Genomic DNA, 104,497 nt, shown 5'->3' on the forward strand with positions numbered 1-104,497 from the left:
ATTTAAAGAAAAACTGACATTGTTCAAGTTCAAACAAAGCTTTTGTTTTACATATGTAATTAGTGAACAAACAGTGACCAACCTACAAGGGTGAACCTCAAGAAATACAACATGTCAACATATTAAAAACAGCAGACTAATGAAACATCAAGAACACATGCCAACAGCAAACTTGCACGTCCTACACAACACCGTTACCTTAACGCAAAGGTAAGGACATCACTAGTTAACTGGAGTTCACGTCCAACTCAACACTGATCAGCTTCTTTTCAATAGTGTCGCTGTCAGTGGCTACACTGACCATGTACTTGGCCACAAACACTGAAATTGCCGAATTAGTGAAGGTTAAAGTTTGCTCCTGCCCATCACGGTCGACAACTACTGTGCCACTATACATCACACGATACGAGTCTGCTCTCTGCAACATCTGTCACAGCGGTGAGAAGTACATGCAGTGTTAAAGTCCGCCTGACTGGTTTGACATCTCCCACAGTGATGTTTGGGCCCCCAATCTGAACCGCAATGATGCACCCCAAAACCTTGAACAGATCACCTTCACCATCATCTGGCTGTAGCTCGTCAATGTCCTGGATTTCCAGTACTGCGGTCGATGGCGTACTTGTCAGCACAGTCTGCTGCCCATAATGTCATATTGTGACATTATGAATCTCGTAACAGTAGGACCAAGAGGATTTTGTCCTCCCACATGGTCAATTTTGTGACCCCAGTGGGATCACACGAAATTGCTTCAGCTCCCTCGGAACTCCATCCACCGGTACAACCTTGCTCTGGATGCCGCCAGGCAAGATTTTCACCCGGACTGCATTAACCTGTTACAAAACAAAATTATTTAAAGGCAAACCTCCCCAAACAAACTCTTGGATCTGGCGACTAATTTCGGCCATGTCAGCTCCACTTAGATGAAACTTGGGGCCAAGCGCCAAAACACTTTTAAGTGTCATGGTGCCGGCAGTCGGGGGCCCTCGGAAAAATAACCTGCAATTTGCTGTCCCCCGAACAGAGCACGTCAAACCCGCTTGGGTCACTGTAACCTACACAAGAAACGCAGCACAACATTTATTTTCTTAAATTATTCACCGGATAAAAATGTCCACGTGACAGCAAAGTCTTAGGAGGGTCTACTTACTGATTTTTTATTTTTTTAAACCTTTGAAAGCTTTACCGGGGTCTTGGCCATGGCAGCCTGCTCAAACACGGTGCGTTTCTCAGGACCAAACATTACCATCCAGTGGTACTCCTGACGTCCTGTCTGTAATGTGCCATTAAAGTAAGGAGTGTTTTTCTTAGATATTTTGATTGGCGACAGACCGTGTATGAATCCAACCACGGACTACTCTGCCTCAGTTCCGGCCCTCTTCATGGGACTTGCCTTCTTTCGGATTTGTTCACCCTGCGAATTAAGCAAGAATTTAAACAGACGACTGAGCAATGACACACTTGCAGTTAGTTATTTTGATATGGCTTGCCATCTTCTTTCTCTATTGACCATACTACAAATCAGACAAATAAATGTAACTGTATGTGAGGATTAAACCTAACTCACTTTTAACTATAGTTGTACCTTACCTCTGGCAACGTCCAACTCCTCGACAAGGACTCTCCAAGTGAATCGACAGCTTTTAAATACTGTGCGACTGAATACAGAATGTGGCAGGTCAAGTGTTGCTCCACCACCACTCAATCACCATCACTGGTGCTTGATTGCGCATTGGTGCCACCTGTCAACCACTGCGCTCCCCTTGGGCGCACTTTAACGTGTTCCTACTTTCTTACTTTAGATCTTTCTGCATATTCGCCGCATCTTTGGCACACCATGTTCACAGATTCACGACCATACGTGACGGATGCCCGCCGGATATTTACGGATTTTTAATTTATGCAAATGTAGGAACCCGATGGTTGATGTATTAGTTATCTTAATTAATTATGAAATATGGCATGTAGGCCTTCATGTAAAAGTATTAACCATCTTAGATTATTTTATCTTCTAAGATCCTTCTTTATCAGACATTTTAAGATCCTCTAGTCAGTTTTCTACATCACAATCATAATTAAATTGTGACAGTCTCTAATATTGGTTTCTGTACCATCATCTTGTTGTACAAATCACTAGCTGGACCAATAAACATATTACCATTTCAATAAGTATTTATGAAATATCAGTATTATTAAATGGACAGTTTATAAAGTTGCCTAATCAGGTGGTTCATGTCTATATAACTGCACATATGAATGAAAATATATCAGACATAAAAACAGACTATTAATTTTTAAAGAAAATTTTTATTGACAGAAAGAGATCTACGGTTTCATTTCAAATAAATGTTGTTCATGCCTCTTGAATGCTGCCTCATGCTGCATAGCCACTGGGCACTCTATGATGTTCCCTCCTGCAGGACTTTATTTGAAGCTGGGGAAGTTTGCCTGGCACCCAACCAAAATGTCTGTGAGTTTTGTTGCCCTCCATTCAGGTGGATACACTCTCCATGTTTCCTCGTGTTCAATTCAATTCAGTTTTATTTATATAGCACAGAATTACAACAATTGTCATCTCAAGGCACATAAATAATATAGTCTAATTCTAATCATAATCCAATGAAATCCAATTAATTTCAAAATAATCCAATTCATTCATGTAGAGCCAATTCAAAAACAATATCCTAGCTTAGGAAACCAACAGATTACACCGAAACTTGTCTTCAGTCCAATCTTCCGTCCTGAACGTGCCTGAGACGACTGTGGAAAGGAACGACTCCCTTTTAACAGGAAGAAACCTCTGGCAGAACCAGACTCAGGAAGGGTGGCCATCTGCCTCGACCAGCTGGGGTTTGAGAAGACAGAAAGAGGGAAAAGAGGGGGGGGGCACCATAACACCATTCAAAGGATACCTGTTGGAACAGGGAAACACAAGTTAATAACCACAATAATGTCACATGTACATAATTTCATTTGAGAAAATAAACAGGGGGAAAAAGAGAGCAAAGTGAGGAAAGGTGTGACAGATGAGGTCCCCCAGCAGTCTAAGCCTATAGTAGCTTAACTATGGGATGTTTCAGGATTACCTGAGCCATCCCTAACTATAAGCTTTATCAAAAAGGAAAGTTTTAAGCCTAATCTTAAAAGTGGAAAGGGTGTCTGCTTCCCGGACATTTACTGCCATTCTACTTTTAGAAACTCTGGGAACAACAAGTAAACCTGCAGTTTGGGAGCGAAGTGCTCTGTTAGGAAAATATCTTACAATGAGATCTTTAAGATATGATGGAGCCCGGTCATTAAGAGCTTTATATGTGAGGAGAAGAATCTTAAATTCTATTCTGAATTTAACAGGGAGCCAATGAAGAGAAGCTAAAACTGGAGAAACATGATATCTCCTGTTAGTTCTCATCAGACCTCTGGCTGCAGCATTTTGGATCAGCTGGAGGCTTTTCAGAGAATATGTGGGACAGCCCAATAATAAAGAATTACAGTAGCCCAATCTTGAAGTAACAAATGCATGAACTAGTTTCTCTGCATCACCCTGAGACAGGATGTTCCTGATTTTAGCAATATTACAAAGGTGAAAGAAGGCAGTCCTAGAAACCAGTTTTATATGTGCATCAAATGATAAATTCTGGTCCAAAATAACTCCAAGGTTCCTCACTGTAGAACTAGAAGCCAAGGAAATACCATCTAGAGTAACTATATAACTAGACAATTTCTCCCTGAAGCGCTCAGGTCCAAAGAGAACAACTTCAGTTTTGTCTGAATTTAGAAGCAGACAGTTCTGAGTCATCATGGTCTTTATGTCTTTAAGAGATGCTTGTAGTCTGACCAACCTATTGGTTTCATCTGGTTTCATAGATAAGTACAGCTGAGTATCATCAGCATAGCAATGGAAATGTATGCCATGCTGTCTAATAATGTTGCCTAAGGGAAGCATGTATAAAGTAAAAATAATCGGTCCAAGTACAGAACCCTGAGGAACTCCATGGCTTATTCTGGTGTGTGAGGAAGATTCTTCATTTACAAAAACAAACTGGAATCTATCAGATAAATATGACTTAAACCAGCCTAATGCAGTTCCTTTAATCCCAATAACATGTTCAAGTCTCTGTAATAGAATGCTGTGATCGATCGTATCAAATGCAGCACTGAGATCCAACAGGACAAGCACAGAAACAAGTCCGCTATCAGAGGCTAAGAGGAGATCATTGGTAACTTTCACCAGTGCTGTTTCTGTGCTATGATGCACTCTGAATCCTGACTGAAACTCTTCAAACAGATTATTTCTATGTAAATGATCACAAAGTTGCGCTGCAACTATTTTTTCAAGAACTTTAGACTACTGTAGCTGCATGAGACATCTGAGCTACGTATATATGTCTGGTTTTCACTGTCTGCTGATTCTACAGAGTGGCATGTGTTGCCTGTTGTCATTGTCCTCATCCATCACCAAGATTTTTTCTGTTTTTTTCTTTTGTCCGTAGCTATTCCTGATTAGAACCGAATGTGTGCCGGTATTCTGTTTAAGATAAACACATAGTTGTATTTAATAACCCAAGGGAGGAAATGAGGTTAAGAATCTGACCAGCGCCTTCAGATTAAGTTGATTTAAGAACTACAAATCATATAAGATCAGGAAGGTTTTCATGTTCAACATATTTTACAAATCAAGCTTAAGAATAATGTCAGCAGTGGTCTTAAGGTTAAATTCGGGTAAAATCTAAGAGCAGAAAGGAGTTTGGTGGACATGAAGTGTACAACTTATAAGGTCTTTATACAGAACAAAAGCATGGAGCTTTAATTTCAGCTTAATCAAATATTTCGTGGCCCATAAACTATAAAAAAAAAACAACACAAAACAGGGCTGAGGCAGCAACCAAGATGCCATAAACAATTCAGGAAAGATTAGACTTTGATCATCTTTATTATATTTAATCCTGAGTATCAGGAGATCAGTACGTTTTCTTTACATGCTCACCTGTTCGTTCCAGAGTGTCTACTCATAAAATCAAACAGTTGTTCATGTTTGAATCTTACCACAAAGTCACCTCAGTTGAGGTTATTGTGTTTTGATTTCAAATGAAGGATGGATTGAGCAGAGTCTGAAGTCTTTAAGGCTGAATAAACTTCTTTAGAAAACCCACTTCTTAAACTCAGGCCTTGTGTGCTGGTTAACAGCTTAACTACAATCAGGCATTAAGTCAGATTACTCGTGCATACTTTCTCCCTTCGGCTGGTGTGAGTTCAACAGAATCCATCATTAAATTTTCAAAAGTCTTTCTGGTGGGGGTGTGCAGCTTGTGAGGTGTATGTTGCTCTTCCTGCATTGTGTGTAGAACAAACCATACATGACTGACAGTATTTTTGTGCATATAAACTGAAACCTTTTGTGAACCAATGAGCAGTGAGTGCATTCAGTTTCCCCCCTTTTTTTACACATGGTCCAACCCGTGTGTCAATTTTGCAAAATGAGGGAAAAAATGTTTCGGAATCAGGTCCCAGCCAAACACTATTGGTGTGGGTTGCACCTGCAGAAGCCCAAACATGTTTCTCTTCAACAGAGGCAAACGTTTGCAAGGCATGGAGTTCAGAAGGGGGAGGAGTAGGAGAAGTTTGCAGGGAAAGAATAATGGAGACAGGATGCTGCTGTGCAGCTAGCTTTGCCGCAGCATCTGCTCTTGCGTTGCCACAAGCAACAGGGTCTTTACAGGTAGTATGGGCCACACACTTGCAAACAGAAATTGCAGTGGGTAAAAGGATGGCATCCAGGAGATCAGAGACTTGGGAAGAGTTCAGGATAGGCTTACCATCAGACTTGAGAAAGTGTCAGTGTTTCTACAGCGCACCAAAGTCATGAACAAAACCAAAAGCATACCTGGAATCAGTGTAAATGGTGACTGACTTACCAGCTGCCAGTTTACAGGCCTCAGTGAGAGCAACAAGTTCAGCAGGAGCAGGGTTACATGATGCAGAACCATCCACAAAAAGAAACATGTCAGGGTTAGAGAGAGGCATGTCAGAAAGATCAGGTCTAGGTGTACAAACCTGTTCCAAAACAGCTGCACAGTTGTGAGCCTCACCATCATCAGGAGTGGGGGGTAGAGTTGCAGGGTTGAGAACAGTACAACGCTTAAGAGTGACATTAGGCATGTCAATAAGGAGCAAGGAGCAGAAAGGTGAGAGGTTTTCTGCTCGAGTATAATGATGGCAACAGAATGAGAAACCAAAACAGTCATCAGCAAAGCAATGTCACGTGAGGCCAGAACAGCTTTCTCTGCAGCTGCTACTGCCCAGAGGCAGCCGGGAAGACCAGCAGCCACAGGGTCCAATTTCGCAAAAAAATACGCCACCTGTCGTTGTTTGTCCCCATGTTCCTGTAAAATAACTGATGTCATACAGCCATGGTTTTCATCAACAGCTTGAGTGAAAGACTTATTGGGGTTTGGAATGCCAAGTGTAGGAGCTGTTTGAAGAGCCAGTTTGAGCTGAGTGAAAGCTGACTCAGCTTCAGAAGTCCATTGAACATGATCTGCTGACTAGAGACCCTTTCTGTGAATGAGATCACCTAGAGGGGGTTCAAGAAATGAGTAGTTAGGAATGAAGTTCCTACAGTAAGATGTTATTTATAAAAATACATGAGCTGATTTTTAGTGACTGGTTTAGGAATGTTCTGAACTGCAGCAACACATTTAGGAGAAAGTGAGCGCCCATCCTTGGAGATCACATGACCCAAAAAGGTGACTTTGTCCTGTAAAAACTGTAACTTAGAAAGGCTGGCTTTGTGGCAGCCTTTCTAAGTTACATGAAGATGTTAATATGAAGATGTTTCAGCAGAGTCACTGTGTCTTTTCACCCTGTTGTTTAGATGGGCTGCATAAAAGGATTCATCCACGTACTGCAAAAGAGCAGAGCAGTGAATTTTCACAGGAAACAATGATGCCTGTTTTCTGAAAAGATTGAAAAACAGGTTTAATCCCTTTAATTGCTTCAAGCTTCAAAGGGTATTGTTTTTTACATGGCTGGTAATCAGATTTAGAGGTGACAATTATCGCTTCACAGCCTTTTATCAACCCCACATCATACTTGCTCTTAGCCCAAAGATCATTGGGTACTTCAGCCAACATGGGTAGCAAAGACAGATCTGTTTCAGATAAAAAAACATGCTTCAAAATGTGGTTCTGTGGTGGGAACTAGCTCCACAGTTATTTGACAATGCATTGTGCTCAAAAATGTATTTTGTATGCAGACAGTCATTTAGAAAACATTAATTTGGGTCAGCAGGTGAAACAGTCCAGTCAGTTTCATTTCTGCATGTAGAAACAAATCCACCCACATCCTAATGCCAGTGTTTAGGTTTGGCCAGTGAGATGTGGGGCTATGAACCAGGAACATCAAAAAGTTTCAGCTGCATGGGGGTGAGGGACACAGCCAGTGCAGCAGTTTCCTGAACCATTTCCTCTCATACTTATTGTCAGGCCCCAGTGAAACGTGTGACATGCAGTGCAGATCAGTAGGCTGCATGAAATCAGAAGAGGGTGAAGCTAATTGTTTACCCTCTTCAACAAGCTGCTGTGAAAATGGATAAGTGGGGAGTTTCCACTTATAAGCATATGTGAGAGCTGATGGGTCAAACTGCACTGCTGAGAGAAAAGAGTCAGACTGTGACGTGACTCTAACACCTTCTGGAGTTGAAATGAGAATAATGCATAACTTACACATTAAGTCACGGCCCATGAGACAGCAAAAAAGTGTTTAAAGGAGAACCCATCGGGAGTGACACACGCAATGGGGGTGGTACTTTCCTCCTTTACCACCTGACCTGATGCAGACACAGAGTAAACATGGTTCCCACTCTATTTAGGAGGAGTTAAGAATTCACCTGCTTTTACAACAGATGATGTGAGAAAGACCCGATGTCAGTTGATGTCAGTCAACCCCCCTATAGTCCCAGTATTATCATTTACCATTTTCCCTGCCATTTCTTTTGCACGCTGCTTTCTTTGTTGCCTTTCACACGCCTCTTGCCAACATTTTAAATATGCTATATGCTTTACAACAGTTTCCAGGTCTTTCTTACAGACTGCCTTCTCTTTTGTTTTAAATTCTTCTTCCTTCTTTTGCAGCCTCTTCTCAATACTCTCTATTACAGTGGGGCTAAATGACCCTCCCTCTGGAAAACCCATGTATTTTATTAATTCACGCACACACTCCACTCTCGGGCCCATACTTTTTTGTCATAAAGTCAAAATTTTCTCCCTGAGGAGGGGATAGGACTTTGGAACCACTTACTCCCATTTTTTTCCCTTTTCCTTAAAATAGGGGAATATCCATCAATTTTCTATACCTGCTTAATCCGTCGGTCAGGTCGCGGGGGGGCTGGAGCCTATCCCAGCAGTCATCGGGCGAGAGGCAGGGTACACCTTGGACAGGTCGCCAGTCCATCGCAGGACCACACAGAGACAAACAACCATCCACGCTCACACTCACTCCTAAGGACCTTTTTTTTAGAGTCACCAATTAACCTAACATGCAATGGGAGGAAGCTGGAGTACATGCAAACTCCACACAGAAAGGCCCCAGGTGGGGATTGAAACGCTCTTGCTGTGAGGCACCAGTGCTAACCACCACACCACCGTGCAGCCGTAGGGGAATATATTCCTTTGATGCTGTAAACGTCTTCAGGTAATCTAGTGAATCAGCTTCACTGGCCGCTTTTACCTGGCTCCAAATGTCAACTCGCTGTCTTATTATTACCCAGAGTAGAAAAATATCTTTACCTTAATACCTAATTTTAGTTTATCTTACTGAATGAGTGCCTCACCAGAAACCAGTCAAGGGATCCTACCAACAACACCAAGATTGTGGTGGAAAAAATAATGATTATCCAAGCACTGTTAAGGTGAAAAACACTCAGGCAGGTTTATTGAACAGTTCTTGTACAAGAGAGAGCAAGACGTCAACACAGAGCACCTGTGTCAGAGTGTAGCTCTGACACAATGAACTACAGAATGGTTTGATTGGAAACATCTCATCTCTCTAGTGCCTGGGAAAGAGAGACCAAGTTTCACAAGAAACAAAAGAAATATTGTACTGTAACAGCTGGTGCATCTAATGCCTGGGAATGAATATCAAGTCTTACAAGTGATTTAAGCCTGATGAGACACTAAGGCTAAATATAATTTTCCATTACAGTTATCCACTTTCACCTTTGACTTATCACACTAAACATGTTTGTACAGTGCAGCATTACGCTTGTAAAATACTTTACACTGGCGCCGCTTCAGAGTAATTCATCAGAAAGTTGGCTTATTTTCTACAGTTCCTGGTTGGACGATTGCATTTCACCCCTAAAAGGCTTTGGGGAGAGATAACTCTTGACTACATTTCAGAGTGCGCGCTGCAGTCTTGCTGCTAAGAAAATTTACTCCACATTTGATTTAACAGCTCGTCAGTAACAGCAGATGCAGGGTAAGACTTGTACATCTAACTATCTGTAACACAAATCTTATATAAATGTTTAACTGGAAATTCATGAGATCTCAGAATGAAAGATGGAATCAAACATTCGAGGTTCTCAGGGTGACAACTGAGAACCTGACCCTGCTGAAAAAGTGACCTACTAAGTCTGTAGTTGCCAAATCACATGGGTGCACCATGTTCTTATGAGAACACACATGTCCTCTGTGATTAAACTGCTAAATCATACAGGTGATGGTGATCATTTTCCAGCTGTGGAAAAATTCTGAAGTTTATTAAATGGTGCCTTTAATCTAATCATCTTATCACAGAAAAATTGTGAAGTGGGTAACTCTGTGTTCAGTTGCTGCATAAGTTTTGTTGCTTTAGGGACATGTTACACTCCATTTGAAAATTTTATTTTGACTAGTTTATTCCTTTGCATGTTGCTAGGAGTGTTTTACATCTGTTTTTTGTTTTTTAACTTAAATAATTCTTAATATCAACTCTAAACAACCCAAGGAGATTTCAGAGCTGTTGCACAACAGTCATTGTCACTAATGAAAATTCCTACTGCTGCTGTTGCATAACATTGAAAGAATTTTTTTTTTAAGCTTTTATTCACTCTGGGCTACTTAATAGGTGTGCAGACTCCTATTTAGAAGTAGCCTACCTGGGGTAGGCAGACAAATCTGTCTGGTTTAGTATCTGCTCTCAGATGAAGTTTCCCTCAGATTTAACACACAGGAAACTGTCTACAGTCCTGAAAACTTTGTTGTTTGTCTTTGGCTGTGTGTTTAATTGTGATTAATGATAAATTGCAATGAAAACTGCAGATAACATTGAATATAATGTTGAGTAAGTTATAATTAACAACGTGGGCTACATTATATTTTGTCTTACAGAAACCTGGCTGCAGCAGGAGGATCATGTTAGCATTAATGAATCAACTCCCTCTGACTATTTAAATGTTCACGTTCCTCCAACCACAGGCAGAGGAGGAGGAGTGGCAGCTATCTTCAGATCAGGGTTACTAATCAGTCCTAGACCCAACATTAGTTTTAGCTCTTTTGAATCTCTGATTCTCAGTTTTTCCCACCCAAAGTGGAATTCACAAAAACCTCTTGTGTTTGTTGTTGTGTATCGTCCACCTGGCCCTTATTCTGAGTTTCTGTCTGAATTCTCAGAGTTTTTATCCCAGTTAGTGCTGAGTACAAATAAAGTCATTGTAGTGGGTGAATTTAATATTCATGTAGATGTTGAAAATTACAGCCTAAATATTAACTTTAATTCTATATTAGACTCTATTGGATTTTCTCAAAGTGTTCACAGACCTACTCACTGCCTTAATCATACCCTTGACCTTGTGCTGACTTATGGCATTGAGAGTGAACAGTTAACAGTGTTCCCTCATAACTCTGTCTTGTCTGACCATTTTTTAATAACTTTTGAATTTACATTACTTGACTATACGGCTTCTGAGAAGAATTTTACATATAGAAGGTGTCTATCAGAGAATGCTGTAACCAGATTTAAAGAGTTGATTTCATCATCCTTTTCTTCACTGCCATGTGCAGATATGACAGAGGACGGCTACCTAAATTTTACTCCAGTAGAACTTGACTCTCTTGTTGACAGCACTACAGCTTCAATGCGTACAACACTGGACAATGTTGCCCCTCTGAAAAGGAAGGTAATCAGTCAGAAGAGGTTGGCTCCTTGGTATAATTCACTGCTGCGTGCATTAAAGCAGACTGCAAGAAAGCTGGAGAGACAGTGGCGTTCCTCTAATTTAGAAGAGTCTCAATTAGTCTGGAAAGATAGTTTAATAACGTATAAGAAAGCCCTTCGTAAAGCTAGAACTGCTGATTATTCATCATTGATAGAAGAGAATAAGAATAATCCCAGGTTTCTTTTCAGCACTGTTGCCAGGCTGACAAAGAGTCCGAGCTCTGTTGAGCCATGTATTCCTTTAACTCTCAGCAGTGATGATTTCATGAGATTCTCTATCAATAAAATTGTTTCTATCAGAGAGAAGATTGATGGAATCCTTCCCACTATTATCACTGATGTATCATCAAGTAGAGCAGCTTTAGAAGTACCTTTAGAACCTGATTTGTATTTAGATGGCTTCTGCCCAGTTGATCTCTCTGAGTTAACAACAGCAATAGTCTCTTCTAAACCATCAACCTGTGTGTTCGACCCAATCCCAACCAGACTGTTCAAGGAGGTTTTCCCCTTAATTGAAACTTCCATATTAGATTTGATCAATCGGTCTTTGTTCACAGGATATGTACCTCAGACTTTTAAAATTGCTGTAATTAAACCTTTACTTAAAAAACCTACTCTTGATTCAGAAGTGTTGGCTAATTATCGACCTATATCCAATCTCCCTTTTTGGTCTAAAGTTCTTGAAAAAATAGTTGCAGCTCAACTTTGTGATCATTTACATAGAAATAATCTGTTTGAAGAGTTTCAGTCAGGATTCAGAGTGCATCATAGCACAGAAACAGCACTGGTGAAAGTTACCAATGATCTCCTCTTAGCCTCTGATAGCGGACTTGTTTCTGTGCTTGTCCTGTTGGATCTCAGTGCTGCATTTGATACAGTCGATCACAGCATTCTGTTACAGACTTAAACATGTTATTGGGATTAAAGGAACTGCATTAGGCTGGTTTAAGTCATATTTATCTGATAGATTCCAGTTTGTTTTTGTAAATGAAGAATCTTCCTCACACATTGGAGTAAGTCATGGAGTTCCTCAGGGTTCTGTACTTGGACCGATTCTTTTACTTTGTACATGCTTCCATTAGGTAACATTATTAGACAGCATGGCATGAATTTCCATTGCTATGTTGATGATACTCAGCTGTACTGATCTATGAAACCATATTAAACCAATAGGTTGGTCAGACTACAATCATGTCTTAAAGGCATAAAGACCTGGATGACTCAGAACTGTCTGCTTCTAAATTCAGACAAAACTGAAGTTATTATCTTTGGACCTGAGCGCTTCAGGGAGAAATTGTCTAGTTATATAGTTACTCGAGATGGTATTTCCTTGGCTTCTAGTTCTACAGTGAGGAAGCTTGGAGTTATTTTTGACCAGAATTTATCATTTGACTCGCATATAAAACTGGTTTCTAGAACTGCTTTCTTTCACCTTCGTAATATTGCTAAAATCAGGAACATCCTGTCTCAGGGTGATGCAGAGAAACTAGTTCATGCATTTGTTACTTCAAGATTGGACTACTGTAATTCTTTATTATTGGGCTGTCCCACATATTCTCTGAAAAGCCTCCAGCTGATCCAAAATGCTGCAGTCGGAGTTCTGATGAGAACTAACAGGAGAGATCATGTTTCTCCAGGTTTAGCTTCTCTTCATTGGCTCCCTGTTAAATTCAGAATAGAATTTAAGATTCTTCTCCTCACATATAAAGCTCTTAATGACCGAGCTCCATCATATCTTAAAGATCTCATTGTAAGATATTTTCCTAACAGAGCACTTCGCTCCCAAACTGCAGGTTTACTTGTTGTTCCCAGAGTTTCTAAAAGTAGAATGGGAGGCAGAGCCTTCAGTTATCAGGCCCCTCTCTTGTGGAATAAGCTGCCAGTAAATGTCCGGGAAGCAGACACCCTTTCCACTTTTAAGATTAGGCTTCAAACTTTCCTTTTTGATAAAGCTTATAGTTAGGGATGGCTCAGGTGATCCTGAAACATCCCATAGTTAAGCTGCTATAGGCTTAGACTGCTGGGTGACCTCATCTGTCACACCTTTCCTCACTTTGCTCTCTTTCCCCCCCCCCCGTTTAATTTCTCAAATGATATTATGTACATGTGACATTATTGTGGTTATTAACTTGTGTTTCCCTGTTCCAACGGGTATCCTTTGAATGGTGTCATAGTGTTTTCCCTCCTCTTTCTGTCTTCTCAAACCCCAGCTGGTCGAGGCGGATGGCCACCCTTCCTGAGTCTGGTTCTGTCAGAGGTTTCTTCCTGTTAAAAGGGAGTCGTTCCTTTCCACAGTCGCCTCAGACACGCTCAGGACGGGAGATTGGACTGAAGACAAGTTTTGGTGCAATCTGTTGGTTTCCTTAGCTAGGATATTGTTTTTTTAATTGGCTCTATATGAATGAATTGGATTATTTTGAAATGAATTAATTGGATTTCATTGGATTATGATTACAATGAATTGAACTCCAATTGTCTTAAATTGAACTAAATATTATTTAAGTGCCTTGAGATGACAATTGTTGTAATTTGGCGCAAATTAAATAAAACTGAATTGAAGTGAATCGAATAATGATAAGCAACAAGATTCCTGAAATGTTCTTTACACTGGTTAACTGAAGGGAGATAAATCTTTCAGCAGCAAAGTAACAGAAAGTATGAGGGGCAACAGAAGCCGAGAGTTTTTCTTCTCTGGTGCAGATGCCGATATACAGCTGGTGTGAGATTACATTAACAGCTCCCTGTGCATATGAACCTGATTCAGGGGTTTTATTGAACAATCTTTCTTAACATTTTTGCACATTTACTTTGATTTCTGTAAGAAACAGGTTGAAATGATCACATTGTTCTGTCAGTTCAGTGAGTCTTTTTTATAATTTTATAATTTGTTTATTTTTACTATGTTCTTTACCTCATATGAACTAATATCTCATAATTAACTGGACATTGAAAAAAGAAAAAGAAAAGTAGGCATATTCTTAGTGTCATATTCAACTGAATGTTTCTATATTGTTTGGTATGTTTGCAAAACAACATAGAAAATTGAAAATTGAATTGGTCACTTTTCCTTCCCATAAGCCGATCTCATCATCAGAGGAGGAGGATTCCTAAGACTTTTTACCAGATGAGTAACACCTATGTCACCCGACAGGTAGAGAATCTCTGAAGCTGGGAAATGTTGGCAGATTCTTTCCTAAAACAACCTTTCCTATTCTGTAATGAACCATTCTTTCATTCATACACTCAACAGATACATGTCTACCTACTGACCTAGGTGTAACTCCTCTAGTCATCCCCCTAACCCCTCCCCTAGACTTTTACAGCCATTATTGACTGTCTGTTGTCCCCCCTCACAATATTTGAATTGGATACTCTGTCTACCCCTGCGGCTTGTTACTGAAGCTACCGAAATAAGGATTTTTCCACAACTCTGGACTGTAATTGTAACCACCCTCCCTTGTACCCCTTCCTTACATACTCGGTCATCTAAAGGTCAACTTTCAAAAATGTGATTCTGTGCCACTGGTGGAGCCATGGCGCCCCCATGTGGCCTCATTTGCAGTGGCACAGTCCCGTTCAGTCCTGCAAACTGTTTTGTGTTTTTCTCTTTTTTGAGTTTATTTTGTGGCTGCGCCCTCGACTCTAAGCCTGGCTGCACGTCTGAGAAAAACTTTTAAAAGTTCTGAGTCAGGACGGGAGAAAAGTGAGTGTTGTGGCACTGGTGTGTGCATTCGAGACTCTGCTGTGGCTCTGCAGAGCTCTCTGCAGGTCCAATCTTACGCCCCTTGACACGGTTGTGGGTTGTGATCGCTGACACGGGGGGGTCAAGCGGCGTTTGGGATTGACGTTTGGGGATGCGGGAAGCTGGTCAACCCACAGCTTGTTCAAATGTTTGCAGGGGTGCAATGGAGGGAGGAGGTGGCACCTTCCTGGGTAGGCACAGTTGAAGTGCTTCCCCTTCCCCCTTCTTCTCCTCGCAGCGCTTCTGCATCGTGGCCATAGCTGGACCGAATAAACCTTTCAGGTCCTCTGGCACGTCGAGGAGACAGACTGGACAGATTCAGACACCTGGCTCTCTCTTGATCGACCAGAAGGGCCATAGCTCTTCCAGAGGCTCTTCCTGTGGAGACGCAGGCTGAGGTCCGTCACCACGTGCAGCTCAGAAATCAGTATGGTCATCATCTCCTCCTGCAGTTCTGCCTGATAGGCCAGGACCAGTGAGGAAGCATTTAAAGCTCTCACCAACATGGCCACCGCCCTGTTGCTCTTTTCATTCAGGGACGATTGCAAAAAAGTCTACTTTGGATGGGAATGCAGGGTCTGCTGAAGTCACAGTGGACTTCTGTGGGTGAAGGTGAGAAACCAGGAGAGGTTCGACAGGGGGCAGGTGTGCAAAACCTCGTCCTTCCATGTCAACCCAGTCCAGTACCGATCCTCCCTGGACGGGGTTCTTGGCGGTGAGCGGGTTGGACCAGGATCGGTTCGCTTCCTCGAGGCAATCAGGGAAGGCCAGGAGAAGCTGCCTGGTAAAAGGTTTTGCTTTGGGGAGCCTCTTCCCTTCATAACAAGACATGGTGGTCTCCATGAGGGCTTTAGGCCAATCAATGCCCAGCTTTGCAGCTGCTCTTCTACAGATGTCGTGCAGGTCCATCGCTGCTGGCGGGTTTTACAGCTGGTGAGAGAATGAAGGGCTCGTCCTGCTCGTCTTCTTCCGGCCCAAGACTGATGGACTCGTCCTCTGAATCAGACTCAACACCCATGATGCCACAATGCTCAAAAAGGCCGGGCCCAGACTCGTCAGTCAACGGGGCGACAGCGTCGAGCTAATCACTCCAGCTGGTTCCCGTCGGGATGATGTCTCTCCGTTAACTCTCGTGGTGGGGGAATGGCAATCCCCATCACAGGGTCTGCAGCAGACAGGCTAGCTTGGTGTGCTAGCCTACGTTTGTGGGTTTTCAGCGAGAGACATGCACACTGCTCACAACTAACTGGAGATGCTAGTACATCCTGGGCATGTTTCAGCCTCAGACACAAACAGGGTACCTGAGAAAACTGGGTATCTGCTTCAGCAATTTTGTTGCCACAGGTGTATGGTTTAGCTGGTGGCTTGTTCATTTCCATGGAGAGGGTCGGCACAAACTTTGTGTTTTTTCTCTTAGTTCCAGTAAAAAAGGTGAAGCTGCTAGTTTGGTGGCAAGCTGTGGCAGCTGGTGTTTGGAAACAGCCCAGCCGCTAAAACTCAGGATGGCTGTGCAGTCACAGGTAGTGTTTGGCAACCGAGTGGTTGGCTCACTCTGTGAACGGATTTGCTAGCCCGTTAGCCACACCTGCCATCTGGGAGGTTGCTTCTGGGAGCGAGAAGAGATGTTAGATTGAAAAGAGTCACGTCAGGCTCTCATAGTTGGAGGAAGTCCCTCCTCTGTGGAGCAGACTTCACTACACTGCCAGTCAGGACTGGCGTAGTGTAAAGGAGCTTCACCGTGTCCCATAGTGAGATACTGAAACGTTGAAAGAAATGTTGAAAGAGAACACGTCTATTCTGTCCGCATGTCACAGTACCCCCCATTATTGGACAATCCTTGATTGGCCCTGCAAGTTTAATGCCATCGAAGGCAGTTACAATACTGACATCTGCTGAGATGCCAGAGCTTATCACAGTTTATCCAAATAGTATAGATAATATGTTGTTATAAGAATTCAATTTAAAAAAAGGCTTTTTTTTGGTTGTAAAACCATAAAAGGATTGGAGAAAAAGTAAAAAAAAATGGGTCATGGCTCATCAGGTTATACGAATGCCTGTGCATGTGGTATTAGTATGCAGGAGGCCCCGGTTTAAAACCAGCAATGATGTTGAAATTTTCTATTTCTCTTTTCACCAACATAATGCATTTTAAATATCTTTATTTAAGGTAATGTTAAAACATTTTTCTTTAAAGCATTAAAATGACTGGATTATACTTGATTTGTTGGTGGAGATTTTCTGCACCATGAGTAAGTGTCCATGCAAGTTTAGTCCCATATTAGCCCACCTCTGATACAAGTCATTTACAGTTGGCCTTCAAATATTATAAATTCTCTAATGCTTAAACAAATTCTAAAAACTTTTTTTCTGACATCCGTTTCTGTCACCAATTCGTCACGCAGTTTTGAGAAAACCCCCACAAAAGTGGTATCTAAAACATGCAGTCCGACTACTATTGTGTGCAGTGACTTTTGGTTTACATTGCTTGCATGTTTTTTTTTTGCAAACATTGTCCAATAAGGAATGAATGGGATTTCACTGCAGTGAAAAGCTAAGCCCATTTTGGAGCCCTATAATTTAGGCTTTATCATAGACTCATAATTCCAAGTTTAAACGGGTCATGAAAAATAAAACTTTTAATGACTGAAAGAGTCTTTCTTTTAATATCTTTTAGGTTTTGACACAATGGCAGCTTTTGTCCCAGAACTTTTGACCCCCCAGATTCATCTGAAAAAAAAACCCTCATCTCTTGCACTAAGATCAACACGTAGGTATTTGTGTCTCCTTTCACCCAATGTAACCATAAAAGGCTAACCACATAGCCTAAAGGGCTAATAGGACAAACCTCAGGCTGATTTTCATAATAAAAGTCCGGCTTACAGAATGACACCAACAGTAAGACCTCTCGAGTGTGCCGTTCAAAATAAAAGCACACGTTATATAAAGGAATATTCTAACAGGAACGACGGTCAGATTTTCAAAGTAAAAGCTTCTGCTACAGAACAACACCAACGGGAAGACTCTAAAATGTAGCTCTCAAAATAAAAGCTTCCGCTAATTAAAAGAACACACCAACAAAAGGTGTAAAAAGAAAAAAGAAAGAAATTCCTAAAACTCTGCATCGCCATAGCAGCCTGTGATTCAGCTGGACCTAATTTTTTCTCGGTGAAGCAACATACTACATACATGCGCAAGAACGTACACACACAACATCTGAACCCATCTGTCCCTCTGGGTCTACCTGAGAGGTACCTCAGGAATTTTCACACTACTCTTTAAATATTAATCGTTTCAAATATAATTGTGGCTCGATTGTACTCTTGTAGGACAGCTCAGCTTCCAAGAAGATGAGTCTGTGAAGTCATCCTTCTTTATCTTAAAGGACTAGATCACCTGCAACACTTGTCTCAAAAAGAATAATGAAGCTCAAAAACAGTGTTTATCCAAAAGGCTAAAATATGTACGGTAAGCTTAATCTAAATTCAAACCTAACCTGTGGGGACACAAATGTCTGAGCTCATGAGACGAGTTGGGAGATTAAAGTAAAGTTCACAGAAAAATGGAGGAAGAGTTACTGATACAAGGCCTGTTGAAACTGATTGTCTTAACAACACAGGAATACAGACAGGAGAATTAGCATTTGCAATGGAAAATTTGCATCTACATTGTGAGGAATTCAGAACACGTGTGAAAAGGACTCCACCAAGGTTGAAAATATTTGACCCTTCCACACCACAACTTTTTCTTATGGCTTGTTTTACCTTGCTAACACATGGACCAACTAAACAAAGAGTAGGGCAAGAAAACAAATGCTTAATAAACAAAAATATATTTCACTCTGTCAGTGATCTAATAGGTGCAGCTCAATTTGGATGTACCTGCAGTGCAATTTGATAAACTATCAAAACTGTTTTGTGCGTTAAAGTATTGTTTTGAATCAACTTGATCAAAATTTTTCTAAATATAATAATTCAATTGAAGTCATATTTGCAATGATGGTATCTGAATGAAAACGCACATGACAGTGTATCATCACTTCTCTTATCTTTCTCTAACCAGTCTGTGTTTTTGACATAAATTATGAGTGTTGCGTTTGTGGATGAGCTCAACTGTAAATTAATCGCCTTTCTTAGGATCAAAGCGGTCTGAAGGTAAAACTGAACACATTTAATGGATAATGATTTATTGTCAGTAACAGTCATATGATTCACACAAAATTAAAATAAGTTGAAAAGCACGCTGGTCAAAAGAGAACGGGATGCAAATTAATAAATAACAGGAGGTACGAAATCAGCAAAGACACGAAATTATTATAAAAAAGTAAAATGACAGATTGGTGGATCACAGAATACAGAATCCATACAAGCGTTATACATAATATAAAAAAAAGATAAACTCAAAATAGTGTAATTCCCAGAAAACACAACATAAACTGAAGTTATGACACATCAGCGTATTAAATTAGATAACAGATTACATGCAAGCTTAAGAAGAAGTAAACGTTGACCCTTCTGAGTTCTGTACTGTGTTTTCTGGTGGCTTATTTGGGCCAGTATTAAACAAACAAAAAAAAAACAACAACTTTGTTTTCACACTTGGCTCCTTATTCTGCAGAGCGTAGAAGAGAAATGAAGAGTGGGGATTTTCTGGATTAAAAGCGGAGGTTCTTTTCCTGCCTCGTGCTCGGGGCAGAATCTGAGCCCTGTTCAGTGTAAGCAATCTGTCGAGTAAATTTCTGCAGTTGAAACTGAAAACGTATGTGGTTAAAACAGCATAAAGACTGATAGAAATGATTTAGCCACTGGTTTGTGGTCTCAGAGTTACTGGTTTTGGGGCTCAGAGTCTGGTGTTGCAGCTACACTTGCCTCCTGTGCCACAGGGTGCTTCTCTGAGGGCTGTGGTTGTGATGCGCATGGGGTCAGCTCCTCTATCACTTCACTGGTGGGAGATTGGAAGCCACTGTCATCATGTGGAGGTAGGGAGAAGTCAGGTGTTGACTTAGGAGGATTTTCAGAAGTTTCTTCCATAGGTTTGGAAAGCATTTCCTCTGGAAGAGGAGGCAGTGGCAATGTCTCCTCTGACTGTTTCTGGCTGGATGGTGGCTCATTTCCTGCCACAGGCTGACACTTCTCTCCCTTTACTTCCTCCTCTATGACTGAAGCCTCTTCTGTAGCCGATTCAACCTTCAGTGAGACATCTTCCTCACACTCCTCCTCTGGTGTGGGTTTCTCTTCCTCTAAGATAGAACCATTTGACATGTTTGGAAGGTTCTCTGTAGTGGTTTTGGAAGCGTCGGAAGATTTTTTCTCCTCTTCCACTGGGTTGGCAGTTGGCTCTTTCTCCACCACTGACTGGCTGTTCTCTCCATTATCCTTCACAGATATGACTGAAGCATCTTCTGCAGCTGATTTAACCTTTAGTGGGGCATCATTTCTATACCACTCCTGTGATTTGTCTCCTTCCTCCTTCAAAGTAGAATCATTCAACATGTCTGAGGGCTTCTCTGACATTTTGGGACTTGTAGATCTATTCTCGTCAGAGGAAGCCTCATTTTCTGAATGCTCCTCTCCATCTCTGTCAACCTCCTCTAATATAACACTAATGCAGGGCACCTCCATACATGACTCACTGGGCAGGACAGTGGAGTCTTCTACCTGGATCATGGACACCACCTGCTTCATCCTTCTCCTCTTCTGACACTCTGTATGGCCACCCTCACCATCACCCTCAGTATCCTCCCCTGGTCCTTCTGCCTGATCCTTGGCTCCTCCATACTCTCCAGCCCAGTCAATGGATGGATTTCCCCCCAGCAAGTGCAGGCTGGGGTCGCTATTGCTAAGGACAATGCTGTCCCTGTACAGGTTGTGCCTTCTCTGGACTGCTGCCTCCTTCACAGCTACAGACAGTGAGAAAAGGTTGAGATGAGTATGCACAAAATGGCTTCAGTCAATACCAATTTAAATAGATTTATTGTAAAAAAAAAAAAAAAAAAGAAAAAAAACTTTCTCAAAGTTTCCTAATTACAGGAGAATACTATAAAAGACATAATGTCATGGATGGATTCTGCTTCCTGAGTGATCAGTAATGAAATACAAAAAGTACAGCTATCAATATTTATCAATAAAGCCGTTTGATGTTCTCTATTTTTTCCTCTTTATTTCAGTTCCAAACTAGAACTTACTAAGAACTCAACATCTGAAATGAGGGGATTCTTGATGCTGCATAACTGATGTAAGTTATGGTTACTTTTCTAAATTTAATGAAAATGTTGAAGCATTTCAGCTGTCTCGACCTTCAAAGATTGAACGTTGGTTATACTGACAACTAAAGATAAGTGACTGTGGTCGTTGTGGTTGTTATTTACAGCTATAGGAAGCTCATGCTTATAATGTAACGCATTCTTCCACATCATATGGACATACTGGGGAGCTGATTCCAGTTGTGTTTGCCTGTGTGATACCACACCTGAAAAAATACTGGTTTAGGCAAGGAGCAGGAGATTGTCGACTGAGTATTTGTGCTGTTTCGTCTTCAGTGCCAGGCTGAGGATTTTCAAATTGTGGCAGGATATGTGTGGTACCATATAAGCTTCTGCCATACAGTTTATGTGCACCGATAAAAAGGAAATGCAGTTCAACTGTTATCCACTGCATCCAATGTACTGTAGTCATGTGAATGCAAAAGCAGAGTAACATGGTAGAAGACTGACCCATTATGATGTCCTTCATGACTGAGTGCAGAACCACCTCCTCAAAGATGTTATCCACAAGGATAAAGCGGGAAAAGTCCTCAAAGATCAGCTCCTGGAAGCGTGGCAGCTCCTGGGGTTTACAATAACAATCAAAACTTGTAAAAGCAGGATCATTCATAACTGAACATCTTTTTGTACTCACTCAACATTGTTATACTCAAAGTGTTTTTGTGAGACTTACTGCGGCGCAGGTTGGGCTGAGCTGCTTCAGCATATAGGGAATGAAGATCTGGAGGAGAGCCTCCCGGAAGAAACGCTTCCTCACTGTGCTGCTGTCATAGTCGAATTTCTGAATAAATAAGGAATGAATGAACAAAAAGACATTAGGGTACAATGGTGGAAAGTCTGTGGGTGCATATACTCAAGCACTGGCTTTTAAATAGTTTGAGGTTAAAACTTTACTTGAGTACATCTGATTTCATTCTATATCCACAGCATTCATTAAATGAATGAATGGGCTGAATTTGATTTAATCTTGGGTCCAAAGTATTTTCTTATGATGTTACTGCACAACTTTTTCAATTTTGACACAATTTTGACAGTCAAGAAACTGCTACATGTACTTGTCTTCGATAGCTAGCTTCAGGGTGCCATGACAACTCAGAAAGCATTAAGAACAGTGTACAGATGCAAGGGTCAAGGATGCTCACCATCCCACCCCAATTTGTAATTACACTTTTTTTGTAATTGCAAATAACAAAATTTAAGATTTTTCGCCATTCTCTCATGTTGCACATAAATGGTTCCACATAAATACAGCACCCTTTTGACCTCATCCTAGTTCTACAAAGGGCTTTTTTCTCATTTGTGCAGCACTTCTTATCACATATATACACTCTGTATACAAAGTAAGCTGGTTGGAAAATGATCACCCTTCCAACCCAAAGACAGACAGGAATCTGAGGGAGTTTGTATGATAATGGAACATTGTCTCCATCACTCTTAAACTTCCTCACTTTTTCATCCACATAGTTGGTACTTTATGGCATTTGTTCGACATTCAGTTTGACCTTGTGAATATGGAGAATAGCATCTGGCGGGTATAACCCTGTTTAAGCAGGTTCAATTATGTATGTAAATCATATTGAGATGGGTTATAAGGCCTTGTCATTCATCTAAATTCTACCTGTTTGACCTTAAACTAGTCGTCTTTAACCTTTCACCACTCTAGACTACGTAATGTAGAGCAGGGAATCAGATCCTCAAAGATCAGATTTGAAGAGAAAACACACTCATCTCATTAGAAAAGATTTATCTAAAGAAGAAAATGTTTGGTCACAAAGAGGTTTTTACAGATATAAGCTGACATGAGTGAGTTTAGTGGTTGTACACAAGCACCATAACTGCATGGTAGTCCACTGCTGCATGGAGCTCCATTTTGTCCACAAATTATTTTGCAGGACTCACACCTTCTATTATCATCATCATCCCACCAAAAATAAGGTTGGAGAATGAGGAGGACAGGTTTCATACTCATGGTGCCATACAAAAGCAACGAGCCAAATCAGTAATGCATGTCATTATTTGTAAATATAAGAAGACCCTAATCCTAGCACAGAATAGCATCATCCCCAGGTAGTATACATAATGTCTAACGAGAATGTGTGTATACGAGTGATTACTACTGTTTTACCTTCATGACTCTGTCCTGGCAGCGCTGGATGGTCTTACAGAGAGCCTCTGAACCCTGGGATTCCAGATTTTGGTGGAGGATCTGTTCAAATGTATACACTGCATTGTCCATTTGCTGTGGACAGATACACAGTGACTTTAAAAAAAAAAAAAAAAAAAACGCTTTGTAGGGGTGCTATGGGGCTCAGACTGTATGCAAGTGGTAAAACATTGGCTCATATTGGCTGTTCATATTGGCTATAAGGTGTGATGTGCCGTCACACAAATACCACCTTTTCAAAGCTGGCCTTCATCGAGTCTCCGGAGACGGAACGCCACCATAAGATGGCATTCAGCCTCCTGCAGCTCTGCTGGTTACGAGCTGAACCACATCCAAACACTCAAACTCAACTAAAAGACCGTGTCACGTATCCCTTTGTTTTTTGTAATAAAACTGACCTGGAAATAACTTCCATTATCTGATAAGAAATTTATTTTTGCTCTAAGATGCATTTGCTTTTCAACTTAAAATTGTTAAAACACAAACAGATTTGTTCTAAGTGCAACAGCAAAGAGGCTAAGTTCCTACCAATTACTTCAAAATACAAATTTAAAGTGATTCCATGAGAAATAAAAATACCATGGAAAACGCATCCACAACCATTTTTTTTCATCATCGTTATTATTATTATTAATTCATTTTTTTGTGCAAACCGTTGTTGAGCCACCGTGTAATAAGAAACTTTTAAAATGTCTGCTTTAAAAATAGAAATTAAGAAAGGGGCTTCTCGAAATTGAATGAGCTTTAACTAGACAGATTTATAGTTCTTTTTTAAATAACCGTCTCTGCACTGATGACAACAAAGACAGGACTTAATGTGCGATGTGGCAGAGGCATTAGAATTCAAACAGCCCGACTCTCTGCAGAGACACCACACATCCTATTCTGGCTAATTCAAAGAACACAAAAGCTTTCATTTGTGGACAGCAATTGCACTAAGCACCACAAAGCAAAGAACGGACTTGACTAAATAGGGAACGTATATATTTACGATTGGTGGAATTTCAATAACTTGAAATGTGATTTCTTATTAAGCTCAACCAATTTAGTTAAACTGATATTCATAGATTAGTATAATAATGGATAAATGTGACAGTGTGTTGCAGTACCCATCAATGGGCTTTCTATCTATCCATCTGTGTTCCCAGAGCTCACGTAATCCCGACTGAAAAATTAGGGACAAAACTCGAAGCTTTAATCAACTTCAAATATATGCGACTTCAAAATTTCAGTGTGTAGGACTTAGACCAGGAATACATTTGATATGCATGATGCTTCTTTTTTTTGTTTAACCTTACATTGAGCCATTTACATCTACAAAAACTGTGGCAGCTTATCTACAGAGACTGCCAATGCACAGCCATGCCTCTACTGTAGCGATGAATTCATGATTCAGTTGGCTGCAAACTGAAAATTCAGCCCCGGATGGCAATGAATCCTTTACACTGCCGTGTTAATCTTTGCAACTGTAAGTGCAATTTGTAACCCATGCTGTAATGCGGAGTGTCACCTTTCTCATGAGGATCTGGGCCCTCTGGACAAACACCGAGGGGCTGGAGACGTCAAACCTTTGCTGCAAACCCTCCAGATTCAGTTGTTCTACCATCTCAAAGCACCTCTGCATTTTCACTGGATGAAAAGCCAGCATGGAGATGATCTCCATGTGCTGAGGAGGAGAGGGACCAAGGAGAAGTTTATTTGGAACAAACACTGGACTGTTGAACTTTTGATTGGATTTATTGAATTCACAATTACAGACTTAGATGCTAGTTTATCAGCTGCCTTTAAGTCATGGTGTGATCACATAAAAAGGCTTTCAGCCCATACTAAGGTCTGAAACTCAAATGTTTTCCTCCTCACCTGTGCCACGGAGTCCTTTGTATCATTATTGAGGGTGTTCTTGCTCATGTCCACCAACTCTCTGAAGAAAACGTCCCGAACCTCAGAAAAGCCTCTGCTGGTGGGCTCCATTAGTGCGTCTAGAATGGAACTGATGTAGGGCTGAATGCTCACTTTCAGCAACTTCTCAGCCTTCGGGAGAACCACCGCTGCGGGGAGCAGTGAACACCAGAGGCAGAGTCAAAGTTTTCAGATAAAACCATCTATAGTGGAAAAGAAAACTTGTGCACTTTAAATGCACATTATTCCTTGTATCTTGCAGTTATGGACAAAGCAGCTGTTGTTAAACACAAGTTTCACAAAAATGTAGTGTAGTCCCTTGGTTTCATGTCACTCATTAAATTATTATCCAATTTGTCTTCTCTTTCTGCTGCTCTCAGTGTCAAAGACTCCTTCTGTAAACTCCTGCAGCAACGATATTCCTTCATACATAAACACTGTAGGGAATGCTACTGGTCTGCCCAGTTTCCACTGTGTGACAATGATAAGAAGCTGTCACACTGCAATAACAAACTTCTAACAAGTGTAGAGAATGGAGAATAAATGGAGCAACAAGTGTCCCTGGCTAACAGGCAGATGAAAGATAACAGAGTGCAAGTGTATTGCAGGTAGGAAAGATCTAAATATCAGTAACAGCACAAACTTGAAGAAAAAAAAAAAAGAAGAAGCAGCTTATTTTCAGCTACAAAGAGGATACAAATATATGATCTCAGAAACTAAAGTCAATTTATAATATATGCAAGCATTATACTAACCTCTGATCTTGTTTGTGACATGCTCCTTGGATGTGATAATCTGGTCCATGTCTGTTCGTATGGAGGCTTCCAGAGAGGAGCGGGCTGCCTCACACTTGTGCAACACAGCTTCATACTGGGTCTGACACTGTCCCTGCACCAGGCTGTACACTGCATCACTGATCTGTTCACAAGGATGAAGCTCCTATTACAAATCTCACACAGTACGGTATAATTATTTTGAGCATACTCATATAAATCAAAAGTATAATTCTATGCATGTACAAAAAGAGCAGCAGGAGGTTTGAGGATCAATATGTTTCAGAGGGAGCCAGAAGTATCCCTCACCACACCAAAAAAAGCTTTGCTTTGATAAAAATCCACTGTGACAAGTATTTTTTATTGTCCTGTGGCTAAGTGCTACTCCATTGCTTTCCTCGTAGATTAGATTAGACATCTATGGCAAATCAAATATACTCTTTTTTATCATCTTAAAATGTCAGACAGAGAAGACATAAAGCATCAACAGCTGAGTGTTAAAATGAAAATGGATTTAATTTATTTAATTCTCAGAATCAAAGTGGAATGAGTGTGGAGTAGCATCTTACCAGCATCCAGTTCCTCTGCCGCTCATGGAGTTTGCCTTTAAGGCGGGGGGAGATGAGTGCCCTCAATTCAGGAAGCAGGCCCTCCATCACTAGGTTAGACAGGATCTACAGGGCAAAGACCAACAGAAAAACACTCCTTAATGGACAACACGCATGATGGTCTGATTTAGTCTACCAGGCTGAATCGGCATAAGAACTGAATTCACGTGAGAAGTCAGAACATCATGGTTCATATCGTCTCTAATAGCTACATCAGTCAATTAAGACACAATAGGAAGATGATATGCAACACAGGGAGACCGATGTTAAAACACATGCATATGAAAGATCACAAACCCTTCTGGTCAGCACTGTTGTGCAGACAAAATATTTGAAATACTCTTCAAACTAGATTAGGAACAAAAAATAAAACGGCTATTCTGCTCAAAGGTCATTTCATTTAGTTAACCATGTGAAAGCAACCCAGAGGGAAATTCAATGCAGCCAAAGCTGGATATTTAGATGTGTATTAAAAAGCACCCAGACCAAAAAAAAAAAAAAAAAGTAGATTTTTCATATATAGAGAGAAAGATCTAGAATTCTCAACTTACTTTTGGTTTCGTTTTATTCTAAACACATTTCTTTTGTTTGCCATAACAGACTTCCCACACAGTGCTTTAGGCATCCACAAATGATTGGATATGACATGTTTTCTACAAAAGTTAGCGCTCACTTTTACAGTTGCTAGTTTAAATAATAAGGAGCATTTGGACGTACTTTAGATTCTCAATCTTCTAGGAAAGAGAGCTGGCTGTAACACATTTAATATGCACAAATGCCACAGCTTTCATCATCCACCACCATGCAGAGTTGAAAGCAGTTGAACAAATTAAAGATGGATCTGCTGACCAATGTACATTACATGACAAAATGGTGCATAATGGAGCATACATGCTTCACATGGTAATCATCACTGTATGAATAAAATAAAAGACCCCTTTTACTTTGGATGAACATCAACAGGCTAAATTCCAACAGATAACAACCAGCTACAGCCTAAGTTCACTAAGCTATATAATAACATTTGTATTGTAGTACTTTTAGATAACCTTTTTAAAACTCCATGAACCTCTACCGATTTGTCCTGCTCATGGGGCTTGGAAAGATTCTGAAATTAGTAGTCTTTTGTGCTGAATCAAATTATTTAAAATAAAGACTCAGTTCTTAAGGAAATCATCAGTTACCTGAAGATTCACAACCAATACACAGAGCCTTTTGGTTGTTTTTTAAGGACACACAGTGTATGTCTCATGTCAAATTACTGACAGCAAAATGAAACTGGGCCTGGTATCTTTTACCTGTGATGGTACACCGCACATCATCTCCCAGGTGCCATAGTCCCCCTGAGCTTGGCGGTAGAGACGTACTGAATCAGTGAAGGCTGGTGTTTGGACTTTATCCTCCTCACACAAACCTACAATTGGAAATTTGGCAGCAATTAGGACTTAGCGTTTCTGTGCATAATGGATTAGGCTGTTCAGAAGAAAAACAGAAGTATGCTGGGGACTGCCATTCTGCTTAGAATACCTCTTAGTTTCAGCTGGTTTCCAAATAAGTTGTTATGGAGCTTATATAGCTAGGAGGAGGGCCACATGCACAACTCTAAAGCAACAAATCACTTCAGTTGACCACACAGAATCAAAATGTGCGAGGAAAAAAACAAAATACATTATGCTGTAGCTGACCTGGGATTATTTTACATGCATATAATGAAAGTCTAAATGTCAATATTGAATACTGCCCTTTCCCTTTGTACATTTAATATGTTAAACAGGTTTACAACAGAGAAAATAGTCAATATGCACTACTCAGCTTTGTATGCATACGATAAGGTCCAGCTTTAATCTTCCTTTCAACGTCATTGGTTGACTTGCATTGGGTCTGTGGCCCACAAGGTCAGAACCCCAAGCTTAATGCAGCCCTCTAATACCTTATACTAAAAACTGTGCTCTGTGGCATAAATGCCTTGCAGTTTGGGTTCTCCATATGGCTAATAATTACAAGGCAACAAGTTTTGATCCTACAGTCTTATCTGTCATGTATTATTTTATATATATTATCTAATGATTTAATAGGTGTATCCTAAGCCTATTACAGCATCCAATCATCAATACGGATGACACAAGTGTAATTTAAGGCTGTGATACACATCCTAAAAATGAAGACAAATGTATACTTATAGCAAGACAGGATACGTCTCACTTCCCTAAAATGTTGATATCATTTCATAACTAGTAAGAATATAAAATGGATACTATATGGATATATGGATACTATTCCTTTCCTTTTAAATGAGAATATGCTTGGAATCAGCTAAATACATCAACACAGTGTTGTGATAAGAGTAAAAGGGCTCATTCTGCAATGCAATGCCTTACTGGACAGTGTGGGAGAACTCCAAACTGTGACAAAGCCAGGAAGTTACCATGTGACAGGGCTAGAGTTCCTTGCAGGAGCTGAGATAGGAAGTCCCAAGACCCTATCAAGGAGGGACTTTGAATTAGCCTCAGATAGTAGGACTACATTTAAACAAGCAAAGAATGGAATTCTGGGCTCCTCTTAATGCAACTATCCTCCTCTTCTTTCTTCACATGCCTTGAAATTACTTCTCATATTCATCACAGGATGTCACACACACCCTTTAGAATAAGCACATGCTTCTTCAAGAGTGACTCATACCACGTTTGTGTTTTTGTCAGCTAAGACAGATAATGAGGTAAAAGTATTCTTCAGATCACAGTTCCAAATATCCCTACTTTAAGGGAAATCATATGTTGTAGAGTAAATCTCTATGGATTTAAATTTGTCTCAAAAATAACTGCAAATGCACAGAGGGTGAACTACAAATATGCCGCGAGTTTCACACGTGTTTTGCTATCCACAAATACAAATTTCCTATTTGTAACTTCCGTGATGATTTTTACAAATACATGTGTATTTGTAAATTTATCATTTTCCATTTGTAAAACAAAAAGCCATTTGTGAAACTGAAAATTCTGTTTGTGAATCGTGACTCGGCATTTGTGGATCACCAATCACACATTTGTATTTCTGAGACAGTATTTTTGGTACTTTGTGAATCACAAGCTATTTGTTTGTTGGATCCGTGTAAATTTGCGGAAACAATGTCTCAGGAAACCGACACACAAGTTACAAATAGGAAATTTGTATTTGTGGATAGCAAAACACATGTTCAACTCAAGGCATATTTGTAGATCACCCAAAGCCCATAAATCCATCATAAAAAAGATAGTCATTCAAATCCCCTACAAAGGAAAGCAGTAGCCTTCTGAGAAACAATTCATTAAAAAAAAAATCAACTGGCTTCCAGGTGGGTTTTAGACCACCAAATAGTTTAAAATCAACCAAGTGATCAGGGCTGTGTATAGTGCCACCAGGATCTGTTCCAGTGGTACTCTGTACTGGCAATAAAATGTAAAATAAAAAGATAGTAAAATGCATTTTTGCTGCTGGTTAAAATGAACTGTTGACAAATCATTTCAAAACTGAATTCAAATAAACATTTGACACAACACAATTTGTTGTTTAATATTGTACTTGGAAGAATTATTTGTTGAGCTGAAGTGAAGCTTGTGCAGCCACACCTTACTTAAAAGAGTTAAAAAGTCTGTTCATCCGTGAAGCAATATTCTGTGTGGTATACAGAGAACATATGGAAAGAGTCATTGAGCTCATATACCTGCAGCTGCCCTGTGTCATGGCAAAAATGCCAACTGTTACTATCAACAGTCTTTCAGGTCAATTTGGTTCTAATCAACATTGCTGAGATGTTAAGCAGCATATCTGAACCCTCTCTGCTTTTGTTTTGCTTTACCCAGATATAGATTTATTGGTTGGCTTTTACAGTCAGGTTTTATAACTTAATTCAAAGTAAACACAAGAAACTTGTGCTACAAAAGAAAATGGACCAGACTCCGTGAATAATTCCCTATAATCCCATAGACCAGTGCTGGCCAACATGTCATTGGGGTCATCAGGAGGGAACCTCCTTTCAGTGTTTCGTCTAGTTGGGCCCACGACACCTCCAGGAGGCTAGACAGTGATCACTGGCGTCCCAGAGTGCCAGCCATCACTGCTCCTCACACCACAACAACCATCTTTTCCTTCCACAACCACAAGCTACCCCAGCCTCTCACCAACTGCACACCAGTCATAGCGGGGTGGGGATACAAACCCTGGTTCGGGTAGGGGGTAATGAAAGTATAGAGGGTTCCAGAGGTGGAGGCAGGACAAGACACACGAACAGATTCAGCAGACAAACTCACCTAAACAGTCCTACAGTCACTAAAAATGCCAGAAAAAACAAGACCATACAGGCCAAATCAACTGAAATGGCCACCTGGTTTCAAAAGACTCACATGGGCCACACCCTCAACTTAAATACATCCTGGATTTCTTCCTTCCTTCTTCCAAGAGTCTGTTTACCCTAAGTGCTCCCCCTGCTGGGCCCCCAGCTACTATTGCTTCTTCTAATCTAAATCCACTGACTGGACTTTACTGCCTCATCTGACACTTCCTTCACTATATTCCTCACATTCTGTCCACTTACACCCAACTCCCTCAACTATGAGACAACAGACTTTACAACAAATCCTCTACATTATACTTCCACTGGACATATCCCAACTTTCCATCCTCGCTGCTCAGCTTCTGCCCCCAACTCCACCTACCTAAGCTTTTTTCTTTCATATGCTTCTGCTACTAAGTCCTCCCAAGGAACAGTCAGCTCTATGAAATAGACTCTCATTCTACTCCTAGACCACAAGACTATATCAGGCCTTAGATTTGTACAGGATATTTCCTGGGGAACTTTCCTCCTAAATCTACCTGCATCTCCCAATCACAAGCATCCTCTAAGCTGCCTTGCCTCCTTATTGTCTTATTAACTTTCTCCTCCTCTTGAACAAACTGAATTGCCACTCTCTTCACCTTAGACCCTCCTAAATTCATCTGCCTTCGTTTACCTTCAATACCTGCAGCTAAGCTTCTTAATACTTGGTTATGTCACCGCGTAGACTGGCCTTGGGACAGACTAACCTTACAACCTGACAAAATATGCCTTAAAGTTGCAGTACCTAAACATAACGGGTCTCCATTTTCCCAGAGTTTTAGATTCTGGGGAGTTGGCAATACATCATATGTTGCCCCTATCAAAAATCTAATACTCCTTTCCTCCATACTCCACAGCTCTTTCCAACTAAACTTTTCTTGTGTATACATTCCCAATTCCACCGCTGTCCCTGCTTAGCCTGAGCCACTGCCTTTGTACCCCATAACATTTCCTCCTGTCTATAAACCTGCTCAATAACTAGCTTTCTCTTCTCCTTGGGACCTGCTCTACTCCACACTAGTTTGCCTGGGCCAAGCCCCAAGCCTCCCCGGCCTATTTGTACATTACCCACAATCTCTGTATGTCTAAGAGTTGCCTCTGCCTCCTGAGCTGCCATTCTTTGATTCCATTTCCTCCACTTGGTTGGGTTTGGAACCACCTTACTAACTACCACATCTTTACTCCCAGCAAACAGGAGCTCTGTCCTAACTTTAGTACATTTAAACTCCTCTACTAGACTAGATACTGGGAGCTGTAGTATGCTTTTCCCATACAGTGCCACAGTACTTAAGCATCTAGGAACATCTAGCCACTTCCTAATGTAAAAGCTAACTAACCTTTCCATTCTTTCTGCAACAGATAATGGAATCTCATACACAGACAGTGGCCACATCAACCGAGGAAACAATCCAAACTGCAGACTCCACAGCTTCAAATTTCCTGGAAGCCCCGGTTTATCTATTCTATCCAGTCCCTCAGCAACATCTTTCTGAAACTGCACTGCCTGCTCTCCATCATTTAAGTCTGCCTGGTACCACCTACCTAAACTCTTTACTGCGTTTTCCCTAATTATTGGAATTTTTTTCTTCATCTATTACAAACTTTCTATCACTTAATTTCCCTCTACTTGTTGAGATACTTCAAGACTTAGTAAGTTTGATTTTCATACCAACCTACTTTAGATTTTTCGGCACACAGTCTAATATCCTGGAAATATGCTCTTAGTAAGTTAACAACAACTACAGACACTCTAAAATAATCAAACACTTTCCAAATAAGGCTATGTGGCACTGAACCAAATGTATTTGCCAAATCCAGAAATATAACATGAAAGTCTTTTCTCTCACTCTTGGCTGTCTGAATATGATGCCAAATCATGCTAATGTGCTCTAAACACCCTGCAAAACCTGGTATTCTTGCCTTCTGCACAGTAGTATCTATTAAGCTATTCCTTTCTAAATAACTAGCTAATCTCTGTGCAACTACACTAAAGAAAATCTTCCCCTCTACATTTAGGAGAGAGATCATCTGGAACTGACTCAGGTCAAAAGGACTCTTTCTCCTTTGGAATAAGAACGCCTCCTGCCCTACGCCATGCTCCAGGAATAAACTGTTTCTCCCAAACTATTCTTAATTGCCTCCACAAAAACTTTAGGATATCAGTTGCACTGTTATAAACCCGGTAATATCAGGCCACTGCAGAGCTTGATGACGAGCTGATCATTTGAATCAGATGTGCTGGAGCAGGGAAACAACAAAGAGAGGCGATCAGAAGGCATCCTAATCAGACGCCCGAAAAACTTTATCAGACTCCTTTTTGATGTTAGAGCAGCGGCTCTACTCCATGACATGTATGAGAGTTCCTGCCCTTCTCTCTAGGGCTGAGCCAAACAACCACATCATCTGCTAAGAGCAGAGATGCAACCCAAACTAGACTACAAAGTACAATGTTGTTTATTATTGAAACTTGATATATATATATATATATATATATAAAGTGAGTGAAAAAGAATAAACTAGAGCTCTGCCAATATTGGAGGGTTTTGTTTCTTTGGGTTGTACATCTCAGTGGACGGTGCCATTCTGCATTCCCTAAAGTTTAATCCCATGGTTAAACCTTACAACAACGCTGTTTATTTTTGAAACTTGATTAGAAGTGGATAAATAAGAAGGACAAACAGTTTTAAGTAAGTTTATGAAAGGTATGTAGTGACTAAGAGCAGAGATACAACCCAGAAGTGCCCAAATTAGACGACCCACCTCTCCCCCACTACGCCTCAAGATCCTATGCATGAACATCACAAACAGCGCAGAAGGTCACCTTGTTCAGTTTGTCAGCTTCTCACTGCCTGGTGTCTTTCAGCAGGTCCTCTGGTTACCACCAATGACCTTCTGGTCACAACTCCTAGCAGTTGCATCTGCAATGAACATGTACTATTCGAATTCCATGTCCCAAACCTCCCCTAGCACCTGTGAAAAGTCCCAAACCTGTGTTGTAGATCTCAAGGACAGGGAAAGTCCTCCTCTTCACTGGATCCAACTCACCACCAGGTAGTGTTCAGTTGACATTTCCTCCCCTCTCTTGACCCAAATGTCAAAGACATACATCCACGGGTCTGATCATACAGCTACAAAAGCCATCATCTCTTTTGGCCTGAGGAGGCACGGTACTTGTATGAACTACCTTATACTTGAATGTGGTATTGTTATAGACAATCCATGACTTGCACAGAAGACCAATAACAAAACACTACTTGGGTTCAGATCGGGAAAGACCATCCCTCCCAGTTGTGCTCCTACTAGGTCACTCTGTCCTTTCCCACATGGGCATTAAAATGGCACTGTCACTTTCACCTGCAGCTCTCAGCTGCAAAAAGAAAAAAACTCACAGGGGAAAAGGGGAAAACTTCAACACTGAGGGCACTCAACTAGTGGCCTTTGATTGTTTTGATGCAGGACTATACGCAACACTTTCCCCTTGCAATCAAAAGCCAGATGTTAGCAGGTGTTAGTGGTTTTTTTTGACAAGTATAAAAGAAGAGAAGTTTTTTAGTGTGCTGAAGTCTTGGCAACTTTCGAAGAGATGTATACATCATCTCACAAGAATACATACATTTCAGACAAAGGGAGCAATGCAAGTAAAGCTAAAATATATTCAACAGACAACAGCACAGCAACTGAAAACTACTCCAGTTGGTCTATGAAATGACAGTCTGACATCAAGGACATTTAATACTGGATAAGTAAACCCTGCCCTCAAATAAGCAGAAGATGATGGATGGATGGATGGATGGATAAGTAAAGCCCCTGAAACCCAGTTGCAGTTTTGGGCAGCACAGCAAAATGCCACTCAGCAGCCCCCCAAAAGTTATTTCATGTTTATGCATTTGGCAGACGCTTTTATCCAAAGCGACTTACAGGTAGGCAGATAGGGCTACTGGAGGTAGTACCTTTCATGCAGGGGATTTGAACCCAGGTCTCCCACACGGAAGGTGGAATCATACCACTACACTATCCAGTCCCTTTTATGTAAACACATGCTAAATAAATCAATCAAACAAAATCAAATGCAGAACAATCTCACAATTTGATTCTTTGTGCTGTTATTCATGTCTTTTTTGGGTTCCGTTTGTAAGTTTTAAATGTGCAAGGCTGGACCTCAAAGTCTGAAATAAAAGTAAAATTAAAATAAATATCTAAGATGTCATTTCAAGTTGGCAAGAGACTGGATAAAGTAAAAAGGTACTCCACAATTCAAAAAAGCTTTTTAAAAAAAGCCATGGCCAGGCATGTAAAACCAGATGAGACCTGTGAATTCAAGAGAACTATTGTGTCATCTAGTATCAAGTATTGTTGTACTTCCATGAGCTATCCAGTCAGAGAAACTTAAAGATCCAAATGGATTTTTATACAGAATGCAGGAGGAACTGATCCAGAAAGATGGATTTACTAAATTATTTCAACATGATGTTTCCAAAATTGTGGTGAGGCTGTGCTCCAACCCTTTTGATTTGAACCTGCAGACCTGCACAGCCACAGACCAGATCAAAACACTCAGACTAACATTTAGTCCATAAACCTGTCTTGAGACTTCACAGAAGCAGATTTCTTGCTGCCGTGTATTTATTTATCTGTTTGTTGTATGATGATTTACATACCAGTAAGATTTAATAATATAGGATAAATCCCACCCAGTGATAAGTATTAAGTTGAGTTGGCAGGACTCACCATCATTTGCATGTCTCACACAGTCCTGGAGGACAGCGTGCCACTTTTGCTGCTCTTTCTCAGTCACCACACAGAAGTAATAGTGGCGGGCATAAGGGTGCCACAGGATCAGGGGGAACTGGTTAGGACACTTCAGGAAAGGTGAACTTCCCACCTTAGCTTTCACAGCTGGAACAAAAAAAGAAAGAAAAAAAAACTAATACAAAATTCACTGTTTTACACTGTTAATTTGAATGCAACCCTCTACAATCACCACTTCTTACTGACAATTCCTGATATCAGCTCAAAACTTTTTCACTTTGCAGTTGATGATAAGAATTGAAGCTTTCCCATCCTGATAAGATTTAAAGTGTGCAATACAAAACATTGCAGCTTCAGCTTCTTCTGCCCTACTCACTAGGCAGGCTGTTGCCGATTAGATCCAGATACTGCTCCAGAGAGGTCAGCACTTTGTAGCCGGCACAATTAATAGTTCCTTTGGGAAGGAGATGTTTGTCATAGGCCTGGGAGGTAAAACGCAGCATCAGTAACATGCCAGTGATTCACACAAGTATTCTAACTAACTGCACTGTTCCTCACTTACTGCTTTGTTGTCATAATAGCTCATGTTGTAGGAGTCTGGAACAAAGAAGAAACGGTTCCTCCATTTCTTGTTCTCCTCTAGGTACTGAAACAGTGACCCAGAGAAGATAGACTTGTTCTCCAGAGGAATCTGTGGAAGATGACACATCAGTTGTGATTTTCAGAAAAATAAACTTCTCAAGTTAATCCACGAGCTTTCTCAAAGAGAGCCAAATGAACACCTCAGTGTGTGATATCTGTTACAAAGTGTGAAAATATAAAACTAGACTTAGAAATAGTGATTAGTTTGAACTAAGAGGAAATAACACAATTTATAGAGAAGGTGTTCCATAAAAAAATCCTTAAGCAGAAAGACATAAGTACTAACAACAAAAATCATAAAATAGAAATAGTCCAGTACACACTTGAGGAAATGCACATGGGTACTAATCAGTTCATTCATCTACTCTGGAGACATTTTGTCATGTCATAGAAGGAAAAGCACAGATGTTAGGATATACAAATGGCAGCATTGCTGTTAGGTGATGCACATCCATGGTCTTACTCTTGCTACTGTTTTGAAGTGTGAAGTCATATCATTCATTAATTAATTAAACCCATACATTGAACCATAGCCTACCAGATCTAAACTCCACTTTCTCATCTCATAATACACCATCATGTTGTGCAGATTCACCGCACTACTATCTACTGTCATATACTACAAATATTGAAATTGAACTGTGTTTTGCTCTTAATTCTACCTTTGCCTGTACACGTTTATGAACTTACACTGGAGATATAAAAAGAAAAAGACATAATAATGAAAATGCAACTTAATAAAATGAGCCAACTACTGTAGATCAATAAGTTGGGTCTGTAGTTTAGCAACCACACTGCCCATCTCTTAACAAAACCCACTGGAGTTCTACTTTTAGCTGCTTTTCCCCCCCCTCCTAAAAAGAACATTTTGCATGGGTATGCGTGTATCCTCAGGCTGATCCCAACAGGCACCTACAGAATGGGCACTGCACTAGTTGAGTTAATGCAATGAATGGAATCAGTTGTTTTGAGTCTTGCAGAATGGTGGAAGTGAATATTTTACCTTACGGTGTAGCAGTTGTGGTTGTGGGCCACCTCCTCCCTCTATGTCAAAGCGAACTTTGTTGAAGAGAGCCACAGCATACTGCTGCTCATACAGACGCCCAAACTCTCCCATCAACTTCCCAGTGTGGGCTGCAACATAAACACACAGCTACAGCTGGAGTGGAAACGGATCTCAGGCATTTCCATATTCAGAGACTTTTGACTACACTTTGCTTCAAACAAATTTTCACAAAGAGCTCCAGATTCTGCTGACATAATCAGAAAGGCCAAAAGGTTTGTGGGACAGACCTTAAGGGAAGTCTTACTTGGAAATAGTTTTAAAAAGAAAATAAATAAATAACCCACTTACTGAATACATAATCCAGTCATGTTAGCTTCAATCTGAATCACAGTGTCATTATTGTGACTTAGAACAGGTCAAAAGATTTTTCCTGCATTTCATGAAAAATGACGACTCAAATGGCTCAAATTTCCTATACCAGCACTGCAAACAGAATTATGCTTCATCTGTTTCAATAATCCAACATTTCTTCCTGAAGACTTTCCCTGACCCCAACTGTGACAATAATGGATAATCTACATTATGGGGTTAGCTGTATGGAGCTGGAAGCAGAGTAAGTCTCCACAATGTAATTGTGGAAGCAGATTGATTGCTCTGTTTTGGTGTATACTGCAGTATTAATACAGAAGAACTTTACTGTGGAGTCGGATTGCATGAACAAAACAATCCTCACTATAAAGTCCAAATGTGACTTTAACAAAAGGATTTCCCCATCAGCATCACAGTTTCCACACATGTAACACACTGATGAGACTGTGATTCTGAGGTCAACAATGTAGTGTAATAAGACCATTAGTGCAATGACGGCCTGTATGTTGCCTTTGGAACACATAAAGCATCCGTTTACTTTTTTCACCTGCTTATTTTGAATCATTCTGTTAGCTCGGCATATTTTTGCATAAATACCTGTGTAGAAAGAAGCTAACTTGAATTGTGAATTACATTACATATTTATAGTGTAACTGAATGTTTTTTAGTGACTGCCCACTAGTGTGACGCCGTTAAAAGCTGGTCCTCTAAAAGAAAAAAACAGTTCCAGTTTTCAGCGATTGTTCTGGCATACAGGAAACATTGTGCTGTACAATCAAAGGATCAGGAGGTGTGAGACAAGCATGAAATGACTTGGCTTCCTCGAAGCCAAAGCCATTGGTTTTAGCATAAGTTAGCTTTAATAGGAATTTTGGAGATGATCTGTTCACTGTGGTTAAAGCTGAATCTAAATCATGCTGAAAGAGAGAGAAGCTGTTTAAGATGTAATGGATCAGTAACTGGAAGTTCTGCATGAATCAGTCTAAAATAAAATATATTCATATCTGTACTAATATTTGTGCCAAGCAATGACCTTTTTAAACACAACAGATTATTTTACTTACATTCCTTCACTTCATTATTATCATAATTGCTACTATTAGTAATTGTCTTAATTATTATTATTAGACGGTTCTTTTTGATAGCTGCAGTTGTAAACATAACCTTTCCTGTATTCCCACTATCAATTAACTGCCCGACTGAAAAAGAACATCCCAGATTGGACATACTTCATGGCCAAAACATTGAGGCTCCTAAAAAAAAAAAAAGAAGCTGTAACCAGGCATTTCTACAGAATTAGGACATCTCACACAAAAGTTATAGGCATTTCAAATACGTACAGAGATCACAAAAATGTTGCATCTGGGTTGAATAATAATGATCAAATACGTTAACCACTGCTGCTACAGCTTAGATCATCACAAACCTCATTTGTTCTAAGTGATGTCCTGTCAGATGCAAGCATAGCTGTTGTAGTTGTATGAAGGTAGGGTTCCTAAGCCTGACATCGTGTTGCCACACTTCTTGAAGCAGCTAAGTCTTCCTGTCCTTGGTGAGATGCATGATATGATAAAACTGCTGTTCTAAATTCATTGACTTCAGGAATGAATCTATCTCACCAACAGACTTTTGATTCTCCAGGGGAAGCTTCGGTAGGGGAACAAACTTTCTGACATAGGTTCCCATACCAAAGGTTTCTGTAGTGGACAATTTCTGCAGACAGTGCTGGTTTGGCACATTCAGGAAGCCTTGGAGTATATAAACAAGTTCTTTTTATTGTTTGACAGCAATCATTAGTGAGGGACTAAGAATGGACTTTGCCATGCTTGTCTTATGTCCTGTTCATGCGAGGACTGAAGCCGATTTACTTGAGTATCTTGTCATTTACAAAAAAAACACTTTGTACCTCGAAGGGTTGTTAAAGCACGAAAAATAAAGAAAAGTGTCATGGATCTAAAGTGCTGTACCTAAATATAGTAATAAAGCATAGGGTGTCTGTTTTATCATCCACATCCAATGGAAACAAAGATTAGGAGAAGAGTACTACCTAAAAAAAATTAGCTTGATTTGAGACCACCTGCAATCAGCATCTAAGACATTCAGTGGAGTACATGCTGCTCCTTGATTTACTGGTCCTGGCATAAAAACATTTATCTGCAATGATCCTGCATACATTTAACAAGGCTAATATAATTTATATTTGGTAAATTCTGCTCACCCTTTAGAGTTTGTCACTTATGGTTTGCCTTTTTGTTGTGGCAGCGGGAAGTCATGGAACTTTTAATTAGAAGTTAACATTATTTCTACTCATAACGAGAAGAGTCGTGGAAGCTACTGAAATCCTTTCCTCGTGTCGAGGTTGCAGTTGGACTGGAGGGGCAAAGAAGGGGACCTACAGCATGTTTGCTTGTACATTGTTCATTCTAAGACGATGAAAAGAACTATAAATATTTGTACACAATATGGTACAAAGTAAACCATAGTAATCAATAAGTTTTCTGTTAATATGTTGTCTCACATGCCCACAGGAATTTCAACTTATAAGTAAATATCATGAACAACCAAACTCAATTAAATAAGAAAAGAAAATTCTTTAACACACGAGATAACAAAACACGTAACAGCACAGCTCTTGAGTAAATGTGCGTTACCTGCCCAGACTAATGGAGTCAACAGCAAATCCAAACTAAATGAAGAAAAGATTCTACCTTAGAAACAAGATGGAAAAAATGGTAAATCATCCCAGAGAAATCCTTTTTCCATGTTTAGAAACATGGTTAAAAAAATTCATCTTTCAGCAGCAGCTTCAGGTTCAGACACTGGGGTCACATTCCACAGACAGTTTGGGGTTTTTCCTCCAAAACATGTCAAATTTAGAAAAGAAGATATCTTGGAGCTGTATTAGCTGCTGCTGTAGGTCTTGCTAACTCTTTGCGGTGCTGCAGCCAGTGTTCATTCATTTTCCACGGGGCCTCAACTTTACAGAGAGCAGCTATCTGCTTTAATGACACTACAGTGTTGTCTACCATCACAGTGGCAATTGGATCCCAGAAATAAGGCTTTTGCTACATGTCGCAGCTAATGTTATCGCTGACGTCCGTTCAAGAACTGCAGCATATCTCTGGGACCAGATTTATATTTATTAGACCAATGAGAGACACCCCCTTCTTCCCCCACCCTCCTTTCCCAACAGTGTCTTAACAAAAACATTCCACTGTGATAGACCCATAGGCTGACTCATAAATAAAGAGTGTTCCCATCACAGATCACTGAAGCAAGAGCTGCAACTGTGCTTGTGGAAGAATCTAGAACAGCAAAGGAAAGCTGATTTAGTTCTAGTTAGAATGTGTTTACTGAGCTTATTTATCAAGACGGGCGTATAGTTCAAACATTCCACTGGGATGGGTTATGAAAGAGCATGCAAGGACCACTCTGGGCCCACAGAGGTGAACCACCAGTGATTTCAACATATGTGATGGTCAGGAAACTGTGAAAGTTACTGGAGATGGAGATAAGTAGTTCATACCACATATGGAGGCCTCTTCAGTTTAAACTGACTGGTGCAGAGTTTCAAGCTGCCCACCAGTCCAGTCACTTAAAACTGAAGATGCCTTTAGGACACGAGGTGAAATGTCTTTAAGAACCACAGAGGAAGTCCAGCTTCACCTGAAACCGTGTGTTGGGGTCCGAGTCACAGGGATTTCCTCCATCTGAACCAGCTTAAAAACAAGCTTTTTTTATGTACTGAAGGTCAGAGTGCCATACCTCACCATGCCACAGATAGCTTCACTTCAGAGCCTGCAGATTTTATAGACCCAGGAAAAATATTCCAAGTTAGAATTTCCTGTTTCCTGTCCCCTCACCCACTGAAGTTAAAACAGCTGTATGTCTGCTTAAGGGAACTCTTTGTGGATGCACACAAGTTGCTACTACAGCGAGCGTAAATGAATAGCACTACAGTGGACAAAGTGAGCCCCCCAATGAGTGGTATCAGTAGTTATTTTCTCGTAAACCTCATTACTCTACATTTTACAGCATAAAAGTGAAAAAGAAAAGAAGAAGCTCATTACAAGACTTTTCATGAGTCTCAATAGAACCCTAAAGAGTAACAATATGATTAACAGATAATTAGAAATTTTTGTTTGAATGGAAACTTCTGAGAAGTCTACTTAATGTACAAATATATTATGTTGTACTAAAACAATGCAGTTTCTTTAATTGCATGTTTTGAGGCTTATCTTTACATGGCTTTAGGTTCTGTAAAAAGAAGGAAAACAAATCTACAATATATACCCATCTATCTGTCTAGAACATTTATGCTAACTATCCAACTTTTCTTTTCCCCGTGTCACCATCAAACAGTTCTTCTGTAAGCAAAAGCCTATTTTACATCTGGGATGGATGACAATCACAGCCAAGTTTTCAATAAAGCCCTAAAAGCTTCTCTACATGTACATGCACCTTCCTGATTCCAACGCACATACTTGCTCATGTCAATTTTCAAAAAGGAGATGAAAGGTTAGTCATGTGATCTGGGTTAAGAAAAACCCATGCTGCCTATCTGTTGAGAGCATGTGGCCCTGGCTGTGCAGGAGGAGGTTTCTATCCAGACACACACTTTTGATGCATTCCTCAAATTCCCCATCTGATACATTTTTATGTGGCTCACTTTGATTTGGCCACTGAAGGCAGAGAGAGAGACATGTCTGGCCTGTAACTCAGTAGCATAAGTCCCTAAACTTCGTAGTGGAGAGAGGTAACAGAGTTTGACGGCCCGCAACTGGCCATTCTTTAAAAAAAAATGTAGGTCTAGTTCAGGGCAGATTAACCCTTTGCTCAGTTTTACGCGCCTGTTAAGCCCCACTTTCTCCTTTCCAAGATGAACTGATCTTGTATTCTGTTATATTCCAGTTCTTTTCAAGAACAGCTTACAAACAGCAGCTCTGTGACATTATACCTTGCAGATCATTTAGGACAATATACTAAACACAGAGCTGTTGTCCCGCCTGAGGTTTTGGAACTAAAACGCAGTTGGAGACTTTACCCAGCTGGATGTTGGCCCTTCAAGCACGGCAAGAAAACTAAGGGCACTTTTCAGTTGCAACCCTTATGTCCGATTTTAAACAAACTCATAGTTTAAATGGTTATCTCCTCTTCTACTTGAAAACAAGACCAAAGGTTTGCACTTTTAAGATTAGTCCCACACTCATCAGCAACACTCTGGGTTAGCATGAGGTCTGCTTGCCCTGGCATATCATTGTTTTATGCTCTACCCTCCACAAACTGTACAGGACTTCATCAGAACATGTTCACACAGGTCACATAAGGAGCTCATGGTATTTCTAAGAGCTGCCAAGGTTGCAGTCTCTGTTATTTTAAGGATCTTTTTAGTTCAACTATCAAACAGTGAAAATGTTAAGAGAGATATTTTGTACCTACAAACAAATATATGCATTTCCCTCTTTGACAGCAAAAGTAACAGTTTAACTGACCTAAATGACCAAAGGGCTGGGCCTGGTCAGTTCTTTTCATATTCATTTCCATCAACAAAGTCCAGATAACCATGACAGAGAAGTTCACCTTGGTTAATAGACTTTGATAAACTCCATAGAGAATGCAGGGCAGGACGTTCCATAGCCCAGAAACAAAGCCACTGTCAACCATCTGCAGATTTGGTCCTCAAAGATGATTTACACTGAAACTCAACTGTGGATGACAATGGCCCCAATCTCAGCTTTAACCAACTCTATAGACTGAGTCATATTTAAAAATGGATTTGAGTGCATACTGTCACTTTAAAACAAAAAAAAGGTGAAAACTTTCAGAAAGAAATGGGTAGCACAAATGAAAAGCAGGTGAATAGAAAAAAACGGGTTAGAGAAGACATCTGAACATGATTTTGTGTTTTTAGAAGTAGGATATGTACAGAGGTGAAGGGGACTCATTCAAACACTTTGGACGTTTGGCGTTCACTACATTTTTTTCTCATATTTATCAAGGTAAAACTGCCTACAAAAATAAAACCAGTGAAAACCACAAGAGGTACCAAAGTCAACCAAATGTCCTGGAAACACGACCTTCGTTCTCATTTCTCCATTCCTTCTCCTTTTCTCTCTGGCACCACTTCAGGGAACGTCCGGAATTTTATGAGACGTAAAGCGCACATGACCCAAAACGCCAAACAATTCCGAACCAAGCAGACTCCAACTATACTCCTCACCTGTGATTATCTCTCGTTTGGCCTCATCTAGGTGACTGGAAATAACGTCCCCCATGGTGGAAGTAGAAGTCCCAGACTGACTCCACTGCAGGTCTACCAGAGTCTTCAAGACAAACGCAGTCAACCCGTTAAGAGAAAGGTAGACTCCTGAAGCCCCCTCAGTGTGAAGGTAACTACCTGACGTAACTACTGTCCAGAAAAGACGGGTAATGACGGGCGCTAAGCTTTGCCTGGGAGAGTGAAGTGAGCTGAAAAACGTTGGCTGAATGACAAACTTCCAAAGCTTTTTCTCGGAGAGACACACCCTCCTTTAAAGTAGGAGGGGAACTCCCACCCTCCAGCGAAGGTGCATTCAAGCCATGTGGTAAACCTGCACACCCTATCCGGGCTTCACATTTTAAACATTTCGAGGTTTAACACATGCAAATGAGTCATTAAAAAGAAATTCCTCTCTGTTCATACGTGTGTTTTGAATAGGATGGCTCACAAAAAACTAAAACTTTTTTAAAAGTCAGGGTATGTCAGTACCCTGGCAAGTAGCTGAAGCATTTGGTGACGTTAGTAGAAAATAAGGCTCAGTTGATCAATGCTGTGTTACTAAAGATGTCGGGCGCCAGATGAGCCCAGAAATGAATGGGCTCAATTCTTTCTTGCTGATTGGTTGGTGTTTGTTCATGGGTCTTTTCTTATTATGTCCCCTGGACACAGAAGCGTTTGGGTGAGCGTCATGGCTCACTGTGCTCTCCTAACAACTGCTAACGAACGTCACCACTGATGGCAAATTATGTTGATCTGGGGCATCTGCATGTCTGAGCAAAAGGGCATATAAAAACATTTTGGCTTGAAAACACTCTTGGAGTAAAAACATACCCGAGATTATGTTTGAAATGATCATATTCAACATTAAAAAAAAACTGGAGAAAGGGAATGAAAGGAAAGTGCACAGCTGTAGGGCATTTACTACCACTGATAAAAAAAAAAAGAAGAAAAAGAAAAAGAGGGCTGCACAGTGGTGTCACAGCAAGGAGCTTCCACTCCAGCTTCCTCACACTATCCAGAAGTGTCCATATTAAGTTAGTTGTTGAATCTAAATTGGTCCTGTAAATTGTGTGAGCATGCTGGATTTGTATTGACACCATGATGTACCCGCCTCTTCCCCGGTGGCATCTGGGAAATTGATGAAAATGTCCAATTACAGCATCTCCTTCTTCTTGGTGGTAGTTTGGATAATCCAAGGTGTTTGTAGGAAAAAATGTGAACGTATTTTTATGTCAGCATTAAAGATGAGGATATTAACTTACTGGCTGTGGCACTGGTGTCTGTATTGTTTTCAGCAGCCAGTCAGTATGACAACCACCAGGAGACAAACTAACTGTGGTCAGCTGCAAATTTCGGTTTTAAAGCCACTACATTTTGAATTTCTTTAGCAGACTGGGGCCATCGACTTATTCTTGTCTCTTGGTTTCAAAGGTTCCAGTAATGTATTCATCTTTTAGTTTGAATTATAGCAGTTTACTTAATCGTCGAGCCACTGCAATAATCATATCTGTTTGAACTCTCCTCTGTGAGCACAAAATGAAAATAATTTTCATAGTTTGTCTGGTTATGAATATGTTAACATGAGATGAAGGACGAACCTCATCACTGTCTCTACAGGTCCAGTGGAGATGCAAAGGAGGTCTCTGAGCTTCAGCACACTCAGATTGGAGTAATATAGAGTCCCAACACAATGGATACACTGTGGCTACAATGGTGAATGCTGTGAGCATTCATCCTGATGCTGTGGTCGGCAGTGGAAATGATCATTTGTCTGTGTGACTGCCATACTTGCAACTGAAAACCACTGTGACTGACACATGCATTTTCATATTAACATAATGTGGATGGTTTTCTGCTGTTGTTTTCTCAGGCTACAGTATGTTGCACATCTCTACAGACTGGTCTGTCTTTCTTGTGGTGAGATCTCCTTTGAATTTGATGTGCTCGTGAAGTTTTCTCCTGATGAGGATGTACTCCTACAAAACAATGAAGGGCACCTAGCATATAATGATGTCGATACGATACGACTGAGTAGGCTTTTATTTTGGACCTTAACTCGAACGGAAGTGTATTTCTTATTCCCACAAACTCACTTTGTGGCGCTGCTTAGTTGCCTGTGGAGAGGTGGACGAGCAGCACAGGTTCATCATGGCACCACTTGGACTAAAAGCCATTGTTGGAGAGAGTAAGAACTATTTTATTATTGTTATTGTTATCATCACCATTATTATTATTATTAGTAGTAAGATTTTATTTTGTCGATGCTAGATTATCATCCTTGATAAAATAGTTCCAACTCATGCAGGGCCATGTAAAGTATCATACAGACATCTGAGTTTTCAGTGGGAGGTGGGAGCAATGCAATGAAATATATTTCCTGACTTTTTCAAATTATTGACAGTAATTTGGGAGAGAGCTGTAGCTGCACAAATTCGTTATTTTGGGTCTTTGACGTGCAAAAAACACAATAGTCAAAAGATTGCGGCTTTCCAAACGCTAGTTGTTCTAAATCACATTGTCAATTCGCTTGATGACGCACATTTAAATCAGTTTGGAGGTGTTCTGTTAGACTATATGGTTTCATGGAACTGTCATATTGCGTTTGTTCAGAGAGTGCTCGCTCGGTGTAAATCCTGCTCCTCTAATCTGGGCGGATTAACTGCGTTGACATCATTAAGATGGAAGAGGACGACGGGAGGAAATAACTGAGTCTGACACAGAGAAACAAAAACAGCAAAACAAAGCTTTTGGTTCTACTTTCTACTGAATATCAACATCGAGATGATCAGTTTGATCATTCAGAAATACATATTTCACAGCTGTTACCACGCTAACCGCGAGCCTCCCGTTAATTTATGCTTCTTTCTTCAAACTGTCTTTCATCAAGACTCATTGAATACAAAATATTATTAATATTACATTTGAATGCCAGTGCTTATGACCCCATAAAATAAATTGAGGATAATAGAATTTCCAGAGAGCATTAAAACCTTGCTGTGAATCAGGAACTCTCTTGCTCTCTAATACAGAATAAAAAACCACAGACCAAGTGGTTGCAGGGTTTCAAAAGCACTTCTTGTTGGAATTAGAACTATATCTACAGTAAATTATTTAGTAAGCCTTAATAAAACTACTGGTAAGCACAAGACACACGACAAGGCAATTTATGTGAAAAAAGTGTTATTATGTTATATGCGTGTGTATACTGTATATATTTACAAGATATATATAGATAATAAAGCTAAGGTTAAATTTTGATTAAATTTTTAGTTTAGAAAATGTAAGGTTGAATTAATTATATTTCCAAGTCAATATATACCATTAAAATTATTGAATTCTCTGTACGCACTACTCAGTCCTCCAGTGCCTAAAGCCAGTGCTGCTGAGAAAAAGCCTTCTAAATCTTTACCAAAGCCCTGTCACAGCGTAGAAAAAGTAATTGTTACTTATCTGCCAGGTTATCTGTTCTGTTGGTAGTCAGTCACATTCCAGTCATACATGATTTCAAAGACACTGACATCAGTTTTGTGTGGGTTTTTTTATACATGGAAAAAAATTCCCAAAATTGCTAAATGATATGACTTCATGTGCTGAATGCATATACATCTATCAGTTCTCAAGGGAAATATGTCTGTATGCCTGAAGGACAGTTAGAAAATAAAACACATTCACAACTGTTTGATTATCACATACAATACTAGTCAGAAGTTGTATGCATGCTTGACAAACCTGTGTTTTGGTTTCAGTACAGCCTACTCTATGACATCTGAAGTACATCACCAATGCAGTTCAAATCTGTTTCAAGGAGTGCTCTGCAGACATGAGAGAAGAAGTCAGAGAATGTGAAAATGTGGCTTAGAGTGCTTAACTACCAGGATCTGATTGAGGCTCTGGGTTATACTTTCTTTAAATCTGTTTAATATCTTTTAATCTGCAAGATATCTTGAAATCGGGTATAAGCATAAACTTAACACACATGTTGATACTGATGAAGCTTACTCTTACTAAGAGTGGCTAGCCTAACCACAGGGATAGAGGCTCAGTCATCCAGGAAGGACTTGGAGAAGAGTTACTGCATCTTAGCATCTATAGAGGTATATTGAGGTGGTTTGAGCATCTGGTCATGTTTCTGATATGTCCCATTAAGTGGAGGTCCCTAAGAAATACCTTTGGGAACTCTGTGGAGCTCTGCCTTTTTGGAAGAGAGGAGGACATGGCAAGGGAGAGGGAGGTCTTAGGATCTCTTCTCAGACTCCTGACCCCCGACTCAGTTCAGGATGAGTGGCAGATTTCTCCAATTTGTAACAACCATTAAAGATTTACCTTTACCAAAGATTGTATTAGGTCATTTCAATTTTTTGTTTCTGGCCACATAGTTGACTCATTATTATTAAATGTCATGATGTAGCACTTATAACACCGATCCTCTGTGAAATCAGGAGATATTGATTTATTTTGAGAGCAGTCCTTGCATGTGTGGGGAAGCATATATGTATATGTGAATGATGTAGTTTACCCGTGATGTCATATCCGCTGACACAGAAAAAGCCCAGAAATAGCAACAGTGCGCAGTGGATGGGTAAGAGGATTAGGAGATTAGAGGCTGTGATTGCAATGGGGCCTGCCCTCCTACTGATACTTCATACTCTGTCTGACAGATTGGACAGAAGCTTAAACCCCAGTGATAAAATAATTTAAAAAAATGGAATGCTGCTCATCAAAACAAGAGACTTTCTGAAAAAACATCAGTTTGACCTCTGTCTCTTCTGTCAGATTCATCGACATCTCAGATAAACTTAGCTCCTTTATCAGTTGTTCACTTATCTTGTATGGTGTTCTCTTTTAGATAACAGAAAGCATTTGAATAATTAGGTCGTCACACGATTGTGTGCTTATATTATTTCTATGCTAAATTGCTGTCATAAAGACTGTCACAATGAGAGCTGAATATTCAGCACACTTCCTGACTTTGAATGCTTTCCTAACATACAGATATACAATCCCATTCAATCAATACTTAGCCAATCAAATGTACCTACTATCTGCTGAAAAATCGTACATTTTAACTGAATTACAACAATATCTCCCTGAAATAAGGAGAGACTCCTGGGTAGGGCTGCCTGGAAACAGGGGCTGTGATACTTTCTCCTCCCAAATCACATGCATAGATTAAGAAAACATCAATAATTTGTCAAATACAGTTTAAATGAATTCAGAAGAAATAGGTCTAGAAGATGACAGTTTTCACTATCAATATGTATGATCTTTAGATGCTATGTTAATATTAATTAGTACAAGGCTGGGCAGTTGGTGGAGTGAAGTGTTTTTATTAAGATTTTTATACATGCAGTTCAACATGCTTTGATGGTAAATTAACAATGATTTGTACACTAAACAAACTGATTTGTTCCTAACTTTTAGAGATAATGAACAATGTCATCAAGAAGGCAAGAGAAAAGGGGAAATGGAAGGTATTGGCTCCAACTCTATTCAAGCTTGGCATCATTGTTGCCCTTCAAGTGTGTGTTTAAATAAAATTCTGACAGTTTACCCTACTGTATGTGGCTGGTTGTAGGTGCTGGTGGTGGACAAGCTGAGTATGAGAATGGTTTCATCCTGCTGTAAGATGACAGACATCATGTCAGAGGGAATCACCAGTAAGTCACTAAGGTCACCTCAGTTCATATCAGTTGGAGCTGTCAGATCAGTTTGATTCAGTTCAATGTAAACTTATTTAATCATCCATCCATCCATTTTCTATACCCGCTTAATCCGTCGGTCGGGTTGCGGGGGGCTGGAGCCAATCCCAGTGGTCATCGGGCGAGAGGCGGGGTACACTCTGGACAGGTCGCCAGTCCATCACAGGGCCACACAGAGACAAACAACCACACACACACTCAATTGACACTAAGGACAATTTTAGAGTCACCAGTTAACCTAACATGCATGCTTTTGGACGGTGGGCGGAAGCCGGAGTACCCGAAGAGAACCCACACACACACAGGGAGGTGCTAACCACCACACCACCCTGCAGTCCCTTATTTAATCAATCCATCCCTTTTCTATAGCCATTTGGCTAGAGGTGGGATATACTCTGGACAGGTTGATGGTCCGTCACAGGGCCACAAAGAGACAAACAACCATACACACTCACTCCTAGGGTCAAATTAGAATCACCAATTAACCTAACATGCATGTTTTTGGATGGTGGGAGGAAGCCGGAGAACCCGTTCTCTCAGATCTCTCATTATTTAATTGTTTATTTGTCATAGGCACCTTTGTTATGAGATCTTTTTTTAAGTCAGTCATAGTTAATCATTTAACCTCTGATCAGTCACACATGCGCATGGTTGTGAATCTTAATAGTTAATTGTAATTTACAGACCGTTTCTGCAAAAAAGACAACTGAATCGTCTTTGTACATCTGAAGCAAAATAAATGTGTTTTTTTTTTACATTTATATATATATATATATATATATGTAAAGGTATATAGATGTATGTGCCCAACATACCATTACATGTTGTATTTATTTATTGGATGGTCTGCATTTCAATACCAGACACAACTGAACGCGCGCTTGCCTTCATTCAGAGCATGATTAGTTTCTGATTGTGAATGGGGATTTCATTCACCCAGCTACTGACATATTCATCCAGTGTAGGGGTATTAGTTACATGAATGAAGTTGAAAATCAAAGAAAAAAACATTTCACACTGATTCCATCTGTTTTATGTTATTTCAGTTGCATTTATTATCATTATAATTTAATTATTGAGCTATTATATATTTTTGTACTAATTTCTAATCCTGGCAGTTTCAGTCCTCCAATGCATGTTGTGAATGTTGTCTGTTGTCCAATAGCTGCCAAATGTGCTTTTCACAAAAGATTAAAGTATGCAATAATCAAGTAAATAGTGAATAGATACCTCATAAGTGTTATGAGATACATGCACACTGACGGCTGGATGGATACCGAGCATCTCTTTTTGTCTGTGCACTTTAGTTGTAGAAGACATAACCAAACGACGTGAGCCTCTGCCCAGCATGGAGGCCATTTACCTGATCACACCATCAGATGAGGTAAATGATTCACCTGCATTATAGGCTGAGTACATTGCTGTCATCTTCCTACAATTTTGCATCGATTATCTTTTTTTGCCGTTAAGGCATTTTAATTCATTCATATTAATTTGATATTAATTTCAAATCAATTGCATCAAATCTTATGGTGAGTTTTTGTGTTGGGGACAAGGAAGACTGCAATTCTGTTTCTTTTAAAAGTTTCATCACTTACTCCATTAACTTCTGAACATAGTCATGAAACTGTATTTTGCTCTTACTTGAGTTTGTAAGGGGGCATTATTCTTATTTGTTTCAGTCTGTTGAGGGTCTGATTGATGACTTCAGAGATCCTGGGGCTCCAAGGTACAGAGGAGCCCACGTCTTCTTCACTGACAGTAAGCAAATCCAGCCCACTTCGAAAGGCCATACTGTTGATGGAAAGTTTGAGCACTAAATTCTTTTATGAAGTACACAAACCCAATCTTCAAAGATCTGACTAAATAACTACAGTGGGAGGCCATGTACAATGCTGGTTTAAGTTAATGACAGAGCATTTTTCAGAGCAAAACATTTTACCACCAATTATTTCATTCATTCACCACATTTTTCTGTGATTCCCTGCAGCAATCCCAGACTCGCTGTTTGGACTGTTGACTAAATCTCGCGCCTCCAAAGCCATGAAGGCCTTGACTGAGATCCACATCGCCTTTCTGCCCTATGAATCTCAGGTAAAATACTGTTTAGACTAGGATTAGGCCGTGGCTGGCCACTCATAAGCTGCTACATCATTTGTTATGGATGAGGTTCAGACTGAGTAAAATTCGCTTAGTTTGTCTTCATTGAGAGATGTAAAGTACCCATATGGAACTTTGTAATTTTATTGTGTGGGTCAGTGTAAGACAAACACAGGTGATATGGGATAAGCTGATGGCAGGGGCGGAAGAAACTGAGGAAAACATGGCAAAGCTAAAGACTAAACCAGAAACTTAACCTAACAAAACCAACAAACATGTGTCTCTGTCACCCATTGAAAATATTTTCACTGGCAAGAAATTTGAATTGAGCATATATTCTATAATTTACAAATGCCTGTATGTTGTATTTGTAATATTCTGGTCAAATAATTTTTTGAGTTTTTATTTAGATTTTATATACTGTTCCAACTTCTTTAGAAAAAGAAATCTATTATCCCTTAATTTACACTAACTAAATCGCAAAGATATTATAAAAATCTATTGTGTGGGGCACCATGACTAAGGCATGAAGTATTGCAGATACAGTAAATAATAGTGATAATATGATAAATATGAATGAAAGTTATACTTCTACGTACTTCTACGCAAGGCAAGGCATGGCAAGGCAAGGAAAAGCAAGGCATGGCAAGGCAAGGCAAGGCATGGAAAAGCAAGGCAAGCCAAGGCATGGCAAGGCTAGGAAAAGCAAGACAAGGCAAGGCAAGGCAAGGAAAAGCAAGGCAAGGCAAGGCATGGCAAGGCAAGGCAAGGCAAGGAAAAGCAAGGCAAGGCAAGGCATGGCAAGGCAAGGAAAAGCAAGGCAAGGCAAGGCATGGCAAGGCAAGGAAAAGCAAGACAAGGCAAGACATGGCAAGGCAAGGAAAAGCAATGCAAGGCAAGGCATGGCATGGCATGGCATGGCAAGGCAAGGAAAAGCAAGACAAGGCATGGCAAGGCAAGGCAAGGAAAAGCAAGGCAAGGCAAGGCAAGGCAAGGCATGGCATGGCAAGGAAAGTATGGCAAATCAAGGCAAGGCAAGGCATGGCAAGGCAAGGCAAGGCAAGGGAAGTTTATCTGTAGAACACAATTCGCACACAAGGCCATTCAAAGTGAATTACAGCTATTTAAAATCAGAAGAAGGCAAATAAAATAATTCCAAAAGCATAAAAAAATAATCATTAATTGATTAAATTAAAAGCGAAGAGTGCAGATAAAATACTTTCAGTCTGTTTTCAGCCTGGATTTAAACATTGTCAGAGTTGAAGCCTGTCTCACATATTCTGAAAGACTGTTCCAGACTTTAGGAGCATAAAGCTGAAACGCAGCCTCACCTTGTTTAGTCCTGACTGGGCAGCAGCAGGAGACCCCTCCCTGAGGTTCTCAGAGTCCCAGTTGGTTCATATGGATCTAACATGTCAGAGATGTACTTTGGCGCTAGACCGTGAAGAGACTTGTACACGAGCAGAACTGTTTTAAAGTTTAAAGCAACTCAATGAGCTGAATGACACTTTCCTTTTATTGGTAGAGGTTTTTTCTACCATAACCATGTAACAAATCAGTGTTCATGACCAAAGTAATATGAACCTTCTATCAGACTCTTGGCAGCAAAATTTCAACCCTGATATTGAAAAGTAATCTGCAAGTATAGCAACTCTAGTAACTGTACTGTGATTACCTCGTGTAAAAGTACTGAGTAACTGAAAGAAAGTCATTTCATTGCTGTGATGGTAACGACTGTTGGGACAATGTCTCTCCTGGTAATAATTATTAACCCATTACTTCACATTATTCTCTGAGATCAGTCTTCTTTTTAGGTTGATAACTTTGCAAGGAAAGGCAGAATTCATCCTCCAAACAAAATATGAAATATGTATAAATATGCATTATAAAAATAAAATAAAAATGCCTCTCCACCCTGTTTTTACACTGACATAGTGCCTCAGTGGAAGGGTACAGTGCTGAAGATCAGACCAACAGCATTTTTTGTTGGATCAGCTTTAGCTTCAGTCTCCTGTGACCGTCCTATAATTTTAATCCTAAAAGGAAGAAACACATCATACCCGCCCTGCCCAATCACGTCTACTTATCCCCACAGCTCATTGCCTGAAAGAACCAGTATTCTGGAATTTAAAATATGTGACAAGAGGAGTCAAGGGGATTGTTATCATGTGATTGAGCGAGTAACAGATGGGACAGTGAGTGTGGAGAAGTGTTCAATTGGTTTCTGTCTTCTGGTGGCCAAATTTTGTCAAATTAATCTGTTTGAATCATGTTCTTATTTTCCTACATCTGAAAATATCAGAACGCTGTTTAGATCATCATTGAACACTAAAATTCTCGATCAGTGCTCAGTCGAATAAGTCATATTAGTGCCAAACTGTAGCAGTTTGAAGTCAGGCTTAGGCTTACCACGAGCATCAATCACTGTAAATGTTTGAGAGGTATACGAAGTTGAGGTTTGACCTGAGTTTGTCTCTCTGCTATGTCTTCTGTGTGCAGGTCTTCTCCCTGGATAAAGTGGATGCCTTTCAGGACTTCTACAGCCCCTTCAAAGCTGATGTGAAGAATAACATGTTGGAGCGCTGTGCTGAACAGATAGCCACCCTTTGTGCCACGCTCAAAGAGTATCCTGGGGTTCGATACAGAGGGTAAGGTCAAAGTTGTTTTTGGACCACCCCTTGCAGACTCAGAATGTGAGATTGAATAGAACTAAAGATGTGATGTGACTCGTTGGAATCCTTAGATGAGCTCATTTTTATGAATTGGCATTATTTTAATACTCCACTTCACTGAACTGGATTGTTGGACTGATTTGAATTAAATTGGCTTCTATTTGACTGGACTTGAACCAAACTTGTTTGCTTTCTTCGTAAAGTGCTTAGAAATTATCTCAATTGGGAAATGATGCTTTATGAATAAAACAAACTTGAAATGAATTGAAGTAAAAAAAACTGAAACCATAATTTTTGGTTTTCTATAACAGCATTTCTGTCAGAGAAGATAGTGAGATAGGCGCAGTGGGAGTATAACGATATGACCACAGCATCTGTTACCAATGGAACATGGTAACAATGGTCACTTGCATCGCTTATATTGTATCGCTACAGTACATAAATGCAAATTAATTTCTGTTCCAAAGAGCACAGTTCCACTCCACCAGTAACAACATAGCATCAGCCTCAGATGTTTGTGTACAGCACAGTACTTTAGAATAGCTCAAAAACAACATTTAAACATTTTTTAGAATTATACTGGACTCTACATGAACATCTTTCTGGTTTTCAGCCTTATTTGGCAAATTCCATTCTCATATTATAGTCAATATATTTCCATACAGACTCTTACTCTGTCAGAAGCTTGCTTGACGTTCTTGTTTAACAGCTTTAACAGTTGTTTGAATGACTTGCTCTAGTTACAAAGACATTCTTTAAATGTTCAATAACCAAATGAATGTTATAATGCCAAATATTTTTGTGTGTTGGGTCAGGGAATACAAAGACTGTTCAGTTCTTGCTCAAATGGTTCAGGAGAAGCTGGATGGCTACAAGGCTGACGACCCCACCATGGGAGAGGTAGGGAGTGGAGCTGAATGACTAAAATGAAATACCAGATGGAACACAGACAGTCTACCACATCTTCCAGACAATGGGAAGACTGGCAAGTTTAAAATCGCAAAAATGTACAATCAGTAAATTTATGACCAATATCATACAAACAATATCTGGCATAGCATGCAGGTTACAGTGCATCTCGGAATTATTTGCAAATACTTATTGACTCAAGTTTGGAAAAAGAAACACCCAGAAATTCCTAATGGAGACATCATTGATGGAGACCTAACAAAAGCAACTGTGCAGCTGTATAACTGGTGATAAAACAGTAAAGTTTATCTCATGCACAACTCAAGCTTTGTAGATTTCTTTGTTTCGTCTGCTGCTGAAGAATTGTATGCTTCTACATTGGTTTAACATCAAGTGTAAAGCTGGAACTGATAGAGGACAGGATGAAATGAGAGTGAGAGTAGTTCATAAGTGTTACCCTTTTCATCCTAGAATCTTCTGTTCTTTCATAAAGCTGTGTCTGTTTTTAAAATGCAACCCACCACTATACTTTATGAGATACATTTCTTTTACTTTTTTTCCCCCTTTGTCCTGTCCAGCATTATGGCAGCAGAATTGTAATCTGAATACCTTTGATGCCAAACAGATTTGCTTTGCCAAGGGAAGTTTTATTAATGTAAAGCTCCCCTTGATGCCCATCAACTGCTTATTTATTTAATTTTGTTACAATATTTAACATGTAATAGTGCCAAACTGGACCGTGGGACAAGGAAAGAGGAAGAGCAAAGAAGAAGAAACAGACTAAAATATAAAGAAAAACCAGGCAACCAGCTGCTACACCTGTAAAAACAAAACAGACGACAATCCACGGCCTCCGTGGGGATTCCAGCCTTAGCGCCACCAGGAGCACCTGAAAGCAGACAAGCAGAGAAAAAACACACAAACAAACAAACAAAAACACAACACAAGTAGTGGCAATCGTATACAAGACAACTGTGGATATAAATTACCACAGGATAACACATCAACTGCTTAGCGAGCATGCTACTGGGCTAATGAATGTGTGTGTGTGTGTGCATAAACATGCAATACACATGGCACAGGTTCCACATGATAACCGTGTTTAGTTATGAGTGTATAAGTGTATAGAGCCACAATCCACAGCCCCCCCCCCCCCCCCCCCCCCCCAGCAATCAGAAGCAGGCAGAGAGGGCCACAAGACCCAGGCCATCAGCAGCCCCCACGGAGCACAGAACCCAGGAAGCCCACCGCAGGGACAACCAGGTATCCACCCAGACGACTGCAGAGGAAGCCCCCGGACAGAGCCCCCATAAGAATAGGACAGAGGCCCCCCGGGAACAAGGGGCAACAGCCCACTGACCCCGCCAGGCCCCAGCCACCCAGACATGGGCCGTGGCCTCAGGTGCCCGAGCGCCCCCAAACCCCCCAGCAGAGGCCCCACCCAATACCCGAGAAATACCAGAAAGGCAACGGGGGTGCCTCATTCCTGGGAATGAGATACATTTCTAAATAGTCTACATGCTAAAAATTCTAAAGATGGACTACGTTTTTATGTATTAATGTGTTTACAGGAAATAATGTATACCTAAAACTCCTGAAGCCTCAATAGACATTGATCTTCAAGCAGAAAAATACATTTCCAGATGAATTGTATCAGTATTGACCATAAATCCTACATTGGTATTTTGTTTAATGCACTAATATTAGGCTCAGAAGTGATGATTTCATTCAAGTTGTTATCATATTTTCTGTACAGGACTGTAAGATTTGTGTTTCTCTTGCTAGCAAAGTTACAACACCTCAGTTCCTGTATTATTTTAGTATTACCTAAAAATGCTAAATATCAGTCAGCAGTGTTTTGTGTCTACTTTGATACCTCCAGGGTCCAGACAAGTCTCGCACTCAACTGCTCATTTTGGATCGTGGCTTTGACCCTGTGTCACCTGTCCTGCATGAGCTCACACTGCAGGCCATGGCCTATGACCTGCTGGGCATCGAGAACGACGTCTACAGGTAAAGCATCTGCACTCTGCAGTGGAGGTGTAACACTGTCATTTTACAGTTGTTTGTTAAGTACTTCTTTTTTTCTGACTCATGTTTTTTTAAGGTAATATTTTGATAATTGGACTCTCTAACTCTTTCTGATTGCAAGGAAGAAGCAAAGCAATGTATGCACTAACAAAAAAACTCAAATGAACTGCTCACTGGCAAGCTTTACATCTATTTTAACAAATTAAAGACTCTCTTGAATGCGTGTAAACAATGTGTAAATCTTTTTCACCCTCTGTCAGCTTCGAGACCAGTGGGATGGGAGAGACCAGAATGAAGGAGGTTGTCCTGGATGAGGATGACGACTTGTGGTTGACTCTGAGACACAAACACATTGCGGAGGTGTCAACGTGAGTACTTTGACGTCATACTGACGTGAGAATTAATAAACACGGTAACTCCATCTGTCACAAAGCTGTTAGAAAACACTATTCCGTTCACGACTTTCTTTGTCCTTTTCTGTCTCATTCTGTACAGGGCTGTTACGCGTTCTCTGAAAGAATTCTCTGCCAGCAAAAAGATGAACACTGGAGAAAAGGTCGAGGACTTACTGTGTAACTGTGCTCTGATTTCCTGATCTATCACTGTGTCCTTCACACAAACACACTGAGGTAGAGGGACACCCATAATCAGGCAGCTAGTGCTATGTTTCACTGATTTTCTACATCTTAGATTTGACAGATATCTGGTCTGTACAGTTTTAGTTACTGGTCTGCAAAGATCTGACATAAACAACCATTCATCCCCTTCATCGTCTGTCATCATTAGTAGGTGTGGATTCCTCATTAAGGAGATTGTCTTAAATATTCATTCCATTCAGTGGCCTAAATTTTTTCTTCTGGATATTTCTACAGCCATATGAAGAAGACGGGTATTGTTTTAGTCCGTTCTGTCCATCTGAAGTGATGCACACTTACTTCTCTTGTGAAGTTTTGACTGATATAGAAATATTTGTAGCTCGCTAAAATGAAATGATTTCACATTTCAAACAATGTTCCTAATCTAATTAACTATACAAATACCAAGCAAATATCAATCCACTAACACTGAAGACATTGCATGAAATTACAGAGGGTAACTGATCACTGTCACTGAATAGTATCACAATGTCTTTCAGACCACCATGAAGGAACTTTCTCAGATGCTAAAGAAGATGCCTCAGTATCAGAAAGAGCTCAGTAAGGTAGGAACTGAAGTGCTACATATATACATGGGTCCAGCAGCTCTTTGTTTTTCGTAATTTTTATTCATTCTTCATGGATGCATCACTTAAGATGAAAAAGGGCAACATTCATGTAGATTTAGCTGTTATTCTCTCACATTAATGTTATTTCCAAGTTTTATTTCCATTAAACTTCAGGTTTGTTCCAACAAGATCAAATAAGTTGTTTTAAAGGTTTTGCAAATAGCATTTTAGAGTCGATCATATGGTGGAAAACTATAAAGTGTCACAATGAGTGGTGGAGAGAGGAGAAGGACACAGACAAGGCAGGAGGTTGTAGAAGAGCTTAAATTGATTTAGTTACAAAAAGTGCAGCCAAGCCATAAAACTAACCCGTGGAAAAGAAAAGCCTAAGAAACAAACAAAGAGTGACTGAAATCAGAAATAAAAACACAACCAGGAAGAGACTTGAAAAACACAAGGCAGTAACTGCAAGCATCTGAAAAGGACTGTGAAAAACCAAGGAGCTTAAATGCTATGGGATTAGTGACTGACTGCAGCTGTGACAGATAGCGTGGAGACGGGTGTGCAGAGGAACTGAGAACTAAAAATAGGGGAACTGAGGATAACTGGGAGTAATGACATAATACTCAAAAGGCAAGAAAATCAAAACACAAGCGTAACTAATTACAAACAGACAAATCAATACTAGGCAAAAAATACATTGCAATAAAAACCATTAACTTAACAAACAAGAATACAATAGACACAAAACCCAGAAAACCCCAAGACAAAACCTTAACAACCTTAACAACCTTAACAACCTCCGCTCTCTAAAGCCCACTTCACTCTGTGACACACCCTTATCTGTGGGGTTGTGGAATTGCCAATCAGCGGTAAACAAAGCAGATTTCATTATGGCTTATGCCAACCACCTGTCTCTTGACATCCTGGCTCTCACTGAAACCTGGATTAAGCCTGAAAACACAGGTACCCCGGCTGCACTTTCGACCAACCACTCATTCTCCCACACCTCTCGTACATCTGGGAGAGGTGGTGGAATGGGCATGCTCATTTCCAACAAATGGAAATACACCCAACTGCTACCTGAAGCTAAATATAATACCTTTGAATACCACGCCATCTTGGTAACTGCACCGGTCAAAACCTATATGATTGTCGTATATCGCCCACCAGGACAACTCGGTGACTTTCTAAATAAACTAGACTCCTTGCTCTCCCTTACTCATGCTCTATCCTGGAGCATGACTGTCCCATAATGGTCCTTGGTGACATGAACATCCACCTTGACAGTCCTAACTCTTCTGATTTTCTGTCACTAATGCACTCGTTTGAGCTACAACTGCTCAGCAGTCCTCTGATCCATAAAGCTGGCAAAGTGCTCAATCTCGTTTTCTCAAGAAACTGTGCCACAGAGGCCCTGTCTGTCACACCTCTACATTTCTCTGACCACTATTTCATTCAGTTCAGAGTGAGTCTCCCGAGAAGACCATCTGCTTCTACCCCTATGGTTTCCTTCCGCCGCAATCTCCGCAACCTGTTGCCCACCCGCTTCTCCTCCGTTGTTGCCTTCACTCTTCCAACCTCCAGCACATTCTCCTCCCTTCAGGTTAATGATGCCACGGAGTCCCTTTGCTCTACTCTGAGCTCATCTCTGGATAGTCTGTGTCCTCTATTCACCAAACCCTCCCGATCCTCCCAGTCTCACCCCTGGCTTAATGATACTCTCCGAGCGTTGCGCACCAATCTCAGAGCTGCCGAAAGGAAATGGCAAAAGTCAAAAGATCCTGCAGATCTAGCTAAATTCCAGGAGCTACTGTCATCATTCGCATCCAGTGTTACTGATGCAAAAAAGTCTTTCTACATCAACAAGATTCATAGTACTACTGACACCCGGAAACTTTTTTCCACCTTCAAAACTCTACTTAATCCTCCACCTCCACCACCTGCTACCAATCTAACAGCAGACACCTTTGCCTCATTTTTTAATGACAAAGTGGCAGCTATAAGCAAACCAAAGTTTACCAAACCTGGCACCACAAAATCTGCATGCAGAAGTCCTACTGCATCATTTTCCTCATTTACCCCTCTTGCTCAGAGCAGTGTGTCTAAACTTCTCACATGTAGCCGTCCTACTACATGCCCGCTGGACCCCATTTCTACTAATCTTCTCCAATCCATTACTCCTACTGTAACTGCAGCAGTCACGCATTTGATTAATGCTTCACTGACATCGGGCACATTTCCTACCACATTCAAGCAAGCTCAGGTTACACCGCTGCTCAAGAAACCTTCCCTCCCTCCAACTCATGTGGAGAATTATCAGCCGGTCTCTCTCCTCCCGTTTCTGTCTAAAATCATTGAAAGGGCGGTCTTTAAGCAGGTCACCGATTACCTCTCACATAACAACCTCCTTGACCCAAACCAATCTGGGTTTAAAAGTGGACACTCCACCGAAACGGTTCTGTTGGCTGTGACAGAAGCCTTAAAAGAAGCCAGAGCGACAGCTAAGTCCTCTGTACTTATCCTGCTCGACTTATCAGCTGCATTTGACACTGTCAACCACAGTATTCTTTTGTCCATACTCTCTAGCATGGGCATCACAGGGAGAGCACACTCCTGGTTTGAATCATACCTCACTGGTCGGTCCTTCAAAGTATCCTGGCTTGGTAACACTTCTGCAGCGCACCACCTCGCCACAGGGGTCCCCCAAGGCTCAGTACTGGGTCCTCTTCTCTTTGCCATATACACCAACTCACTGGGACAGATCATCCGATCACATGGCTTCTCATACCAATGTTATGCTGATGATACCCAGTTCTATCTGTCATTCCCACCTGATGACCACACGGTCTCAGCATGAATCTCAGACTGTCTCTCTGACATATCAACATGGAAGAAAGCCCATCACCTCCAACTTAACCTCCCAAAAACTGAACTGCTTGTCTTCCCAGCCAAACCAACCATACAACACAGCATCTACATCCAAACCGAATCCCCATCTCTTGCTCCATCAAAGGTTGCTAGAAACTTGGGTGTCATGACTGATGACCAACTAACCTTCAAAGATCACATTACCTCGGTTGCTCGTTCGTGCCACTTTGCATTACTAAATATAAGAAAGATCAGACCATACCTAACCCAACATGCCACCCAACTCCTGGTGCAGGCCATGGTCAGAACAGGGGCATCCCTGTCTATCTTCAAGAAACTCTTGAAAACCCAGCTCTTCAGAGAGTATTTCCTATCCTGGCACTTACCTTGTACTTACCTACCGCCTCTATCTCTACACTTTATTTTTCTGTACTTCCCTCTATGCCTGCACTCTATGTCTACTCTGTCACCTCTGACAGAGTGGGACTAGTGGGTTCCTTCTATGTAGTTTATTGTTAGCTTTTTAAATAGCTTGTTATATTTTCATTTGTAAGTCGCTTTGGATAAAAGCGTCTGCTAAATACAGAAACATAAACATAAACTAAACTAATCCAAAGTCCAAAATTCCACAGACGCTAACACAAAGACGTTTTTGTGTCAAGTAAAATCCTGTAATGAATTTTTTTTTTTTAAATTTAAAAACAGCAGAGCTGATGGAATCGTGGGTATGCTCTGACCTGTGGAGATGACCAGTCAGAGCAGTCTGGACTTTTTAGGATGTATGTGGATTCACTACCTTATGCTTAGCCCTACCCTTACATCTGCACCTGAGCACTTTAGCACCAATGGGTCAAAGTTGGAGTTGCACTATGCTCATACTAGGGAGGATCATAGGATTCCTTCTGTATGTTTCTACAAAACAGGACTTTGTCAGAAAGTTGACAAATTTTCCACTGGCCACAATTTTCTTTCAATTAGTTTTCCAATATTGGCACAGACGATCTTAAGACAAAAAATCAAATGTTTTGAAATCTTACAACAGTCAATTAAGATCAACAACTTTGCCATCAAATAGCAAGTGTTACCATATCTCAGTGATGGTTTTATGTAACCTCTCTTGGTGAATATTCTTCCTCCTGAGGTTGCTCCTGCACCACAAAGCAAAACAAAGATTAAATTCCCATGGCGACTTTGCCCCGCTCATTCCTGCTTTCACCTTATCAATAAAAAACGTTCTCAATCTTTCCATCTGTACTTGTGTGGTTACCATTACTTAAACAACCTTTGAGGAGGAAAGGAGAATTACTCTGTGACTAGAAGGTGATGATAAGCAGTTGACGATAAAATTAAAAGAAGCTTGGAATTCCTGGAAGTGGACTTTATTTTGCAGCTGGAAACACATTCTTTTGATATTGTTCACAGTACATTGTGTGTCACTGTCACTAACATGTCCTCTCCCGCGCCTCAGTATTCAACCCATCTCCACCTGGCAGAGGACTGTATGAACCGCTACCAGGGCACTGTAGACAAGCTCTGTCGCGTTGAACAGGTAAATCTCTCTTTTTCTCTTTCACACACACACAGAAATTTCACGCACATGCAAATGTATGTATGACTAGTGTAAATGTACGCATTTGCTTGATTTGTAAAAGATAGATATCAGTCTTTGTCACCAGTAGATAGTTGGAGTCAGGACATTATAACCGGTTTTCAAACTGTAAAACCATAAAGATTACCATTATTTGTTTGTCTTGACTTTATGCTGATCGATGAGCCGCTTTGCCACTTTTTTTTTTAAGGATTTGGCTATGAGTACAGATGCAGAAGGTGAGAAGATCAAGGATCCCATGAGGCTCATTGTGCCTATTCTACTGGATGCCAACGTCAGCGTGTTTGACAAGATCCGCATTATCCTGCTCTACATCTTTCTGAAGAACGGTTAGATCTCTTTCAGTTGTTTGATCTGCAGCAGTGTTCTGGTATTCTGCTGCAATACTTGAATTTAATCTCCCTTATGAGTATTCATATCTTGTTTTTCTGTAGTTGATCCATTCTCACTTTACACAAATTGCCTGAATGCATTGTATCTGTAAATGTGCATGCTTTCATACTCGCATATGTGTGTTGCAAGTATGTACTAAACACATGTGGTACATGTGTTTATGTGTCTGAATATGTGTGTCAGGAGTGACTGAGGAGAACCTGTGTAAGCTCCTTCAGCATGCCAACGTCCCACCCGAGGATAGTGACATCATTTCCAACATGGCCCACATGGGCATTCCCATAGTTTCAGAGGTGAGCTGTCTTGCCGCTGACCTCGATGTATCCCCATTAGCTTTGATAACGGGCAGGATCCGAGTCCTTATTACTCATAGTGTCATGAAAGAGTAGCTGTACAGTTTTTCAAAAGGTCTCTACATCAGAGTTTTGAGTCTGTCTGTGATGGCCGTGGATTTAACAAACTATGTCATCTTATTTTCTTTTCTTATTGATTTTAGTTATCAATTTATTTGGCATTATTAATCACAAGGATTGAAGACCAGCGTTATATAGTATATATATATACTGCTTAGAAAAAACCCACACGCCCAACAAATATTGCTGTGTAAGCTCAAACTAATAGCATAATTTTTCAAAGGTTATTTGAAATTTACCATTGGTCTGCACACACTGTCCAGACAATCACAAAAAAGTGAATCTGTGCACTTTTATGTAAGCAGTAAAAGATAAATTTTTTGTTAAAAAATAGAATATTTTAAGTTTTAATATGACTTGGTCTCAAAAATGACACTATCTTGTGGAGTTGTTCTGGTGATGAGTCAGAATAACTTGTTTCCTTGTAGGGTACCACCAAAAAAGCCAAGAAGCCTGATCGTAAGGAACGGATCAGTGAGCAGACCTACCAGCTCTCCAGGTGGACTCCACTAATGAAAGACCTCATTGAGGTACTTCTCATGTGCCATCACTGCAACCTGCTGGTTGACTACGTGCTAAAATTGCCCTTTACTTGGAATTTATATTTGCCTGCCACATATCAGCATCTGACCAAAGTATTGCTAATGATAAGTCATCAATTTTTATATATATATATATATATATATATATATATACTGCCATTTTGCTTTATCTTGTGGATTGTCTGTCACAGAGCAGAATGTATATATTTTTATTTAAGTGCTCCTTATATCCATGACATTAAGTTATTCCTGTGCATTTCCACAGGATGCAATTGAGGACAAACTTGACCCTAAGCAGTACCCGTACATTTCACAGCGACAAGTGTCTTCCAAAGCCAGCACTCCATCAAGGTGTGTATAAGAAATTTCAAATAACAATAATTAAGATAAATAAATTAGCATCATTATTATTGCTTCAATGATAAAAATGTTACGGTGGCCCTGAAGTGCAAATAACAACGGCAAAAGAGAAACCACAACAGCAAATCAAACAACACAACGACAAAAGAGAAAAACACAACGGCAAATCAAAAAACGCAACGACAAAAGAGAAAACACAACGGCAAATAAAAAAACACAACGAAAAAAGAGAAAACACAACGGCAAATCAAGAAACACAACGGCAAATCAAGAAACACAACGACAAAAGAGAAAACACAACGACAAAAGAGCAAACGCAACGACAAAAGAGAAAACACAGCGGTAAATAAAAAAACACAACGACAAAAGAGAAAACACAACGGTAAATCAAAAAACACAACGACAACTCAAAAAACACAACGACAAAAGAGAAAACACATCGGCAAAAGAGAAAAAACATCGGCAAATCAAAAACACATCGGCAAAAGAGAAAACACAACGGCAAATCAATAAACGCAACGGCAAAAGAGAAAACACAACGGCAAATCAACAAACGCCACGGCAAAAGAGAAAACACAACGGCAAATCAACAAACGCCACGGCAAAAGAGAAAACACAACGGCAAATAAAAAAACGCAACGGCAAAAGAGAAAACACAACGGCAAATCAAAAAACACAACGACAAAAGAGAAAACACAACGGCAAATCAAAAAACACAATGACAAAAGAGAAAACACATCGGCAAATCAAAAAATACAACGACAAAAGAGAAAACACAACGGCAAATAAAAAAACACAATGACAAAAGAGAAAACACATTGGCAAATCAAGAAACACAATGACAAAAGAGAAAACACAATGGTAAATCAAAAAACGCAACGACAAAAGAGAAAACACAATGGTAAATCAAAAAACACAACGACAAAAGAGAAAACACAATGGTAAATCAGAAAACACAACAACAAAAGAGAAAACACAACGGCAAATCAAAAAACACAATGACAACTCAAAAAACGCAACGACAAAAGAGAAAACACATCGGCAAATCAAAAACACATCGCAAAAGAGAAAACACAACGGCAAATCAAAAAACGCAACGGCAAAAGAGAAAACACAACGGCAAATAAAAAAAACACAACAACTCAAAAAATGCAACGACAAAAGAGAAAACACATCAACAAATCAACAAATCAACAAACGCAACGGCAAAAGAGAAATCACAACGGCAAATCAAACAACACAACGGCAAATCAAAAAACGCAACGGCAAATCAAAAAACACAACGAGAAAAGAGAAAACACATCGGCTAAAGAGAAAACACATCGGCAAATCAAAAAACGCAACGACAAAAGAGAAAACACATCGGCTAAAGAGAAAACACATCGGCAAATCAAAAAACGCAACGACAAAAGAGAAAACACATCGGCAAATCAAAAAACACATCGGCAAAAGAGAAAACACAACGGCAAATCAAAAAAACACAACGACAAAAGAGAAAACACAATGGTAAATCAGAAAACACAACAACAAAAGAGAAAACACAACGGCAAATCAAAAAACACAATGACAACTCAAAAAACGCAACGACAAAAGAGAAAACACAACGGCAAATAAAAAAAACACAACAACTCAAAAAATGCAACGACAAAAGAGAAAACACATCAACAAATCAAAAACACATCGGCAAAAGAGAAAACACAACGGCAAATCAACAAACGCAACGGCAAAAGAGAAATCACAACGGCAAATCAAACAACACAACGGCAAATCAAAAAACACAACGAGAAAAGAGAAAACACATCGGCTAAAGAGAAAACACATCGGCAAATCAAAAAACGCAACGACAAAAGAGAAAACACATCGGCAAATCAAAAAACACATCGGCAAAAGAGAAAACACAACGGCAAATAAAAAAAACACAACGACAAAAGAGAAAACACAACGGCAAATAAAAAAACACAACGGCAAATCAAGAAACACAACGGTAAATCAAGAAACACAACGACAAAAGAGAAAACACAACGGCAAATAAAAAAACACAACGGCAAATCAAGAAACACAACGGTAAATCAAGAAACACAACGACAAAAGAGAAAACACATCAACAAATCAAAAACACATCGGCAAAAGAGAAAACACAACGGCAAATCAACAAACGCAACGGCAAAAGAGAAATCACAACGGCAAATCAAACAACACAACGGCAAATCAAAAAACACAACGAGAAAAGAGAAAACACATCGGCTAAAGAGAAAACACATCGGCAAATCAAAAAACGCAACGACAAAAGAGAAAACACATCGGCAAATCAAAAAACACATCGGCAAAAGAGAAAACACAACGGCAAATAAAAAAAACACAACGACAAAAGAGAAAACACAACGGCAAATAAAAAAACACAACGGCAAATCAAGAAACACAACGGTAAATCAAGAAACACAACGACAAAAGAGAAAACACAACGACAAAAGAGAAAACACAACGACAAATAAAAAAACACATCGGCAAATCAAAAAAACACAACGGCAAAAGAGAAAACACAACGACAAAAGAGAAAACACAACGACAAATAAAAAAACACATCGGCAAATCAAAAAAACACAACGGCAAAAGAGAAAACACAACGACAAATCAAAAAACCATTGTGTTTTCTCTTTTGCCATTGTGATTTGCACTTCAGGGCCACCGTAAAATGTACCTGGATTTGGTAAATGTACCTTTGAGTGTTGTCCCAGAAATCTATTTTTGTCTATTCATGCAGTGCTCGCTATGGTAACTGGCACAAGAACAGGGGCCCCACAGAGATAAAGACAGGGCCCAGAATCATTGTCTTCATCATCGGAGGAATGACATACAGTGAAATGCGTTGTGTGTATGAGGTCACACAGGCCAATGGCAAGTGGGAAGCTCTGATTGGTGAGTCTACTGGAGACACTGCTCATTATGGTAGATTAATTCATTGGTCTTTTAAGGGTCATCCCTCCAACTTGTTACCTGTATATTAGTTTGCTTGAAATAATCTGTCCACAAAAACTGTTTTGTTGCGCCAAAAGAGCTTTATCAAAAGTCTGAGAAAATAATCGTCACATTAATGACATCAGTTTGGGCTCAGTTGCTTCAAATTTCTAACAAGAAGTCAGCATCACAGTATGAACAAGATGTGTCAAGTTGTTACTGATATACTTTTCTAAAACTAAATGTCATGAGACTAAACACTTTGTGATACCCTTAGTTTTTCTATTATTCAAAGGTTTATCCCTGCCCTAACTGGACCATGACAGCTTTGTCGAGCTCAATATTCCACTGTGATTCAGTTTTTATAACACATTCTAAATAGAAGGTCAACTATAGTATGTGTGATCCAGCATAACCTGGTATTATTGGAAAAGTGCTAGACCTTCTGTATATTGATGTTAGCTTGGTTTTGGAAATCTTAGATTTAACTTCCATGTGCGATTGACTCAGCAGAGCCTCTGTGTAACTGATAATCACATTCTCTCTGAGAGCTGATATGTTGTTGTGACTTGGATACAGAAGCAGTGCCATGAAGGACAGAACAAATTAACCAGCAATATTGCGCACATTTCAAATTTCAGCAGGCCTTCAGAAATTCAGACCCCTGAGAACAGTCTTGTTTGGCATTTTTTAAATGTTCAGTAAGACTTACAGTATGTGAATTATATTCATTATTATCTTAGTGTATTTAGACATATTTAGACACAAGTTCAGTCTTATATAGACTGAACTATATATATGTATGTATGTATATATGTTACATACCTAATAGGCTTTGACAAGTTTCAATCCTTTCTGAGATTTCAGGATTTTCTCCTTTATAGGTTCCACTCACATCCTCACACCCTCTAAATACCTAAAGGAATTGCAGCATCCAGACTTCTTGGACCCTAATGCCCCACCAGAGGGCACAGAGGAGCCACCTGCAGAATGAAAAGACTTTTGGAAGTAAATACAAGTCACAATGTGGTAGTCAATCCCAATGCTCCCTCATATTAGGAAACCTGTCCATTGTCATCCATGTGCACTGTTCCCTTCAGTAATATGTTCTCATTGTCTGTCACTGACATGCAGATGCTGCCTTGGCCCTATTTTGTGAAATTACAAGGCCTGTACCATGTTGTTGGAATCATTTCAGGTAGTCTTCCCTGGTGGTAAACTTAGCTGAAGAATATAGTCACTTTCATCATCTCTGTTTCTATGGCACATTCCAGGCTCCAGTCTTTCTAACTAAAAGTCTATATGTTTCATTAGGAACCTTCAGTGTACAAAGTTGAAAGCCAACCATCCTCCATTGTATCTGTGGTAGTTCCGAGTTGAAGATTCGCAAGAGTTGCACCATTCTTTTTCATTACATCATTCATCCTATTCAGAAATGTTGGGAGGGGGGGCGTTTACGCTGTGGACAGGTTACCAGTCACCAGGGTCAACATATACAAACAATGTTGGCTCACATTCACACCTAGGGTCAATTTATGATAAATTGAAAGCAGTTAACCTGACCTGCTTTTGGAAGGTTTGAAGAAGCCATACACACTGAGAACATGCAAACTCCATACAGAAAAACTCCAGCCAAGATTCATACACCAACCTTGTTGCTGTGAGGTGATTGTGCTTTACAACACCACTTGTGTGAGATGCAATTCCACCAACTGTTCTAAAATAACATACAAACCCTACCTCCAAAAATTTTTGGAAGTTTTCTAAAATTCAGGTTTAGCTATACTTGATTATCTCCAACTCCGAAATTAGTCCTTTGCAGGACTAAACTACACAATACAAATATAAAAATTGATAAAGAAACATGAAACAATAATAAATAAAACAATGATTTGAAATAGAAATCTAGAATAAATTAGAAGTTTTTTTAATATATACTATGTACACGAATGTTGGTTTAGGTTTCTACTGATCTGCATTTTATATATAGGCAAATTGTTGTATGGTAATTGCATATCAGAATTAATAAGTGTCAGAGGGAGGAGTTACACAGGGTGATGGGCACAGAATGATTTGCTGTGTTGTTTGGTTTTACATAGCTGTGGGATGAGTCAATTGTTGAATGCACTCCTATCACTGACCCTGGAGTCATTGTAAGGTGTTGTCAAATACTGTTCAACATGTAGTTTGTTAGTCTGTTACCTCAAAAACACTGTGTTTTCCCTGAAAAACATTGTATTTAGAAAATATAAATAAATCTAGAATTTGAAGCCAGCAACACAAAACTTTGTGTAACATCAGCTTTCGGTTTAATTACACTTTTTTAATGCACTTTTTTTTTTATCTTTTGGGACTTCAGGATTTCAGGTGTTGCAGTTTTGCAAGAGGAATCTCTCCATTTTTGATGAATACAAAATTCCTCCTGCCATAGTCTTCATTATTACATTCTCCTCCTAATGATACATTTTCAGACCAGTCAAGCACAATGAATTACTTTCTGAAGTTGCATAATTAGTTAGATTGGTTCACCCATGTACATGTCTACAGTCATGTGAAAAAACACACCCTGTGAAACCGTGTTTTTAAAAAAAAAAAATTACCAATAATGAGAGATTCAAGTAATATAACGAAACAATTAAAACCAAATAAAAGACTTTTTAAAAGTTTCTGTAACATGGAATGTTGATATAATGCAATTTTTGGTGAGGAATAAATTAGTACACCCCCATATTTATTCCTACTTAAAATGGCTAAAATCACACACAGTTGTATCACGGTTCACGATCAAGGAAGTGCTCTGCCCGGCATTGAACAAAGTTTTGAATTTAACGTTTCGCATAACTGATTTTGTGAATGAACTGGAATGGCGACTTAGATACAGGATGGTGATATGGATTTGGATGACTGGACCCAGGTTAGTCATAGACGAGGATGGGGAAGAGGAACATCTTAGAGTGAGGATGAAAGCTTGCTTGGCACACAAAACAGCAAACGAACACTGGAGGAAAACAGCTCAGATTAAGGAAATAGTGTAGTCAGAAAGAAGACATTAATAGAAGAATTTAAGATTATTATAAAATTCAGAAAGGAAGATGACACGTACAATTAAGTCTGATTGCTTTGTCGAGGGAACTAAAGAAAGGTTAGGAGATGTCCAGCTTGCAAAAATTCTGAACAGACAGGAGTTTGTTAATAGCAGGAAAAATGGAGGAACAGAAAAACATATAACAATATTGAATATGGAGAGCATTTGTAAAAAAAATGTGTGAGAGAGAAGAATTGGAGAAACAAAATAAACAAGTGGATTGATTACAGGAATCCCAGAGGACGGGGATCTTGAAAAGCTTAGGTGTCTAAGGTTCCATGGTGAGCCACGTAAAAACGGTGAAAGATCTGATAGCGTGTTCCAAGAAATTATACTTCCAGAAAATGTGAAAATTGGATGCGTGTGTTTTCCGGTGAGCCCCTATATCTCTCCTCCTCTGAGGTGTTTTAACTGCCAAATATATGGACACATAGCCACAGTTTCTGGAGGACAGCAAAGGTGTCCAAGGTGTGGGGGTGACCACAGGTATGAAGAATGTGGAGAAAAATGTGTTGATTTAAAAATCCTAGAAGAAACAGTTCGGCATCTAAAATCAACAACCTGCACTCTGGACATAATACCATCTGACTTTTTAAAAACAGTTTTTACTTCAGAAGAAAGTGAGCTCCCACAAATAGTTAACAGCTCACTGGCATCAGGCATTTTTCCCAAGTCACTAAAGACAGTTGCCATTAAACAACTCCTAAAGAAGAGAACTCTAGACGCCTCTGTGATGAACAACTACAGACCTGTCTCTGACCTCTCTTTTATAACCAAGATTATTGAGAAAGTTGTATTTAACCAGCTCAACGACTTTCTGAATGAAAGTGGAAGCCTCGATAACTTTAAATCAGGTTTCCGACGTCATCACAGCACTGAATCAGCTCTGGTCAAAGTGTTAAACAACATCAGGTTGAGTACTGATTCTGGTTATGTTTCAGTCCTGGTTCTGTTGGATCTCAGCGCTGCATTTGATACTGTAGATCACAGAATTCTGTTGCACAGGCTGGAAAAGTGGGTTGAACTTTTGGAGTTATTTTGTTACAATTGGCAGCTATGAATCTGAGCGAGTGGCCATGACTTGTGGAGTCCCCAGGGGTCATTTCTTGGACCTCTTCTGTTTAACTTGTATATGCTCCCTTTGGATCAGATATTACAGAACTTTAACATCAATTATCACAGTTATGCAGACGATACATAACTTTATGTGTCTCTGTCACCAGACGACTGCAGCCCAGCAGACGTACTGTGTCAGTGTCTGGAGGAAATAAACTCCTGGATGAGAGAGAATTTTCTACAATTAAATTAAGACAAAACTGAGATCGTTCTGTTTGGTAGCAAAGAGAAGAGGGTCAGCATTGGTAAATATCTTGAGACTCTGGCCCTTACAATCACTGAACAAGTTTGTAACCTTGGAGTGTTGATAGACTCAGATCTGACTTTCAGCAGCCACATCAAAGCTGTCACCAAGGGAGCTTTTTACCAACTCAGAAGCATCAACAGAATTAAAGGTTTTCTCTCCCAAAAAGACCAGGAGAAACTCATCCATGCATTCATCTCCAGTAGACTCGATTACTGTATTGGTCTTTTAACTGGACTTCCCAAAAAGAGCATTAAAAAGCTGCAGCTCATCCAGAACGCTGCTGCTAGAGTTTTAACCAGGACTAAGAGATCTGAACACATCACACCAGTTTTAAAATCTTTACACTGGCTTCCAGTCAGTCACAGAATAGATTTTAAAAGCCTACTGATGGTTTACAAATCCCAGAATGGTTTAGGCCAAAAATACATCTGTGATATGTTCAGAGAATATAAACCCAGCAGAGCTCTTAGATCCAAGGACTCAGGTCAGCTGGTCCAGTCCAGAGTCCAGACTAAACATGGAGAAGCAGCATTTAGCTGTTATGCTGCAAACAAGTGGAACAAACTGCCAGTGGAGATTAAACTGTCATCAAATGTAGACATTTTTAAATCCAGGTTAAAAACATTTCTTTTCTCATGTGTCTATGCATGAAATCTGCACGGGATCTTTCAACTTATCTAGACTGTTGCTTGTTTTTATTCATTTTAATTATTTTATTTCTATTTATAATCTTTTACATATTTTTAATGCTTTTTCAGCTCCCTGCTGCAATGCTTTTATTTTATGTAAAGCACTTTGAATTGTTTTGTACATGAAATGTGCTATACAAATAAATTTAACTTTGACTTTTGACTTTGACAAATGTTGTAATTGTGGAGGGCAGCAGGGTGACATATGAGGGTTGTGAAGTAAGAAAAAAGGCCATAGAAGTTGAACAAGCAGCTGACAACATAAGCCATGCAGAGGAGGTAAAAAGAGTGCAAGTACGGAAGGGAAAAACAGAGATGAATACTCAACTAACTTTAACATTAGAGACAAGTCAAACAGAGAGCATTAATACTGCAATTTCAGTAAAAAGGATCATGCTTTTCATAGCATATGTAAAAAGCTGTGCAGATCAAGTAAAGATTCAGATTATTTTACTGTCATTCAACATAAAATCAGAGATGCACTGCAGAACAAAATTAAGATGCATTTTGGCCACGACAAAAACAGTTGGATAAATGTCCTAAGGGAATATAAAAGAATAAGAAATAAAGATATTGAATAAAAACCAGGTCAGAGATTTATTGCATAAATATTTGTGCAATAAAATGTCTGTGCAAAGAGTATGTGCAAACAGTCTTAAGAAATAGAAAAAAAGAGGTAGATAAAAAAAAATTAAGAGTTTGAGGTTATTTGCACTTTGGTGATGGCAGATGGGTAGAAGCTGTTCCAGAGCCTAACCATTCTGCATGACAGGCTGCGGTGTCTTATGCCTGAGGGAAGGAGAGAAAACAGTCCATGACAGGGGCGAGTGGGGTCCCTGGTGAGTCTTGTTGTAATCTGGCGCTATACAAATAAAATTGAATTGAATTGAATTGTTGGCCACGACAGGCAAAGTTGTTTCACCAGATACCCAAAAGGTGGCAGCGTGTCCCCAATATTTTTTTCAGCTGACCACTTTCCCCAGTGCCTTCCTGTCTGAGGCGCTGCTGCTCTCATACCACAGAGAGATGCTGCTGGTTAGCACACTCTCAATGGTGCCTCTGTAGAAGGTAGTGAGGATTGATAGGTTCAGGTGTGCTTTCTTTAGCCTCCGCAGGAAGCGCAGACGCTGGTGAGCCTTTTTGACAGTGGAGGAGGTGTGCAACAACCAGGGGCCTCATGTACAAAGGGTACGTACGCACAAAAAAGTGGCGTACACACTTTTTCACATCAACGATCAGATGTATCAAGAGCGCAATGACCGTGGAAATGTGCGGTGCCTCACGCCAACTTCAGGGCTGTCGTACACACTTTTCTACAGCTGTTGATTCTTTGGCGACACTTCAAGGTGATGTTGGGAAACTGTTATAATAAATAAATGTGAACACAACTTTGTCCTCAGACTGAGTGATTTGCACATTTGTGACACATGGACAATTAACACACCCATGTGTCTGCAATTACACGAGTGTATATGAAAGCATGTGCAAAGTGGTGCTGTGCATACCATTAAAAACAATGGCTGCTTTAGTAGTATTGGAAGACATTGTAAATGGTGCAATTGGAAGTAAGCGTTTTTTCAGAGACAGAGCGGATTTGCTGGCACATGATGACAACTGGCTCATCAGCCGTTTTGAGGGCAATCCTCCTGGAACTGTGCGCAGAGCTGCGGCCGGTGTTGGAGCGAAACACAGCGAGGAACCATGCGCTGTTCGTGCCACAGGTGGCATGCACACTGGGGTTTAAGCAACCGGGGCATTCCAGAGGGAGCTGGCCAACTGATTGGGACTGTGCCAATCGACCCTGAGCCGAGCCATGCCAGCCAAGTGGGACGGAATTATCTGCATCTTAGCAGGTATATCAAATTCCCACAAAACAGGCCAACATTAAAGCATAATTTGAAGCGAGAGCCGGTTTTCCTAATGTAATCGGAGCTATCGGCACACATAGTGATATAAAAGCGCCATCACATGATGAATTTGTATATCAACAGGAAACATTTTCATTCCATCAATGTACAAATGTATGTGATACTGATATCTGGTCAGGACTGGCAGATCCTAAATTAATCCTTCTTAGGGTCCAGCGGACCTCAGCTGGGTCAAGACACAACACCTGTTCCTCATGATGTGGAGTGGCCTTTGCCGCAGGTATGTTGTTGAGTGCCTCAAACCATCCAACATAATTATTTAGTTGGTTCAGGAAGTTGGTGTTCACATCACAGGATTGGGGCGTGGTCTTATAGTCTGTGACAGATTTAATTCCCTGCCACAGTCTCCTGTTGTTCCTGTGGTCCTGAAAATGGAGTCTTTTGATCTCAGCCAGGCTCGCATCTCGGTAGTCATCCACGGTTTCTCATTTGCCCTTACTGTGATGCGTCCTGTTGCATGGACATCTTCCGTGCATTTCTGAGTGCAGCCCGAAACAGTCACAGCATACTCCCCAATATCAACCTCCTGGTCAGTGTATTCCAAGCAGCCCTGCAGTGCTGTCATGGCTCCCTCTGGCCATACACTCACCAGTTTGAGGAGGGCCTTGTTCTGGTGAGCAGAGGTCTGTATGCCAGCACCAGCATGACAGAGATGTGGTCTGATGAGCCACAAAGTCCACATGTTGGTAAAAATGAGGGAGACCCTTCCTCATGTTGGCCTGGTTGAAGTCCCCAGCAGCAATGAAAACTCCCTCAGGATAGGTGCTTTGCAGATCATTGATGTAGTCATAAAGGGTACGCAGGGCTGCTTTTGTGTCTGCGTCTGGGGGAATGTAAACAGCAATGATGAATATGACTGAGAATACCTGTGGAAGGCAGAAGGGGCAGCATTTGACTGCCAAAACCTCAATGTCCGGTGAACAGTGTGAGAAGGTATTTTTTGTGTCCGTGCACCATCCATTATTAATGTAGATGCATAAGCCTATGCCCTGCGTCTTGCCACTGAGAGCGCTGCTCTGATCAGCCCGGTGGGTTGTTAGCCCACGCTATGCTAATAGCGTCCTCTGTAACTGTGTCGTTCAGCCAGGTCTCAATGAAAACTATAGCGCAACAGTCTCTCACCTCCCTTTTTGATGTGATGTCCAGCCTGATGTAGTCCAGTTTGTTCTCTAGTAAGCGGGTATTTGACAACAGAATCAATGGAAGTGGCGTTCTGCAAGGGTTAGCTTTAGCCGCGCCATGGGCTCCCTGGTTCTACTTCCGCATACACCGCCGCATCTCCCCTGGAAGCGTGCAGAGCTGGTGGAAGATGCCGGCGTTGAGAAGGCCTCGTCCTTTATGCGCAGCAGTCCAAAGGTTTCCAGTAAATCCGTGGTGTGTAAATCTACAAAGTCCATTTTACAACACGTTTCTTTAAAACACAAGACAGAAAGAATCCAAATGATTGTGAAGGGGCAGAGAAATATTTCAGTATAAAAGGTATTTCATTGGAACACATCATTAGCCTAATAGCGTAATTGCCTAAGTCATTTTTTTATGTTTTTGGAAAACAAGAAAAAACACTATTTTTTGCAAGCGATTAATCGATTTTGTAACAGTGAGTTCAACCAAATGTGTTCAACCTACTGCAATGCTCTCCTAACTGGTCTCCCAGCCTGTGCTGTGAAACCTCTGCAGATGGTCCAGAACGCGGTGGCGCGTCTGGTCTTCGATCAGCCTAAAAGAGAACACGTCACCCCTCTGTTCATTGAACTCCACTGGCTACCCTTAGCCGCCCGCATCAAATTCAAGTCACTGATGTTAGCCTACAAAGTGCTTAATGGAACGGCTCCCATCTACTTGAATGCTCTTGCAAAGGCTTATGTCACAACTCGGTCCCTCCGTTCGTCCCAGGATTGTCGTCTAGCAGTGCCTACACCACGCCTAAGACAATCCAAACTCTTTTCATGCGTCGTCCCTCGATGGTGGAATGACCTACCAAGCGCTACCAGAACAGGGGCGTCCCTGTCTATTTTCAAGAAACTCTTGAAAACCCAGCTCTTCAGAGAGCACCTCCTATCCTAGCACTTACCTTGTACTTACCTACCCCCTCTATCTTTGCACTTTATCTTTCTGCACTTCTTTCTATGCCTGCACCCTATCTCTACTCTGTCACCTCTGAGAGAGTCGGACTCGTGGGTTCCTTCTATGTAGTTTATTGTTAGCTTTTTATATAGCTTGTTATATCTTCATTTGTAAGTCGCTTTGGATAAAAGCGTCTGCTAAATATATAAACATAAACATAAGTTTGAAAAAAACTTTTGTTCTATGGTGACATCATGCTACATGGCCAGATCTAGGCACGCAATTGTGATGGTACAACATCGATTTTGATAGCCACACCCATCACTCCAGACTATGACTTTTTCGATGTTTCGATTGGCCTCTAGGCCCTACTCAAAGTGCTTGTAGTGCAGATGGGCAAAAACCTCGCTACTGAGGGAGCCCTCATGCTCCTCCCAGGCGTAACAATATCCATCTTTGTTACCCAGGTTAAAGCAAGTAAAGTTGTGCATCTGCAGTTTAGTTTTGTAATACTTGCTTTTGTCTTGGAACACAGAAGCACGCTCTGAAGGTCCATTGTCCACACTGAGAGTTTGTCAGATCAAATCAAATTTATTTGTATAGCACATTTCATGTACAAAACAATTCACAGTGCTTTACATAAAATAAAAGCATTGCAGTGGGGAGCGGAAAAAGCATTAAAATACGTAAAAGATTATAAATAGAAACAAATGAAATAATTAAAATGAATAAAAACAAGCAACAGTCTAGATAAGTTGAAATATCTCGTGTAGATTTCATGCATAGACACACGAGAAAAGAAATGTTTTTAACCTGGATTTAAAAATGTCTACATTTGATGACAGTTTAATCTCCACTGGCAGTTTGTTCCACTTGTTTGCAGCATAACAGCTAAATGCTGCTTCTCCATGTTTAGTCTGGACTCTGGACTGGACCAGCTGACCTGAGTCCTTGGATCTAAGAGCTCTGCTGGGTTGATATTCTCTGAACTTATCACAGATGTATTTTGGGCCTAAACCATTCTGGGAATTGTAAACCATCAGTAGGCTTTTAAAATCTATTCTGTGACTGACTGGAAGCCAGTGTAAAGATTTTAAAACTGGTGTGATGTGTTCAGATCTCTTAGTCCTGGTTAAAACTCTAGCAGCAGCGTTCTGGATGAGCTGCAGCTTTTTAATGCTCTTTTTGGGAAGTCCAGTTAAAAGACCAATACAGTATTCGAGTCTACTGGAGATGAATGCATGGATGAGTTTCTTTAATTCTGTTGATGTTTCTGAGTTGGTAAAAAGCTGCCTTGGTGACAGCTTTGATGTGGCTGCTGAAAGTCAGATCTGAGTCTATCAACACTCCAAGGTTACAAACTTGTTCAGTGATTGTAAGGGCCAGAGTCTCAAGATATTTACCAATGCTGACCCTCTTCTCTTTGCTACCAAACAGAACGATCTCAGTTTTGTCTTCATTTAATTGTAGAAAATTCTCTCTCATCCAGGTGTTTATTTCCTCCAGATAATGACACAGTACGTCTGCTGGGCTGCAGTCGTCTGGTGACAGAGACACATAAAGTTGTGTATCGTCTGCATAACTGTGATAATTTATGTTAAAGTTCTGTAATATCTGACCCAAAGGTAGCATATACACATTAAACAGAAGAGGTCCAAGAAATGACCCCTGGGGGACTCCACAAGTCGTGGCCACTTGCTCATAACTCATAGATTCATAGCTGCCAATTGTAGCAAAATAACTCCGGCCTTCTAAGTAGGACCTGAACCAGTTAAGGACCGCTCCAGAAAGTCCAACTTAGTTTTCCAGACTGTGCAACAGGATTCTGTGATCTAGAGTATCAAATGCAGCACTGAGGTCCAACAGAACCAGGACTGAACCATAACCAGAATCCATATTCAACTTGATGTTGTTTAACACTTTGACCAGAGCTGATTCAGTGCTGTGATGACGTTGGAAGCCTGACTGAAAGTTATCGAGACTTCCACTTTCATTCAAAAAGTCGTTGAGCTGGTTAAATACAACTTTCTCAATAATCATGGATACAAAGAGAGATTAAAGACGGTCTGTAGTTGTTCGTCATAGAGGCGTCAAGAGTTCTCTTCTTTAGGAGTGGCTTAATGGCAGCTGTTTTTAGTGGCTTGGTAAAAATGCCAGTGAGCTGTTAACTATTTGTAGGAGATCACTTTCTACAGAGGTAAAAAATAGTTTTTAAAAAGTCAGATGGTATTATGTCCAGAGTGAAATTTGTTGATTTCAGATGCCGAACTGTTTCCACTAGCATTTTTAAATCAACAATATTTAATTGTGACATAACGTCAGAGGTATTTCTCTTATTTCTTGTCAAAATGTCTAATTTCCTTTCAAAATGAATCTACTTGGTAAGATTTTGCTAGCGTTAGCTAGCTCTTACACTACTTCATCATACCTTGTTGCAGAAATGTGATTAGAAGTTTTAACACAGAGTTCCTAATCCCTTTTATTGATTGAAAGTACATTTAGTGTCTAGAAAGTTGAAGAAATATGAATTAGCTCACCAGATGAATCAAAGAGAGGAGCTAATGCTTCACTTAGGGTCAGCTGAGCCCGCTGTTTCATGTGGTCTGCCATCTTTGTGTGTAGCGTCAAAAATGTCAAAGTCAAAGAGATGACTACGGCAGATAGTGATTTTGGACTCTAAAATGTGTCGTGATAGGCTGAGGACATAGGCAATAAATCAGGGTGATGCAGCCCTGGTAGGAGAGTAAAATTAGGTAGATGTCACAATTTGCCCAAAAAATTAGTTAGGCAATTATGCTATTAGGCTAATGAGATAAATGAAAGAACGGTGGAGATGGGGAGCCAGGAACACCAGGAGCGAAGATGATTTTTTTACAGTTGAAGGCACAAAGTTTAATTTCAAATGGGCAAGAGTTCAAAGGATTTACCAGAAATATAAATAAGAAACCTGATGTCATATGTGTTCAGTAAACATGGCTTATACAAAATTTAGATTTAGATACGTAGATATAGTAATATACGTAGAGATAGAAAACATTGCAACAGAGGAGGATGTATAGCAAAGAGGGAATTCAATATAGAACGTTAGCGAAAGGAACACAATTAGAATATATGATAATTGAAGCTTGGACAAGAAAAGGAAGTATCAAAATAGTTTTTACAACCCTCTCATTAGAATCAATGGATGAACTTGATGCTTATTTAGAAGGAAAGGTGATCTGGCGAGATTTTAATGCTCACAGTACGTTGTGGGGTACTAATCATGATGAAAATGAGACAGAAATTGAGGAGGTCATAAAAAATAAAATCTTTGCATAAATGATGGGAGTGGAACAAGAATTAAAGTGAGAATGGGTACAGAATCAGTTATTGATCTAACATTAGGCATCAGTACATGGAAGGTAGTTAAAGGTTCAACAGCAGGTAACGAATACGACTCAATCATTACTGAAATAAATGTGGGCGTAGAACGGTATGACAAAGGAGGAGTGGGAAAATGGTGTTTTGGTAGCGCTAACTGGGAAACATTTAGGCTTATTAGTGACCAGTAAGTTCAAAAAATTGATTTGAATGTTGAAATTGATTATTTTTATTTCTTTGTTTGTAATGCTGTTTTAGAGGCAGAGAGCAAAGAATAAAAGAGCATAGTACCATGGTGGACAAAGGAATGTCACAAAGCAATCAAGACTCAAAATAAAGCTCTTAAAATGTAGAGAAGATATCCAATCCTAAATGATGGAGAAATTACAGTAAAAATAAAAGATGAAGAGAAGGCAGATATGATGGTAAAAATGTCGAAATAAATAGTTCAGACAATACTACTGTAGAAGGTAAAAGAGGAAGAGAAATGACAAATAACAGAGGGTTATTAGAACAGGAGGAAGATACAAATAATCTACAATTATTAAAGACAATTTACCTAAGAAAACAAAGTTAAGTGCAACCGGAAAAAAAATCAGATCTGTTATCCAATGAGAAATCCCCTCAGTGAGTAATTTTACGAAATTTTATTTGGCGGGAAATTGGTTCAAAGTAGGAAGGAAGCAGTAATTGTTCCAATATACAAACTGGGAAAAGATGACACAAAACTAGAAAATTATAGACCTATTAAAATAATGGAAACAATTATTAATCAAAGGCTGACATATAATATAGAAAATTAAGGATATTTTTCAGGTTTAGAAAAGGAAATTAGAAAAGCCCAAGTTAACAAAGGAAGTGTTGTGACTGTATTTTTTTTTATAATGAAAAAGTTACATAATTAGAGTTTTAGTTGGACAGTGAGTCAAAAAGCAACAGAAATCAAAAGAAATCAACTTAATATTTGTCAAACAGTGCCATTACCTGCAGTACAAGCAAGGGTGTAGGAATGAGTTTAACATTTGGGGGGGGGGGGGGGGGGGGGGAGACTCATATCAGAAACCTGACAGATGTGTCATAAATTTGTCAGTTACCAGGGGACTCAGGACACAGACGCAGGGTCGTATCGGTTCCAAGAGGGTTTATTATTTAAACACAGCAAGGCAGGGCGATCTCCCGGCAGAGCAAAGTAAAGGGCTGTGAAAAACCTAAGCGCGCTCCTCAGGAACTATGGAGGAGGAGGAGCGCAGCTATGAAATCTACTAAACACAAAGCTCTCCAAACTGCGAGGAAAACAGAAAAGCTATGAAGGCTTAAAACAAAGACACGCTCTCCTAACGAGGCAGAATAAAACAAAAGACGCACTCTTTACCAACAGAGGCTCTATGAAACTTTAACGATAACTCAAACCCTCCTTTAACGAAGGCGACTATGAATAGTTACAACGAAAAAAATCCCTCCTTGAAAACGGAGGAAAAAACAAAGCTATGAAACTTACCGTGTTAATAAATAAACTAAGGCTAGGGGTAAGAATAAATTATTCTTCAGGGGTTAGGGTTAGATAGCACTGCAGGAGGATCGCTCACTGCAGGCTCGTGGAACTGTGGATCGAGGCTTGACACAAATGGCTGGTAATGATGCTCATGGACAGAGACAAACTACTGGCACAAGACAAGGGAAACGCATTTAAAGTAGAAGACTATTTGAACACATGAGAGACAAAGGGGAACAGGTGGAAACACTTGGGAATCAGGGAAGACAATGAGACGCTTGACACGGGAGGATGGGCAAGATAACTGAAACGAGAGGGGAAAGTCAGTGATTTTTCAAAATAAAACAGGAAATGACGAAACAAGACATGGAACAGAAAATAAACCGTGACAAAATTAATGCGCACAAATACGCCTGTCTCCAATATTGGGGGAGGGGCGTGTCCCTACTGTAGATTTTACTTTGTCAAAAAAAAATATATATATATATTCTGATCTCACACAGCAAAGGAATACACTGACAAATACTGTGTATATGTTCAGATTTATACAGATGCATCAAAGTATGAACAGAACTGGGGTAGCTTTGACTGTGTCGTAATTCCATGTTAAAGTAGGGAAAGGGATCGACAACACACTATCAGTATACACAGGAGAATTGCTAGCAATTATACGCTGTTGAGTCGGTGAAAGACACAGACCATTAGGAGCAATAATGTGTTCCTCGTTAACAAGTTTACAGCACAAGCATACACAAAGCAGGCCAGACATCGAACTTCAACAAACATTATACAGAATACACATGATGGGATTAATAGTCAGTTCTGTATGGATATCAGCTCATTATGGAATCAAAAGAAATAAAACAGCAGAGGAGATTGCAAAGGAGGCAACTAAAAGGAACCAAGTTTATTTGACTGTCAAGTTCAGCAAACCAGAAATAAAGGATATAATAACATAATAAGAGCATAATAAAACAAAAAATGAAGGAGAAATGGCAGAAAAAGTGGGAGGAGGAAAGGAAGGGAAAGGACAAAGTTTTTTACAAAATTCAAAAGAAAACAGGAGAAATGAGAAGCACAACGAGGGACACGAGCGAGGAGGTTATAATATCATGACTCAGATTACGACACGCTGGCGTAAACAGTCCACTTTTTCTTTCCATATTTCACTATTTAAGACAGACTAGACTAATTAGGAGGATCTGAGTTGTTTTATTTTTGTTTGTTTTGTTTTTTTTAGTGTCATTTGGTCCACACTCCATTACCAGAAGGTGGCGGTAATACACCTGTAGTTGTTTGCCAACCGCCACACACCAAAGAAGAAGAAGACAACCGGCATATTGCATCAGGTGCACATGATCTTTACTCAGCATTTTGAACGAGGCTTGCCCTTTTTAAACCTCAGACCGTTAGTTTGGTCTGCTCCTGACTGCTGAAGTTAGAGTGCACACCATGGTGAGATCGAAAAAGAGCTGTGTGGAGCCATCAGAGTGAAGATTGTAGCAGCATATGAGTCTAATAAGGGATAACATCTCAAAAGACTTTGAAATCAGCTATTCCACTGTCCGGAAAATTCTCTACAAGTGGAAGCAACTGCCATCTAATCCAAACAAGCTCAACCCAAAGCAGACCACAAGATGCTGAAAGAAGTCTTCAGAACTCCTAAAATGTCATCATGGGACCTACAGCAAGACCTATAGCTCTTTGTTCTGTTGATGTGAAAGTGCATGCCTCTGCGATCACAAAGAGACAGCACTTTAAGTTTAACTTTCATGGGAGGTGTGCAAGGAGGAAACCTTTGCTGTCTTAGAGAAACATGAAAGCCAGACTGACGTTTGTCAGAGAGAACGTAGACAAAGACCAGGGGCCTCATGTACAAATACTTGCGTGGATTCCCTACTGAAACATGGCGTACGCTCAAACCAAAATGCCATCCAACGTACAAAAATATCCGGATGTATCAATGTGTGCGCACGCATGAATCCAAGCACATTTATTTTGTACATCCCGATCAACGTGGAATTGAGCGCATATGTCGGAGTACCCAACTCCTCCCTGTCCACGCCCTACTTAAATATTCAAATCATATTTAAATTAGCCCTCCACCTGCGATTCCTCTCTCTGCACGATCAGAAAATAAAGAAAAAAGAATGAGTAAGACGGAAAAAGAATAACTTAGTTATCTTAGTACTGGTCACTTAGTAAAATCGAGATGGCGGTGCTACTTTCTGAAGTGGAGGCCCGCAAAAATGTGCTCTTTGGCACGCTGCCCTACGATATAAACAGCAAACATAAGAGGAGGGGGTGGGAGAGCGGGAGGCCTTTAATGCTGAGGCGTCTGAGAAGCGCACACAAGCACAGGTGAAAAAGAAGTGGTTTAAACAGAGAGTCGGCACAACTATGGGTGACACTGCTCTGTCAGGGGTTTGGGTGTGGGAGTGTGGGTGACTCTGATTAAAGGTAAATACCTGTATTTGTGTAACTCACAACAAACATGTTCATACAGTAACCAGAGCAGAAGTGCGTCGGGGAAAAGGTGAAGCTAATTATGACACTTCACACTTTACGTACGGGGTTATTAACATTTGCACACAGAGACAATCAGGCGCTTGTTAGAAAGATCTTAAGCTGTTGTTTTACCAGCAAAAAAACAGCAAGTTACTAACTTTAACCACCAACTATGATGCTGTGAAGACGGGATAGAAATTGGGGGCGCACACGCTCAATGCACGTCACGGGGAATAATATTAGGACAATTACACGAATAAAGTTACTCACCAAGAAGCCCACCCATCACGCACAGTGCCAGCTTGTAGTATGTTCCCAACAATTCTGTTACTGAATGTATGAATCGTGTGTTGAACCAGGCCACCCCCACAAACGATCTGTACATTGATGGAATGAAAATGTTTCCTGTTGATATACAAATTCATCATGTGATGGGCTTTTATAGCCCTGTGTGTGCAGTCGATAGCTCCGATTACATTAGGAAAACCGGCTCTCGCTTCAAATTGCGCTTCAATGTTGGCCTGCATTGTGGGAATTTGATATACCTGCTGAGATGCAGATAATTCCGTCCCACTCAGCTGGCATGGCTCGGCTCAGGGTCGACTGGCCAGCTCCCTCTGGAATGCCCCGGTTGCTTAAACCCCAGTGTGCACATCACCTGTGGCAAAAGCAGCGCATGGCTCCTCGCTGTGTTGCGCTCCAACGCCGGCCGCAGCTCTGCGCACAGTTCCAGGAGGATTGCCCTCAAAACGGCTGATGAGCCAGTTGTCACCATGTGCCAGCAAATCCTCTCAGTCTCTTAAAACACGCTATTTTCTAATTGCACTTCTTCTAATACCGCTAAAGCTGCTATTGTTTTTAAAGGTATGCACTGCAGACACGTGTATTAATTGTTCATGTGTCTCAGATGTGCACATCACTCAGTCTGAGGACAAATTGTGTTCACATTTATTTATTATAACAGTTTCCCAACATCACCTCTAAGTGTCGCCAAAGAAACAACAGCGGTAGAAAAGTGCGTACGACATACATAAAGCCATTCTGATTGTACATAAAACTAAGGCAAAAAAAATACATGATTGTAATTGTTTCTTGTACATTGTTTCAAAGCAGTGTTTCTGTCTCGTAATGATTCGGTTTCCCTTTGGTTCCCTGTGTTTGACCATAATGCTGTCATTGGTTATGTTGTATAATGAGACTCGTTAATAGTAATCTACTGTTCAACAAGAGCAATGTCAGTATGAGCACGTCTGTATATGTCCACACCCATTAGCAGTACACACTGTGTTTGGCTAATAAAATGGCTTCTATTAAACCCTTGATTTAGATTTTGTTAATTTATACATAAATGGGGATTTACAGACAGCATGACTTCTTTTGTTCCTTCACCGTGCAATTAGAGTGGTCATGAGTAAGAATAATTAACAAAGTATCAAATATAAAAATACAGAAAGCAAGGATGTATGGAAGCGAATCATAACCATAATTGAAATTAAAATGCATTTGCAGAAATGCTTTTTCATTTTAAGAATGTGGCTGCATTATTGGACTCATAAATAAAATTAGTAATCAATCATCGTATTTGCATTTTAATTTTCTTCTTCAAGAGTGCTCAATCTTTCACTTAATTAAAATAAATAAGAAATAGACATTTGAGATTTAATTTTCAAAATATTCCCCAGCAAACAGATACCAAAATTCAATTTGAAATGTCAAATTTGAAAATTAAAATGCATTTGCAGAAATGCTTTTTCATTTTAAGAATGTGGCTGCATTATTGGACTCATAAATAAAATTAGTGATCAATCAAACCATTTGCATTTTCTTCTTCAAGACTGCACATTATTGTTTTTTAATTTTCATGGTCTGCCCGCAGAGTACTGCCCATGATTCGAAAAGGAAAAAGCAATCTGAGCAGTGCAGCAGAGTGACGTCAGCTCTTCTTCAGCTCCCTGCTGACCGAGCTACCCATCTTGTTCGGTAGGGGGCGCTGTGCACATCTGCATTGTATTACATTGCAAATGTGCCGTGAAATTGATTGAATTGCCGGGTCTTTAGAGGATCCATCACAGATCATGGTGCTCCCTAAGATGCAGACACAGTGCAGACACTGTTAGAATTAGCTGAGCAGGTAGAATCTAATAATATATCTGGGTCTGTTGCCCGTGGCCGAGTAGAACAAGTCAGGGAGCTTGGCTGCATACTCTGCTGGCACAGATTTACACATTAATGAGGTTGCCAGTAAACCTCTGTTCAGTCCTGGAACAGCTGGATGCTGTGGAGCCTCAAATGGGACGAAGGCGACCAACCATCAACATCCGTTCAGTCCATTGAAAGCTATTTATTGAATGGTTTAAAAATAAAGGAAATAGCAGAACTGTTCGGCATAGGCCACCAGACAGTCCGTCAGAGGATGATGTAGCAGACTCCTTATTACTGTTATTTGTAAAGGGACCGTGTTCACAACTAAACTTAATTGTTGCCATTTGATGCTTTGTGCCAAAGTTATAACCTGATCATCGTTGATGTGACTGTCACTAAGAATAACTTTTAAAACGTATTTCCCCCTGGGTTTGGACATGCCCAGACATTATCCAAATGAAGGCATTTTAGGTCTGTGTTGTTATGGAAGTTTTCAATCGCTTCCTTCCTAATACCTCTGATGAGCAATGAAATAGAGAAACTTACTTTTTCTGCCGGCCGGCTAAGTTTTTATTCTTCGTTGCAAGGAAAAAGATCAGTCCACACCATTCAGCGGCAATGATATGAAAAGATACAGACAAAAGCAATACAGAGCATTTATACCTGAGTAGGGGGGCTTTGTTCTTTAGATGTGTAACAACATCTCCAGTGGGGGGCAGGATGCAGTCTTGATGATAATTAAGAAACAGGAGGTTAAAACAATTATCTTGTCTGAGAGTTAATTAAGAGGTAAATAGTTTAAAACAATTAGTGTGTCTGGGTGATACAAATGGTTAATGTGGATTGGAGAGTCTGTCAGTCCTGAGACATAAAATTTACCATCACAGTGTCATGTTGGGTGGTGGAGAGAGGAGAAGGAATCAAATGCAGACACGGATTGAGGCAGGAGGTTGAAGGTGATCTTAATTGATTTATTTTAGAATGGTAAAAATAAGTACAGCCAAGCCGGAAACACCATAAAACTCAACTGTGAGAAACAAAACCCTAACAATGACTATGACTCAACGCATGAATATTAATGGCAAGAATCTGACAAAGACTACAAGAAACCAGAGAACTATACTGCAGAGAACTGAGCAGTGAGCGGTTACAGCTGAGAAGATTAAACATAAGTGCGGCAGTGGGACTAATGACCAGAACAAGAGTGGACTGAGGAAATTATGGTTATTAAACAAGAACTTCAAACAAGACATAACTACTGACCCAAGTAAATGACAAAGACAAATATGAATGTAACTGTGACAGACAACTAAAGACTAGATTAATACAAATGGAAAAAATCCAGAAACCAATAACTCAAGAACAGAGTAACCAAGGAGGAACTGAGACCAAAAAGACAAATCTAACCTAGATGAAAACAAACAGCAAAAATCTTAATAAACACAATTAACAAGAAAACTAGAGAAAAAAACCCACATACTAACCAAATCCTGAAAAAAATAAACCAAACTCCAAAATTCCACAGATCCTAATGTTGTGGAGAAAAGAGTAGTCGGACTCGTCGTGGTCAGCCTCTTATGCGGAATTTATTGAACAGAGCATCACAGAGACATGTACATTTCAGCATACACGGAAATTCCCAATGACCCCAGTTTGTGACATCCTCTTATACCTTTCTATATCATTCAGTGTGTACGTGGCCCAAACCCAATTTCTATTCGGCACCTGCTGTCTGAGGACACTACTGCATCTTCGTCATTATCTAGACAGGGTTCATTCTGACCTCAACAACATGTTATTCGAGCAGCACTTATCAGTAATTTAATAAAGAAATAACCTAACTATCATCACACATAATTAACACAAAATTATTATAATCAAAAGTGATCAATTGAAACCTATCTACCCATAAATGGAATGAAGTGGAATATATTGAATAAATGGAAGTATTACAAAAGGGAATATGTAGCAAAAGCAATGCTGTAACAAGGAATAACAATAATAATGAATGAATAATGAATAATAAAATGAATATACTAAAAATTAAAAATAAGATATATATAGTGTGAGTTTTACACCTCAAACCATCAACTTAAACACTGTAAAAACTCATCTCGTACAAATAATATTGAATCCAACAATTATCATTTAAAACCTTTAAAATCACCATCAGGATTGTCCACTGTTTGCAGTGCATTGGAGCGAATAACCGCTGGCTGCTTCTTTTGTAACTCATGTTCTTATTCGCGGGAAAATTCTCCTACGGCCCCATCCCCACTTGGCGACCGACCACTTAATTACCTTTCAGTATCAAAGGTCGTGCTCCGAACAGTTGACTGACAGGAATGGCTATGGACACGTGTGATTAGCTATGACTGATACTAAACATAAAACTAATACACAAAAAAAAACAGTCTGAAGATTCAAAATCTTCCAGAATTCCAGCCAATGGTTTAAAAAACTATGTGCATTTGCCCAACTTTTATTGAGCAATTGTGAGCTATTTTCATATTCATTTTTCATTACTGCCTGTCGCTATGATGCATTGTTAATAAATAACAATCTTTCTCATATTCGAACAATGTGAACAGCAATGGGACATTGTGACAACACATTTTCATGCAATCTGAAAATCACACACAGGGACAGCACTGTGTTGATTCAGTTTTGAATAATCTTAGATATAAAACCTTATCACTACTGTAGCCAAATTATATATCGCCGGCACACAAGGCACCAACAATATATATTTATAGCGGACACATGTAGCGTGATGTGATAAGATATCCGAAAGTTCTCACTATCTGAATAAGCCTTATTTTACCTCACTTTAGGGCACCACCTTCAATCAAAGGAAAAAGACAGAATCTTACGATTCTGGTATGTTAAATTAATAATCCATAATTAATTAATAACTAATAAATTCCAGTCTCACATAGTTTTATATATGTATAAATGAAACATTTATTAAAATGACATGAATAAGACAACAGGAGAAATGCTTTGAATGTGGATGATTATATAAGAAACACTTAGTGAATTGAAAAGAACTAAAGGGAGGGGATGAATGGATACCGGAATCATTCAAATAGTCGAGCTTTGTTACTATTTGAAGTTAAAAGCTAACAACTTGGGTTAATTTATCATTCTAACAGTGAATTCTCTCGACACCCACCGCATACCGTCTGAAATGTAAGAACAGGGCAGATCTTACGGTTAGGTCAGCTCCGAACCACAGGTAATCACCAGCGGGTCCCACTGGGTCTCTCTCGGTTCCGCGTCTCGCGGCCTTCGTTGCGGTTGACTTGCAGGGACTGGACCGGTCGCTTTCCTGGCTTCCTTCTGGAAGCTTGAAGACAAACGGGGTAGTGTGTCGGAATTCACCAAAGAATGATTAAACTGTCCAATCGTGGAGTTGGTTTTGGTTGCTGACCAACTCTGATGAGGTGAACTTAAATTCAACAAAGGGGCGGCTGTAGCTCAGGAGGAAGAGCAGTCGCCCACCAATCGACTCTGGCTTCCCTAGGATACATGTCGAAGCGTCCTTGGGCAAGACACTGAACCCCACGTTGCTCCCCCAGTGTATCATTGGGGGTATGAATGTGTGTGAATTAGAAAGCACGTAGTTATGTGTATCTTAAGACGTGCTGTGTGAGTGGGGTGAATGTGGCATGTAGTGAAGCGCTTTGAGTGGTCAGTTAGACTAGAAAAGCGCTATACAAGTACAAGTCCATTTTACCAAAGGTTGACAAGCTGAATGCTGGCTCCTTTTGGTGATCAAAAATAGGTGAGGAGGCTGCAGCAGCAGAGTTTAAAACGTGCTATAGAGAGGAGACAGGATGACGGACCAACAAAAACGCAAAATGTATCTTTGTACTACATTCTTCTCTTTCTGTCTTTGTTCGGACCTTCTTCTTCCATCTCATCTTCCTCTCCTGCCATTTTCAAAGACTCTCTGCCAGACTCTCATTCCATCAATTAGAACTCTCTGCTCTTCATCTTCTCATCTGATGTTGACCTTCAATATTCTCTTTCAATATTCCGTCCATGTTCTATTCAAGAACTTATGCGAACTGGGCAATGACTTATGCCATGACTGGGCAATAACTCTGACTTTTCCTCGCGGGTTCCAGAGTTTGATTCACGGACGTAGGCCTACGCTACACTTTCAGCCAATGGTATGCCTGAAACTGTTGTGACGTCTGCCTGGGCGTATTTTGTAAGGCGACCTGCAAAGAGGTTTGCGTCAAAGGAATTCGACTCCTGCATTCCTCCGTCTCATAAACATTTGTTCAGAGGATTCTAAAACACCATAACTTGTTAAGATATAAAGGGTAAAGATATAGCATAAACTTAGGATATAAAGACATCAAAAACAACATAACATAACATAACATGATGGTTCTGAGTCTCAAAATTCAGATGGATATCTGTAGAGTTATGAAGTATGAATAACGAACCAACCAATGTTATTTTCCTGTGTTAAACACAGAATACAATAAGAAACAGCTGATTATTGGTTAATAGTTGCGTTATTCCATATAAATGTCACATGTCATATGCAAGTTGTTGATTAGTTTGGGTTTAACTATTCAGTACTATGAACCACTCGGGGGCAATGTGGCTCCATAAACTGATTAGTAATTTTCCAAAATAATAATATCTTCTGTATCGTTCGACGTACGATCATGAAAAAGGTATTAAAATGCAGCTTGTGATTTCACTGAGAACATGAAAGAACTTGTACAAAGATAGAAAGCACATTTAATACAGTTTCAAGATTCAACTAAAAAGTAATTCTGAGATCCTTTTGAGAGCTCCATGCAGCGACTGTCTCTGGCTTGAGTCAGAGTCAGGGCAAACTGTCACCATTGTTTACTTTGAACCATATAGGGTCAGAAGGGTCCTGTTCTGGTTTTCCCCGATACTCTCCTGATAGGGTCCGTTGTTTGTTCAGCTTAGTTAGCACTAAGCTATTAATGCATTTATCTAAAGTTATGGCACAAGTCTGTGGAAAGAGGAGCTGAGAAATTCCCCCAAAATGCTTTTGTGGGCAAAGGTTGTTGTAAATTTCTCTTCTTTGATGTAGAATCCCCCATCTGGTTTTTCCACACTGACCAGCTCCACAAAAGAATGTTGCAGTCATTTAAAATCTTAAGTTTGTATTAAATTCCACACTTGAGTTCGCTACACTACTCTATTAATAATGTAACTGTGCTATTTCAGTGACATTCTTCCCATGCTTTTTTAGAGAAATTACTAAACAAAAGAAGGAAAGACTGATCTCAGATTTCAGCTTTTAATTGTTGTCACCCATTTCTTATATACACATATGGTTACACTGAAGTATTATTTTTGTCGGATCTCCCTGAATGTCTACTGGGATAAACCCATTAAAAGCCAGAGGAGGGAGCCTGTGCCAAACTGATGACAGTCAGTAAGAGCTTCTGACAATGTGGCTCTTTCATGTCAAGAGCTTTGAGACACATGCATTGGTGGCGGTGTGATGAAAAGGCTATCCACTGACATGGTTTTTATTGAAGATGCATTGATGTTTTTCTCATTCTAAAAGAAAAAAAAGTAGGAAAAAAATGCAATGTGCTTTTTTGGTGTCTCACTATTGAAAATGGGCAACAAGAGAAGTTTAATTCATTCTACATTTACAGTTCATATTGTTCTGAATGAGAGTTAATGAGAGTTTTTAATCCATTTTAGCCGAGATTCCCAGACATCCCTCTCCCCAACCATAGTGTTCCCGAGCCAGCCAAGAGATGTGATCTCTCCAGCAAGTGCTAGGTCTGCCCTGAGGCCTCTTCCCGATATGTCTAAAATATGTCCAGAAGGCATCCTGAACAACTGTTCAAATCAGCTCTTTCTTTTCAGTGTGAGAAGCACCCCCAGACAATGAAACTTACTCCCACCCTGTGGGCAATCTACCCTTTTCCAAATGAGGACCATGTCCTCAGACTTGGAAATGCAAATTCTTACAGGCTATTTCAACTGCACAGCTGGAGGTCGCTAATCAGTGAGGCCAAAAGGACAATATCCTCAGCAAAAACTGCCACCCCAAACAAACTGAAATGAAAACCCTCTGCCACCTTGCAACACCTAAAAATTCAGTACATAATGGTTATTGATCAAACACGAACCGGAAACTGAAACAGAGTAGAAAAAAACAGAGTAGTCAGGACTAATTTTTGCAGCTTCTCAGGAGTATTCGTTAACAGATTAAACAGATATACATGTCACCACAGCAGCATTCAAGGATTCCCAAAGACATTAGATTGTTGGACTCTTTATGTATTTTGATACCATTTGTGTATATCATATCTATATATAAGGGTCTTTGGTCACATATATAGCTGTAACAGATTTCAAGTAAAAACTTCTTGTTATTGTCTTGGTGAGGAAGAATTATTGTTATCCTACAAATAGGTCCAATCATAAGCTTTTCATGCCATGTTAAGCACATTCAAAGCATTTTATTTTAATAGAAAAATATTCGCACAAGGGCTGCACAGTTATGTGTCTCGTCACAGCCAGAGGATTCCTGATTCCTCGTTCAAGTCTTTCTGTGTGGAGTTTACATGTTGTCCCCATGCACGCTTGGGTTTTCTCCAGGTACTCCCGCTTCCTCCTACCATACATGTACATGCATATGTAAGGTTAAATGGTGATTCTACATTGACTCTAGGAGTGAGTGTGAGTTTGACTCATTTGTCTCTGTGTGGTCCTGGATGGACGGGCGACCTGTCCTGGGTGTATGCTGCCAACGACAGCTGGGATAGGCCCCAGCCCCCTGGGTATAGTGTGAATGGTATTCACAAAAACTCACTTAAAACTGCTTTCTCTGTCATAATCATGTTATTTATAGTAGTTTTCATATATAAACTTCTTTGTATAGTCTTAAATGAAAAAAAGAAAATAAAAAACGAGCTTAACTCCATAATTGATGACATAATACTGTGCATTGAATGCATACAATCAGACTCACTTAAAACCTTCATGTTAATCATAGTTCTAACAGTTTTCAAGTATAAATTTCTTGTTATCCTACATTAACCCAAAACTATGCTTTTCAAGCCCAGTTAAGCATATAGAAAGCATTTCCCTGTAATATGGAGGTATTCACCCAAACTTACTTAAAACCGTATTTACCGTCTTCGTATTTATTTTGTTTCTTTTAATTTGATTGCGTACACTTCTTTGCATTGTCCAGTGTAAAAAAAAATCCATAATTACAATCATTGAACACACAGTACAATGAATGTATTCACATAAAATCTATTATTCTTGTAATTTCTCATAGCTCTAACGGTTTTAAAGTATAGAATTATTCATATTGTCTTAGTTAACGAATCATTGTTATCCTTCAAAAATTCAAAAGTGAGCTTTTCTCACTAAGTAAGGCACATTCAAAGCATTTTTCATGACTTACCTGAGTTTTTAACTTTTTAATAACATGAAACTAGACATTCATGACAACAATACAAAAATAAAGCAAACAGACAAAAAAAGGGCCATTTTAGAAATCTATCCAGGATATCACTGCTGGGTGCTCATTCATTGTCCCATAGACTCCAAGTCCACAGATAGTTTTCCAGTACGCAGCTCAAGACCACCTTTGACCTCATCTTCGTGTTCACAGGAACAGATCAATAACAGAGTATACAGATATATTTTAGCTACCCTGCAAAGAACATAATCTTAAGAATCTGGTGCATTTCTCGTTATGTTATTCAGTCTCATTTATTCAACTGTGGGAGATTCTTTCAAAAGCCGTTACTTTACCAAGCTCTGTAAGCCATTCTTGGAATATTGGACCTTCTGCACCTTTCCACTTTCTCATTATCATCTGCCTGCCAATCATTATACTGATCCATTATTATGAATCCAGTTGGTGAGGGGCTTCGCAATATGGTTCATTGGTTTTGTGGATTACCTAATACTGTATGTAAGGTCGCGAGCAGAAATCATAATCCACTTCCATGGACCCTCTTCCAGTATGTCTGAATCTTTGTACATTACTGCTACAACCCCCGAGGGGGTGTAACATACCAACAACCAAGGAATGAAGACAACATAATATAAAATGATTTAAATTGTTTATTTGACTGAACTGGAAAAAGATATCAGCTTCTTTTACCTGTGGGGGAGGAAGGGACAGATGGTTGTGCAAAACAAATTAAATAAACATAACAAAACCAAACCTAACTTTCTACTAAATCTAGAAGATAAAATCAAACAACAAAAGCCTAACTAACTTATCTAAGAAGTGTTTATCAAAACAGATACAGAGGGTGGCACCAACCACTACAACTAATGTGCTAGACATAGAATAACCTATGGGCAAGAATGTATAGGGTACCCCCAGATTACCTAGTCCACATACCTCCCACCACATACCTGACGTAGCAGCATCCAGTTTCACAGTCAACGAGTCATGGCAGAGCAGAGAGATGTGTGAGTGAGGAGGGCAGCCTCTTAAATGATCTCAGTGAGCTTCTTTTAAAGGAGGGCTCCAAGGCGCAACTCATCCAGGTAATCAGTGGAGAGCCAATGCCAATCAAGAGCTGAGCCACTCCAGAATCAGCTCTCAGACAAGTGACACTTGAGGAGAAGTGCCTGCACGTAACAAATATCATATCTCATGTGCCTTTACGTCTCCAACCATCTTGTGTTTCCTTCAGACCTAGCCTGAATAACCTATTTGGGTACCAAAAGAATCGATAAAGAATTTTGAATTGGATTAATCTTATTTTAATATCTCTGGATGGGATAGTTTTCTTCAAAAGTTGTATTCAGGTTAATATCCCAAAATTTTCTTTCAGAGCTGTGATGGTAAATTTTCTGTCTGTCAGTCTCAGGACTGACAGACTCTCCAATCCACATTAACCATTTGTATCACCCAGACACGCTAATTGTTTTAAACTATTTACCTCTTAATTAACTCTCAGACAAGATAATTGTTTTAACCTCCTGTTTCTTAATTATCATCAAGACTGCATCCTGTCCCCCTCTGGAGATGTTGTTACACATCTAAAGGTATAAATGCTCTGTATTTCTTTTGTTTGTATCTTTTCATACCATTGCCGCTGAATGGTGTGGACTGATCTTTTTCCTTGCAACGAAGAATAAAAAACTTAGCTGGCCGGCAGAAAAAGTAAGTTTCTCTATTTCATTGCTCATCAGAGGTATTAGGAAGGAAGCGATTGAAAACTTCCATAACAGTTTGGCGTTGTCGGGCAGGACCCCGTGAGCAGCCGTTCAGGACGAGGCACGGAAAGCGACAGGCCATCCTGGAGAAATAGATAATTTCCAGCCTCCAAACCTCAATTAATTTGTGAGACGGGAGGGCTAACCGGTAACACGTCCTGAGTCGCTGCCACCGGGGTTCCAAGAACAGAGTTCAGCGAAGCTCGTCTGGTGAGTTTTGAAATATTGACTTAATACATTGTCTTTCAAATTTGGGTTTTAATTAGGCACATTTGAGTTTTTTCATGGTCTCCACAGTTGGCCAGCTTTTTGCCACTTGTAGCGTTGAGACGAAGTGGCCATGCTTTTTGTTACTTGTAGAAGTTTAAATAAGACGAAGTAATGTTACGGTGCTTGGATAAACAAGTAACGGGGCTTCTTTTTATTTTCTCTTTATTTCTATTCTTTCTCTTTTAAAACGAACACGTAATAATTCCGTTTGTTGCTTGTATCCTTTGGACAAAGAAAAAGAAGAAAAGAAAACACAAAAGGAAGGGGTTTTTTGCTGTTTGTGGCCAAAATACGAAACAGTTAGCATTTGTGACTTGGCATTTGAAAAAAACACCCAGTACAGAGACGTCTGGACTGGATTTGTCGTACGGCCTCCCCATCCCCATTCGGCATGGGGAGATTTTCCGTTGAGGTGGTTGAGCCTCCGGAGGGGCCCATCGCGGAAATCATGAAAAAGAGATTTGGGGATAAAAGCTTAAAATATTAAAATTTATGGACAAATGAGCTCAGATTCCCATTAGGGGGGTCCCTTAGTTTAAAAGAAAAAAAACAAAGAAAGAAAAACGGAAAAACTAGAAGAGAAACTGATAAAAAAATAAATAAAAAAAATGTTGCTTTCTAAAATCTGTCCCAGTAACCTGACAGGCAGGAACTGGATATGTAAATGATAATCCCAACCCCAGTTGTCTTCCACACCTCGAACATGACATATGCATCTGCAACCACTAACCTTCCCTGAGTTTGTTTCAGCAAAAAACATCATTTCAACAGACTTCATGGCCAAAGAGGACCTGCAGTGTACCTCCCATCTGTCACCAGAATCTGACGAATCGTACGAGGAAAGCTGGTTAAGGGAGAGGTTTGACAAACTAACACTGACACACATTTTTTGGACAGAACATAAATGCGCTGTGTCAGTCTCTCTCACACCAGCTCAACGTAACATGTACACCATGGACTATTCAGTCCCACACATCCCACTAGAAAAACACACATCGGATAGCTGGGAAGATTTGAGCCCAGTTATGAAATTGTGTAAGCCTACAGCCGAAAGGCAACAAACATCTGATAGATCTATTATTTTTTCGCCTTCACTGACATCTTTTGTGCACACACAAAGAACAGTCAACAGAAAGTATGATGTTAACCTTGTCAAAGATTGTGAAAATGTTGTCATCATTCCAAAATCAGACTTTAAACCTTGCAAGGCTCAATACTCACTTAAACAAAAAGCCATTGATAATATACCACCATTCTTTGAGTCTCTTAAGGCAGCAGGAGTAATTGTTCCACGCAACGATTCTCCAATACGCACGCCTTTGTTTCCTGTCATAAAATCAGAGGCAAAGATCAACCAACAGACTGGCGCTATATTCAGGATCTGCAAGCAGGTGATGCAACCAACTAATGCAAAATTCTTTTCAGTGGTCAACCTTTCAGACACCTCCAGTGTTCCAGGTCACCCAGGAAGCTAATTCTGGTTTGCTTTCAAATTCAATAGGAGGGGCTACACATTCACACGTCTATCCTTGGCATAGACGTGTGAAAGTCCCACCATTTGCATTGAAGCTCTCAGACAGTCTTGAACCCTTTGTTCTCTCCCCAGACACTGCTTTGTTACAGTATGTGGATGACCTCATGATCTGCAGTCCGACTAAAGAGCAGTGTGAAGCCAACACAGTCACACTCTTGAAACATCTGGCACAAACTGGTCACAAAGCCAGCTTGACAAAACTCCAATTTGTCCAGGAAAGGGTTGTCTTCTTAGGTCATGTCATCACTTCTGAAGGTAAAACTCTTTCACCAAAAAGAGTGGATGCAATTCAGAACCTTCCAAAACCCATCACAAAGAAGCAGATGATGTCATTTCTTGGTATGTGCTCTTACTGTAGACAGGTCATTTCTCACTATGCCATTCTTGAAGCTCCACTCACCTCCCTCATTCATGGCAAAGGCCTGCAAGCAAAACATGAGATCAAATGGACCCCTGCAGCAGAACAATCTTTCACAGAACTAAAACTTGCCTTACAAAGCACTCCAACTTTGGGCCTGCCTGACCCTACCAGACCGTTCACTCAAACAGTAGATGGAAAAGATGGATGTATGACTTCTGTTTTGTTGCAGGATCATGGAAATAAGCTGCGGCCTGTAGCTTATTTTTCTTCAAAACTGGACCCTGTGGCTGCAGATCCCAAGATATATTCAGATATGTGGCGGCAGCTGAAGGCAGTTATGGCCTCCAGAGATATTGTGGCCTATTCTGATGTAGCTCTCCTGGTCCCACATGATGTGTCCATGATTTTACTTGAACAAAAGACTTCTTACCTCTCCACAGCACGATGGCAACGATACAACAAAACACTTTTAGAAATGTCTAACATCACTGTCAAACACCCTGTGTTAAAACCTGCCACCCTCCTCCCCACACCAGATGACAGAACACAACATAACTGTGTTGCTGTCCCCCAACCGGTTTGCTTGTCAAGAAACAACATTAACAAACCCTCATTTGGTTCTCTTTGCAGATGGATCAGCTTCACGTGACCCACAAACGGGTCACAACAGAGTTGGTTTTACTGTTGTCACTAATCATGAAACTCTTCTCTCCAGCTCACTCCCTCCTCACCATTCTGCACAGGTGGCAGAACTGATAGCAATGGCAGAGGCATGCAGACTAGCTAACAACAAAGCAGTAACCATCTAATCTGATTCCAGACACATGTTTGGGTTGTCCAGGATTTTGACACTCTGTGGAAACACAGACGATTCCTAAAATCTAACGGCAAACCCATTCTCCATCATGACAAAGTCACAGCTCTTCTTGATGCCATTTCACTCCAAAAAGTCAATCTCTGTTTGTAAACGCTTTGCTCACACGAACAACACAGGTCCTGTCTCTCAAGGAAATGCAAGAGTGGATGCTGCTGAAAAAGAAGCTACACTCCAACCCACTATAATTGATCCCTGTCACCATTTCCACCTCTTTCACAACGGTGCAATCTTTTGCCGCACCACAGGAAGATGTGTGGCGAGGAACCGATAATAAACCTTGTCTACCTAAACATTTTTTCCCTCATTTCGCGAAATTGACACATGGATTGGACCATGTGTCAAAAGGGGGGATGATGGATGCCATAACCCAGCACTGATTCACCAAAGAATTTTCAGTTCATACAGCAGAAGATCAGTCAACCGCGTATGATTTGTGCAACGCATAACAGGTAAAACCAAAGCAATCACACACATCGCTCACCCATCACCAGACAGACCATTCAAACACTTAATGATGGATTTCATAGAACTGTCACCAGCAGAAGGAAAGGAACTCTGCTTAGTAATAGTTGATGTGGTCAAAATAGATTGAAGTATTTCCAGCAAAACACCAGAGTAGCCAAGTGGTAGCAAAGGATCTGCTAACAGAGATTACTCCCCATCTGGGAACTACAACTACACCAAAACTGAGCAGCGATAATGGCTCTCACTTTGTCAATTCTGCAATAACCCAAATTAGTGAATTTCTTACCATTAACCTCAGACCTCCATCTCTGGGAGTAAAACCTGTAACCAGGCCACTCCCCTCCACTGGCCTATATGAAGACAATATGCTACAATATTGCAAAAACTTATTCTCTCTCTCTCTGCAGACTTCCAACCTGGGTGGTGAGAAACGACTTCAGAAGGGAGCACTGGAATTCCAAACGGTGACGAGATCCATTCTGACAACGCATACCATTGCGAAGATAGTCGAGAGGGCAACATGGGTTCACGCCATCCACTGCAGGAAGATCCCCGAGGAAACGGAGGAGCCCAGCTGCCAACCTGATCGACGCGAGGACGGACGGTGACGGACGACACGAGGACGAGCAGAGGCTAAAGACGACGGACGGTGCAAGGACGCACAGACGCCAAAGAGGACGACCCGTGGGAATTGGCCCTGTGGATTCAACAAACACCAACTAGACGTGTTCCACCAAACTCTACCATGCATCACCTGATTCTGATGCTGTCATGTTTGGCACAGCTGATGGAGGCTTACACCTACAAACCTGCCAGGACTGTCACTTTTACAGAAGGTCAAAGTGCAACATTCACCTGCCTCGTTTACCCTGAAATTTGGCGATCAGGACGGGTTCAGGCATATTATGCCAAGTATGACAAATACCTATGCAGAGACCCCTGCGGCCCACACGATTGGCACTTGATCGTTGCCACCACTGACAAAACCATTGCTCCAAACAGAAATCCCCGCTTCACAATAACAAAACTTCCAAATTCCAACGGAGCCCAGATCTCTGATGTCAAACCCACTGATGCAGGCACGTATTGGTGTGGAATTGAATATCCAAGCTCGGATATGTACAGACAACTCACAGTCATAGTCAATGGGCCACCAGACCCACATGACGCCCTACTTAACATGCTGTCAGATGTTAACACGGTCATGTTGACCTCTGGAATTGAAGACAACCACTCCGACGATTATGAGAACATTACCAACATTATCAAACACATGAAAGATGCCATTCAACTCCCTTCTGTAATAAATGACTCATGGTTCCCTTGGCTGAAATCTTTGGGCCAAGGATGGCCAGCATGGTTTTTAACAATAATCCCATATGTAATGATTTTCCTTTTGCTCTGCACCTTAATTCCATGTGTATTGAAAAGGCTGTCTAACGTGCTCATGAAAGAGATGACTCATTCCTCCACACATGTTCAGGTGAACGCCAATAATGCTGATCAAAATTCAACCTCTCCTCATATTCCTGACCCCGATATTTTTTCATTTTGTTTTTTGGGTTGTTTTTTGTTTGCTTTGTTTTGTTAGTCTTTTCTCTGCTCTAATCAACTACCACGATGATACATTTTCAAATAGCGTACCGGATACTTAAGTATTCTCTTGCATTTAGTTTTCATCCATTTTATTTTTCTTAAGTTTGTTTTCTGTTAGTGATTAATTAATAATCAAAAGGGAGAATTGTGATGGTAAATTTTATGTCTCAGGACTGACAGACTCTCCAATCCACATTAACCATTTGTATCACCCAGACACGCTAATTGTTTTAAACTATTTACCTCTTAATTAACACTCAGATAAGATAATTGTTTTAACCTCCTGTTTCTTAATTATCATCAAGACTGCATCCTGTCCCCCTCTGGAGATGTTGTTACACATCTAAAGGTATAAATGCTCTGTATTTCTTTTGTTTGTATCTTTTCATACCATTGCCGCTGAATGGTGTGGACTGATCTTTTTCCTTGCAACGAAGAATAAAAAACTTAGCCGGCCGGCAGAAAAAGTAAGTTTCTCTATTTCATTGCTCATCAGAGGTATTAGGAAGGAAGCGATTGAAAACTTCCATAACAGAGCTGCGTTGATCGTATATTATACGCTTTGTTCCTAAGTATAGAGTAAAAGCGGGATGCCCCATGTCCAATTCCTGCGATTCTTCCTGTCTTCTCTCTGACCCTATCCCCCTGTGAAATAAACTGTTGCACCTTTTACAGCTTCTCATGAGTCTGCTTTGGAGTCCGTTTAACTTTGGCTCTTCAAGCTATGACGCTCTCTCCAAATAGGTGGTGATTTACCAATTAGGGGTTTGGAGTTGTCCCACAGACAAGCTTAGGGAATGTTTTTCTTCTTTTTCTTAAATATACTACATGCTTTTATCCAGGTTCCCTGTAAGTGGGAGATGTGATAGGATGGCATCGGGCATTTGGGGGGATTCTGGCCAATAAAAATAGTAATGGAAGGACAGAAGAACATATTGACTGCTCTATTACATACCAAGGTGGCACTTTTTCTTGGGATAGTGCCCAGTGTGACAAGTGCATCAAGTTGAAAATATAAAAATAATACAAAAGGCTAAGGAGTCCCAAGCCATCTTTTGTTATAGGCATCTGCCATTTACATGGATGTATTCTTGGCCTTTTATCATTCCAGAAAAAAAATATGTTACAAAGTGCATCACATTGTTTCAAGTACTTTATGTAGGGATATTCAGTAGGAGAGAGTAAATCAAAACTGTGCGGCTGCTGTCTTGGCCAGGACACTATTGAAAAAGAGATTTTTAATCTCAACAAGCTCTTCCTGGTTAAATAAAGGTTAAATGAAAATAAATAATTGACCTTGGCAGAACAATTTTTCTTTATAATAACAAGATAATATCAATATCAAGTGGAGACCATATTTCCAAATCTGTACTAATTTTATCTTCGATTGTTTCAAAGTTGCATTGCAATATTTTGTTTAGCTTCCGAGGAAATAATATTCCCAGGTATTTGATTCCTTTAGGGGGCCACTATAATGATCCAGCTTGAAATGATGTTTTTGGGCAATACGTAGTCATAGGGAGTGCCTCACTCTATAGTATAGGTTCTAATGACAGACAGAATAGGAATGGGGAGAGCAGTAAACCTTGTTGGGTCCCACGACTTATCTTGTAATATAAAGAAATCATTCCAGTAGTTCATGTAGCTGCCTGAGGTGCATTATATAATAGCTTCACTCACTTTATGAATTTTATTTATCTGCCCAAAACCATAAATCTCTAGCAGTTGAAAGAGGTATTGCCACTCTACACAGTCTTGTTTTTTCAGCATTGAGTGAGATGGCTGCCGTGGGTGTACTGTTTTTCCTAACTGTCCACATAACATTGAGGAGACGTCTAATATTGTCTGAGGCAAATCTATTACACGTGAACCCAACTTGGTGTGCATGTATTAATGTGGTTATGACACCACTGAGGCAATTTGCAAGGATTTTGGAAAGTATTCTAGTGTTTATAGATATTAGAGAAACTGGGCAGTAGCTTTTATGATCTGTGGGTTCTTTGCCTTTCTATAAGATCAAGGAAATTATAGCTTGAGACAAAGTGGGAGGTAATAGTTATTGCTTCATTGTACATTTGCAACAAAAGTGGAGTAAGCTCATTTGAGAAGCACTAAAATAATTCTGCTGTGATTCTGTTAGGCCCTTGTGATTTACCGGACCGCATCGTTTGGATAACATTCTTTATTTCTTCAGCCTTTGGGCACCCAGTATCTAAAGTTGATCTAAATTTAAAGTTGGCAGGTCTAGCCTTTCCAAAAATGACAGAATATCATCCTTTGGGCAGGACAATATAGAGGTGTACACTTCTATGTAGACATTTCTGAAGACTTCATTTATGTCTGCTGACCCTTGAAGCTGAACAGCAGTTGTTGTGGCTATGGCTTCATGTTGCGTAATGTAATGTGACCAGGAGTTTTCAAGCTTTATGCCCAGATTCAAAATACCTTTGTCTCGCTCTAAAAAGTACAAACTCAACCTTCTGTGATATTATCCGATTGTACTCATATTTAATCTGTGTGTCTGTCTTTAATTTTGTTTGGAGTATAGTTCTGTTTTAAGTTTACTTTTGCCTCTCTCACTTGTCTCTCCAGGTCTGCAAGCATCCTTATCTTTTGTTTTTTTTTCTTGTGTGATGAAAACTGAATAACAAGCCAAATGGAATTAAATTCATTCATATAGAGCCAATTCAAAAACAATATCCGAGCTAAGGAAACCAACAGATTGCACAGAAACTTGTCTTCAGTCCAATCTCCCGTCCTGGGCATGCCTGAGGTGACTGTGGAAAGGAACGACTCCCTTTTAACAGGAAGAAACCTCTGGCAGAACCAGACTCAGGAAGGGTGGCCATCCGCCTCGACCAGCTGGGGTTTGAGAAGACAGAAAAGAGGGAAAAGAGGGGGGAAAAACACCATAACACCATTCAAAGGATACCTGTTGGATCAGGGAAACGCAAGTTAATAACCACAATAATGTCACATGTACATAATATCAATTGAGAAATTAAACAGGGGGGAAAAGAGAGCAAAGTGAGGAAAGGTGTGACAGATGAGGTCCCCCAGCAGTCTAAGCCTATAGCATCTTAACTATGGGATGTTTCAGGATTACCTGAGCCATCACTAACTATAAGCTTTATCAAAAAGGAAAGTTTTAAGCCTAATCTTAAAAGTGGAAAGGGTGTCTGCTTCCCGGACATTTACTGGCAGCTTATTCCACAAGAGAGGGGCCTGATAACTGAAGGCTCTGCCTCCCATTCTACTTTTAGAAACTCTGGGAACAACAAGTAAACCTGCAGTTTGGGAGCCAAGTGCTCTGTTAGGAAAATATCTTTGAGATATGAGATCTTTAAGATGTGATGGAGCTCGGTCATTAAGAGCTTTATATGTGAGGAGAAGAATCTTAAATTCTATTCTGAATTTAACAGGGAGCCAATGAAGATAAGCTAAAACTGGAGAAACATGATATCTCCTGTTAGTTCTCATCAGAACTCTGGCTGCAGAATTTTGGATCAGCTGGAGGCTTTTCAGAGAATATGTGGGACAGCCCAATAATAAAGAATTACAGTAGTCCAATCTTGAAATAACAAATGCATGAACTAGTTTCTCTGCATTATCCTGAGACAGGATGTTCCTGATTTTAACAATATTACGAAGGTGAAAGAAGGCAGTCCTAGAAAGCAGTTTTATATGTGCGTCAAATGATAAATTCTGGTCAAAAATAACTCCAAGGTTCCTCACTGTAGAACTAGAAGCCAAGGAAATACCATCTAGAGTAACTATA

General features: G+C 40.1%; 2 protein-coding genes across 2 annotated transcripts; one reads left to right on the top strand and one right to left on the bottom strand.

Moving 5' to 3' along the window:
• Window positions 1-19,098: 19,098 nt before the first annotated feature.
• On the bottom strand, window positions 19,099-44,257 carry niban2b (niban apoptosis regulator 2b). The gene is made up of 14 exons (XM_072388591.1): window positions 43,973-44,257; window positions 37,381-37,511; window positions 36,298-36,426; window positions 36,112-36,217; window positions 35,715-35,882; window positions 27,934-28,049; window positions 26,597-26,701; window positions 26,010-26,172; window positions 25,216-25,403; window positions 24,866-25,021; window positions 23,317-23,430; window positions 21,865-21,972; window positions 21,642-21,753; window positions 19,099-20,828 (listed from the first exon to the last, which is right to left on the bottom strand). Exons 1-14 carry the CDS (start codon window positions 44,025-44,027, stop codon window positions 19,753-19,755), a joined length of 2,727 nt encoding a protein of 908 aa, XP_072244692.1. The 5' UTR covers window positions 44,028-44,257; the 3' UTR covers window positions 19,099-19,752.
• A 1,864-nt stretch (window positions 44,258-46,121) lies between these two features.
• LOC140310329 (syntaxin-binding protein 1-like) lies at window positions 46,122-72,966 on the top strand. The gene is made up of 19 exons (XM_072388603.1): window positions 46,122-46,196; window positions 49,433-49,482; window positions 49,587-49,668; window positions 51,018-51,094; window positions 51,393-51,471; window positions 51,701-51,804; window positions 54,310-54,458; window positions 55,298-55,382; window positions 57,274-57,404; window positions 57,683-57,790; window positions 57,918-57,978; window positions 58,558-58,623; window positions 62,966-63,046; window positions 63,297-63,435; window positions 63,683-63,792; window positions 64,341-64,442; window positions 64,720-64,805; window positions 67,576-67,730; window positions 68,654-72,966. The coding sequence occupies exons 1-19, from the start codon at window positions 46,160-46,162 to the stop codon at window positions 68,761-68,763; spliced, it is 1,812 nt and encodes a 603-aa protein (XP_072244704.1). The 5' UTR covers window positions 46,122-46,159; the 3' UTR covers window positions 68,764-72,966.
• Window positions 72,967-104,497: the final 31,531 nt, after the last annotated feature.

The sequence above is a fragment of the Leuresthes tenuis genome, unplaced genomic scaffold (genome assembly GCF_036924035.1).
Source record: "Leuresthes tenuis unplaced genomic scaffold, fLeuTen1.0.hap1 SCAF_6, whole genome shotgun sequence".
NCBI lineage: Eukaryota > Metazoa > Chordata > Actinopteri > Atheriniformes > Atherinopsidae > Leuresthes > Leuresthes tenuis.

Coding starts and splice junctions, on each gene's coding strand:
- niban2b (XM_072388591.1), bottom strand. CDS start 44,027: ATGGGGGACGTTATTTCCAGTCACCTAGATGAGGCCAAACGAGAGATA. Junction 37,512..43,972: donor CAAACGAGAGATAATCACAG/GTGAGGAGTATA, acceptor TTTATGTTGCAG/CCCACACTGGGAAGTTGATG. Junction 28,050..35,714: donor TGTGAGACATGCAAATGATG/GTGAGTCCTGCC, acceptor TTCCAATTGTAG/GTTTGTGTGAGGAGGATAAA.
- LOC140310329 (XM_072388603.1), top strand. CDS start 46,160: ATGGCACCACTTGGACTAAAAGCCATTGTTGGAGAGA. Junction 51,095..51,392: donor TGATCACACCATCAGATGAG/GTAAATGATTCA, acceptor TATTTGTTTCAG/TCTGTTGAGGGTCTGATTGA. Junction 57,791..57,917: donor CACATTGCGGAGGTGTCAAC/GTGAGTACTTTG, acceptor CATTCTGTACAG/GGCTGTTACGCGTTCTCTGA.